The sequence below is a fragment of the Ursus americanus genome, chromosome 2 (genome assembly GCF_024610735.1).
Source record: "Ursus americanus isolate L20-20 chromosome 2, mUrsAme1.1.p, whole genome shotgun sequence".
Lineage (NCBI taxonomy): Eukaryota > Metazoa > Chordata > Mammalia > Carnivora > Ursidae > Ursus > Ursus americanus.
Genome location: NC_142128.1, coordinates 94897558 through 95041736, shown reverse-complemented (window position 1 = coordinate 95041736; position 144179 = coordinate 94897558). Strand labels below are relative to the sequence as shown.

The window sequence follows — 144179 nt, the reverse complement described above, 5'->3', positions numbered from 1 at the left end:
AATAAGTTGGAGAATGGAATAGTAAAACCAACATTAGAATTATCTATTTTTAAATGTTAGATAAAACTTAGGTATTAATTCAGCTGTTCCTGGTACTGTTTTAATGGAAAATCTTTAATCATTTGACAGTCTCTTCCATGGTAATTGATTCACTGCAGTTTTCCTGGATCATGTTCAGTAATTTTATTTTGCGAGGAATTATTCTTTTTTTTGGCTTCTCCAAATTTGTTATAAGATGTATGAAAAACTCATTTATAATTATTTTTATCTTTTATGAATATATGATCTCTTTTTAAATTCCTGATCATTATTTATTTATACTTTATCTCTTAAAGCTTTAGCAATTTGTGAAAAATTTTAATCATATTATTATTATTTTTCTTTTTAAAAAATATGTTGGGTTTATGCTTTTTCAGTCTTTTTAAATTTGTGGATTAGACCTTTATTTGAACTCGAGGGAAATAATCTATTATTTTCTTTTTATTGCATCTCCTCCTTTTATGCCTTCTTCTTCCAGAACTTCTATCATTCACACGTGGGGCTCTTCCCCTATCCTTCAAGTCTCCCGTGTGTGTGTGTGTGTGTGTGTGTGTGTGTGTGTGTGTGCTTTCCACATTTTTGAGATACTATTTTATGCTTTGAGATATCATCTTTACTTGATATTCCAGGCCTAATTTGACTCTCAGTCATAACCAACCATTCCATCAACTCATTTACTGAATTGCCTAGTTTGGAAATTATGATTTTACACACAGGAGGTGTTTGAGGGCTACCTGAATCTTTATGAGTTGTCATCTGTCCTTCAACACTTGTGTGGAGTATACTATGTATTATGACCTATCATGTTCTTGTGAATAGTCGGGTTCTCCTCAACTGATTATTTTTCATTATAAACTCATTGTGTAGTTATTGGAACATGTCAAATGATTATAGGCTTTTGAATTGTAGAAAGTGAAGCATCCTTTACAAACAGGAGGCTGGCTTCTGTTGAGAGACTATGTGAAACCCTCCTGCTCCTCACTCTCCTCCCTCTTGTCTGCTTTGCTCCTCCTTGACTCTTAAAGGCCAGAAGACCATACATCTTCAACAGAAGTAACGTCGAATTTCTTCCAAGGATTTATGTGGTCTTAGAACTAGTTACTTTCCAAGATCCATAGTTTCTCAATCTTTACCTCTAGGATCTCCAGGCTCTCCCAGACACAGGAAAAAAAAAAAAAAAGCCATATGTGAGATTTCTCCTCTCAGTGTCTCATGAAACTTGGGTTTCATTAGCACATGAGTGTATATCTATCAGCTTCAGGGGTCTGGAGACTGAAAGCAGAATAGGATGATGTTGAAAACAGAATACATTCAGGTTACCGTCTTCCTAGAAACTTCCTACTATTTTCTGCAGAAATTGTTGCAACTGGAAGAACCCAGTAACAGAGTGACGGGGACTGTGGAAAAGCGGGCACTCCATCCAATCATTGCCAAGTAAGAAGTAACAGAAGCATCTCATTTTTAAAAGAGAAATCACAAATCCAGAATTTTATGTATCATTTTCCCATTTCAAAATATTGATGATTTGCTAATTTTTTTTTTTTGTAAATATTTTGTGAGACAAACCAACTATGTCTTTAGGTTGAATTTAGCCTGCAGGCTCCCAGGTTAGGATTTCTGGAGCAGATGGTGGATGTCTGGATGATAGATGGCCATCTCTAACTTTGAAGTTCTACTCATGAAGGATAACTATTATGCCTTCTTTTTAGGCAAGCTCCTTGCAGGCGGAGCCATGTCCTCTGTTTAGTTTTGTATTGTATACCCCAAGGTTCCAAGTATAGTGTAAGGCATACCTTGGACCCTTAATATATATTTATGGAATGAAGAAAGACAATCTTGGTGTCACTGTCAGGAACTAAAAGATCATTGGTCTGGCTTTTGTGAATACAAACAATACTACAGTAAACGAAACTACTAATGGTGGCATTTGAAAATGAAAGAGGGATGAGGCATGTGTCATGAAAAAAAAATCCCCTGAAATTGCTTTTAGTGGAAGTAAGTAGAATGTACACTTATGAATTGTCTAGAAGACCAAATGTTTTCGAAATCTCAACTGTTCAACTTTTCTGTCACAAAGAGATAGCTAGACAGTGAATACTGCTTAGTAAGAAACACAGAAAGTTTTGTCCCAACCATGTGCATTTGAAGATTTCATAGTCTAACAACCACCTAAATGCAAAGTCTTGTCTAGTAAGGTAAGAGTCTGAGGATGAACTCAGAACAGTAGATTTTTATTTTTGTCTATCTGTCACACTTCTCTAAGAGACTTGTCTAGGGAAAGAAAAACAATGAAATCATTGTGAGGAATCCATTATAATGCTGAAAAAAGTGATTGAGATAAGGACTCAAACATGATTTCAAAATTTGAGGGAGAAAGGCCAAAAATCAGATTTTGAATTGCAATCCTACTTAACCCCTGATTGGGCTCTAATGGTCTATTCACCACAGTGCTGCCTGTAATAACCTGAGTCCTATTCCTAATTACAACCTGCCTTCGGTTTTCCTAGACAACATCAAGATGTATGGGATTAATAGAGACTACCACACATGCTGAGTAACATTTGTAAAAAAACACCATTTTCCTCTAAGAACATGGATAGAAGTCAAAATATTAATATCTAGACTTTCAAGGCTGCTGTTATTTTTCTGAAAAAAAAAGTATCATTCTATTGAGTTAGATTTGTCCTGGGCTTATCATTGAGCCCATCTCATTTTACTCTCTGATTTTAAATTTCTTTGTTTGTTAATTTTCTCTCTCAGAGTTTGACACGTGAGTTCCAAAACAGACTATTATTAACCTCAGAGAGTATTGGGTCCATTTATACATGATAAGGAATGTAGAGTGTATAATAATACTACATATTTGTTTTAAATGTCTACTTTCAAAGAAAAGATTTGAGGTGTGCTATTCAGAGTGAATGAAAGAAATTCAATCAGCCCTTTCTGTCTGGGAATTTGAGAATCTGGGCGTACCCAAAGAATGCCAAACATGGCAGTTTTCTCCAGGACTGTCACATTGCCCCACTTCCAAAGACTATGACACCCAAAGAGTTCACAGCTGTGCTGTCATCACAAGTTTAAATTTGACACGAGTGATATCATATGCACAGAAAATAATTTTTAAAAAATATCACAGCTGAGTTTTTAGGTTATGTAAATTGTCATTAAGAAATGAGCTCTGTGTAGAGACTACTGACATTAAAGGACATACAATGAAGGGAATTTACTTTATTAAAGAATCTGCTGTGTCGAATTCTGTATTAGCCCTTTCATATCCATGATCTCATTTAGCTTCATAATAACCCCATTAACTAAGTACATTATTATCCTTTTTCTATACATGAGCAACTGGAGGTTTGAAGAGGTTAAATACCTTTCCCAAGAATACACAGCTGGTAAGTGACAGAACGAGGAAGCTTACCCTTGTCTACGTGATTCTGAAACATGTGCTCTTTCCATTACAATTGGAATGTTTGGAATTCAGATTAAATTATTTTTGAGTCTGAATTAAAGACCTGCTCTGTGGCATCTCTCAGGAATCAAATAAAATAGAAGCTAATGAAAATAGCTGATTCACCTCCTAACAAAGCATAACACACCACAGTAGTGAGGGACAGGGTCTCACCTTTGACATAAGATTATGGCAGGCATGAAAACTCTCTCCGTTATCCCTCTTATAGAGGCCATGATAGCTAAAAGTCCACTGTACTGGGTGTTACACGCAAACAATGAAGCATGGAACACTACATCAAAAACTAATGATGTACTGTATGGTGACTAACACAATATAATAAAAAAATTTTTTTAATAAAATAAATAAAATAAAATCCTCATACATGAAGCAAAAAATAAATAAATAAATAAATAAATGTGCACTGTGAATGTTCCTTCCTTATGCCCTCTTTTAAAAAAAACCACAAAAACAAAAACAAAACAAAAAAACCCCCAACTATTTCTCTGGAGAACAGGAAAGGCTTATACATGAAATAAATTCATGCTCAAGTGTTTGGTATGCTCTCAGGTGTCAAATATGCCTTCTATGAGAGGAGAAGAAAAGGCAGTTAGCACACTTGGTGTGTAGAAGGCAGTGGGGCAGAAAATAATGGAAATCCAGAAATGAGAGAGAACACCATTGTGTCTCCTGCTTAGGTCAAATCTTAGACACAGTATTTGGAAAAAAAAGGAGAAAATAAGATTATGGTGTATTTTTGGGGGGGAGGATGATCTAAAAACTTGCAGCCGGTCTGAAATGTGTAGCCATGTCCTTAATCTGAAGGAAGACTGCCTGAAGACAATCATCATTTTTTATTCTATTCTTGTATTCACTGATGATTTGCATCATTTTAAAGGTCAAGCACTGGCATCAAGTTTTTCTTTCTGAATTATTTGCCTTTATAATTTTTATAATCCTGTACATGAGTGGTACACTGTGAAAACCTAAGTGATGATTTCTTCCCCTCATCCTTGTGAATTTGACCTTTGAACTGTCATTAAGTTTGAAGCGCAGATTATAGATTCGACCCAGACAGGTACTACACAGCAAATTATGTAAAACCACAGTGACTTATTTTGTCTCACTGACTTTCCTACTCAACTGAACTTTGAATATAACGTAACTAAATATAGAATGTACCACAGGCCATAAGGGTTAAAAAATAAGAGTCAAATTCCAAGCACTGCCCATAGTTGGCTAAACACAAAGTTCCATTTTTAAACAACTTTTTTCAAGGGTTCTAAAAACTTACCCTGCTCTTCATGAAGCACTGCCAAGCCCTGTCACAATGAGACAAGCCTATGGGGTTGGCAGCCATCTTGTGCAGTGAAAGACAAAGTGTCTGGCTCTGAGCCAAGGAAAGCCAAAGTGATCAATATTGCATTCTGAAAGCACCAATGGACCCTTTGTCCCAGGACTAACGCTTCTGGGAGATGTGCCAGAAGATTCACGTGTGCACATATGTGCACACACAGTAACATGATGATTCAGGAAATCCAGTCATATGGGAAGATCAAAAGCACAGCAGGATATTCCTGTGACTCTGGCATTGGTCAGCAATACTTCAATGTCCACATCCAAATATGAAGGCAGCTTAAAGAATCTACAGATGGAAGATAAACAGAAACTTGAAAAAAATGTACTAAGGCAGCTTATTTTTCTCCTGTTGTCCTTCCACCTACTATGAGCAGCCCTGGTGTATTGTCAATCACTCCCTCGCACCACTTTGAAGTATGATTCTGTCCCTGAATCCTAGAGAGTGGATGCCAGCCTGGCCTGATCTCACCTCTTTAAGCCTTCTGCCCTCCAGCATGCTCACAAGTGTTTGGAACATATATTGGGAATGGAAGGGAATATGATCCCAGACCCAAGTACCAGACGGCTACTAGAACATGTCATGTGTCTGGCACTGAACAAGATCACATTGCCAATTTAAAACCAACTAAATGACCTCAGTTTTCTTGGGAAAGAAAAAAGACCATGTGGCTGATGAGAGAACAATGAAAAGATATCTTAACACACACAAAGATCATTTATCTGAAAAATCAAGGCCATATCTGGGGTTGAAAAATACATATTTAATGGATAACATTATCAGGAGAGCCTAATGAGACACACTTGCTACTGTTGTCCTTCCAAATAAATTTTAGGGACACATTGAGCCAGGGAGGAAATGGATATTCAGTTAAGAACTTTTTCATACATTTAATATCTGCGTCTCTCATCTTGTTCACAATTTTTACGGTCTTTGTTATGAGTAGCTTCTCATCACATTTCTATGAGGGAGATCATCATAATTACAACCTTATGTTATGGGAGAACAGAAAGAAGTGACTTGGCAAAGGTCATGTGGCAATGCAATGTCCTAGACAGGAAGGGAACTGATAGATCTGGAAACCATTGTGAATCGTACATTCCAGTGTGCCTGGCAGAAAGCAGTGCTCAGGTTGCCCCAGCCAAGGCTTTGAGCTTATTCAGAAACATGAGTGCTTGATATGGATGTGATGTCACCAAGAAGAAGAAATCAGATTTTAGTAGTAGTAACTTGAGCAGAATCTCATTGGAAACAATTTCTAAAATTACTGTTACCATTGGGAAGTGTTAGCAGTAAGACAGGGAAAGGATGAACTGCCCTTTAATACTGGGACATTTGATCTGGCATTTAAATTACTATAAAATCTACCCTTAGCTAACAACTACCCTCTGCAAAATCATTACATTAACTCTTGTAAGGGTGATCTCTCTTTCATGAGACTCTCCAACGGGCTACTTCCCTGTGTTCTTGCGTAGTCCACATGGCTATAGGATAAACCAACACTTCACTCCTAAAATGCTGCTTAGCAGTAGGAACTAGATGTTTAAATAATTTTAGAAATGAAATATGAAGTTCATAATTTCCAAATGGTGAATGGGCCTTTTTTTCAAATCTTACTCAAACTGATAGCCCTTCTTTTCCCAGTGAAAATTTAAATGGAAAAAAAAAATTTAACAAACAAAAAATCCCCAGAAAAACAAAAACAAACAAGCCCCCCCACCCCCGCCAATCTCCCACACAACATAGAATAGAGTAAGATTGAAAACCCAAATGAGAGAAACATGAAGACCCTTAATAGTCAGTATTGTTCAGGAAGTACCTAAAAGGGCCTGTGGTCAGGTAAGTAAATCTTATATAGTTGATTTTAAAAACTGCACTTTCTGTATGAACTAAATGTTTAAAGTAGAAAAACAAAAATTTTCTGTATATTAATATTAAAATTCTGATGTATGGGGGCACCTGGGGGGCTCAGTTGGTTAAGCGGCTGCCTTCAGCTCAGGTCATGATCCCAGGGTCCTGGGATTGAGCCCCACGTCAGGCTCCCTGCTCAGCGGGAGTCTGCTTCTCCCTCTCCCTCTGCCTCTCTCCCAGCTTGTACACTCTCTCGCTTGTTCTCTCTCAAATAAATAAAATCTTTTAAAAAGTAAAATAAAATTCTGATGTGTGGAGGTAAACATTTAAATTAGAAGGTACAGGACAAGAACTTCATTGGATACAAAAATCACCTACTACAGGAAAAATGACTCCGATTGGATGACAAACTCATTTTTCCTTGACCACATCTGAACAAGTGGCTTTTTCCAGTTGTCCTGTGAAGAGGAATCAAATGTTAATATTCCATATAGTTTGTGTTTCTAATATTTTTACAAATTGACTTAAATATTTCACACAGAATATAGAAAATGGTACACAGTCACGAGCTACATTTTACAAACCTTAACATCTTGCCACATTTGCTTTAGATGTGATTTTTTATAAGGAAGAGGATATAGCAGATACATTTGAACCTCACAATGGAATACTGCCCTCCTCACACCCTACAACCGAATTTCTTCTCTCTCCTCCTGAAATTGGTGTGTATTTTTTTTGTTGTTTTCATACTTTATTTGGATGCATCAAAAACTATTATATAGTATCATTTGCACATTTTTAACTTTACCCAAATAGTGTAATGTTTACATTCTTTTCTACTTTTTTTTTTAACCTTTCCACATTGTCTTTAACATTTATCCAAGGTGGGGTATGTATCCAGTTTAATCATTACAGCCATTATAACTGGTCTACTTATGTGTGTGTAGGGGTGGGGGCAGGAAGATACCATTTAATGACAGTTCACTGTGTTATTTTTCATTCGTATTGTACATTTTATTTTTCTCTTTTATTTCGTGTTTCCTTGGCCATAATGATGCTGCTTTCTGTGATTTTTCTGTTTGTATCCTTTGCCCATTTTTCCACTGGATTGTTTGACTTTTTGAAATCAAGTTCTAGGAGTTCTTAATATATTCTAGATATCAATCCTTTGACAGTTATGTGCCTTGCAAATAACTTCCCACTACTATGCCTCTTTCTGTACATAATATTTCCATATTGGCATGCCCCACCTCTATTCTTTAAGACAGCTCCATCCACCAAAAGAGAAATGCTGTAGCAATTTCACTTTGCTTTTCTGTCAACTCCATTCTTGTTCAATTCCATTTACAACTTGCTTTTGACTCTTGGCTCCATTTACTTTCTGTGGGCCTAAATCTGATCTTTTGTTTGATGTTTGAACTTATATGTTTTGATATTCTATGCCCCCTAAAAATGTTGTCCACAACTTAAACTTTGTCATCTTGGCTCTTTTCCTCATTATAGATTTTCTGGATCTTCTGTAACTTTTGTACCATGTTTTCATGATTGTGGTAAGCCAAATCCTTTGGCCTAGCATTGAACTTCTTAGCAAATGCTTAATGTTTGTCAGCCTGCTTTGTTTTCTTCAGAGATCTATCACTATCCTAAATCATCTTGTCCATGTATTCTTTTGCTCCTTTATTTTGTTCCATTACTCTCTGTCCTTCTATCACCATATAAACTTCATGAGATCAAGGACTTTGTCTTTTCACAACCGTGTTCTCAATATTTGTGGAATGAATAAATGAATCCAGATGTTCTTTGCACTACCTCTGAATTTTGGGAAGCTAATCCTAGCACCAGTCTTTCTAATTAAATCTTTATATCATTCTTACACCATAATATGTAGCTAGGCAATGTTAATTAATCATTTTTCTTATTATTTTGTTCTTGCTACACCTTTAGTAAGTATGGCAGTTTTAAAAACATGACTGTGAAGTCTTTGGTACTTCTCCCATAAAGAGTGTACGTCCCCTCCCCTTAATTTGGGTGAACTCATCATGCACATGACTTCTCAGGCTAGATGATAAAAGAGCACGAAATCCCCACCTTGCTTGCTGGAACATTTGCTCATGGAATCCTGAATCATCAAGAAGTCCTGCTAGGGGTGCTTGGGTGGCTCAGTCAGTTAAGTGTCTGCCTTCACCTCGGATCATGATCCCAGGGTCCTGGGATCAAGCCCCACATCAGGCTCCCTGCTCAGCGGGGAGCCTGCTTCTCCCTCTCCTTCTGCCTGCTGCTCCCCCTGCTTGTGCTCTCTCTGTGTCTGTCAAATAAATAAATAAAATATTTAAAAAAGAAGAAGAAGTCCTGCTACCCATGCTGTGAGGAAACCCAGGCCAATATGATCACATGGAAGAGTTTCAGTTGATAGCCCCAACTGAGTCCAGCCTTTGAATTATCCCAGATGTGTTGCCAGACATGTAAAAAGCCTTTACATGATTCTGTCCCCTGTCATTCAAGTCATTCCCAGTCATTTTGAGTGTCTTCAGCTGAAACCACATATACCATAGGGCAGAGACAAGCCATATCCACTGTGCTCTGCCTCAATGTCAAAAGATACCTAGATAAGAGGGATGCCAAATTAATTATTAAGGTCAATATTCTGGTATTTAAAGTGGATGGGCCAGATAAACAGCATCTTAAATTAAGATTTGTAACCAAGATGATGATCATGTAGATTTACCACAAATAAAAACTCCACCACAATAAATCAACCATCCAAAGAAGAAATACTGTTTTCAATACTTTTTGTCCATTATCCTGCTTCAGGATAGAAATAGTTTTTAGATAGTTTTTTAGATAGTTTTTAGAAAACTTAAAAAAAAAAAAAACCAAAAAACCCAGAAGACTCCAGAAGATCTAGGTCTGCTTCTAAGATTTCTGATTTAAACAAATCATCCTGGAAGAACACCTCATCAAGTTGACCAATGTGACTATGACCTCCCGTCCAAAAGCACACTAAAGCTTGTATAATTTAGGCATAAGACCTCATTATAATGATAGAAACTCACTGTTTTATGGCCACAAAAAATTCCCAGAAAAGTTTCTTAATACATAAATGGATGAAGGGTCAGTGTAAGTGAACCAATATTCAGGTTTTTTTCTGCTACCTATCTGGCTTTTTCTTCTAAATCTTCTGTGGGGCACTGCTTCCTACTCCAAGCCTCCAATGCCTACTCCAAATACTATTTTCAGCCTTCTGTTTTTCTCATGTCATTCACATGAGTGGCTTAATCTACCTCCTATATGCTGATGGACTTCACTTTTCTACACATCCAACTCAGATTTCTCTTTAAGTCGTATACATAATTCAATTCTGGGCCTATTCTTCTAGAGATAGAATCTCCTTTCCCCAAGGGTGACTTGCTGTATGGTTACTGGTAAGAGACGAGAGCCTGGGGTCTAGCCAACATCTGGCTCTGTCTGTGGACTTGCCTAGACCATAGGGAAGGTGAATGGAGTCTGAGACTTATTCTCAGGGCTTAATTCCAGACTTGACTGGGGATCTAGAAAGAGGGTAACTCTCCAATAAATTGTAGAGAATCATCAGGAACAACAACAACAACAACAAAACTATGTACAAAGCTTCTTCCTGAACATGTTTATATTGATAATCTATAGGTACCTCACCATTTCCAAAAACTGAATTTGCTTTTACACTGTATGAGAACTTTATCTAATTTGCTCAGCATTATATATGAGCACTTAACAGAATGCCTGATCCAGGGTAGATGGTCAATATTGACTGAACAACTGAATAAATGAAGTATTCTCAAAACAGTTTCCCTCCCAATTTTCCCTGTTTTCAGAATGGAGTCATCATCTTCTTTAATTTTCCCAAGCCAAGAACCTCAGAATATTCTAAATCACCCTCTTCTCCCTGTCCTACCATACCCAATTTATGATCGATTCTGTCAATTCCATTTTCTGAATATCTGCCTTTCCTTCCCATCTCCATGACCATTGCCACCCCCTTCATCTTCTGTGTGACTATCAGAGGGATAATTCTAAACATAAGTGCTACAATGTCACACTCCTACCCAGCTCTGCCACTGAGCTACATGACCATGGCATGTAATTTAACCATGTTGTGCCTTATGGTGGGATGCTGTGGGACTTAAATGCATTAATAAGTATCAACCATTTAGAACTGAGCCTGAAACATGGTAACAGTCAATAAATGTTACATAGTATTTTTGTTATTATAACTCGGTATTCTTTAATGAACTTGCATTGCCTGTAGAAAAACGAAAACAAAAAACATAAAACAACCCCTTTGCCAGGCATGCAAGACCTTTCCTACCTAACACTGCCCACTGCTCTAGCTTCATTTCCCATTCTTCTCCTTATTCTGAATTCTAGTAATACCAAATCATTTTATTTTCTCTATATATTTAATGCAATCTTTATAACTGCACATGTTTTTGTCATCCCTTTGCAAACTCCTCTTACCATTAAAGTCTCAGCTTTAATGCTATGTCCTCTCATGAACCTTGCTGGACAACTCTAGATAAAGTCAAGAGCTTCCCAGAAAGTACCACTTAACTTTGTGCATATGCCACTTATAGTTATTATCTTACTGTATTATTAAATTTTAAGTAGTATTTCTCTATCTTCATTAAATTGTATACTTCTTTCAGGCAGAAATAGTTCTTTTGATCTTTTTTACCTTTTCTGTAGTACTAGGGTCTGGCATTTAGTATATGTTCAATAATTATTTGTTGAAAACATAAATAAATTGCCAGGAATGACCTATAGTATTGGTTGGGAATAATATTTTGAACAAAGGAAAAAACCACTATCATTATTCATGACTCTCTGCTGAAACAAACTCCAGTTCTGCACATTTCGTGACTTAAGTAAGTATATATGTGCATCCTTTGAAGAATCCCATAGTTTATGATGTATTTTACCTCCACATATTCCTTCTCTAACACTCTTCCTTTCTTTATGTAGACCCAAGTTTCTGACCTACATCATTTTCCTTTTTTCTGAAGAATTTCTTTTAATACTTCTTGAAAGTCAGGTCTCCTGGCAACGAATTCCCTCAATTTTTGTTTATCTCAAAATCTCAGAAATCTTTATTTCTTTCACTTTTGAAGGATAATTCCACGGGGTAAATAATTCTAAATTCATAGATCTTTCCTTTCAACACATTAAATATCCACTTTCACTCCACTTTCTTCTTGCTTACATGACTTCTGAAGAGAAGTTTGATATAATTACTACCCTTGCTCCTCTGTAGGTAAGATGGGGTTTTTTCCCCTCTGGTTTCTTTCAAGATTTTCTCTTTGTCTATGATTTTCTACAGTTTCTATTATGTGCCATTGTATAAATTTTTGGCTTTTATATTGTTTGGTGTTCTCTGAGCTTTCTGTATCTAAGTTTGATGTCTATCTTTAATTTCAGGAAATTCTCAGTCAGCATTTTGAATGTTTCTCTGTTCCTTTTTGTCTTTCTTTTCCTCTGGTATTCCCATGATCATATATTGTACCTTTTGCAGTAACCCCATGGTTCTTGGGTATTCTGTTGTATTTTCCATTCTTCTTTCTGTTTGCATTTCAGTTTTAGAAGTTTCTATTGATATTTCTTCAATCTCACTGATTCTTTCCTTGGTTGTATCCAGTCTACTAAAAAGCCCATCAAAGACATTCTTCATTCCTGATACAGTGTTTTTGCTAGTATTTTCTTTTTATTCTTTCTTAGAATTCCCATTTACCTACCTACATCACCCATCTGTTCTTGCACATTGTCCGCCTTCTCCATTAGAGCTCTTTACGTGGTAACTATAGTTGTTTTGAATTTTTAGTCTAATAATTCCAACATCCTTGCCATATCTGACTCTGATTGTGATGCTTGCTTGCTCTCTTCAAACTGTGTTTTTTTTTTTTTAATCTTTCAGTATGTCTCAATTTTTTTTTTATTGAAAGCTAGACATGATGTACTGGGTAAAAGAAACAGAGGTGGATAGGCCTTTGTGTGAGGTTTTACATTTACATTAGGAGTTAGGTTGTGTTTAGTGTTTGTTATATCTGTAGTTGTCAGAAGCTAAAATTTTCTCTGGTGTCCTTGTGTTTGTCTCCCATGCTGGTTTTGGGTTTTCCTTAGAGATTTCTTCTTTAATAAGATCTGAGGAATGCTTTCTTTCAGTTGTATTCCCCAGGTATTATACATGAACCTACTGGTGTGGTAGTTAGTTGTGGGAAGGGGAGAAGGGTCTTGAAGTCCTGTGATTAGGTCTCAGTCTTTTAGAGAGCCTATGCCATTGGGCTGTGACCTTCATAAGTGTTTCTCAGTCAAACCCTCCTTCCACTTAGGTGAGTCAGGAAATAAGGGTGGAGTGGGATTAGGTATTTCCCGTCAGTTAGGTTCTGGTAAAATGGTTTATTTTGAGAGCAAGCCTTATTGAGAGGTACCGAATACTCTGAGTGAATTTCAGAGTGGTCAATTTTCCTCTCCCCCTCCTGAAAACACAAGGAGATTTTTACTGGATCTTCACTGTGAGAACCTGATGGGGCTCCTGGAGGTAAAACTCACAGAAGTATCGGGGATTCCCTAAGATCAGGCTCTGTGGAGTTTTTAATGCTCAAACTTGTCTTCAAACACGGAGCCTTCAGCAATTTGCCAGTTACAACTTAAGTTTCCTTACCCTGCTACCTGTTCTCACAGAGGTTTTATGCTCCTGGGCTTCTGCTCTGGTAAGCCGTGATTCTCTGCATATACCGTTTCTCCATTTCTCCAGTTTTGGGGACAGTGGTTTGCCCTGTGATGTCAGTTTTCTGATGGATCTAAAGATAGTTGTTGTTTTTTAGTTTGTTTATCTTTCTTCTTGTTGTGAGGATGGGAGTCATGATTTCTAAGTTCCTTACATGTTGGACCAGAAACTAGAAGTCTAATTTGTGATACATGAAATTATAAATACATGCTTGTTGCAGTTGGCTAATTGTCCCCTGAGATAAAAGTGAGCACTTATTTGTCCATCTGTGGCAAGATGACATTGTTTCTGAGAGGTGAATAATAATAGTCCAATGTTATCTATAATTTCGTGCTTCATTTCAGTTCATCATGTCAGATGAGCGTTGTCTTTTATTTTTATTTTTACTTTTTTAAAAGAATTTATTTATTTATTTGAAAGAGGGAGAACACAAGCAGGGGGAGCAAGAGAGGGAGAAGCAGACTCCCGCTAAGCAGGAAGCCCGATCTGGGGCTTGATCCCAGGACTCTGGGATCGTGACCTGAGCCAAAGGCAGACACTTAACCAACTGAACCATTCAGGTGCCCCAAGCATTGTGTTTTAGAATCAGTGCTTATATTAATTGCAATGTCATAGCAGAGATTATAAGGTCAGTAGCTTCTTAACAATCTAAAAATGGTTTTCATTCTGGTGAGTCAAATGCCCTGGGATGACTTTTACTGGTAGGTAATGAGGCAGCTAAAGAATGTGTGGCTTTTATGGGAAAAAGTGTGGAAATGAGTAGTCCTTATAAGGCTGGTGTTCTTTGTTTAAAAACAATTTTTTTCAATAGGTGCACCTTTCACAGGCTGACTACAATTTAGACTGAGACATACAGGGCTTTGGAAAGCAACTGTAATTTCCACTTTACTTCTCTTTTTACTGGGAAACCTGATGCTTTGATAGAATGGAGAGTATTCCATGGTCCATCCTTTGCTGATGTTTTGACCAGGATGTCAGTGATATACAAGCTACACATGGATTCTAGAAACAGGGTCTGAGTGAAGCATTGGGGAATTCTGGAAGCACCAGATTCTAAACTGAAGGGGCTTAGCTCATGCTATTCTCAGAAGATGAAAATACCTATTTGTAGGTTTTAATTAGGTCAGATTTCACTGGTTCTTACCCCAGCAAGCCAATAAAGAACATGTTGGCTAACTCTGGATGTGGTCTCCTTGCATGATGTTAGCTTTGGTTGTCATTGTTAGTCTTGTCATTGTTAGTTTTGGTTGTCATTCAATGTGTATGACAATGTAACTGGATCGAGAAACCTATGCCTTAATTGTGTGCCTGGAATAATGTTTTGTGGTATTAACTAATTTATTTCTCTTCCATTTTCCACCATTCCTTCTCCACATTCAAGGTTGTAGTCCTGTTCTCATTACTTCAGGGGAGATGACACAGGGCAGAGAAGAAACCAAAAATAGACCAAAAGGCATTTTGTCTGTTGTTTTCTAAAAGCCTACACTTTAGGGGAATTGATTGGTTGTGGAGTTTGCTGAGGAGGTAGAAAGAAGGAAATTCAATGTCATGGAACATCATGGAATAAGAGAATATGACTTCCATCAAGTTGAAAGTCATTCTCTCCCACCTACTACACCCCCTGCAATCTAGGGGATGGAAAAAGAAGGTAGAGATTTGTGAGCCCACAGGCAAGAAGGGACCTACATCCTGCTTCTCAGTAGCAGCACAGGGAATGTACTGATATTTCCAAGAGGAAATGGCTGAGTGGAAGAACAGGCCATGGAAGATGAAAGCATAGCCAGTCTCGCCTAGAAAAGGTATGCCCCAAATATGTATAGAAGCAGCAGGAATCTATTGGTACTTTCTGAAAAGATCATGCAGATATTTTCAGGGGCTAACAGTGAGGCAGAAAGACTGAAGACCAGGGGCGCCTGGGTGGCACAGCGGTTAAGCGTCTGCCTTCAGCTTAGGGCGTGATCCCGGCGTTGTGGGATCGAGCCCCACGTCAGGCTCCTCCGCTGTGAGCCTGCTTCTTCCTCTCCCACTCCCCCTGCTTGTGTTCCCTCTCTCGCTGGCTGTCTCTATCTCTGTCAAATAAATAAAATCTTAAAAAAAAAAAAAGAAAGAAAGACTGAAGACCAGATGCCCCTCTACCCAAAATCTTTACTCTATATAAAATTTAAGAACTGATATAACCCAGGATGGAGAAGTCCAGGAAGGACTGATGCTTATGTTTTCTGCCTCATGGGTTAGAAGTTTAAAACATGAATTAAACTGATTTTTGGTTGGGGAGAAGGAAGTTGCAACATTTCTTTCTGACCTGAATTTGTAGACATATTTATATTTGTATTATGTCCTTATGCTCTTCTTTAAAATAAAAGGTACAGGGATGCCTGGGTGGCTCAGTCAATTAAACATCTGCCTTCAGCTCAGGTCATGATCTCAGGATCCTGGGATCGAGTCCCACATCGGGCTCCTTGCTCAGTGGGGACCTGCTTCTCCCTCTGCCTGCCACTCCCCCTGCTTGTGCTCTCTCTCTTGACAAATAAATAAAATCCTCAAAAAAAAAAAGGGGGACACCTCTAGCATGTAGCAAATGATTTCAGAAAATTGTTTCTCTAACTTTCTTTTAATAGGACTCACCATTTTCAGAAAAGTAATAAATATGGAACACAGAAGCCTTCAGCCAAATAGACTTTATTGCTGCAAAATCCCCTTTGGATTAAATCCAACCTAAATGAACTCGGTGTAAAACTATAGGAACTAGAGAGGAACAAGAGAACAAAACAACCAAATTATAACAAATAAGGAACTCAGAAGGATCAAACATGCTGATACTGAACAGCAGTATTATGCTATTATGAATAGCACCACAACTTGGCCTTGTTTATATCATTACTATTGCATTTCTTCCTTCTGTCCAGTCTCTCTCTCTGCCCCTTCAAATGCTCTTGACCTAGACATTACAGCTGCTATGTGCATCACATAAAAAGTTGCTATAATCTTTGACTTTTCAGCTTAGGAATTATTCCAAATTTTTGATCATTCTGAACTCCTTGAACCCCCTCACAAATCGTTATCTTAAATCTCAAATCTCCCCCTTGCCTTTGGATCTTGGATTTCTCATCTGTTGGTGACCCAACCTCAAACCATCCTGACTATTATAGGTTGAATTGTGTCTCTGTGTTGCCCCCTCCCAAAGATATGCTGGAGTCCTATTTCCCAGTACCTCAGACAATGACTTTATTTGGAGAGAGAGTTTTTAGAGAGGTAATCAAGTTAAAATGACTGGTGTTGAATATGACTAGTTTCCCTATAAAAAGCAGAAATTGGGGCACAGAGACAGAAGCATACAGCAGGAAGATGCTAAGAGACACAGGGAGAAGATGGCCAGCTACAAGCCAAAGAGAAGCCTGGAACAGATCCCTCCTTCACAGCCCTCAGAAGGAATCAATTCTGCTGACACCTTCATTTCAGACTTTAGCCTCCAGAACTGTGAGATGACAAATGTCTGCTATTGAAACCACCCAGTTTGTAGGATTTTATTGTGGCAGCACCAGCAAGGTAATACACTGGTCCTTATTGGATATCACCTTAGGATGCTGCTTCTGACAACATTTTTTCATTGTTGTTGGCTCTAGGCATGGAAAACAAATGCAGGATGTCTCCCCACCCCATGAGACACAGCAGCAAAGCAACATTCCTTACACTCCCACTTATTAGGAGGGTAGACTGAATAGCCACACCTTGGGCTTCAAAACATTTCGCTTTATGCCTACTTACTAGTAATAGTCTCTTTCAAAACAAATAATGCAATGTTGTGTCTATTAGCAACTGTTGTTAAAGATATTGTTCACTCATCACCCATATTGTCTACATAAAATCCCATGTGAGAAACTTCTTCTGAAATTCAGTGTTTCACAATTGGGCAATATCCATAAAAATTAAAAATGTAATGAATCTATAAGCAAGGAATTCCATGTGATCTTTAAGGTAAATACAAGTTTGGAGTGTTTGAAGATCAGGGAAAAAAGCCAGTCTTCCTCTTTAGGTGTGTCATAATGTGGATCTTTCTGAAACAGTTTCTTCTTCCCTTAGTGAATAATCGAGAGCAAAATGGAGTGGAGTGGGAAATATCCTTAACACATCAAATATTTTCTGTTTGACCCTTTTGGCTACTTGGAATTCAGAACATTTAGGATGAAGCTTTCAGTTCAACATAGACCTCACCCATACCATGTAGCTGTGACCCTTCACTTCGTGGATCCTCAAATATGAGAGGAAGGGTGATGTTGCTGATAGGAATCAAATGTACAGGGCCCAGACACCCATCAGGTGTGTGTTTTAAATTTTATAGTGCACTCACCCTATACATATGACAGTAATGATAGGCTTCTTATGAATTATTAATATGAAAACTCAGAAGCCTTATTAAACACCCAGAAAAAACAAATAGTGTGCACCTGCTTCTGTAATCCTTACATAAGTGAAGGAAGAGCTGTGATTTAGTCTGTTTTGTGGTTTCTTTGGCCTCTGTCTGCCCCAAAGAAAACAAATACACACACAGCTGTTATAGCACTTGCTTTCTGCTCCAGAAAAGGGTAAGTATGGAATAGAAATCTTGAGTGCCTGCAGACATTGCCTAATAACTAAAAAGTGACAAACACAGCAGGTCTCCCCTGGTTCCCAGTAAGGAGGCAGTAATTCATTATAAAAGCATCTCTGCACCTGCAGTGATGGCCTTTTCATGTTCATTTGTGCAGCAGAAGCTGTCTTTACATAACAGTGTGAGTCTTAAGCTGAGGAAGTAACATCACTACTGTGGCCCTGGAGATAGAAAGCACAATGATGATCCAAAACCAAAAGAGGAAGGTGTCCCAAGAGTGTCTACAGTTCAGAGGTAGGGAGCAAAGATTAAATCAGTGCAGCTTTTAAAAAATTAAATATAAGCCAAAGATTTGGGAATTCCAAACTATGCCCAATTTAAATCCTTTAAGAGGGCCATACAACTGCAATATAGGATGGTACTTGGCTGAGGTTGGTGATGTCAATGAATAACCTTTACTTTGACGGTTATTTCTTGTTGTTTTTGGTGCTATTGGTCAAAGACCATGGATGTTATTTTAACAAATTGCATTGATTATGGAGGGATGAAATATCCTTCAAAGATTCCTTTGGAAAGCTCTTGCTTTTTTTCCCCCTACTATAAATAATCTTACAGTAGATTTTAATAAGAATCATTTGACATAAAATGAAAGGGTGAATCATAAGTTCTATGAAGCATTTCAGAGAAACTCATTTATGCATTCATCTAATCAGCTCCAATCAATCTCTAAGGGCCAACTATATGTTGAGCTACACACTGGGAAAACAGACATGAATAAGAGCCAATCCCTGCCCAACGGGAATGTACATTCTAGTAGCAGTAATTGACATGTGAGCTACTAAAAGCAATTGAATGACAAATTCTGATAAGAGGGTGAACTACGACTCAGCAGGGCACAAAGATATATGTAGTCAACTCTACCAGACTTCCTAGTAAAGCTTGAACTGAGTCACAAAATATGACCATATATTCACCAGAGTTTCTGGAGAAGGATATGAATGCTGCAAAGAGAGGAAACCAAACATGTGAAAGTAGAGGCTGAAATATCTTGATACATTCAGAAAGCTGAAGCTAACATCATTGGAATAAGGGTTCATTCATATATTCATTTATTAAATAAACTCCTTAGAATAGTGAACGAGATATGTTCAGCCCATGCCTGCCCAAAGACTAGTGTATAGTGATGGAGACAGGTTTTCAAAGTACTATGTAAATAAATGCATAAAATAATTACTAATTGTAAGTGCTTATAAAGAAAAAAACGTGAGGACTAAGACGGAGAATAGAGAAAAGGAGATGAGGAACAGAAATATTCTTAAAGTCTAGGAAGAGCTCCTGTGAGAGGTGACTTTAAAACTAACACCTGAAGAATGAGTAAAAGATAATCTTAAGCAAAGTAGGTGGTATGACCATTAGAGACAAGTAAATGGCATAGGTCCTGATATGTGAAGCAGAAGGTAATAAAGGCATAAAGGTAATGTAGGCAATAAAGAACCACTGGATAATGTTAAAAGAGGCAAATACGATTATATTTGCAACTTAGGAAATCCACTTTCTTGGCAGAGTAGAGAGGTTTTGGCCACAAAATAAACAGTTAGGAAATTGCTGAGTGCCCCAGGGAGTGGGCAAAGGATGGAGGCAAGTGATATTAAGGAAAGAAAGGAAAACTGACATTACAACATTACTTAGTTTCCTATAGCTATAGAATGGTTTCTTTTTATTTGCTTTATTTGACTTTTATTTATAGTTTATTATACAAGAAATATATGTTATTTTGAAGAAATAAACAACAACCAAACAGAAAATAAGACAATTAAAATCACTAAAAGATCCCAACACTTAAATATGATTACTCAATATTTTGTGTGCTTTCTTCTGGTCTCATTTTTATGCAAACAAATATATCGTTTATAAATATTTTTGCCAAATTTTTCATAAAACTCCTACATTGTGGAGAGAGGCTTGGGAAAATGGCAGAGTAGGAGGACCCTAAGCTCACTTTCTCCCATGGTGCCAATTAGATACCAGTCACATCTGAGTAAATAAACCAGAGAACGATCTGAAGACTGGCAGAACAATTGCCACAACTAAATGTAGAGAAGAAGCTGCATCAGAGAGTTTAGAAAGGGCAGAAAGAGTGGTTGGGAGCTGCCTGCAGGAGGGAAGGACCTGCAGGGGTGGAGATGGGAAAGCACCCACATGCAGAAAATGAATCCCCGTAACATCTGGCCTTGAAAAACCAAAGGGGCTAAATTTTGTGAGTTTGTCTATCCAGTAGGATTTGGAGCCTGGAGCTTCATAAGTCAGCTGACATAGTCCTGGGTGAGCTGGGAGGGTGATAACCAGGTCCTGCCCATAAAGAGACAACACCCTGAGGAGAAGCAACATGGAAACTACAGTTTGTACAACATGAGAGATGTTGATACTGATTTTGGAGCAAGTTGGGGAGCTTCTCTAGGAACAAAGGAGCTGGCAGACACCATTTTCCTCCCCTACCTCCCAGCATAAACACAGAGCCATCTGTGGGAGGTAGCACTGCACAGACACTAGCTAGGAACCTGCAAGCAGTGTGCCTCACCCATGAGTTCTTCTGAGGACTTGCCCACTCCAAGTCTGCTGGCCTTGGCCCTGGGTTTGACACAAATTTGTTAACACTGTATATGCCCCACCAAGCTAATGCCTCCACATCACACCCCTGGTGGCCACCTTGCTTCAGGGGATCCTGCATAGGACCAGAAGTTCAGCACAGTTTTTTCTAGTGTGCTGCATGCACCTGGCTCAGCCACTTGGTGTACAGACAATGCACACATACCTGCCACAGTGGCCCTGACTGCCAACACTGCTGCTACACACTGCACCCCTGGCAGCCACCAGGCTGTGGGGGACCTGACCTAGGACTAGCAGCTCAGTGCAGATTTTTGTTGCACTGCCACTCTGCCCCTGGGCTCTTCTGCTGTCACACTCCCTCAGAGCTGGCCTGCCTGGGTCTCACTAACAACACAGAAAGCAAGCACAGGGCACAGCAGGCAGATGTCTGGACTGAAAGGAAAAGTGACTCAGACACAATAGTGGACACAAGTAACACACATTCAGACTCCCCTGAAGTTCCAGGTTCTGGTGAACAGGGAACACTACACTGAAGCGCACTACAGGAACTCTTCTTTATAAAGCCTCTACTTTCAAGAGCAGAATATGTAGCTGACTTTCCTAATGCAGAGAAACAGATACAAAGAGGTAGACAAAATCAGGAGACAGACAACTGTGTCCCAAATGGAAGAATAGGATAAAATCATACCAGGAGATCTAAGCAAAACAGAAATAAGTAATATGCCTTATACAGGATTTAAAGTAATGATCATAAAGATACTCACTGGACTTCAGAAAAGGGAGGAGAACATCAGTGAGATCCTTGACAAAGTGATAAAAAATATCATCTAAGAGATGAAGAACTCAATAAATGAGATTAAAGATACAATAGATGGAATAAATTGTGGGCTACAAGAAGAAGGGGAACATATCAGTGACCTGGAGGATAGAGAAATGGAAAGCAAACAAGCTGGAAAGGTGAGAGACAAACAAATATTGCATAATGAGAATAGCCATAGAGAACTCAGTGACTCCATGAAGGGTAATAACATTTGCATTGAATGGTTCCCAAAAGGAGAAGAGAGAGAAGGCAGGGAAGAAAATGTATTTGAAGGAATAATAGCTGAAAACTTTCCAAATCTGGGGAGAGAAATAGAGATTCAGATTCAGAAGGAACAGAGATCCCCAAATAAATACAACCCAAGGAGGTCCACACCAAGACACAGAGTAATTAAAATGTCAAAAATTAGTGGTAAAGAATTTTAAAGGTTGCAAGAGAAAAGAAGACAGTTACATAAAAGGGAAACCCCATAGGGCTATCAGCCGATTTTTCAGCAGAAACTTTGCAGGCCAGAAGAGAGTGGCATGATGTATTCAAAGTGCAGAAAGGAAAATATCGGCAACCAAGAATACTTTATCCAGCAAGGCTATCATTCAAAATAGAAGGAAAGATAAAGAGTTTCCCAGACAAACAAAACTTAAAACAATTCATGACCGCTAAACCAACTCTACAAGAAATGTTAAGGGGGACTCTGCGAGTGGAAAACAAAAAACATAAGTAAAAGTAAGAAAAATAGGGAGCACAAAGGTAACAATGGGGGTTGTCTGGGTGGCTCAGTTGGTTAAATGTCTGCCTTTGGCTCAGGTCATGATCCCAGGGTCCTTGGGATCAAGCCCCAAGTCAGTCTTCCTGTTCATTGGGGAGTCTGCTTGTCCCTCTTCCTCTGGCCCTCCACCCACTTGTGCTTTCTCTCTCACCCTCTCAAATAAATGAAAAATAAAATATTTTTAAAAAGTAACAACAACAACAAAATAAATATGTCTGTAAAAATATGTCAAGAGAAGCACAAAATGAAAGGATTAAAATATGATGCCAAATATGTGAAATGTGGAGGGTAGAGGAGAAAAGAATGAGCTCAAAATTAAGCAACCATCAGCTTACTATAGACTGCTATATGCACTTATATGCATCATATGCACTATGATGTTATATATAAACTGAAGGGTAACCACAAACCAAAAAATGGTAATAGATATGCACAAAATAAAGAGTAAAGAATCCAAGTATATCACTAAAGAATACCAGCAAACCATGAAAGAGAAAGAGATGAAAGGATCAGAGAAAAACTGATCCCAAACAACCACAAAACAAGTAGCAAAATGGCAATAATACATATCTATCAATAATTACTTTGATTGTAAAGGGACCAAATGCTCCAATCAGAAGACATAGGGTGACAATGGATTAAAAAACAAGACTCATCTATTTGATGCCTACAAGAGACTCATTTCAGACCTAAAGACACCTGCAGATTGAAAGTGAGGGGATGAAGAAATATTTATCATACAAATGGATGTCAAAAGAAAGCTGGAGTAGCAATACTTAACATTGACCAAAACAGACTTTAAAACAAAGGCTGTAAAAAAAGGCAAAGAAGGACACACATAACAATAAAGGGGACAATCCAACAAGAAAATATAATAACTGTAAATATATATGCATCCAACATGGGAGCATCCAAATACATAAAACCGTTACTAACAAACATAAAGGAACTAATCAATAATAATACGATAATAGTAGAGGACATAAACACCCCACTTACATCAATGGGCAGATCATCCACACAGAAAATCAACGAGGAAACAGTGTCTTTGAATGACATGCTGGACCATATGGCTTTAACCGATATATTCAGAGCATTCCATCCTAAAACAGCAGAATACACACTCTTTTCAGGTGCACATGGAACATATTCCAGAATAGATCACATATTAGGCTGCAAAACAAACTAACAAATTCAAAAAGATCAAAGTCATACCATACATCCTTTCTGACCACAACACTATGAAATCACCCACAAGAAAAAATCTGGAAAGGCCATAAATATATGGAGGTTAAATAACATGCTACTAAACAATGAATGGGTGAACCAGGAAATCAAAGAGGAAATCAAAAAGTACATGGAAACAAATGAAAATGAAAACACAATGGTCCAAAACCTTTGTGACACAGCAAAAGCCATTCTAAGAGGTAAGTTTATAGCAATACAGGTTTAACTCAGGAAGCAAGAAAAATCTCAAACAACCTAACCTTACACATACAAGAGCTAGAAAAAGAACAACAACAAAAAAAAAAAACCCAAACCATCAGACGGAAGGAAATAAAGATTAGAGCAGAAATAAATGATATAGAAACTAAAACAACAACAACAACAACAACAAAAACAATAGAACAGATTAATGAAATCAGGAGCTGGTTCTTTGAAAAGATCACAAAATTGATAAACCTCTAGCCAGACTCATAAAGAGAGAGAGGGAACTCAAACAAAATCACCAATGAAAGAGGAGAAATAACAGCCAACACTACAGAAATACAAAATATTGTAATAGAATATTATGAAAAATTATATACCAAAAAATTGGACAACATAGAAGAAATGGATATAAATTCCTAGAAACCTATAATCTACCTAAACTGAAGCAGGAAGAAATAGAAAATTTGAACAGACTGATTACCAGTAATGATATTGAATCAGTAATCAAAAAACTCCCAAAAAACAAAAATCCAAGACCAGATGGTTTCACAGGTGAATTCTACCAAACATGTAAAGAAGAGTTGATACCTATTCTACTCGAACTAACTACAAAAAGTAGAAGAAGAAGGAAAACTTCCAAATTTATTTTATGAGGCAAGTATCACCCTGACACCAAAACCAGATAAAGGTGCCACAAAAAAAAAAAAAAAAGAGAACTACAGGTCAATATCTCTGATGAACATAGATGTGAAAATCCTCAACAAAATACTAGCAAACAGAATCCAACAATATGTTTAAAAAAATCATTCACCAGGATACAAGTGTGGTTCAATATTTGCAAATTAACCAAGGTGCTACATCACATCAATTAAAGAAGAGATAAAAACTACATGATCATCTTAACATCTGCAGAAAAAAACATTTGACAAAATACAACATCATTCATGATAAAAGCCCTCAACAAAGTAGTTTTAGAGGGGGTATAGCTCAAAATAAGGCCTCATATGAAAAAACAACAGTGAACATCATATTCAATGGGGAAAAACTGAAGAGATTTCCCCTAAGGTCAGAAATAAGACAAGGATGTCCACTTTTGTTGAACATAGTACCAGAAGTGCTAGCCCAGCAATCAGACAACAAAAAGAAATAAAGTGCATCCAAATTGGTAAGGAAGAAGCAAAACTTTCACTTTGCAAAAGACATGATGCTATATACAGAAAACCCTAAGGACTCCACCAAAAAACTCCTAGAATTGGTAAATGAATTCAGTAAATTCACAAGATACAAAATCAATATGCAGAAATCTGTTGCATCTCTATACACTAATAATGAAGCACCAGAAATTAAGAAAACAATACCATTTGCAATTGCACCAAAAATAGCCAGATACCTGGGAATAAACCTAGCCAAAGAAGTGAAAGACTTGCGCTCTGAAAATAATAAAACATTGATGAAAGAAAATGAAAATGACAAAAAGAAATGGAAAGATATTCCATAGTCCAGGATTAGAACAAATATTATTTAAATGTCTATACTACCCAAAGCAATCTACACATTTACTGCAATCCCTATCAATATACCAACAGCATTTTTCACAGAACTAGAACAAAAAATCCTAAAATCTATGTGGAACCACAAAAGACCCTAAGGAAGCAAAGCAACTTAGAAAAAGAAAAGCAAAGCTGGAGGCACCACAATTCCAGACTTCAAGTTATATTACAAGGGTATAGTCATCAAAACAGTATGGTACTGGCATAATTGACACATAGGTCAATAAAAGAGAATAGAAAACCCAGAAATAAACCCACAGTTATATGGTTAATTAATCTTCAACAAAGGAGGAAAGAATATGCAATGGGAAAAAGACGGTCTCTTCAACAAATGGTGTTGGGAAAACTGGACAGCTACATGCAAAAGAAGGATAAAGGACCACTTTCTCACAGCATACACAAAAATAAATTCAAAATAGATTAAAGACCTAAATATGAGACCTGAAACTACAAAAATCCTAGAAGAGAACAGACAGTAATTTCTGACATTGGCCATAGCAACTTTTTTCTAGAAAGGTCTCCTGAGGCAAGGGAAATAAAAACAAAAATAAACTATTGGGACTACATCAAAATAAAAAGCTTCTGCACAGCAAAGGAAAAAGTCAACAAAACTAAAAGGTAACCTACAGAATGGGAAAAGATATTTGAAAATGACATATCCAATAAAGGATTAGTGTCCAGGGGCACCTGGGTGGCTCAGTTGTTAAGCGTCTGCCTTTGGCTCAGTGTGCGATCCCAACGTTCTGGGATCGAGCCCCACATCAGGCTCCCTGCTCAGCGGGAAGCCTGCTTCTCCCTCTCCCACTAGCCCTGCTTGTGTTCCCTCTCTCACCGCCTCTCCCTCTCTCTCTCTGTCAAATAAATAAATAAATAACATCTTTAAAAAAAAAAAAAGGATTAGTGTCCAAAATATATAAAGAACTTATACATCTCGACACCCAAAAAACAATCTAATTTAAAAATAGGCAGAAGACATGAACAGACATTTCTCCAAAGAAGATACCCAAATGGCCAACAGACACATGAAGATGCTCAATATCATTCATCATCAGGAAAATGTGAATCAAAACTACAATGAGGTATCATCTCACATGTGTCAGAATGGACTCAAGAGACAGGTGTTGGCGAGCATGTGAAGAAAAAGGAACCCACTTGCACTGTTGGTGGGAATGTGAAGTGGTGTAGCCACTATGGAAAACAAATATGGAAGTTCTTTAAAAAGTTAAAAATGAACTGCCCTATAGTCTAGTAATTGCACTACTGGGTATTTACTCAAAAAGTACAAAAACACTAATTTGAAGGTATACATGCATCTCTATGTTTATAGCAGCATTATTTACAATAGCCAAAGTATGGAAGCATTCCAAGTGTCCATTGATAAATGAATGGATAGAGAAGATGTGTGTGCATGTGTGTGTGTGTGTGTGTATTTGCGAGGACATGGATGGAGCTAGAGTATTATGCTAAGTGAAATAAGTCAGTTAGAGCAAGACAAATACCATATAAATTCACTTATATGTGGAATTTAAGTAACAAAATAAATGAACAAAGGGGAAAAAAAAGAGAAGCAAACCAAGAAACAGACTCTTAATTGTAGAGAACAAACTGATGGTTACCAGAGGAAATGTGGGTGGGGGAATGAGTAAAATAGGTGATAGGGATCAAGGAGTGCACTTATGATGAGCACTGAGTGATATATGGAATTATTGACTCACTATATTGTGAGTGAGTCACTCACTATATTGTCACCTGAAATTAATATTACACTGGGGCGCCTGGGTGGCTCAGTCGCTAAGCGTCTGCCTTCGGCTCAGGGCATGATCCCGGCGTTCTGGGATCGAGCCCCACATCAGGCTCCTCCACTATGAGCCTGCCTCTTCTTCTCCCACTCCCCCTGCTTGTGTTCCCTCTCTCACTGGCTATCTCTGTCAAATAAATAAATAAAATCTTAAAAAAAAAAACTATACTGGAATTAAAATTTAAAAATAACAACAACAAAAACAGCAAAAAAACCTCCTACATTGTGAACATCACTCTAATGACTTCATTATTTTAATAGCTGCATAATATTTAATTAAATTTATAATGTATTTAGTCATTATCTGATTATTTGATTCTTTCCACATTTTTGCATTATAAAAATATTATTATGGATATTCTTGTGTATAGATTGTTGTGTTCCTGCTTGATTATGTTTCAGGGATTTATTTCTAAAAGCTGAATTATTATGTTAAAGCATACAATTTTTTTAATGCAATTTGCCAGAATACCCTTTAGAAAATTGGACTTTTCTTGTACCTTTTTTGGCTTAACTCTAAAGCAATTTTGGCAAATCAAAAAAAAAAGTAATTTTTGTTGGGACTACATTAAATTTATTGGTTAATTTAGGACTAATCGACATTTTTACCATATTGAGGTGGTTTCATCTGGGGATGTGTTATGTTTCACTTCAAAACAAGTCTCCTTTGATGTCCTTCACGAGCAGTTTATAGTTTGCCTTTTGTAAGCCCTATACATTTCTTTTTCATTTTATCCTTAGGTATTTGACATTTTATTACCATTATGATTAGGGTATTTTATTTAACATTGTATGTTATATCTGACTATATTTGTTGGTTTTAATATTTATTTACTTATTTTAGAAAGAGAGAGAGCACAAGTGGGAGGGGCAGAGGAAGAGGGAAAGAAAAATCTCAAGCAGACTTCCCACTGATCATGAATCCATACATGGGGCTCCATCCCGCGACCCTTGAGATCATGACGTGAGCTGAAATCGAGTTCGATGGCTAACTGACTGCAGCACGCAGGCACCCCTGACTATATCTGAGATGAAGGAAAACTATGGAACTTTTAATACTTAATTTCTAACTGGCTACATTATTGAACTCATTGATTCTAAGTGTTTTTTTTTTTTCCTGTTGATTTTCTCAGGCTATTCAAGTGAACAATCGTATCATTTTGTAACATTTGATAAATTTGCTTCCTCTTTCCAATATTGTTAAACCATTACATAGTTTTCTTATTTAATTGTGTTAGCCGGCATTTCCTGGACAGTCTTACACAATCTTTGTGATCATAGACTCTTTTCGTTATTCCTGACTTTGGTGGGAATATCTGTAGGGTTACAACATGAGGCATGATATTGTTCAGTTATTTTAAGCGGTGCATCTTATCATGTTAAAAAGTTACTCTCTATTCCTATTTTTTAAAGCTTTATTGAGAATAGATGCTAAATTTTATTAAATGCCTCTTCAGTATCTCTTCTGATGCTTTTCTTTTGAAGAAGAATGGTAATACATATCCTAATATCAAACCATTCCATTCTTTGAACAAATCCTGCTTAGTCATTATAGTTTAGTCTTTTGAGAAATATTTTAGGTGGTTTCGTTAATATTTTATTTAGGAAATTGATGTGTCCTTTGGTTTTTGTGCTCTCTGTAAAATTTTGGTATCAGAGTTTTGTTAGCTATCAATATAAAAAAAAATTGGAAGCATTCCCTCTTTCTCTATGTTCTGGAATAATTTAAATAGCCCAGAATTATTTGTTCCCTGCATGTTTGGATGTGTGTACCCACAAAATTACTTGGCTCCAGTGTCTTTTGAAGGGACAATTATTTAATAAATTTCTTTATTTATTCCATGAATTTTTTTAAAAGATTTTATTTATTTATTCGACAGAGATAGAGACAGCCAGTGAGGGAGGGAACACAAGCAGGGGGAGTGGGAGAGGAAGAAGCAGGCTCCCAGTGGAGGAGCCTGACTTGGGGCTCGATCCCAGTTCGCCGGGATCACGCCCTGAGCCGAAGGCAGACGTTTAACCGCTGTGCCACCCAGGCGCCCCTATTCCATGAATTTTGACCTAGTAAATATTTCTACCTCTTCTAGGGTTGATATATTTTGTGTTTATTTTCCTAAAACATTGCTTATTTACTTTCTAGTTATTTACATAGAATTATAGGATGAATTCTCTTATAATTTTTTTACATTTTTTTAATCAATTATTATAAATTCCTTCTGTTCTCTTTTTTCTTAAATAAATTATATAATTGGTATTATATACACCTGGTGCATAGGATGTGTTCTTTAGTAATAATATACCTATTATTATTACTACTTTATTAAATAGTATATTTATTATTTTTTTACTTTTTCTTATTTTTTGGCAAAAAAATAAAACATGAAGTTGAAGTTCTCTCTATTTCTTGTTCCATGATACTTTTTCTCCTTCCTTTCATAGAGGCAACCATCATAGAGGCAAAGTTCATCATGAACTTGATGTGACTCTACACTTTTAAATCTTACAAATCTACAAACTCATGAACAATATAAAGTATTATTTTATGTTTTTAAAGCACTTATTGAATTAGTCATAATACTACCATACTGATAGATACTTCTGCATATTTTATATTCAATTTTCAAAAAGCTTGCTAATGGACCTATAGATAGAGTGATATATTTGTACAACTTGATATGGAGAGATCATTTGTTTTTAGCTGCTGTATGATATTTTGTCATGTGACTAAACCAGATTTTATTTAATCCCTTCCCTTATTAATATTTCCATCCTCTTATTTTTTAGTCATCAGTTATAATTTGCTCTTTGTTAAACTGAGATATAATTGACACAAAACACTGTATTAGTTTTAGAAATAAAACATAATAATTTGATATAGGTATATTCTGTGAAATGATTAAACTAAATTTAATTAACATCCATCACTACACTTAGTTACAATTTTTTTCTCTTGATGAGAACTTTTAAAATTTATTCTTCAGCAACTTTCAAATATAAAATATAATATTGTTAGCTATAGACACCATGCTACATTACATCCTCAGGACTTATTTATCTTGTTGGTATAATTTACTTTAAGTGTATCTTTTGTTGGTATCATATTTCTGGAGTTTTCCTTTAAATATTGCCTGACCAATTCTGACTTTCAATAATTAATTGAAATCTGTTTGTAATATTTTGAGTACTACATACTTGGTTTTCTATTTTCTATTTGCCATGCTTCTCTATACTTTCTTGTTAGTTTTTTTCATTGGTTTTTTTGTTTGTTTGTTAGTTTTGTTTTTTTGTTTTTTTTGTTTTTTGCTTTCTTTTGATTTTATTGAATTTTCTTAATTCTTTATTTTCCTCTTGTGGTTTTAGAATTATACATCTATTTATATTCTTTTAGTGGTTAACCTTAGCTTTGTAACATATAAACTCAATTTAGCTAAATTTAGCAGTTTAAAATTAATGATTGTCTATATCTTCCTACCAAACAGTGCAAAAGCCTTAGAATGATTTAACTCCATGCTCTGACTTTCCAGGTAATTTTTGTCTAGATTTTTGGCCAAGCTTGATTTTTAATTACAACAATTTAGTGATTAATTTTGTATTTACTCATAATAACATCACAAACATTAAAAATGAGCAAACCTACTATGCAGTAGGCACTGAGTACATAAATGGGAAAATTTTTTTTACCATAAAGATAATAAAGCAATCTAAGGGAAATTAATGTTCAGAGTATTTAAAAAAATAAAAGAGGTGGTAGCAATCATTAGGCAAGAACAGGAGAGAGTGAGAAAGAATCAATTAACATAGTCATTGAAATAAAGTAACTCAGCAGATAGGTTGAATGACAGACCAGATCCTGCTGAAGAAAGAACTCATAAAGTGGAAAATAGATCTGAGGAAGTCAAGTCACTCAAAACACAATACAGAGAGATAGATACAATATAGGATAGAGAAGTTAGGAACATGATGGATGTAATCACCAATTTCAATAAATGTTTTTAAAAAATTCCAGACAGAGAGCACATAGAGAATGGGAGAAAGACTATGGTAGAGATAATAACTAAAAATTTTCCAGAACTGAAAAAAGACATGAAAAGGAACATATCAAATCCTTAGCAGGTGCATAAAACAACCCCACATTTATTCAAACAGTAGTGAAATTAAGAAAATTTACAACAAAGAGAGGATCAAAGCTCCAGAGGAAAACAGTGCAACTTATTTTTCATGGGACCTCCTTTTAGGCTCAAGCCTTCCTTTTCCTTGGTTTGGGGTTTGCCTGCTTAGCCTGCCACATTTACCAGAAGTCAATATAACTTTGTAAACATTTTGTAATTTTAGTTTTAATTATGCTTAGGTTCATGTATTTTTATAGATTTAAAATGTTAATTTTCCATTAGTTGTAGTTTATTTTCATACTTTTTAAAAAGGTAATTTTTAATCTTGTCTTATTGTCAGAAAAGATCTGGGTGTTTTTTTTTTTTTTCTGCTTTTCTGCGGCTCTCTCTTTGGCATAAACTATAGTAATAAGTGAGGCCTGATTGTGATAACCACAACTAGTCTACCTCTTGTTTGTTCAACCAATGACAGAAGTCAATGGAATATTCTTCGGCCTTCTAAGACTTGTCTGTCTTCTGTTAATAGAATCCTCCAGGCTTATTAACTAGTTTATTCTTGCCTGAAATACAGAGGCAACTAAACTAAAAAAAAATATATAACATCAGGCAACATCGTGTCTGCCTACAGAGTGTCTGTACGTTTCAGAAATGTTGTCTATCTTTTGGATACTCAAGGTTTTATCACTAGCATCAAAGAGAATTGGGACTTGTAATCTGACTCTACTCATGCAACAATGTTTAACCATCTAACTTTATAGTCAAACTTCTAGAGGGCAGTGTGGTTGAATCGCTCTTCACACCTGAAAAGGGAGAACAGTGTCAGCTGGGCATAGGATGAGATGTATAGGCTATCAATGACCGAATGGATCACCAGGCCCTACCTGAAATACCAGCCTGTAATCCTTCTTCCCCAGGCCTTTTACCAGTGTGTGTGCATGCACACACAGACATGCTTCCAAATATATCCCAAAATATCCAATGTTAATAATACTATGTGATTTTTGTTGACTTTACAGATGAGAAAGCAACTTTGCCCCATAGCCACTAAAGGCTCTTCATTAATTAAATTAAATTGCATTTACATCCCTATCTGGTTTTCCTTCAGTTTGAATGGCTTATTAGAATAGACTCTACACTTTAGACATTGTCCGTGGAAACCCTGTGTTCTATCAATGAAAATACTGAGAGATAATAATAGCAAGAAACTTAATTGTATCTCTTGTTCTAGTTTCCTAAAAGAAAACCAATTCTATCAATTTAATTAATTCTCTTTCTGTTTCTTTTACCTTAATCATCTATATAGTTTGTGTTCCTTCTTGGTATTTCCATTGTAGCTTATGCATTTAAAATGGAGATAATATATTTTAAAATGTTATATAATAGCATAGATTGTAAAACTACAAATATGTAATCTATTTCAAATGCCAGAATATATAATATACATAATGTATAATAAATATATAATAAATATTAAAATGTAAATCTTTCTTTTATATTCCCATGAATGTAACTTTCTAGTTATTTAGAAATATCCATCTGTCAGAGATGGCAAATAGGAAAAGAAAAGAAAGTAGATGATATTCAACCATTGGCTACCAAAAATGGAATTTTATGACAGTATTCTTAGAAGCCAAGCATTGTGGAGAGAGCAAAATAAGTCTCTAATTTTTCTACTCTTAAAAATATCAAGAGCCAGGACAGGCTGGCCTGAGCATCAAATTGCCATGGGTAGAGAGAATTCAGAAGACATATGTCCTTTGCATTTAGGAAAGTGAAACATCCCACCTTCTGGAGTAAGAGATTGTGGGAAGAAAAGGAAAAAAAGAGATTAGAAGAGTTAAATGGTCAGAATTGGTTTCCCAGGCATTCTCCCATAGAGCACCCCCCACCACCATATCCCCCAACTCCAAGTACTTTTCCCTCTATTTCTGATTTAGAACTCCAGAAAGAGATGACCTCATAGAGTTTTAACCTATATCAAGAAAAAACAGGGGTGCCTGGGTGGCTCAGTTGGTTGGGTGTTTGACTCTTGATTTAGGTTCAGGTCATGATCTCAGGGTTGTAGGATCCAGCCCCGAGATGGGCTCCATGCTCAGTGGGGAGTCTACTTGAGATTCTCTCTCTCCCTCACTCTCTCCCTCTCAAATAAATAAATAAATAAACAAATCTTAAAAAATAAAATAAAAGATGGAAAAGCTTGGTTTGCTTATGAGGCCTGAGTTAGCCCTCTGAAGACTCCGTCCTCTCCCTCAGTGTATAGAAGAGATCTAGAAATTCATATCCCCCATGGTGTGAGAGGTAGTAGGTAAGGAAAGTAATCGAGTTGAACCATTGGACCTGTATGGTATTGCTGTGGCAAGGGGTAAGGAGACTTATAAAAAGGATCCCAGTGCTGGGGAGCTGAACCCAGGCGGCTGAAACCGAGAGGAGTATACTGCATAGATTTCGTAGGGAACCAGGGTGAACATTAACCCAACCATCTAAGAGAAAGAAAACATACCTTCATTAATAATACCTGCAAAAGGGAGGGCAGAAATTGGTCACAACCAGAAGCCTTATCACAGAGGACCCAGAAATCAAAACAGGACTAATTTATGGATTATGGATCCTATTTGTGGATCTTAGACTCTCTCTCCCTAGTCTCTCTGAGACTTGAAACCCCTCCCTGATGTGCTTAGATGCTATCCTAGAGGAAAGCCAGGGGGATGAAAAGCAAGTGGAAAGAGGAGCCCCAGAATCCCCAAAGAGACTGAGTTATCTTGGAGAGACTATTTGGTCCCCAGGAGTCTGAGATACCATTAAATATTGAATCTGAGTTTTTCTTGGCCCTGCTAGATGAAAGGCTGGGGAATAGATCAATTTTAGAAATTAAAGAAATTACTTTTTTTTATTTGAAAAATATAATGTTCAATCATCAACTCTGCCAAATCATTTTCTAAATTTCAGTTTATCTTCCCTCTTAGACAGTGAGCACACCGTGAGCAGACCTGGTTTTTTTGTTTGTTTGATTGCTTGCTTGCTTGCTCACTTGTTTTAATTCTCAGGGTCAATAGGCACTCACCCCATGTTGAGTGAGTAAGTGAATGAATGAGTATCCAACGCAGAAAGGCCTGAGAGATAAAAAGTACATATTTTGTTGGTTAAGACTGCGATAGACAGGCATGAAAAATACAATGAAGAGAGACATCTTGTTGAGAAGTGAAGTTCTGGGTGAAGAGGTGAATAGTTGGAATCTACAAATACAGAAGATTAAGCCTTACAAGGTCACTGTGTTGAATTCTATTGAACCTTTAATCTCAAATACCATTAAAAGCAATACGAGCAAAAAAGAATGCTGGAATCTTCACTGCTGCCTGACTCACTATTTATACTTTTTATTTGATCTTCAATAAAGCTCTCTTTGTTCTTATACATGAGTAATGGGTTCAAGGTTTTTATTAGTCTTCTCGCTACAGCAGGGTGCAGTAGCTGAAATTCTTCTTCAACCTGTGGAAGTATAGATTCATTTTGCAATGAGACTGTTATCTTCAGAAAGAACATATTTCACCAACACAGTCCAAGGTCATGATAATAAGTCTTTGCTATGGTCTAAGAACAAGAGTCTGACTCCTAGTGACTGAGGAACTTGCTTATGATAATACTTACGCCAATGTGATACGGCAAAGGAATCTTTCATTACAAACAAAAAAGTTGGAACCTTTCAAACAAGAGCTGACTAAAAAGATAGAAAGAAAAAAAATAATCTAAGTACAAGTCTGCTTTGATTTATAGGATATTTAACCCTACCTTTTCTAATTCTTTTCCATTGTTCCACCAAGAAAAATAGTAAGTCTGGATGCTACTGTACAACTTTTCTCTTTACTCTATTCCTAGGGGAAGAAAGCAAAGACAGGGTCCAAAATACTCAATGGTAACCCTATTTTAGGATATGGACCCTTTGGTGAGATAAGCAAAGGGATTGGTGTTCTCTTCCTCCTCATGATATTTCTAGTTTTTTAATTGCTGCTACACTATACTCAACAGGATCAAGTGAGAGTAAAGTAGAGGCCAAGGGAAGGTAAACAGGAACTCTTGGGGCTAAATTTGTACTAAAACTTACAATTACAGTTTCAGAGTGTTGCCTTGGCATTTCTGTAAATCACTGATGCACACCAGCATGATAGACCATTTGTCAAGGTCGTTGACAGCACATCGCCTAATCGTGTCAGAGAGAACCAGATTCTAATCATGACTGAGTGCCCTCTCCTACCCTGGGAAAATTACTTAACCTTGGTTTCCTTATTGGCAAAAGGGGATAGTAAAACCTACTTTCTGGGATTATTGTAAAGATTAAATGAGGTAATGGATATTAAACACTTAACACACAGTATTTGGCACATAGTAAATACTCATCAAATGTTAGCAATTATTGCTATTACGGCAATTCCAAAGTTATGACATTGAGGTTAACGTGAACAGCTGTATAGCTAGGAGAAAATTTCATGGCCTGTGTATTTTAGACATCTGTTTTCAGTGCTATATATTTAGTATATCACTTCATCAAACACACAAAAGTATAGTTAAGATCCTGCTACATATCAGAAGGCAATTTGTAAGAGTATTTGGTACTTGTTAGACCAAATAATATTCTGTTTTAAGTTTTGTTGTTGTGTTTTTTTTTACATGTTCCTACTCATCCTTACAGAAATTCTCTGTGGAAGACAAGTGGTAGATAAATGGCAAGAACTGGGCCTCCAATTTCTTGCGTGAATTATAGTTTCTGTAAAAAATATAATCTGGGATATCTTCAGCTTGGGAAGTAGAATATGAAGGGAACTGACTTTTTTAAAAATAAAAGAAACAAGCAAAATGTGTTCTTTGTGCCTGACATTTTTCTATCAACATTATCTCTGTGAGTCTCAATCATATTATTGCCCGTTAGCAGCAGGTAATGTTCAATTATATCAACATAATGCTATTTATTCATAATATTGTTGAATATTTGGGTTATTTGCAGTTTAAGTCTGTTACAAACCGAATTGCTTATTGAAAAGTCTGTTGTTTAATTTGTGAATTTTCGAGTTTTACTTCTGTTGTTGATTGGTAATTTCATCCTGTTGTGGTTGGAGAAAATGATTTGTATGATATCTGTCTTTTCAATCTACTGAGACTTAATGCATGGCTAACATACAGTCTAACCCGGAAAATGCCCAGTGTGCACTTGAGAAGAATGTGAGCTGTTGTCATCAGGGAGAGTGTTCTGTGATGTCTGTTAGATCTAGGTGCTCTATGATGTTAAGACCTCTGTTTCCTTATCTTCTGTCTACTCTTGAGAGTGAAGTATTGAAGTCTCCTGCTGTCGAAGAGCTGTTTACGCCTCCCCTTAATAATGTCAGTTGTTGCTTCCTGTAGTTTGCTGTGGGTATATAAATATTTATAATTGTTATTTGTTCTTGCTGTGTTGAAACTTTTATTAATATACAGTGTTCTTCATCTCTTTTAACCTATGTTGATCTAAAGCCTATTTTGTCTAGGATTCCTATAGCCACTTTAGCTCTTTTTTGGTTACTCTTTGATGAAATATTTTTTCCATCTTTTCACTTTCAGTCTGTGTCTTTGGATTTAAAGTGAGTCTTTTGTAGGCGGCATATGATCTGATCATGCTTCATATCTCTTCCACCAACCTCTGTCTTTTGATTGGAGAGTTTAATCCATTTACTGATAAGGAGGGACTTACCTGTGTCATTTTGCTGGTTTTTTCTATAGGCCTACAGCTTTTTCATCCCTCATTTCTTGCATTACTATCTTCTTTTGTGTTTAATTTTTTTTTTGTAGTGAAACCTTTAAGTTTACTTCTCATTTCCTTTTGTATATATTCTGTAGCTATTTTCTTTGTGGTGACCATGGGAATCACAATTGACATTCTAGTTATAACACTCTAATTTGAATTTATAGCAGCTTAACTTCAGTAAAATACACAAACTCTGCTCCTTTATAGTTCTGTCACTACCTCTCCTGGTGGTGGATGTCACAAAATTACATCCTTTACATTGTGTGTCCCAAAAGCTAAACTAATAATTCTTTTGAATGCATTAGTCTTATAAATTATATATAAAACAACATGTAGAGTTTACAAACCAAAGTTAGAGTGATACTAGCTTTTAGATAATAACTTAAAAAAATACATTAGTCTCTTAAATAATGTGGAACAGGAATAGTAAAATTACAAACCACCATTACAATAATACTAGCTTTTAGAACTGCCTTTGTATTTCACTTTATATTTATATTTATTTCTGCAAATGGCTTCAATTTACTGTCTAGTTTCCTCTCATTTCACCTTACAGGATTCCTGTGAGCACTTTTTATAAGGCAGTTCTAGTTGTAATGAACTCCCTCAGCTTTAACTTACTTGGAAATGTCTTAATTTCTCCCTCACTTTCAAAGGACAGTTTTGCTGGATATAAGATCCGTGGTTGATGGTGTTTTCTTTTGATCTGTGCTCTAATTACTGGTTTTTAATTACTTTTGAGCACTTCAAATATACTGAACCCCTGGCTTCTGACCTCCAAAATTTCTGATGGAAAAATCTGCTGATCCTTGTATTGGGGACCCCTTGTACGTGATTAACTGCTTCTCTTATGCTGCTTCAAGATTATCGTTTTATCTTTGGCTTTTGGAAGTTTGATTATAATGTGTCCCGGTGTGAGTCTCTTTGAGTTCATCTTATTTGGAGATTGTTGAGCTTCTTAGATATTTATCTTCATTGTCTTTCCTCAAATTTGGGAAGTTTTTGGCCATTATTTCTTCAGATATTCTCTCTGCCCCTTTCTCTTTCTCTTCTCCTAGAACTCTCACAACGTGTAAATGGCCTGCTTGATAGTGACCCACGGGTCACTTAGGCTGTTTTTCTTTGATCTTTTTTCTTTCTGTTCTTCAGATTTGATAATTTCCACCATCCTACCTTCAAGTTTGTGGATTCTTTCCTCTGCCTGCTCAAATATGCCTCCGAATTCCTCTAGTGAATTAATCACTTTAGTTACTATACTTTTCAGCTCCAGAATTTCTTTTTGGCTCCTTTTTATGTTTTCTATCTCTTTGTTCATAATGTCCATTGTGTTCATACATCATTTTTTGACTTTCTCCACATCTTCCTGTAGTTCTTTGAACATCTTTATGACAATGATGATTTTAATGCCTTTTCTAGTAGATCTTCTATCAGATCTTTTCCAGGAACATTTTATGTTTATTTATTTTTTACTTTGAATAGGCCTTACTTTCTTGTTTCTTTGTATGGCTTGTGATTTTTTGTTGAAAGCCAAACATTGGAATCTGATAATGTGGTAACCTGGAAATCAGACTTTTCCCCTTTCCCAAGGTTTCAGTTATTGGGGCAGGGGGAGAAGGAGAGACAGAATCTTAAGCAGGCCCCACACCCAGCACAGAGCCTGATGTGGGGCTCAATCCCAGGATCCTGAGATCATGACCTAAGCTGAAATCAAGAGTCAGACACTTAATTGACTGAGCTACCCAGGTTCCCCTGAATGTCATAATCTTTAATGTCTATCTCCCAAATGGGGAAAAGAGAAAAATGAAGGGGGAGGATGGGCACTGGCCACCTAAAACCCCTAAAAATCACTTTAGCTTGAGGGGAGGGTCTTGCAACAATGGGGGGGTATAACAATAATTGTCACCCTCCTGTTTGTCTGCACCTCTGTGATCAGAAGCAGCAACCAGTAATTAGAGCACAGATCCCTGATGTTGAAGGATAGGGTCCTTTTTGCCCACTCCATGTCCAGTAAGTTCCTAGCTGCTCTAAGAACATGTGCTCAGCTGCCTGCCATGGAGCTGAGTAACTGACTGAAATTAACCTCAATTTACCATCCAAGCCTTCCTGCTGGAAGTTGCAAGTCTCCAATGGACTACAGAGTTTTAAGTTAATTATATTAGACAGATTCTGCCAGTGTAATTGTTGCCCAGTGGGGAGACAATTTCTGGTGCTTCCTACTCCTTCAGCTTCCCAGAATCCTTTCTACTTCCCAGTATTTATTTACCTCCATGCTTCAGTCTGGATATTTTCTTCTGGTCTCTTTTTCAGCTCACCAATTCTCTTTTGAACTGTGTCAAATATCCATTTAAACTTATCTACTGGGCTCTCAAGTTCAATTGTATTTTTCAGTTCTAGAAATTCCATTTGATTTTTAAAATTCCCAGTGATGAAATTCTCATCTTATGATACATTACTTTGGTTATATTAATTATTTTTTTTAAGATTTTATTTATTTATTCGACAGGATAGAGACAGCCAGCTAGAGAGGGAATACAAGCAGGGAGAGTGGGAGAGGAAGAGGCAGGCTCATAGCGGAGGAGCCTGATGTGGGGCTCGATCCCATAACGCCGGGATCACGCCCTGAGCCAAAGGCAGACGCTTAACCGCTGTGCCACCCAGGTGCCCCAGGTTATATTAATTATTAATTTTTCAAGCCCATGTCTGCTTTCTCTGATCTGGGCTACCTACTTCTGTTGTATATTGTTTCTCTTGGTCTTATTTCTTAATACATTTTTTTTTTTTTAAGAATCAAGCGCTAGACATTTTGTATGAAAATTATAGTGACTCTGGATGTTATGTTCCTTCATAGAGAATTCAGCCTATCTTTGAAGGCAACAGAGACACAAATTAGCTCAATTCAATCTGACACCGAACTCAATTTTGGTAAGACTCGGTCTACATCTTATTTGTTTTCATTCTTAGAATACAGTTTTCCAGATCTCCTAACAGAGAGCCTGAAGTGTTTCTTGTGGATTCTCCTCCTCCATATGCCATGAACTTTACTTTTGATCTTCTTGCCCTTTGTCATGTTGCCAAAATCTCCGATCTGCTTTTTATTCACATTATGCTATGCCTCTTAGCCTTTTGCCTTGTTCAGCTCATTTGGTAAATACCCGGAGGGGAAAAACTTGTGAATATTGGTTTCATTTATCTCAGCCTCCCTCCTTTATGAAATCTCAGCAATCCCAAACTCAAATTTATCTTCCTTTAATGCCATACAATTGATAAAGCTCTGCTGGATTCTCTGCTTCTTAGCAGGTACTTTGTTCTTGTTGTTTAATGCCAAAATGTGGCAGATAACCCAAGGATAAAGGGGAGATGGACAAAGTTTGGTTTGCCTCAAAAAGCATTCTTCTCTGGAACATGATTATTTGAGTTCTGGTTGCCTTAGAAGACCTCTGATATTTGGGGTGAGGAGGATATAAATATTTCAGATTTTTCCAGTTGCTCTCAGTGGGAACATTGTTGTTCTGCTACAAGCTACTGCATCGTAGCCCAAAGTGGAAATTCTGAACTATCATTGAGTATTTACTCTTTGCCAGGTACTCTGATGGATCCTTACCTATGTTATCTTACATTTTTTCAGCAGTTCTTTGAAATGCTGAAATTCAGAGGGATTAAGTAACTCACTTAAAATTTTTAAGAGGTAGAACCAGGAAATCTACCTCCACAGCTCTAAACCTCTACTCTCTCTGTCATGCTAGGCTTAAAGGGAGACATAATAGCCTGTCTGGTAATGGTTAAAGATTAATGGTCATTTGGTCCAAAATAACATAAAATTGGATATCTGAGATCCTGTATAATAATTTTTAATGGAGAAACTGAGACACCTGACAAATTAGAGAGATCAATAAATCACACCCTTCAAATTTTGAAGGAAATAATTCAGACTTCTGGCTTAAAGGACCAGAAGATACTCAAAAGAAAAATTCCAGAAAGAGGGAAGGATTAAAATAGGTGAGAGGCAAAAGGAATTTTTTAAAAAATGCATGTTGGGAGGGATGGTTCAAGTGTTTTAAATGTGAAGCTGGACACCAAGTTCATGGAAAGCAAAGGTATATATTGTATAAAATAGGTGAATGGTGACTTAAAGTGTTGAAGTTAATAGTTCATGAGCTGCAAAGTGTGGAAATAATACATTATTTCAGACTTCAAAAATTCAAAAATGCATAAATCCCGTTATATCAACTCTTCCTTCTTCTTCTGTAGTGATAAAAAAGTGAGAAAAGAACTGGTCTTATTTGGAGTCATGATTTTTATACTAAGTTCCTCATATACATGGTATCTCACAGCATCCTTTTGAGGTGAGCAAGAAAATAACGGCCCTGAAATTTCTTACCACTGTTTGCTGCAGAGAAAAACTTAAAATAAGACAAATCTGGGTGGGTTTAAGATGATAAAAATAGAAAAAAGGGTGAATAATATACACATATAGCTAACAAGTATAACTGGCCCATAGAAGATGCAGCCAGCCTGTTTGTTTACCTACAAGCTGGTCTTAGAGGCAAAGGGGGAGAACTGGGAGAAGAGAAGAGCAAGCCCTGTTTGGAATTAGAGATTTGCGCAAGGACTCCGGAGAAGAAAGCAGGTGGAAACTGGGCTGCGCTTGGCTCCAGATTTATGAAAGCAGCAAGCCAAAGAAGGCTATCCAAAGTGGCACACCCATTGGGTAAGCTATAAATAAGCACTAGAGTCAGCTGAAGGACCTTAGGGGTTTCAAATCAGCCAGAATTACCCAGACCCAAAGCATTTTGTACCTATCCTATAAGAGTCCACCCACTTTCGCTTGGCTTAGGAACGGAGCTCCAGGGCCCAAAAGTTGGGGAGCCTGCAGAGGCAGAAAGCCAGCCTGGGACCTCAGCTCAGATGTCTTGTGCAGGGCCAAGAATCTAGTGAGCCTGCAGGTTCTCTAATTCTCAGAGTGTGATACAAAAAACCACCAGGCTTTGGCCGTTCTGGCACAGGAGTGAAGGGTCAGCAATGGTTTCCCTGGCAGCTCTGTGTGCCGCTGCTGCTTACCTAGAACCAGTCCCAGTTTTAAGCTTCTTCATCACACTCATATGCCTATCTTTAAAGGGCTTTTCTAAAATAGGAAGATGGCAAGAATTTAGACTCCTGTTTCTCTGTAGTGCCCGGAGGAACCTGAGCCAGGACCACCTGATCCTAAGGGAAAGAACAGAGGAAGGAAATTAACATTTGTTGAGTAACGACTATGGTAAGACACCTTTCTTTTGTCTTCTTAATCCTCCCAACAGCCATTTGTGGTACATCTGAATTTTCCTGGTGGAGAAAGGCTTGAGCTCCTCAGGAGAAAGAAGGTGTCGTACCTGCACATTCATATGTTCTCTGAGGGCATCTGGCAAGGCATCTTGACTAACTGTTATGTTTTCTATAATGTGAACATACCACAGTATCATAGCTATGCAGTCATATGTCATATCACCTGTTCACTTGCTCCAGTATTACTTAATCTTCAGTACCAACTCAACCATCACTTAATGTCTATTTAGGGACAGCTTTGATTCCAGCTAGGTAATGTAGGCAGACCTTAGTAATAACCTGGATAAGCTGGAGTTGGTGTCAGAGAGGGAGTCATTTGGGGTAACTCCTAGGTTTCCTACTGGGGAAAGAGGAGGAGCATGAAGAGATTAGGTGAGTTTAGTTTTGGACATATTGAGTTTAAGGTTCCTTGATGAATGAATGAATGTCAGCAAGAAGAGAGCTATTTTTTTTTCTTTCAGGGCTTACTATATGCTAAGCCCTGTGTTAAAGGGTTTTCATACATTCTCATTTAATTCTCATAAATATATGTTGGTAGGGGCCATGATTTGCCCTATTGGGAAGATAAGTAAGCTGAGGCTTTGCCCAACGTGTCAGTAGGTGACAAAGCTTAAGCTTTAGACGCTAGACTCATTGTTAAACAAGTGGTAGTTAACCCATGAAAATCTATGAGATCTTATAGTAACAACCTGTTAAATGGAAAGGATGGGGAGGATGAAAGACAGAACCATGGAGAAATAGCAATATATAAGAAGTAGGCCAGAGAAAAGGAATATTCTATGAAGACCAAGAGGAAGTGCTCAGAGCAATAGAGGACCAGGAGAAGAAATTTCAAAAAAAGAATGTTCAGTACTGTCAATAACAGCTGAGGCATTTAGCGAAATAAGGTCTAAGAGTATTCATTGCTTTTGCCAATGTGCTGATTACAGATGTCTTTAGCTGAAGCTGGTCTGGTAGTGTATGCAAAGTTAGTGTCTAGTGGTTTGAGGAGCAAATAGCCCCTATGAAACTGCAGTCGGTCCCAAATGAATATGTTGGGCCTCCCAGTCTATAATGGGATGGACACATTACCAGCATACTACTTGGAAATGTGTTTTTAGTTCTACTTTATTTCATTCTTGAAAAACTTCAATATAATTCAATAGGGCTATTGGATGGAGGTGGGGGTCAGTGGAGAGCAGTCACCAATGCATGGGAGGAATGTTCCTAAAACCCCGCTTATGATTACAAGAACCAGAATTGAAAGGGCAAAAGAGAGTTTCTTTCAAGTCTGGCATACAGTCTCCTTCTCAGAAATACTACAATATGGCAACCCTGCAGTCTATCTTGCATTTCTCTCTTTTCCCCTGTTTCATCATTAATGAATGTATGTTAGATTGTCAACCATGAGCAGGAAAGCATTTCTACCCCCAAAGCATATTATTTGCATGAGGGTGGTATTGTCTTGTTTATGTGTCATGGAACCTGTGACCTGTCACATGTGATTATCATGTCAGCTTATTAACATGTCAGGGAGTGCAACTCCTGGTTTCCACCTCAGAGGGGAAGCTGCTTAGGGTGGGGGACATTCTGCTAGCCAGATGAGGCAGAGTTCTGCCAGCTTCCAGTGCCAGGGAAACCCTGGACAGTAATCAATACCAAACCTAACTATGAATAGGACCACCCAAGGGCACATGGCTGGAAACCAAACCTCCTTCCTACCTTGGTCTGATCTCTTGGCAAGTTTCCTTGCTAGTCCCAGCTTTGCTCCCACTTACTTGTGGAGGAATCCAAAAACAGGAGTTATTTTTAAAAAGGGTAGGGCAGAAAGAAGGATTGGAAAGGCACTCTCAGATGCTGGAAGGATCATGAGGAAGAGGGTTCTGGTTAGTTACATCACCCAGAGCTTCAGATTTTTAATAAATATTGATTGATGGATGGAAGTCAAAGTGAAAGCCAAGGAAAGATCTACACATGTTCAGAGATTTTGAGTTAGAAATGCTCTCTTTCCAGCTCTTCCCAAAAGGAAATCACATGGGGAATGCAAAGTAGTGATTAAGGAACTAAACAGGCCACAGCGTTCTCTGGGGCCTTCTAAGTTCCCAGGCCAGACCTGCTGCCTGCTTGCTGAGATGAGCACATGCTCCCAGCCACAGCTTCCCTTCTCCTGACATCTTTCTGCCAGATGGTCCTTCTTGAATTCTAGAGGTGCTTGGCCCTCCTGGTTCCTGCAACCTGAGCCGAGAGAACTTTGATCCACCAATTTCCCCCTCCCTCCACCCCTCTAGGGAGCAAGGCCTGGCGCCTGGACAGCAAGGAGAAGCTAGGCGATGACCTTGGGCACTCTAAGAAGGCCTCCCCTGCCCGCCTCTGTGTGCTTGAAGTAGAGCATGAGTGCTAGTGCTGAGGGTCCCGGAGAGCCTTCTCTCGCCTGGCCAGCTAGCAGGCACAAACCCATGTTTTTCACCATTTACTGGGTGAACAGAGCTCCCCAGTGGATCTTGAATCTCCCTGTAGGGTTATCCCCAGTAGCTTTTAATTCTAATCCAGCAAATCCAGAATCTCAGCAAATTACAAACGTTGTGTAAACATAATCAGGGTGTGGATCCAATCCACTAGTAATTGTTAATAGAAAGAAAAAAGGAAAAGAAAAAAAACTAAAAAGGTCTAAAAAAGAAAAAAAATCAATTCTGCAGGGCCTATGCCTCCGGGATTTGCTTTCTTGGGGACCCTCCCAGCGCGTTCCTCCAGCCCACCCTGCCGCCCCGCTCCCGGCGGTGATTTTGTCTGAGGCCTGGGGACTCTGGGACTTGGCCGCTGCAGCTGAGGCCTACGGGGTGCCTGCCTGCCAGAGTGCCGAAGGGCCTTGCGAGCCTTCCTTCCGCTCTTCCGCGGCCTCCGCAGGATTCCAGAAAAAGCGCTCCGGGTCGGCGAAAGGGGGCCCTGCCGCCTGCCTCCAAACTCTGTCCCAACACTGGCGTCTCCCTTTCCCTGGACGCCCTGTTAGTCTGACCCTGAGTTCCAGTTTGGGGCTTGGAAGACATTCTGCCCGCCCCTCTCGCCATGGTCCTCAAAGGACACCCCAATTCCAGGAGCAGGACTCCCAGCCTAGGGCCTCTGGAGCGGCGGCGGGAGCTGCGCGGCCAGGGCTGAACCGTCCCGCAGAGTCGAGGTATTTGAACTCAGTCCCGGCGGCGTTTTGGGGAAGTGTGCATAGAAAATTTTATATAATATAATCTATATACACACATATACATATTTGGTCGACAAATGTTAAGCAAATGTGTCTGATGTTTTTGTTGAAACCGTTAGCATCCTAGTTAGTATTGGTAGGACTGGTTGACATCATTACACGAATGACAAGTGGATAATGTTAAGGGAGTGCCTGATCCCACCCGAGAACACGGCACAATGTAAGCGGAGACGTCCGATTGCGTCTCCGAGGAGAGCCCATCTCTGATCTCTCTTCCCTGTCGCTACCTACTGGTCACTAACCAGACGGACTGACGGCACCCCAGGGACAAGATCCCAAAGGCGATCTTCCTCGACTGACTGGAATCGTTGGTTCTCCAGGGGAAGCAGCATGTCCTGGGGGTGTCAGAAGCCCCTGGCCTCTTACCCAGACCTTTGTCGCGAAGGGCAGTTCGGTCAGTGTCCGGACGAAAAGAAACGTTAGATTCAACTGTAAATGAGGGTAGAGAATGAGGGAGAGGCTAGGGTCTGGTCCAGGTCTGAGCAGGCTCGGGGAGATTGGAGGAGGCTGACCCGGCTGCGGGGACAAACCCAGCGGTGCCTCGCTCGGCGTGCAGGAAAGGGAGGGCCCCTCGGCCCTTTTACCCCAGCTCATCCAGCAGGACGTCTGGGGAAGACCTCTCTGTGCGGTGAAGTCGCGTCCATTCGAGCGAGCGGGTGGCACTGCCACGTGTGGCGCTCAGCTGGGGCTCGCGGAGGCTGCGGTGTTGGAAATCCCCGCGGAAGGCATCCGTTTCAGAGCTCGCACTCGGTGCGGGCTCACCCGGGTGCGCCTCCGCCTCTCACCAGCATCCCGCTAGCCCTGCCGCGCGGCTCGCACCGGCCCAGACGCGGACAGATGTTTACTGCTTAGAGCCCCGACCGCGGGGGAGACGGAGCGACCCGCGCGGCACACAGCGCGGCGCTGGCGGGGCTTTGGGCTCCCGGTCGGGGGTGCTAGCGGGCGGGGGGGGGGGCGAGGGGATGGAAATGGGGGGGAGTGGGTGGACTAATGATGAAAAAGTCTCCTCCATCCCGGCTCCTTAATTAAATGCATGGAAAGAACCGAGGCGAGCACATCTGGTTTCAATCTGCAGCCCTTTGATGGCATCAAATGTTCTTTTCCCAGATCAGGGCTGGGAGTTCTGGGCTAACTATGGCCGTTTGGAGCCCAGAAACCATTTACACACACTCGGACCCTTCTTTCTCTCCAGTCGAGCCTCTCGGCTATAGAAGGGGAAAAAAGGAAAAAAGTCTAATAATCAAGCCAGTGGGAAAGTATGTATATGTGTGTATATATGTTTGAAGAACATAAAATGCCACAAATAAGCACTTAATATTTTACTTACTCGTCATATAGTAACTCATTTCTAATGAGACTATTAAAGCTGTTATCAAATTCCAGCAGGTCATGAAAAAAATCCCTCAGCACCTCTCTGTTCCTTGTCAAGTTAGGGCTCAGCAGACGGACGGCAGAGCATTGTCCGTAGACTGGGGGGTTCCTCTATCCTTCCCTGTCCTTCCTCCTACGCCCCCTCCCCCGCCCGCCCAGGTACCCGGGTAAGACCCTGAACTGCGCAGGACCCTAGCCCGGCCACTCGCTCCAGGAATGCCCCTGCCTCCTGCGCATCTGGGCAACGCGACCCTCCAGGCTTAGCGTTGTCGCCTGGGGAAGCGACCTTGGCCGCACCGAAGAGGTTACGAAATTGGCCAGGGTGGGGGGAGGAGGGAGCAATTATGCTACACTCCTCGAGTCCTTTCCTCCAGCTAAATAAATATGTAAATTTCCTACTGCCCTGGCCCCGGGATTCCTAGCGGCTCGAGACTCGAATCGATTCGGCGCCTTCTAGATCTCCCCTACCCTGCCTTTGGTTCGCAGAAGAAGCGTGGGAGAGCCTCCCATTATTATCGCTCCTGTTATTTTATTACATTATTTAATAGGCTGTCTCTACGGAGCAAAACGTAGCCTTAATTTGCTTGCTCTCTCCTTCGTTCTCTCTCAGACACTCCCCCACCCCCACCCCCCAAAACTGTTAGAACTGAAGGAAACGCTTAAAAAAAAAAAAAAAGGCGGAGAGAGAAGAAAATTTGATTGAGATAGTTGTGGATTTTTTCCAACAAGTTTCCCCGCAGCTGTTATCAAAACATGCAAATGAGATTTTCCAACAGGATCTTAAACAAATCTGGAGGAGTTAATGCCCAAGCAAAATAATCAGCCCGTTTGAAGTGACTGTGGGTTTCAGTTTGTCTTTTCTCCCCGTGATACTATTGCAGGGGAATGATAATTAGACCTTTACTTTAAAAATCCAAAGGGGCTCTCTTTCGCTCTCTCTTCCCTCCCTTTTTGCTCCCTCCTCCCTCTCTCGCTCCCTCCCTCTCTCTTTCTCTCTGGCTCAGATGTTGGCAAAGGGGGTTTTCTTAATCAGACTGTTTTTTGGTCCGAGGGAAAGGAGGAAGAAGGAGATTGTGATGGAGAAAGGGGGTCTGTAAAACGTCAGGCACCGCACAAAGGCTTTGCCACGTAATTACAGGCTCCTATTAAGTCGAGATCTGCCCTCCCAGGGGTCTCCAATTTTCTTGTATTCCCTACAAAGCCTCCTCTGCATGCCAGTTTGTGCCTTTTGAAGTGCCAGAGAGCTTCTTGATCCAACTGAGAAGGAAAAAGGAGCTCAGCAAGAAGAGGGGGAGAGAGAGAAGGGAAAGGGGGGAAACCCACCACCACCCTCCTTCGGACTCTTGAAGCCCTTTTTTTTTCCTTCTTACGAAAAGTAAAGTGAGAATCCTGCTCTCCAATACATCTGCAAGACATCACCCTCTCCTCCTGAAACTTTAGTCACTCCTGAGAATCCACAGGAGTGCGGAGAGGGGGAACACGTTTTCTTGAAGATGTTTTAAAGCTGGAACAAGCCTTCTTCTGTTGGTGCTTGAACTCTTGCCTGGGAATAACTTTTTTAACCTTGAAAAAAAAGAAACCACTTTGATTCTTCTCTCCCACCCCTTCTTCTCTCTTCTTCTGTTTGCCTAACTCCCCCGCCCTGCTGGCCTCCCCTTTCCTTTCTCCCCCTTATTATTATTTTTAGTGTGTGCGTGTGGACGCTTTTGGAGAGCTAGAAGGAATTTTTTTTCTCCTGACTTGAACATAGGGTGACTTTTTAATTTTATTTTTTGGTGTGGATTATCTCCTTGGACCGCGCCGGACTTGGCCTCAGGAAAGCAACCGAGGCTGTCGAAGGCTGTTGGTGCAGAACGCTCTGCTCTGCAGAAGGGGGTCCCCCGCCCTCTTTCCAATTTTTTTTTGTCCTTCCCCTCCTTCTCTCTCTCTCCCTCTCTCTCTTTCCACTCCCCCCTCTCTCTTCCCCACTCGGCTCCTCTCCCCCCTCGCGCCCACAGCGTTTGGTGTTGATTCGAGCGGGAAGAGGGGGGTGGGTGGGATCGGAGGGGGAGACCATGACCTCCAGCTACGGGCACGTTCTGGAGCGGCAACCGGCGCTGGGCGGCCGCTTGGACAGCCCGGGCAACCTCGACACCCTGCAGGCGAAAAAGAACTTCTCCGTCAGTCACCTGCTAGACCTGGAGGAAGCGGGGGACATGGTGGCGGCGCAGGCGGACGAGAGCGTGGGCGAGGCCGGCCGAAGCCTACTGGAGTCGCCGGGACTCACCAGCGGCAGCGACACCCCACAGCAGGACAGTGAGTGAGGGACGCATGCCTGCGGGAGTGTGTGTCCGGGACCGGGGGCCAGGGTCCCGGCTGGGCGCCTGGAGCCCGCCCGGACCAGGGGTAGAAAGTCGGGGGCGAGGAGAGGTGGTGGCAGTGGCCGGAGGAAGGGCCAGTCACAGACAGGGAAGGAAGGATGATGAAAGGAGGGATCTGCCGAGGGCGCAGCCCGGGCGGGAGCCGCAGGGAGGCCCCGAGGCCCTGAGGTCGGGGTTGGGGACTCTGCCCGCCGCGGGCTCTCGCCGAAGCAGACTGGGCTGCCCCTCAGTCCCGGGAGAGCACGGCTGCCAGGGCTTCCTGCATGCGGGGCAATCGGGCTGGCTGGGAAAGGGTCCCGGGGGGTGTAAAGTCGGGGAGCCTGCCTTGTTTGGGAAGGCAGCGGATTAACGATGCCGAGTTGGGTCGGGAGGGCTTCTCCCGGGTCGCGAGTGTGGGTTCGGGGGCAGGCGGGGCGGAGAGGCGGAGGGCACAGCACAGCAGCTAGACCGCGCGGCTCCCGCCGCACACCGTGCGCGGGCTCGGAAGGCCGGGGCGTGCGGGAGGCGCCGCGCTGGAGCTCCCAGCCCCAGCAGCCGAGCTGCTTTCTGTCCTCTGCTGTTGCCGCCCTCCACCTGCGGATGGGTTTGAGACCCCCGGCAGAATCAAAGGCCTGTGCCCCGGGAAGACTCGCGCGAAGCAAAGGGAGTGTCCTTTGGGGTGAAACCCGAGCTCCCGCCCCGCTCCGTCCCGCAAGAGAGAGATGCTCAGGGAAGCGCGGGCTCCAATGCCGAGCCTGGTGTCACGTTGGACTAGCTCTCCCTATTGGCCCTAGGACCTACAGAAAAGTCCACGCAGTCTCCCTTTCCCATCCTCTCCGACTGATATCGCGCCCCCATGGAAATCTCTTTCAGGCGTCGTTAACCGTGCCTAAAAGGAGACTCAAGTGTATCCACACGTTCTGGAGTCTGTAACAGACCTGTCACCTGAATCGTCCCAGGTGACACGGGGCTTGATACTTCCTCCTTGAGATTTCAAGAGTCCTCACTTGGCTGGAAGTTTTTTAAATGAGCCAAATTCTTTTCCATTTCATTATTTGTAGACTGTTATTTTGTCTTCAAATGTGGAACCTGTGGAAAGAGGAGACCCCACCGCCATGCCATCACTAAAAAAAAAAAAAAAAAAATGCTGATATCAGACTCTCGGGAAATAGATAGACAAAGCAAACAGGACCCAGAAACAGCTGGAAGCACTGCCCTGGCAAAGCTGTGGGAACCCAGCATACCTCAATGAAACAGGCGGCAAAGAGAGCCCCTCTCTGGGGCAGGCCGCCTGCCCCTTGCCCAGCTTCCGTGGTCCAGGCCTAGAATCCCCTCAGGGATTTTTTAGCCAAAATGAAACTGGTGTCAATCCACTTTAGGTATTCCCAGAGGCAGAGGGCCATGGGGAATTTAGACTGAGGGTAATCTGGCCTGGCCTGTCACTAGAGAAAGGCAGCCAGCTCTGAGGAATGAAGACCTGGTGTCCCCAAGTCCCGGGTAATGTCTGGGTACCTACGCAGAGGCCTCCTCGTTGAAGATATTGGTGCTTGGAGGGGGTGGGGGAGAGGGGGAATGTTCGTGCTGCACCCGCCACCGTTCCCAGCATAAGTTAATTGTGTAGACACTTTGAACTCCAGGAAAATGCACGGCAAAATAATGTGATTGTTTTAAACGTTTCACTAGGGAAAATTTAAATATGCAAAGCATAGGGAGAATAGCGTTCCGAATCTCTAAGTGCCTATCACCCAGCCTCACTGATGGCTGCACCTTCTGCCCGTCGTTTTGCCGCGGTTAATTATTAATCGCAACATTTATCACTGTTCAGAGAACTGGAGGCTGGACCCACAACAGAAAACAGGGTCGTAAAGAAACTGCTTCGTAAAAGACCAGGGTGGGGCGGGAGAGACCAGCCAGTGTTGCTTTAAGCCTAGAACAAGCAGAGGGATGTGAAAAGCAGGCCCAAGGCCGGTGGCCACAGCAAGCCCGGCCCGCGCCGGCCCCCATGGGCGCGGGATACTACAGGGCTGGAGGGATGCCGACCATTCCTGCCCTTTGGCTCCGAGGAGACGCCTCGAGAAGGGAGCTCCGGTTCGTGGTGGCCTTCTAGTGTGAATGGAAGGAGACTGGGCTGTGGAGGCCGACTAGGCTTCACCCTCGAAGCTGAGGTGGAGGTGGCCCGCAGTGGCGGAGAGGCGGTCTGGGGTTGTCTACTGTGAGACCCAGGCCTGGCCTGGCTAAGGTTGCACCGTGCACATGGAGTCCACTGTGGTGCTCGAGGACACAAAAAGAGCAGGGGTCGAAATTGAGGACCGTGTGTCCCGAGGGAAGGGATGACGAAACCTCCAGGTACCTGCCCGATGCATTCTTGAGCACACATATCTCCAAGTTTCAAGGAGTAAGGAGGTCTGGTGGGGAGTGGGCCCGGAAAGGAAAGTGAGGTTAGGATACCCGCCAGGAAGAGGATGCTTAAGGAAGGATGGTCGACAGACAGTTCAGAAAGAGGTAGCAGAAATGCAGACCGAGGTGATGGGGACAAAGTGACGGACGCTTGGGTTTCTGAAAGTAGCAGAGAAACACAATAGGCCTTGCTTTCTTGAGATGGCTGGGGCCTATTCTTCTAACAAATAGTTGTTGCTTTTAGAAACAATGTTTCCTCAACCTCCTCACTCATCTCTGAGATGAGAATAGGGAGGTCTGGTAAGTGGGGCAATAGTGTCCAGGAAGACCCTTGTCCTTAGTCCTTGGGTCCCCCAACAACGGTTGCCAAGGAAGCTGTTGTGAGCTACTTGAGTGAGGACCAGTGGGCCCTACTGGGCTTCCAGTCTGCAGGGGACAGTGAGACTCAGACTGAATCAGAGACAGGAGGAGTTTTCAGTCTTCAGAGCTAACCTGGGGCTCCAAGCCCAAAAGGGACAGAGAACCACACCAAGAATCAGGTGCCCCTTGCAGCCTGCTGGGGGTCTACCCCAGAAGGAGAAACTGTAACCTCATTTGGAAGAGATGGGAAACACGTAAAAAACATGGTTTACTCTTCCAGCTATATAGAAACACATCCTCCCTAACTTTTCTTTCCAGTTGAAATTGGTAAAACAGGTTCCATCTACACTAATACTGCGAATTTTCCAGTTACCTCCTGGGTGGACCTTAGCATGGTCCGAAGCAAGAGCTTCTCACTGATCTCCCTCACTCCTCACCACAATTCTGTTTCCCCCTTGGTTAATGTTCATTCCACTTTCCTCTCTGTAGAATGATCCCTTTTCCCTTTTACTGATTTTCCCAGCCCAGTAAGTGTCTCAAAATTCTGGATTCAGATGCCTTAAGTGTTTAAAAGAAACGGTTCTCTAACAGTTAGGAATCCGGTGGCTAATGGGGAAGTGTGGAGTGTGAAGGGGGTAGAACAGGGGAAGCCAGGGAAAGAAAAGAGGAACAGGTCATGAAAATAGGCAGACCTGCTCCTAGGACGAAGGTGCATCCCGCTGTCATTTCTTAATCTGAACTTCTGCAAACTCTTAAAAAAAAAAAAAAAAGCGCCTCCCTTCCACGTTCCCAACCTCTAAATTAGTGAAACCAGATTGTCCTAATAAGACCTTTTGTTGGAAACACATGTAGTCATAAAAAGGTAGACGGAAAGTCAATTAGACACGCGTGCACACACGCACACACTCCCAAGCCGGGGCTAAGTGTGCACCGGGGCGCAGCTGGGCCCCGGGCCTCGGCGGGATGCAAATGCAGAACAGCGGCGCGGGAAATCGATTTGTCACAAAGGGAGAGGTGTAAACGCGGCGCGATGGACTTGCCCGCCCCATGCTCCCGCCACCCTCTGCCGGCGGCTGAGCTCCGCTAACTGGCCCCCGCCAGAGGTAAGCCCAGGAGATCAGGAACATTCTCTAGGTGCTCCCAAGTTGGAATACACATCAGAATATCAATTTCCCTGGAGTTTCGGCATGTGTAACACCTAGCGCGCTAGGAATTTCTGCAGCACCAGCCTGGGGCCCTGGAGCCAGTGCTGGCAGTCTGAATTTGGGCCTCAATTATCTGGATTCGAGGGGGAGCCAACAAAATATATCATTTTAAGGGTAGCCTAGAAGTTTTTTCTCTTTATAGGAGGCAGTGAAATCCAGGATCAAGGTAGGTTACTGAGTCCCCACGGTCGCATGTCAAGTTCAGAGAAGAGGTGGTAAATCGTGTTTATCTTACAGGCAGGAGCAGGGCTCTGGATGACCTCCTCTTAATATTTTGGACAAATGGACAGTCTGGTCCCTCCCACACGCCTGGGTAGAAGGGCAGCTTGGAGTGTAAAGGTCAGGGAGCTGGGCCTGTATAGTCTGAGGTCCCAGGCCGCCAGTACTACTGGGGCTCCAGATCGCCCCACTCTAGAAGACAGTAGCCCCTGCCTCCCCCGTTCATTTCTCTGGTGGAGCCCTTTCCAAGACTCCGGAGTGCCTCTTCTGCACCTTAGGTGTCAGGGGCTTTAAGGGTCCCCCACATGCTTAGGTCAGAACACAGCAGCTTCAGGCGGGCAGCCGTGGATCACACGGGGCCCTGCAGTTCCTTCCTCTTCCCAGGGGCATCATTTTAGATTTTACAGCAGGAGAGAATAAATCATCTCCAAGCCAACAAGATGTCACACAGACCCCTCCCCTGCAAAAACAAAAACGAAAACAAAAACAAAAAAAAACCAGCAACTTCAGAACCAACGATACCTTCCAACCCCACTGGCTCCGATTTGCTCTGATCCAAGTTTTGAACGGTGCTCCCAGCCAGCAGCCACCTCCGAGACCCCTTTTCACTTTTTATGGTATCTGTAGATTTTCAACTAGAGGTCCATTTGATTTTTATTTTAAAAGATGTGTTTCTTTTACAATTCCTCTCCTATAATACCCTGTTTACCTGCTCCCTCCTTCAGCAGGGCCCGCCACCAGCTCCTGGAGAACTCAGCTCCTTCACCAGGGGCGCGGGGACTCGGGGACAGGGATGTTGCAAATCTTTGCGGCCCCTGCGGGCACGGCGATTCCCGCGTGCCTCCTGTTCCTGGGGGTGCCAGCTTTCAACGGTTCCGAGAAAATCTATTTATTTTTTATTCTTTGAGAGATGGAGTTAGAAGAAGCCATAGGAAGTACTTTTTTTTTTTTAGTCGGGAGAGTAGTGTTTATAGTGAAGGAGATAAGGCTCGCGTTTTGCTTATTCTATTTTTATTTTTATTTTATTTTTTTCAGGGGGTGGAAGAGTTTCTTGGGGAAGAACTCCACCCCAAAGAAAAAGTAAAACTTGGGTGTTCAGCATCCTCTATTCAAGCCAATTCGTAAGGTCAGTCAAGAGGATTCTTGGGGTATTCCTCTGAGCTAGAGATTATACATTTACAGGAAATACTTGGATAAGGGGCTAACTTCCTGTGCCCACTTGGTGTCCAAACATTTACAGAACGACCTGTGAGTCCACGCCATTGTAATTAGGTGTTCTGCTTCGAATTCTATTTTAATTTGATACAGGGCCCCGTACCACCCCACAGGTTTGGTGTCCTTCAACTCCCTTTTCAACAATTCAAAGGGATGTCTCTGTCAACAACATTAATATTCATCCTAAAGAATTTAGATTCTTGTAAATTCAAGTAGCTTGATAAGCAGGCTAACAACACTCAATTAAAAATGATCTCAAATAGCTAAACAGTATCGACAAACAGCCACAACCTTCTTCTCTCTAAATGCTGTTTCTTATTAAATCGATAAATGCGGAGATACGTTGCCAAGGCATCTGAGGAAAGACAGTTGTTGGTGTTTGGGGGTTAGCGGGTTTGTTTTCCACCTGCAGAAGTTTTTGAGTAAGATGTCTCCACCGTGGTCCGAATATTAGTAGATTCTTGACACGGTCATTTGTCTAATTTCTTGAGGTAGCCTTACAGAAATAGTTGTACAGAAAATTGTGAACTATCGATTTTAGGTTTAGACTAAAAAAAAATTCCTACATTTCACTTGTCCTGGAACCACTTTTCTCAAAAAAAAAAAAAAAGCTGGGAAGCGGAGTACAGGGGCGGTAGTCACTTTAAAGGCAAGGTGGCAGTGGTTGGTGGAGGAAATTTTATGAAAGAAAATAAAGAAAACTTGTCAGAACAAATTAATCGCACTCCCAAGTGACTTCTCAGAAGAGTCCAAGGACAATCAGAATCATAAGGATTCTGCTGCTCTTGCAAGGTCTCAGATATAGGAATAAAGTCATGACCAGAATTCAGTCCTCCGGTATTAGATGTCCCAGCCCCTTTGCTGCAGCACAGAACAAGAGAGCTCTAATTCCCAAGAAATTTGAGGCTTATTTTTGCCGCTATTGATTTCCCCAGATTGAGCTTCAGTTGAGGAATGAATGTGAAAAATGTGTACTAATTTGAATCCCGAAGATTCCAGTTATTAGAAAGCACAAGGACAGGTCCTCCGGTTCCTATTTTGTCTGCTTGGAGCTATTTGCAAGCGATTGGAAATGTTCTTCACGGGCGGGCGAGGAGAGACTATACCGAAACTTCTTTGCAGAAGTGGCGACCGCACTGGGCCTGAATAGCAGGCTCTCCTGCAATCGCACCATTTTTGGGGGGTGGAGGAGTGAGGGCGGAGATGGAGCAAGGAAGAGTTAAAACAGAAATTCAGTGAAGAGTAAAATTTTAACTTTCAAGACAGAACTCGATAGTATCTTAGATTTTAATGTCCTCCGTCCCGGCTGGAACAAAGATGCAAACACCCTCACGCCACCTCGGCCCTCGTCCTCCGAGTTCCAAAGGCGTTGAGGAGCAACTCGGCGGGGTGCAGTGTACCCGCGAGCCTTGCCCGACGGGCCTCGGCTTGCCTTCTCCTGCCGAAAGGGGGCGCATTCCTCCTCGGCCGGGGCGGGACCTACCCTAACTTCAGAAAACCTTGGACTCTGGCAGGAGAGCGACACGCTGGAGGACCTTTCGACACGAGTAGCAAAAGATAGGAAATATCGATGTCGTGAAGACACTCCGTGGACTGCATAAATATATGCTAGACACGCATTTTAACAGAAGCAGGGAGCTAGCGGGTAGGAGTTCTGCCTTTCTCGCCTTTGAAATGAGGGTGCTCAGGATTCCAGGGTGAACGGGAACCGCGAGGGGCGCTCTCGCAGTACTCCCTAACGGGACTAGATGACCCTAAGTCAGTGGGTGCTAGGGGTGGTGCCTGGGAAGGAGCCGGTTTGTGTCTGTGGAGGTGAGTGAGACGTCTCTGTATAGAAACTCCAGGTGCTTTGGAGAGCTAGAGCGCCGTCGAATTAGGAGCTGCTGCAGACCTGCTACAGACCCCCACTCTCATAGGACCCCAGTCTCCACACAGGGCAGACCTGGCCATCCTACAGTTAGGCCCCCGGGGTTAGGGGAACCCTCTTTCTCCCAAAGGAAGGACAATAGCTACCCCAAGTCTTGGTGTGTGCCCCCACATCTAACTCCCGGCTTCCACTCATCCTCCCTTTTTGGACAAGAGTTTCGAGTAATTTACAGGACGTATGAGGAAAATTCTTAACCTCCTTCTGTAAATCTTGGGATTTTCTACTTCTCTCCTTACCACACCCTGAATCTGGAGGTCAGCAAGGCAAGGCCACAGTGGGAGCAACACACTGGCAGAATGAATACTTTGTCTTCTTAGCAGAGATGGTGGTTAATACATGCTTTCCAAGATAATCTGAGCTTGGGTGTTCACTAGAAACAGAAGTGCCAGGCCAGAGCTGCAAGGGAAATTGCATTCCCACAAACGTTTGTCTGAGAGTAAGAACATTCACCCCATTCACTTAATTTCTCATCATCAGTCATGTCATTATATTTTAAAGGACCTCACGGTGCTGGAAGGTGGTGTAGTTATAAATAAGCATAAAAACAGATGGGCTCTCTCCCTGTACTCTAAATATATATGGGGAGGCCAAATCTTTTCAAAGAGGATTCAGATATACAACTTAAAGGCCAAGGGGCCCAACTCAATCAAAATTTGAGCCAGGATATGCTAAGTTTAATCAGCTTGACTATGGGGCAAAGTGAAAGGCCTAGCCAGCACTTCAGATATATATAGACAACCCCATTTGCTCAAGTTTCCATTGTATTTATCCACACAAATTCATGCTAGTGTGCAAAGGGCTTGGAGGATTTGGCCTGGGCCTGGTGGGAGGTGGGGGAATCAATGTCCAGACTCCTGCCTTTGTCAACCATCCTTGTCTTCTTTGCATGCCCTGCGCCCCGACTGGCTGTCCAGAGATGTGTGCTGCCTAGAAAACTGGTGCCTAGAGGCCATGGAAACCTCCTAAATTCTGTTTTCTAGAATCCTCTGAAAAGAAGAGAGCTGTTGAGCTCAATGATAGATAACATAACCAAGCATTTTCATGTATTTTTCCTGTCTGATAATTCATTTTATAATAGCCCACTTAGAGACTTCTTGGGAGTAGAGTTTTGGGGAGCTGGTTACTGTTCTGTTTCTTTTTTAGGTAACTCATGAATGCATATAAGTTGAAAGTTCCAATGGAAATAGGTATTGAATCTAAACGTTTAGACCTGGGCATTGACATATTGTCATTAATTCAGGTTGGGAGATGACACTCGGGAATTATGTACATCCATTTTCCACCAGGCCTACTTCCCTAAATACCCGTCTGGATCGCAGTAGTCCTATACCACCGGGATAGCCGCTAAACTGTTGCCTCGGCTCAGTGAATGCTTAAGTGATAGAATGACCTCCCCATCTTCAGTGGATCCCCTTTGGAATCCAGCTGAAGCACTGGGCCCCCTCCATTCCCCTTCCCACTTTATACCTTTTGCCTAGGAGATCTCCTCCAGGCTCACCATTTCAGCAACCATCCGCATACTGAAGACTCCCCAGGTTACAGCTTCACGGCCCCCCTTGGAACTGCAGGTCCCCAAATGCAGCTACCTACTCAACATTTCCACCTGAACATCACAGAAGTGCTTCAAACTCAAAAACAACAAAACATGGCACCAATGAGCTCCCTTTCCCCAATCTGATCCTCTTGCAGCCTTTCCTGGTTTTCCGTATCACAACATGGGGATGCAAAACTCAGAAATTTCAGACTCATCCTGACTCCTTCCTTTCCGCCTCTGTGCAGTCCATGTCCAAATCTCAACAAGTTTACCTTCCAAAATCACCTGAATCCATCTCCTCTTAAAAATCTATGATCTCTTACCTGCACTGCTGTACCAGCCTCCTAACTGGGTCTCCTTGAATCCATGCTTGTCCTCCTGTCTGTAGGTGGTGTACAGGGTGGATAGAATAGATCCCCAAGGAAAATTTGCTGAATGAATAAAAGGCATGCTAGTGCATTCTTTTACAAACACGTTTTTAAAAAATCATGGTTCTCTCCCTTTAGAATTCACAATTGCTTTCTAGTCTTTAAAAAAAATTTTATTAAAATTTAATTTAATTAACATGTACTATATTATTAGTTTTGGTGATAGAATTTAATGATTTATCAGTTGCATACAACACCCAATGCTCATTTCATCAAGTGCCCTCCTTAATGCCCATCAGGCAGGTACCCCCCCCCCCAGCAGCCCTCAGTTTGTTCCCTATAGTTAAGAGTCTGTTTTGACTTGCCTTCCTCTCTGTTTTCGTCTCATTTTATTATACATCAGAACCAAATTATTTGTCCTGTTTGCCTTTTTTTTTAATCACCTTTTATAGTCTACATTTCCATTCATGTCCCAGCAACCTGCCCATTCACACAGAAACCAGAACTGTTCTCCTACTTTTCCCTAGTATGCAACTTAGGCTAGGACATTTCCCCATGTCCTCTAGTCCCTTTTCTGCTTCTGACTTCTCATAGGAAATGTCCTTGCTCTGTACCTCTTTTTTGCAAACCCACCCATGCTACCTTTCAGGGGTCTGCTTTTTGTGACACCTTTCTTGATGGCTTCATTTTAGACAAAGCAAACCCCTTCCCTTGATGCTTTACTATAGAAATAATCAGAGCTTTTACAAGCATTGCTTAATTATTTTCTAAATATTTTGTGGTTGTTAATATAGCTTGAGGATTTTCTTAAGATTAGAGATTTGGGGGAGTGTGGTGGGGAAGAGGCATATTCCACAGCGTATATAGTAAAGCTGCAGTAAGCAAATTAAATAAATTTTCTTTTTTTCTTTTTCCTTTTCTTTCTTTCTTTCTTTCTTTCTTTCTTTCTTTCTTTCTTTCGTATAGTGTGGTTCTGCTATTTTTGCAATTTCTAGCTTGTGAGTAATTTTTTAAAAAAATACAAGCGTAATGCCAAAGTGTAATACATGCTAATTTTAGAAAATGTATTATTTTACATTAAAAAGTTTAATTGGGAAAGTAAAGTCACCCATATTTCACCACCCTGATATAGAGGCAGTTCATAGTTTGGTGTTAAAATATTTCCTTCTTAATTTTTACACAATTTTTATATCAACATTCTCCATTACTGATTTTTCTTAAATCAATTGAGGAATTTTTCACCCCATTTTCAAAGATTGAGTTGTCACCCCAAATTAAGAAAATACACAAACATGTAACCCACTTGCTCTCATCAGAAAAATTAAACAGACAAACAACAAACAACAGCTCCCAAGGATTGTGGGAGATGTGATGTCACGGCTGTTTCCCAGAGTTCTCAGGTTCCGGTGGGTCCATTCCCAGCAGTAAAGACCTTCAGGGTAAACAGTTTCTTTTTCTTTGCTGCTTGTTCTAGCTGGGAACCTTCCCTAGACATGAGCACATGTCTCCTTTTGAAATTGGAAAAGCCTGCATAATACTTAAAGGACATTCCGGGACCACAGTTGGAGAGCTACTGCTCAAAAAATTAGTTTTTACATGGTTTAGTAAGGAAGAGCTCCATAAAACTGTTGAGGAGAAAATGTCCTAAGGGACTGTACATTTTCTGTTATTGTAGATCTCTGGATCTTGACTTGTCGTTTTAAAAGTGTTTTTTTTCTTTTTCTTTTTTTTTAATGTTTTTAAAACTCATACAATGCTTTTGTAAAAAAAGGAGGAGGAAAACGACATTTATTTCTCTATACCTTGTAGAATGATGATCACATAGGCTAGTGAGAGCACACAGTAGTGTATTTTGACAGGAGAAGCACTTATAAAAATAAAAAAAATGCATTTATCCATATATGAAAATCTATGGTGCCACAGCCCTTATTTAAAGTGATAATTGCAAAGAAAATATAAATTGTTATAATGAAGTGTATTTAAAAATCGTTCCCAGGCAAGTTGATGTTAAAATTTTTGCCCGATGAATGCCAATATTTTCTTTAGGGAAAATATTATCAAGTGATGTAAAATCGTGTAGAACAAAACTTTTAAATTATGAATTAGATATATCTTAGAAATTAATCTCCCTCTCATGGGAAAGGGGGAACAGAGAGAGTAATCACGATTTTCGAGGATTAAAAAACCACACTTGCCCAATAAAAGTTTCTGCAGTTCCCCACATTGCCTATTTCTGAGGGAAGAAAGAAGGAGAACCACCCAGAGAGCTCTTTGCCTATAACCAGATGTGCTGTTCAGCAGCTCTACTCAAGTTTGAGGGAAGACCACAGGATGAATCCTCAACACATTTAAGAAATAAAACGTAATTTAGTTCATTAATCATGAAACTGAAATCTGCAGTTTTGCTACACATATTTCAAAGGCTGAATCCCTTCTGACAAGAGAAACAGAACATAATATCTCTGCACACTTGACTGTTATGAGTCTGTTCTTAGTTTCCCTCAGGGAAGAAGAGATTTTTCTGGGTGTGATCATTTTTACTCAGAATATATGGAGCACTATTTAAATTTATGCATTTTTTTTTAAATATTTCATTTATTTAATTGACAGAGAGACAGCCAGAGAGAGGGAACACAAGCAGGGGGAGTGGGAGAGGAAGAAGCAGGCTCATAGCAGAGGAGCCTGATGTGGGGCTCGATCCCAGAACGCCAGGATCACGCCCTGAGCCGAAGGCAGATGCTTAACGACTGAGCCACCCAGGAGTCCCTAAATTTATGCCTTTCTTATCCCCCTTTACCCCAACATTCTCCTTCCTCAGGGTGGTAAGGTTGTTTTTTTTCTTTTCTTTTTTTTTTTTCTTTTTCTTTTTTTTTTTTTTTGCTCTGTTTTGGAGAATCAGGGCTACCTTGAACAGCCAGGAAATTCCAGCTGTATCTGGGTAGGCCTTAAAGTCAATCATTTTAACTGACTTACTGTATGTACTCAGACTGCTGGAGGATTTAATTCTTTTCCCTGATTGCTTGTATAAATTAATGTCTTACTTTGTCTTAAAGAATTAATAACATTAATAATATGAATAATAAAGTGCCATAAAATATGAAACTGCTTCACAAACTCCAAGAACATATACCAATGTTATTATGTTTTATAAAACCAGTTCTAAGAAGTAGGTGGGGGTAGCATAATTATTTTCATTTTACAGAGAAGAAAATTGGCTTGGAGAGTTTTAGGGAGCTCTTGACTTGAATATTTCCTTCCTGATCCCATTGTACTTATTTATTTTTTTCATTCTATCCCATTATCTTTGATGTCAACCAAATTCTTGTGGACGTGTTATAGTCTAGTGAAACAATTTTGAGTGAGGACTAGAGAGACCAGCACGCCACTTCACAACACATTACCGTGCTCCACAAATCTCTTTTGTCTCCTTTGGTTCATAATCATTGTTATAAAGTGGACATGTAACTGCTGTTACCTGTCTTCCTCGTGGGAACGCAGCAGGCCTAAAAGGTACAGCAGTTGCAAAAATACTTGAGGAATAAAGGGCCAAATTTATTATTATACCATAGAAATCAAGTGGAGACTTTTCTAAATTATGTTATCGAGCAAAAATTTAAAGCTAAGAATGTGTTTCAATAAATTGATCCCCAGCCTTCAAAAAGCAAGAATCTTTCATTTAGATTTAAGGGCATCAGGGGTTTCAAAGCATTTTACTCTGTATTTAGAGAATTCTGTGCTAAGTTATGATTCTACTATTTCCTTACTGGTTGACTTTAGATAAATCTCTGGGTCTCAATTTCCTCACCTAAAAACCTGGCACGTTAATAGCTATTACACGGGTTTAATGAGATAATGTGAACAAAGACTGCAACCCCCTATTTCCCGTCCCACTGAAGGCATGCAAGAAAATGTTTGCTCTTTTCCTGCTCCCACTTCCGTAACATCTCTGACAAATGTCAGTTACTCCAGGCTCGGATATAAATTCAATGTGGTTTCCCAGTCGATGTTGGAAGCCATTTTAATGTCACTAAAACTAGGGATATTCCCATACTCCAAAAGTCACGCTCTTACAGAATGTCACTTACCAAGTGACTAAGGAGACAGCTGTTTTTGATCTCCAGTCAGGAACTGATGCCTTATGATTTCTAGTGATGCACGAAGTCACACCATGAGTGCCTGGCAGAGCTGGGAGTCTGGCTCAGAAGTTTTCGACTGTGGTCCCCTCCTTCAGGCCACCCTTCTCCTCATTAGCATGAACCAGTAATCTGAATCTTCTTCGACTCTGAAATGGCACCGACCTTTCATATTTCCACTTGTCCATCCATCACCACGGACTGTGCAGTGACTAAAGAAGACAAATGCCCTTCTCCAGTTTGGACACTGAATTTAATGGAGAATATATGACATGGGCTTAGGACATCAGGTGTCAAGACTTCTTACCCCAGACCTCACACAGCCACTAAGTTTCCTGGAGACCAACCATGTTGAATTTTCTCTGTAGTGTAATGTCTCTGACATGGCACCGTCTTACCGTTCCTCTGAGACTTCTTTGGGGTTCATTTAATTTTTTAGACATGAATAATACTCGCCATGCTAACTGTGATCATACGTAAAGTTGCCACTCTTATGTCAACTTGGGTTTCCTAACCAGTTGAAGAAGATAAACGTTCTGTTCCCCAGTTTGATATGTGACCTGCTTTCATATGTATTGCTTTGAAATCTGATAAACCTAGAAGACACACAGACTGCATTTCTATATCATAAAGCATCCGGGACTCTTTATTTTGTTGCCAAGCAATTGACGATTAGATTTCCTCGGCATTCTTTGGTAACAGATGAACATCACCTGTGGTACATGTGGAGAAAATGGGTCACTGTGCGTGAGGCGATTGGACGAGTTTGTTGCATGACTTCTGTGCTGGTCTAGAGAAGCAGTTTACCATGTGCTTTATGCAAAAGAGAGGCAAAACATCTCCTAAGTATGCCTAGTGGGTATTACTGAGATTAGGAACACAGATCTGTCCGCAGTACCAGTTCTGACATATGGAGAAGTATGTGTGTAAGTTTGCTGAAATGACTGTGTGTGCTTTACGGGATCATGTAGTCTTGAACTGCGGTGCGGAGAGCTGGATTACTGTTCTCCTTTAGAGAGCGTGGAATCCTTCCTCATGTGGGAAAACTTTCCCTTGGTCCTTGATTACTTCATTTCCTCCTTCTATGTGTCTCCTATGTGCAGGTCATCTCTGATGATTCAGAGGCAAGAGATAAAGAGAAATAACAGATCATCTGATTCTTTCTCTCCTATGCTTACAGTCGAATCCTGTATATCTTACAGTGTGATGCCTGGTTTGTCTTCATCAGGATGAACTGAAATGTCTTGAAATGCAGATCCCAGGACCCCATTCATACCCAGTGAATCAGAATCTCTCAAACACGTGCATTTTTATCCCAGATGATTTTCATATACCGTCAAGTTTGCAAACGTGTATGTAGACCATGTTCTTTCATAGTGATTCGCATTGAAGGATGTATTTTTGCGTGCCATCCACGGGGTCCTGTGTGGTCCATTATTATTAAACTCTCCCCTTATAAGCGTTAGTTTTGGCTTTTCAACCAGGTGTATAAAGTTTTGAAGACAAGGGCAGACAGGCAGACATTTTATATTCGGAGCACTCATGGTGCTTTTCATATTGTAAATGACCTAATAAGCAGTTATTGAGTAAAGAATCCATGAAGCATTCGCTAGGCGCCTGGCACTGTTTTAAGTGCTTCATGTGGAAAAAAAAAAAAAAAAAGGAAAAAACATTTAAGGTGATTACTGAAGGTTGTAAAAATCCTCACTATGACTAATTTTAGGTGATTGTTATCTTGGCTCTTATTCTGGAAGAAAAAAACACGTGCCAAAGAGAGAGCAATCTATCACACAGATACTATGATTTGCAATTTAACTTCAGTTTTAAGTACATTTTCAGATGAAAAATATGCCACGTTTAGGAAGTTAGAGTTCAGTATTTTGTGTGTGTCTCTCTCTTTTTCTTACAAAGTCCTTCCTTCCTATCTGATGGTTGATAAAGCAGTTTTTCTATTTATGCGATTTTGCTTACTTATTTTATACACAGTTTGAAAAGGCCAATTTTTTTTTTGCCAGCGTATAGAATTTTATTAAAAAACCATTCAATGAGTGGGATGGATCTCAATGTTTTCTAAACAAAACCCTGAAGCATGAGTTTATAAGGTTCTGCATAACTTCATCGACTCATACTACAGAGGAAAAACATTGTTGGATGTCACATGGTAACTGAATAGACTATTCATCATCACGAGGGACGCACCCCCTGAGGGCCTGCAGAAACTCTTGGGGTGGAATTTTCAGATGGATAAGGTCCTGAATTACCAAGGGGAAGCCAAGTCCAGACTCCACCTTGGGTTGCGTTAGTTCTAGACAAGCAGTTCTCAAACATTAGCACACATCAGAATCACCTGGAGGGATGTAAAAACACAGATTGCTGGACTCCACTCCCAGAATTTTAATTCAGGAGCTTTTGGGTGGGGCCACCAAGTTTTCGTTTACCGTCTTTTTCAGATCCTGGCTGTGAAAAGGTTTCATTTGAAATCTCAGCGTAACTTTTCCAACTTTGCCATGTTTAAACAGAATTTTATCCCATTAGTGGGGTACTAGGCTTGGCACATACTCAAGTTACATCTGAAATTGCTCCGTTTAAGGTAGGCTCCAAAGCTTTTGTCCTAAATGGATTTTCTATTAAATATTAAGCTTTCTTCCCCCTAATGAAGTGTATTCAATTCATAGATTGTTGTCTAAAGAGTGTTGGGGGGAAGGATGGAAATAGCTTCTTTTTTTTTTTTTAAGATTTTATTTATTTATTCGACAGAGATAGAGACAGCCAGTGAGAGAGGGAACACGAGCAGGGGGAGTGGGAGAGGAAGAAGCAGGCTCATAGCAGAGGAGCCTGATGTGGGGCTCGATCCCAGAACGCCGGGATCACGCCCTGAGCCTTAACCGCTGTGCCACCCAGGCGCCCTGGAAATAGCTTCTTAAATGACAGACCATTTAACTCATTAAACATCATTTGGAAAAGCAGGGTTAGTGGACTTTAGAAAGCTCAGAGGAAGAGAACTAGAATGGAGGGCCCTTGCAGAGATGAGAAGGGCCAAAAACCAAGGGGAAAGGCTTTTCTGGAGCCGTATCTGCAGCAGAGACCACTGCTGAGTAACAGGCCTCGAAGCCCATCTGGGATCCTTTGGTGACAACTTTGCTCTAGTGGTTTATGACATCACTGGAACCCCCTTGGTGGAATTACAACTTCATAATTCACAGTTAGCTGTTGTTTATTTTATATTTAATCATTTGCGGAGCACACTGGCAGCATACCCAGGGGAACGATGTGGTTATGCTCCTGCAAATCTTGTTGTTGCATAATTAAGTACGTCAGAAGTAATTCACCAAGTGTCATAACATCCCATATTTCAGACTTGCAGAGGCTGGCCTTGGTTGTGATTGTCCTGAAAGTTATCCCATCTGACTCACCTTCTCAATGAGTTTTCCTTTTGGAGGAACAGTTACCAAAGACAGCTGGGCTTCCGAGTTTAAATGCAGTTTTCTGAGTAGCAAGCACAATGCTTCCATAGAAAGACAATCCCGAATGTGAAACTGACTTCTATAATGTAACTGTAAAAATGCCGTTTTATTTCTATTATCCCATAAGGATATAAAATGAATCAATCAAACAACAAAGAAGGTTTCTGGGTTAGCCTAGGGAATGGGGATTAGTTCCTGTGTTTCTTTGTGTTTGGCCCTTGGCTGCTCAGAAGTGAGCCCACTTATCTAGTGCCTTTGGGTCTTTCAGGGGGAGAAGGGAGAAAGGGAAGAAATTAAAATTTCCTTAATCTTTCCTAAAGGAGAGAAATTAAGATTTATTGAGCACCCAACATGACCAGGTCATGTGCTGGGTGATTTATACTACTTATGTTGTTCAAATTCTCACAGTAACATTGAGTGGTAGATATTGTCACCCTCCAATTTACAAATAAGGCTTTGAGACTCCGAGGAGGCTTAACAACTTGCCTGAAGCCTCAAAATTGGTCTTGATGAAACCAGCACTTGTCTCAATGCCTCTGGAACTCCGTATCCCATTATCCTCTCATTTACCTTCCAGTGGCTAGAAAATTGGAAGGAGATGGTTGAGCCGAATGGTTTTTCTGCCACATTTATTCAGTGGAACACAGAACTCCAGTAACTGTAGTCCTGGACTATGTATTGGGATTGCAAATGAAAAAATGCAAATAATCCATCAGGAAATGATATCTTTGTAAAGAAAACGCCCTGATGGCCCTGGATACTTAAGTGACAGTCAAGCGGCAAAATGGAGGTTAATTATGGGGCTCAGTGAACTCGAATGAAAGAGTGAGTCGGAAGATAGTGTTAGAGAAGAAACTAGGTGAGCCAGAGAGCTTTACTGAAGGTGAAGATTGATTTTGGTCATGGTTCTGACCTTGAACATGCCAACAAGGCCCTCTACTCTATAATCTTATGAGACTGGAAGAACAGCAATGTATTTCTGAAAAGTCTGTTGAAGATTAAATCAGGTATATGCGGCTCTTCCTTACCTTTCCTCACAGGTGTACAAAGCTTCTCAACTTCGTCAGTTCTAATACCAGATGAGAATATTGAGGGAAAAAAGGTCCAAAATTTTTGCTGAAATTCCCTCCCTCTATGGGAATGAGTTGTGTTTGCTTGTTTGTTTGTTTTTTAAGTAAAGAAAAGGATTTTATTTGAAAGATTCAGACAGCCTGATTTGGTTGTTTGGGGCTGGAAATTCATTTTCCAGATGCAATGTCATAAGGGGTGATTGGGTTTTCTGGAAACGTCCAAAAGGCTGGTAAATGTATGAGACAGATGAACTATAGTGATGGTGGAGGCAGCTAGAGTGTTGCTTCTGGAAGGAAGTGGCTTAGTCTCTCAATGGTAAGGAGGAAGGGGATGTCTTGGCCCCTTTATTAGTGTAGGACCAGTGCTGGGCCAAATCGAGAACTAGATGAATTTGATCTCTGGGCAGCCTCTGCACCACCCATGCCTGGCCACCAGGGTCTGAATTTGGTGTTCCTCCTGTGTGCTCTCATGTCACACTGCACCGCTTCTTTCAGAATGCCACTGAGGTCTGGGTGCCTCTGTCTTCCTACCCACCCCTCTTCTCTAGAGTTCCCAGTGAGGACGATAAACACATAGAGAAATAAGGTGCTGAATTGTCATCATCTGGGCCTACAGGCAATAAGCCCTGGGCAGTCCAAGGCCCCATCTTCTGGGATTTGCTGGTAAAACAAAGTGGGAGAGTTAGGTTTAAATCTGTAACCATTGCAGAACAAACTCCCACTCTTTCTTTCTCTCACTCACTTTCTCGTACATTCAGCGAATCTGTATTGAGTACTTGCTGTGCACCAGTCACTATTCTAGGTGCTGGGGATTCAGCAGTGAAAACCACCACTTGCTTCTCCTCACCGATCTTACTTTCTCCTGGGAAGAAAAGGCAATAAACAAGTAAATAAACAAACAACTAGGTAAATAATGAAAAGTCCTATAAAGGAAATGAACCAGCCTCATTCGGGCAGAGGTAGGAATGAAACAAAGGTGTTAACTAGGTGGAGATCAGAGTAAAGACTATCAGAGCATTTTACCTACCAGGTAAAATCAGGCAGCAGAAGAGAACATGTGCGACGGCCAGTAGGCATGAAGAAACTGGGGAAGTCCGAGGAACAGAATGAAGGACAGTGTGGGGAGAGGATAGCAAGTGATGGGGGCTGGTAGGTGAGGGGTCAGGTGATAGGGACCCTGTAGATCATAGTGAGGAGTTGGGCTTTCAGCCTAAGAATGATGGCAGTGGGAAGCCATGGGACAGATTTACACCGGGGAGTCTTGTGATCTGACTCACCTAATGGAAAGAACAGTCTGCTCTATTGAGAATGTACGTAGATTGGAAGAGAAAGAAGATGTGGTTAAGAGGTTCTTGCAATGGGCCAAGTGAGGGATTATGATGTTTTGAACGGCCTTATGGTTGAGGCGCTGAGCAGCGGTGGTGGGCACCCAGCTGGGCTCGCTAGAGGGCCCAGGTGGCCATGAGCCAGCTCGCTCTGTACATGCAACGGGCCTTGCCTGGCGGACTCACCCAGGGCATGCACTTCTCTTAGCCTCGTCTTTTCTGCGTTTCTGTACCCAGGTTTTCTCTCAAACTTGCAAGCCTTTCCACGGCAGGCTCCCTGGAAGCAGCTGACAAAGGACAGGGAGTGGTGGGGTGCAGTGGGGTGTGAAATGGGAGCAAGTTTTCCTTGAGTGTGTTATTTGAAAAGCTAGAGCCTGTAATTCACGTACGGCCTATAATTTTCCCAGAAAGGAAGGGTTCTGTTTTAAGTTCTGCAAAAGCAGCCCCTTTGTCATTTAGCAAAACATCAGAAGGCAGCAGCATTGCTAACAACTGCAATCCAGAGATGTGAAGGCTTGTGTAGCTGAAATGCCTCAAGAAGTGATTTGTGTTTCCTGGGTCAGAGTTCCTCCCCTTCAGTGCGTCTGCATTAATGCCACCAAAGGTCAGAAATCAGTCAGGTCTTTTCTCCAAACAATGGACTAGTAATCGCAGTTCCAATGAGCGCCATCAGAGCGCGTTACCTACCACCAGCCATTCAGCTAACAAATATTTATTGTGTTCAGCACTGTGCCAAGCACTCCGGAGGACGCCGAAGAAGCCTGGGGCGTGGGCTTTTGCCAAAAGAGCCAATCATCTAATTGGTGAGGTGAGTCTAACTAACCCTGACTCGCACATGGCTCACCTCAGAGTAATTTCAACATGTCCAATCCTGAAATCATCAATACTGCAAACTGTTCCTCCTCTTTTTCCTATTATTCAACAGTACCTCAAGCCTTGGGGGGCAGAACCAGCTCAAAGTCTCAACAGCAACGCCAACCCCTTCCTGTCTCTCATTCTACGTGCCTGTTTCTCAGGGCAGACATTTTGTGCTACGGGGGCTGGATGAGATCTTTCCTCATCGTTCCTTACAAATGGAACTTTCTCTGACCCAGAGGAGGAATTTCAAACCTGTAAGAAACCACTCGTTGGAAAACTGTCAGGAGAAATTTTGAACAGATCCATCTTGCTTTTAAAGAAGATTTTGAACCCCCAATAGTTTAAGCGCTCTGCAGCTTGTCGCACCCTGAGAGTTGAGAAATGCCTTCTGGCTCATCTTCCAGAGCGTTCTGTCTGCCAACACTTCTCATGCGATTTCAAGTAATTTGGCAAATGACAAGTTATAGTCAGCATAAACTTATAATTATGCAATTGATTAAGCAGACCAGGAAGAAAAGTTCAGAATTTGAATGGAAAAACCGGTCTTCATATAAACCGAACCTTGGAACAAGACGACAGGCCCCCGACTTCCACACTAGAACACAGAGGCAACCAGTTTAATTTCTTCACACAGGGAATTGAATCAGTATTTTTCCCGAGGCTGAAATATTGGCTTTAACGGGGTTTATTTGAGGTTTTATTCGGCTTATCTCTTCTGAGCTTCCTCTAATGTCTTCATCAATGTTCTGAGAAAAAAAAAAAAAGAGCAGAGAAACTTGACTCAGGATGGGCTAGTGTATACCGGATATGGTTGAAACCACCAGGCTTGCTCACCTCCTGACACCAGGGGACACACAGGACAGTGCGAGGTGGGGAAGGCCGGTTGGAGTCGGCTCAGGCGTGGGAAGTGCTGTCAAAGGGTGATTCAAGTCTGGACGAGCAGCTGACTGGGGAACAACTCAGCAGCCCTCAAAAGCCTGACTCCCAGCCAGGGGGTTTATGAAGGCAATCTGCAAGACACATTTAGAGGGAAGATGATTTGGGAATTACAGTACTTTCACTCAGACTAGGAAATTTAAAAGATATTTGTTCCAATAGATGAAGAATAAAGAGTTTGGAATCAGAAAATCTAGATTTCAGGTCTGCCTTTATTTCTGCCTATGTGAGCCTCTCTTGGCCTCCGTGATGTGTCTATACAATGAAACGGTAATGCCTGCTTATTTGTGATCGTCGTGGAGTCTTGGGGGTACAGCATGGAAGAAAGGATGCATGGTTCCAGATCTGATCAATACTACTGTAAAGCTTTGCGTAACAAGTGAGTCATACATTGCCAGGGATTCAGAGGGTGGATTTTTCACATCTAGCAGGGACACGTGCGGAAAGAGTTCACGGAAGAGGAGGCATTCGAACAGGACTTCAGTGTACTAGAAACTTTTTTTTTAAGATTTTATTTATTTATTTGACAGAGAGAGACAGCCAGCGAGAGAGGGAACACAAGCAGGGGGAGTGGGAGAGGAAGAAGCAGGCTCCCAGCGGAGGAGCCCGATGTGGGGCTCGATCCCAGAACGCTGGGATCACGCCCTGAGCCAAAGGCAGACGCTTAATGACTGAGCCACCCAGGCGCCCCAGAAATTTTTTTTACAAGTCAGAGCATCGTGAGTTAAGAAGAATATAAACGCTAAGCAAGCGCGTTTGAAGCGGACATGTACCTCTTCAATCCCACAAGAACCGCTCCGAGCAGAAGGGCGAGGCCTCTGAGTTTCCTTGCCAGTAGCTGACATTGCTTCACTCTGTTAGAGTTAAAAATACCAACTCTCCGCCTCCAGGCTGTCAATCTGGCACCTTTCACTAGCATTAAACTAATTTAAAAAAGATTTGAAACAACATTACAATTAAAAAAAAAAAAAGCCTGGTAGATTTTTAGTCAAAGGTACAAACAACAAGTTACTGTTTGTGTCCCAGAGATTTTTTAAAAACATCATCTTCCAAGTAGAGAATGGCAGCTTAGAAAACATGCTGGCTTAGAGGACCAAAAGCCTAGGAGGGTGGAAGGGGGCAGCTGGCGTTTCATATCCCAGCTTTTCTTTAAAAGAACCTATGGTGGCTTTGGAGAGGAGAGAAGCAGAAGGGGAAGGAAGAGAAGTGGAGAAGAGAATTTCTCATTCAAATAATCCCATGGTTTTCAGCAAGGTCAAAAGTCTGAGAGTTCGGTGGTGCCTTGGGGAGTAGGACTAAGGAAAATGTGATTTGCCAAGGTCAGCAATTTCTGACACTCATTCAAATTCTAGCCTTAGGGGGGTAGCCGTTTGATGAGAGCAGAGGAAGAGGTGGCATGAATAGATGACATTTAACATCGGTAGGAGACAGGCGGCTGTGGCAGCTTGCTCACTCGATTCCATGGGAGGCATTTCTAGAACAAACAGAGTCACCTCTTAATTGCCTGCATATGGATTTCCCAGTTGGTGGGTTCTTTTTAGAACCTGCCGTTGACATTTTAAGGCACACGCTCTGGAGTTACTTCATTCTCAGAGAGACGACACTTTGAGAATCCAAGGTCATCTGGAAACTCAACCTAGGTGAAACTTGTTGGAAGTGTATACCACCTAGGTAAATGAAAGCAAGGAGACCATATAATTTTCCAAGCATAAATATAAGCTTTCGCACCACCTCTTGTTTTGGGGACCGGAACTAGCATCCATCAATACGTTGTAGATGGTTCTGCCTTGTTTCTTTCCGTTAGTTAGAATCATCAAGACTTGATTGGCCACTTCCCCATCTCCACCCCAAATCCAAGTCCTTTAAGTTCCCCTGCTAATGACAGCCTGTTTTAAGAGTAGCACAAAATTAAACAAAAAGCATGATTTCTATGACATTAAGGGCTTTTTTTTTTAAAAAAAAGGTCACCTTGACCATTGGGGATTGTGTTTCTGTTTTTGTTTTTACAACTCAGAATATCGAGCGAAGAACAATATCAACACTGAGCAGGCGACTTTCAAACCCCGTATGTGAAAGCTGGCTCTTAAATAAGGAGAAAGTTTTGGCTTCGTACATTCACAGCGCACTGAAGTCAGATTCGGTGAACAACTCCGCTGGAGGTACCGGCACCACACAAATTCCCTCTGCGGCGTTTTACAGGAAATTTCTTGGGATGCCTACCAATACCCCATGACTTTCATGAATTCTTTCTGTCCTTTTCTGGTCTAAACTAAACGTTTGGGTTTTGCTCTGAGGGAGTGGTGTCACCGCCGGGGCCAAGAACATGGGCTCGTGGAGCAGCTCAGTTCCCTCCCTTGTTTGCTCTGCAGCCTCACCTTTCTTTTCTCCGAAGCGAGGATCACACTACGGGGTTGTCGTGAGCATAATGTATTGAATGTGGTTAGCCCGGTGCCTGGCATGTAGCAAATACTCACCGAATGGAAGTTATTTTATAATAAGTACTTGGTTCTTATTTTACAATCGAGCAGACACTGCGGAGTCCTTTATCACTCAGCCATAAAAACTGTGTGGATATTTCCTTGAAATATTCGTAAACATCTGGAAACAATTTAGTCTGAGGACACTTTAGGTAACTAAAGGGACTCATTCTTAAAATGAATATATAGTCTCAGGAGACTCTGGGGTCAAAGAGCAAGTGACCAAATACTTTTACTCAACCCAGAAAGCTTTGTGGTGAGAGAAAGGGGGAAAGAAAGAGGGAGAAAGAGAAGAGGTGGGAGAGAAATGCATTTTGCTTAAAGCTAAGCATCAAAATATTCTGAGTGAGAAGCAATGTGGTGTTTACTATGTCATATCACAGTCAAAGCATCTAGGCTATATTTCCATGTACTTGCTGAGTGACTTCTAAGTCTGTTGTCACGCCTCTCTAAAAATTAGTATTGTTATTATTATTTTACCTATTAACCAAGAGATCTTGGGAGGTAAGACCTAGAACCCCCTACTAACTGTGAACCCAGAAAGCAGTATCAAATAACTTGAGAGAGAACTAGCACTCAAGGTACAACGTGGGTCAGGAAAATGTAATGTTATGTAGTATTAATAGACATCTCTAGAAATGGCCTATACTTTGTGGCAAAATTAAGGTGTCTTATTTTTTTTCTATTTTTCTGAAAAAAATGCTTTTATTTAACCAATCCATTTGAAAAAGCAATTTGATTTTTTAAATTTGATCTCAACAATATGTTGAGGTATGTTACCGGTATGTTTCAGGGTTCCAACTTCCAGGCCTTCAAAATGAATTTCAGATTTATGCTCAGGGTTATCTAGTCTTCAAAAATTTATTCACCCAGTAAAGTTTTATTTTAAAAAATCAGGGTACCCATATTTATTTAGTCAAGTAAGGATATTAAATAAACTTCCTACCATTTTCTGGGTATATTGTTTTAGAAAAGAAAGGACATTATAGCGCCAACATGACAAAATGACTGTAATCTCCAAATAAAACAAATGGATGCATTTAACCTAAGAAGAAACTCACCATGTTGTTCTTATCCCTCCTGCCCATTTTATTTTGGAGTCTTGAAAACTTTGTCTTTGTTCTGAGAATTGTTGGCGGGGAATCTCTGATGGTGGCATTTTTTGCTTCCGATAGTTCACTATATAATTGCTGATTTCACTAATGAAACTCATTTGATGATTTTGTGGTGACCCAAGTTCAAATAAAATTTATATTATTCTTCAGCTATCCATCTTCTGGTTCCTAGCTCCACGACAATCGAATTATCATCCTGTACATTAACAATCAACTGCATGGTTAAAACCAGATAAAAGATAATGTGAGCTAAAAGTAGACATTTGAGACATGAATTATTGATTTAAAGTTGTACTGAATCCATCAGGATATATTTTTTCCTAATCCACTGGTACCCAATCTCATATTCCCCAATTTCTTAAGGGCAGTGAAAGAAACCTTTACTAATTTTCAATATTTCAAGGCACCTAATAATAAAATACGTTTGTACTCTCTACAAACAATGACAACAGCAAAAAAAACTTTAAGATTTTTTTGATTGCATCAATTTGAATTTAGATGATTCTGTGGATCCCCGTAAAGTTCTTAGAACATAGGAGGGAGTCATCCAAGAGCTAAATGAATGCAGGAAAGAATGAAGATATTCTTGGCTGCCACAGGCTAAATTGTACCTCGGACAGACAATTTTAAATTTACTTGATGCAAATGATAAAATATAGTTTACTTGGTAGAAGAAACTGTAAAACATGGAATCTATGGGGAGAAGACCGTCCATGGAGCTGAAAAGATCGAGAGCGTTTGTATTTTTTTGTGAAGATATGAGTGGAAATAAGACTGCACTCTGAGGGAGGTTTGTGCACCTAATCTTTACGTTTATGACCAGAAGTCTATGCCGAGAGGGACGTGGGTTTTGTTGTTGTTGTTGTTGTTGTTTTGTTAGCTCTCAGTATATAGTTCCAGGGTCCTGATATTTATCAGCTTAAAGAAGCCATTTTCCTTTCTTAGGTATTTTTCTTGCTTTAGGACACCAGGTGGCGATATGGGGTGAAGTGTGGGGAGCTTGGGGCACTGAGATTGGATCCTGTCCTATGAAAGGGGAAGCATGTGGATGGAGATCTGGAGAGCAGACTGATCTGCATGTGTTTGAGAGACGGACAAATAGATCAAAAAAGGGAAAACCTTTTAAAGATTTGGTTACCTTTTGGCTGAAAAAGATGTTGACATTCATCATCTGAATGAAACACTTTTCTCATGAGATTCCAGACAATATTCCACTTGGAAAATTCAGGAGCTACCAGAAAGTCTCTAGCTCCTGCTAGCCATGTTTTTGTTTTGTTTTGCTTTGTTTTTTTAGTTTTTTGTTATATGTAAGATGTTTCCTCCTCTCTTCCCTCCCATTTGTTCAATTGCAGAGCACCTACAATGTTCCATGCACAACACTAGAAATATTGGGTCATATAAGGTCTGGTCCCTGACCCTTATGAGCTCATAGTTTAAAAGAAGCAGACATGTGAATCCTAAATCAGCAGTATGTTTTGGGTTCTAGAATGGAGTCAGGATCAGGACAGGATAAAGAAGGGTTGCAAAGGACAGAGTTGTCATCCAGTAGCCAAGGAAGAACTTTGTGGAAGATATGAGCTTTGAACTGGATAGTGAAAGATGAATAGATGTCCACTATTTAGAATAGATCAGGAGAGGGAGATTATTATAATAGTCAATTTTGCCACCATGAACAGTTCAAGTATCCATGGCGTGCATGAGAAAAGTTGGTTGGGTCTTAGCATTTATCATAATCGTACTCAAGGGGTGCCTCGGTGGCTCAGTCGGTTAAGTGTCTGCCTTTGGCTCAGGTCATGAACCCAGAACCTTGGGATGGAGACCCACATCGGGCTCCCTGCTCAGCCAGGAGCCTGCTTCTCCCTGTCCCTCTGCCCCTCTCTCTGCCCCTCCCCCTGCTCGTGCTCGTGCTCTTTCTCTTTAGCATGCTATCTTTCTCTCTCTCTCTCTCTCAAATAAATAAAGAAAATCTTTAAAAAATAATCATACTCAAAAGCACAATCAGTAGTTACTACTAGTAGACCAGCTTTTTAATTTGAAAATGGGAGAGAATACATGTTTGGCAACACTTGTCTTCCCCCCAAGCCCTCATACGTGAGAATTTGTGTGATGAGAGTAGTTATAATATAAACTGAGCTTCAAATATTCAAGTGTTTTTATGGATCAGGATGGATATACATGGGCTGCCTAGGTGAGGTGCAAGGGAGGTCTTAGAAGTATGATTCCAAGAAGAGTACAGATAAAATAAAATTTAGAAAACAGATGGAAATTTCAGAAAACGTAAGCGTCTAGGGAGAGAATAGCAAGTTGGTTTGATGCATCCGAACAAAGGATGGCGTGAACTGATCTGAGGCACTGCATTAGAAAAGGCTTGAGTGCAGGGAGAAGGTTTTGTCTAGGCAGACGAAATGAGTCTAGAGATGATAATGTGATAGAAAGGTGTTTGCTTGACCCAATTTGGGGATGGATAATAGCACAAATCTGGGTTTTGCATGCCTGTGGAGAAAGTAGGGTAAGCTTTCAAGTGAGAGACGAGTTTTAGTCGCCACTCTTTCTTCAGTGCCTATCCACACCTGGAAAACTGTTGTTCAAAAAGTGTTTGTTGAATGAATAGTGAAATAAAGCACATGGGTTGGGTGCCAGCGAGCAAGCAAGGACTGGGTCAAGTGTTTGTCAGCCAGCTTTGGCGTGAAATATAAAGTACTGTCCTTTAGTAACTGCTGATGGATTTAATCAGGTCAGACATGTAAATAGTGAGAACCAACTTGTTTTTATTGAGGTGTCCCTCAAATGGATTCTGACATCACTGAGAAGAAATCTCTTCCTTCCTTCCTTCCTTCCTTCCTTCCTTCCTTCCTTCCTTCCTTCATTCCTTCTTCTCATCTTCCTTCTCTCCTTTCTTTTTTTCTTTTTCATGTTTTTGTTTTTATTTCAGGTACATTGAATTATATTTTCCTCAGCCTCCTTCTTCCTCGTTCTCTCCCTTTCTTTTTCCCTCTCCTTTCTTCTATTCGTCCCCTCACCCCTCCTTTTCTCCTTTCCCCTTCCTCCTCCTCCCTCCCTTCCCTCTCCCTTCCTCCCCCTCTTGTCCCTCCCCTGTTCTTGTGTGAGTGACAAGTATAGTATTGAAAATAAATAAAGTAAAGGAGCATAGTCCCAAGGGTTTAATGTAAAGTGGGAAAACTTTGACCCTTGTGCCCTGGGTGGTTCACAGAATTCCAGCAGCAGGTTTCAGGGGACTATGGGACCTTCTGTTGGGGTGGGGGGCACAGTGCCTTATTATAACACTTAAGCCTGCCTTATTGCAACATTTATTCAAGGAATATTTAATGTACAATTATGTGTACATGGTACTATATTAAGCACTCTGAACGGTATAATGTTCTTTGTTCTTCAAGAAACTTAAGAGTTGGTTGATGGGTCTAGAATCTGGATTCTAGATTAGATATATAAACAAATATATACAATATCAAGTGGAAAGGGATACTATGAGAGAGGAACAGATTATAAGATACAGTAGTTATCTTTACCTTGGCAGTTCAGAACTGGAGTGGGATCTCTTCAGGAAACACATCTCCAGGAAATACATTTCTATACATTTCCAGGAAAGAATACGTGTTTATATTAACAATTGTCCATGATCAGTCCAAAAACTGACATGAATCCTTATGGGGTAAAAACTAATTTAACACTTTTGATTAAATGATTATTTTGCAGGCTTTAACTCAAGAGAAGCTTTAACAACCTCAGTAAGTGAGGGTTAGTAAATGCGTTGGAATATCCTTCCTTGATTCACTCTTGAGCTGCATATTGGAATGTGGCTAACTCTTTAGAATGTAGTTAAAGGATAACCTTGAGTGACTATTGACTAGAACCTTGTATTATAATAAGCATTGTAACCTTGCATTATTATTAAGTTGTTGTATTACATGTATTTGATGAAAAATGAAAACTTTTTAATTTCAGACCACTAGTATTCTCTTATTATTTAATAATCAGATTTGTCCTAGATGCAGAATCATTTTTTTTAAGATAAGAAATGATAGTCCACAATGAGTAATGAGAATTGAAATGGGTCCAGTAGAGAATCTTTGTGGAAATAAGTGAAAGAAACCCTTAACTCCCATTCCCTCCTTCTCTCTCTCTCTCTCTCTTTCTCTCTCTCTCTCTCTCTCACACACACACACACACACCTCTACCTCTTACATTTTTCCACATCTGGGGCTTTTGAAATTTTTATATCATCAAGAAGGCTTACCGTCTGCAGAAAGCCCTTGACCCTGAGGTACCTTGGGAAATTTTAGGAGCTGGCCTAATCCTATATACATTCCAGGCAAATTCTGACAGCCTTATTGCTTTTCATCATTAAGCGATCCTGGAACTTGTCCTAAATAGTCGGGCATATTAACACCGGCATCTTGATTCAGTTCCAACCCAGCCTTCAATTTATTCCGCTTTGGCTCATCACAGCATTCTTCCCCGCTCCTCCTGTGACTGGAGCCATTCCGGGAGACCGATGTGTGTGTTGTTAATATATGTAGAGTTCTCAGGAGACAGAAGCTACAGAAAAGCCAAATACCATGGTTTTGTTATTATTACTAATCACAGGGCTCTGCCTCAGAGGAATGAAGGTGAGAAGAGATGAATTAGCATTGATAAATGACTTGCAAAATAGGATATGCTGTAGAAAGGTTCTAAATATTACTATAAAGAGTGGAGACAGCATGCAAATGTGATTAAGGAGGTGGGGTCAGAGGGCAAATGCTGGACTATGGGTGCACTTAGGGTCAGTGTGACCGAATTCTGCAGTGATGTAATTTCCTGCACATACCAATCTCCGAGGCAGGCTTTCAGGAAACAGGATATTTGATATGGCAGTACTGCCTTACTTATGAAGGGACCGGGAAAGAATAACAGTTGACTTTCTTGCTGGGCTGCGATCTCCGACATCCCCCACCCCCCCACCCCCACTAAACTCAACAATGACGATCGTAAATAATTTGAAAATGTGTGTTGCTGAGTAAAACTTGCTCAGCCAGACTCTTAAAAGGAAAACTTTTAGGAATAAGAAGTTCGATAGGATGGGTAGTGTCATGGAGGATGGGTAATAGGGCCGATGGGTCAATTTATTACTTGCAATCTCTTAGAAACAGAATTAAGAAGTTGAGAAACTCAGATCTTGAATTGGACTAAGTTTCAAGATGAGACAAGGGATCAAGGAAAATGTGTTCTCTCGGAAATCTGATCTTACCGAAGGAGAAATGGTGGTGGCGAAGCAATGTTTCCACATAGTAGTAAACTCGGGTGCGTTTTTGCCCACAAAGCAAAATGGTTGGGAACAATAATTCCATTTATTTACAAATATTTGATTCCTAATTTTCGTGTCTTCTGCTTGTGAGAAGTGGGAATAGTATCGTTTATCGCACAGAGATTCCATGAGGCAAATACAGGGTTTTTTAAAAGATTTTATTTATTTATTCATCAGAGAAAGAGAGCACAGGCAGGGGAAGAAGCAGAGGCAGAGGGAGAAGCAGGCTCCCCTCTGAGCAGGGAGCCCAATGCACATCTCCCTGCAGGGCTTGATCCCAGGACCCCGGGATCGTGACCTGAGCCGAAGGCAGACGCTTAACAGACTGAGACACCCAGGGGCCCCACAAATACAGTTTTAGTTTTCTAAAGCACTTTGCAGTTTTCTTGGAGGAGGAGGACTACCACAAAGGACTTTATTCCACGAACTTTGGTTTCTGTATGCAGGTGGGTCCAAAATCCAAATTTCAGTACCACAAAGTTTCGATTTCTTACTTGAGTTTGTTATCGTACAGGTCAATGTATGAAATGCAGAAGAAAGATTGGATCAGTTTTTTTAAATGAATTTAGGGAAAAGTAGTGACTTAAGAGAATCTTTGAATTCAAAACTGAAAGAGTTTATAAGTTGTCGAATCAAATCTGCTCTGGGATCTGGAATTCCTTCTCTGGCATTCCTGGCAGACAAAATCCAGGCTTGCTTGAAGATCTTCACAGATTGGGAGTACATCATCTCGCAGAACAGCTGTTCTCTTTGTAGGGTGCAAATTATTTTTATAAAGTTTATACGAAAATTTTGTGTCTGTATATGCTTCTGTGCATGTATAATGTACATGCCCTGTAAAAGGTATATTTTTTATGTAACTGCATTTTCTCTTTCAAAAGCTAGTCACGTGGGCTGAGAAGTGTAAGCATACTTGTGGGGAAAATAAGGGAATTGGAATAGTACTTAAAATCTGGGAAGTATGCCCATAGTATTTACCAGTGTTTTAAGAAAGCATATTTATACTTTTAGAAACAAGCACATCTTTTTATTGATTCAGGGACTTCTACTCTTTCACAATGAAAGCAGATTATAAATAAAACTTAACGGATTTTCTTTTTTCCTTTTCCTGTAGTAACCAAATGCTTCAGCCACTGGGGTCTAATGAATAACAGCTGTGCTTCAAGTGTTTCTATAGATAAAAATTAAAGTAGGGTAACATCTAAAGATTTTTTGTTGTTGGAGTCACAACAGGTATGAGAATTAAAAGATAGCTAAAGGCATCAGCTCTTCTAATTTGTCCTTCAGGCTCTTCGTGCAATAAATTAGGACACTGGCCGAGCCTGAGAATCCATTGTATTGGGAGAGAGGCTGAGGCGCTCTGACCTGGCATTCAGTTGCAAAAACCTGCCATGGAAGGGTCTAGTTCACCCAACGGGATGTCTCTGGAGGCCTGGGTTTTACAAGATATCTGATATGAGAATGGCTAAATGCATTAACTGCACCCGATGGCCAGGCAGAGCTGAGAAGGGGCCAGAGAGGGTATCCTTTCAAACCTCTTCTTTGCAGAACAAAGAAACTGAGGTGATTTGCAGGAGATTAGCTGGCTCATTGCAGAACTGGGACAGGAACGTGAGCTCCTGTTCAACGCCCACTCTGTTCCACCGATGGCTTCCCATAGCTGCGTTATGGCTGTAATCACTCGGATGGTGTATCAATGTTACACACCTATACATCCGATCATCTGCCCCCATCCTCTCCCTTCTTTTAGCAAAACCTTTAAGGAATGTATTTGATGCTAGTGTCCTCTGTCTGTCCACATATGATTGGTGGAGGGAGTGAGTGTCCTCAGGTGGAAAGGTCACTCTTTCATGCTGGGAATGTGGACACGCGTGAGAGTCTCAGCCACACTTGGGTAGAGGAGAGTGTTTTCTTTTTCCGAGTCAGGACCAGAAGCTGCGAGTTGTGCCTGAGTTCTTTTCACTTGGACATATCAGCTCCCAACCAATCATAGCTTCTGTTAGTTCACATCACCTCAAACTCATTTCTCCAGTCAACAAGAAATCCATAAAACAAACAAAACAAGAAATCCATCAGAGGTATGAACTTGCATCTTTCCCCCCGAGTATCCTGACCCCATCTTCTCTTTTCACTTCTTTTTCTGGGTACATTCTTTTTCGGTCTATTATCTGGGACCATCGCTGAAACCTCAGTTGCGCCCATCACAGGCTTAGACTAACTTAGGATGATTTTTCTGGGATCGTCTAGAAGTGCAGTGTGGAGAAATGAAACGTAGACATGCTGTCCTCTAGACTTCAGCAGAAAAGGCTTTGGCACCTTAGTGGCTCCGTTAGCAGTGGTGTGCATGTCCAAAATCCAGTGCAAAAGAAAGACAGAGAACATCAACACCTCACACCTGGACCGGTCACTCATTCACAGTACAAGGTAGGCAGGAACAGAGGAGAGAGTGACACATGAAAAGTCCCAGGGCCATATGGCAGTAAGACAAGCCTGGCATGCTTGTCTGTGGCTATTTAGAAACTCAGTGGGTGTTAGTCCCACAATGCGGGCGTGGTGGTAAAGGCATTAGCCATGACCACGAGTGACATGTCCGTATTAGAGAAAAAGAGGCCACCTTGAATCTCAATATCATATTTTAAGCCCTTGGTTGCTCGTCCCCTAGTGTGCTGTTCTCAGAGAGGAATGAACTGCGGTATTCGTCTTTATGAAAAGATAACACGAGGTGCAGCTGGCAGTCCAGAAGGGATGTGGTTAAGATTTGTCAAGCCATTTGAAATTCTTTATAAGTAGAAACACTTTCCCAATGACTCTTAAGAATCCAATTTTCCAGCTTAAAAAAGGGCAAAGAACACATTTTGCCATTTGTGCTAGAGATTACTATCTTTATTTACATGCAAATTACTTGAAAAGCTAGGAAAACCTATAAAATTTTAAATGTCCCACCCCAGAGGGCTTAAACTAAGAGTCTTTGTCAAATAAAATGAATTCTCCAAGATCTGCTTTGAGCTACTTTCTTTGCATCTAAGCACAGCCTCTCTTAGAGGAAGGAAACAGTAAAGTTCTCACAGAGAGAGAAAACGTTTACCACTCAGTAAAAATCCCTGGCTTCCCCCGTATGAAAGCTTTAATTTAGCTCAGCCCACTCCTCCACGAGTTTATTTAGAGCACCAATAAAAGGAGATTATTTTTGGACTGAGAATCTGCCTGGCACATTCTTTGAACCTAATAGAGCTAAATAGAGCTATCCAAACTCCTGTGATTTTTAAAGGAGGTCGCCCACAAGTGATAGCCCTGTGATAGTTTCTACGCACACAGCAGACCAAATGTGGAGGAGCACGCTCTGATCTGGAGAGATTAGGAGCTTCAGAGATGAGTAGACCCAGTCCTTAAACACACATTAACTGGAAAAGATACGGCATGTGAACATGCAAGCGTGCATGAGTGCTCAGGTACACACGCATGTACACACACACACACACACACACACACTCATCAGTCCAGGAGGCAGCAAGTGGCAAGGAGAAAGGAGAAGTGCACGGGCCCAGAAGTAAAAGAAGCTCGGTCTCCATTTTGGCTGCTGCCCTGGGCAAATCACTTAAGGTCTTAGACCCTCGGTCACTTTATTTTAAAATGGTGACAGTTGTCTCCCCTGAAGAGTTATCATCTTGGATATAAACAAGTGTATACATTCACATTCACCTTACTGGTATAATGTTTAATCTTTATTTTTTCCTTGCCTGTAACTTTTCTATTTTTGTATCTGTTTTTTCCTATTTATTTGTCTCTCGTAGTAAATGTAAGACAAGCTCATCACAGATAGTGAGAGTAGATTATAGAAAAGACAATAAGGGGGAAATAGCCATTATTGCATCACTGAGAGGTGAACACTCGTAACATTTTGATTTATTTCCTTCCAGTCTTTTTTTTTTTTTTTTGGCTGAATATAGTTTTATGTAGTTAAGAATATAACATATGTATAACTTGTATTCATGTATATGGACACATGTATACATGCATATTCACAGGCGTTCTTCATGTCATTAAAAAGCCTTTATAAACATAACTTCTCATACTGCATATTCCCCCCTCCTCATCTCCATAAACCACCAAAATCATCTACTGAACACTCTGTACCAAACTGTATATAAGTAGTTTACATATTTTACTTTATTTCATTCCCATGAAGTATTGATGATTGTATACAGAGGCAAATATAGCCAAAAAAATGAAATATCAAAGAGAATAATAATATTGATCTGTAAGCCTTTGAGAGAAACTCCAAGGACCACTTAAACTAATTTAACTGACAGCAAGGTGACAGTAACACTGGTAATACCCTTATACTTTGGAAAGTTAAACACATGTATACATGTGTTTCTTAAGAAAGATCTCTTGCCACTTAGGGTCTCCCGGGCGGCTCAGTCGGTTAAACAGCCGACCCTAAAACCCCACATTGGGCTCCACGCTCAGCACAGAGTCTGCTTGAGATTCTCTCTCTCTCTCTCTCTCTCTCTCTCTCCCTCTGCCCCTCACCCCCCTCCCACTCTCTCTCTAAAACAAATAAATAAAATCTTAAAAAAACAAAAAAGAAAGATCTCTTGCCACTTATATAAGCACTTAAGCATAATTTTTTTTTTTTTTAAATTTTAAAGTCTGGAGAACAAAGTATCTCTTTGTTTTTCTGTTCCTAGGGGATGAAATCATTTAAGGATGGGTTGATGCCTCCGTGAAGCCAAAAGCCTTCTTCTCAGAATACATAGGCACCATTCAGTATTTGGGAGGGTGTTTTAGCGTCACAGTAGAGGCCTTTGGCTTATTAAAATCCACTATTTTTCTGACCATTGAGCCTCTAAACGAAGCAGCTGAGAGGAATAACACCATATTATTTCTTTAGCTTTCAAAACTCAATCTTGTAATTTCCATTTTTATCAACAGAACACATTCAGAGCAGAATTGGAGCAAAGTCGCTGCTGACTTGACTTGGCCAATGATTCTTAAACACTGACTTCCACAACTACCACAGCTTTCTGGGGAAAGCTTGCTGGTCTACCAACCTCTGCTGGCCGAGGTGAAGGGAGAGAGAGTGCTAGAGGTTGGAGAGTTAGCCTGCACAGGGGAGCAGGGTAGGCGAGGAATGGTGGGGGGCGGGGGTCCCTGGAGAAGGGGATCCTGGGCCGTTAACTTTCTAATCCTCCCTTTCGAGAGGCCCTCTGGCCCCCAAGACTGTTGTTCTCCTGTGTGCGGTGTTGATGGTCTGTAATCTTTTGTCAGAGTAATTGACGGTGAAGTCTGCACTTTTGCAGCTAATGATAAATAGGGCTTTTAAAGGTTGTAATTTCTTGTTTAACCAATGCCAGTTGCAAATACTTTGTGCCGAGGAATAATTCCTCTCTGCCAAATAAAATACAGTGGAAGTCTGTGGCGTGTTTTCCAGAGTATTGTTAGTCACAGCTTGCCTGACAGAGCACTTTCTGTGCAGGAGATAAATGTTCAGGCCGTCTGGCTGCCAATTTCAGTACAGAAAGGACTTTTCTTGTGGAAAAAGCTTTTCTGTTTCCCCGGCAAACATTAATAAGGTTTTGTATTTTTTTTTTCACTTTTAATTTTTATTCTTTCACAAAACTCTTTCAGAGCGGTAAATGTTTGGTTCCTTGAAATGAGAAGGATGCTTTGAGTTTTTCAGTGTGTCCTGCTTCTTTCTCTGTTCCATTCCGGAGCTCTGGTTTGCACAAGGTCCTCCAGATAAATGGCAAGGAGGAGACTCTCATCAGTTTGCAGACAACTGTATTAGAAACAGTGCTACTGGGGAAGAGAATCCCAGGGAGTCTGTCCGTCGCAAGACCTGAGGGAAAACGATAGTAAAAGGGGCTGGAGAGTGGCAAAAAAGAGAGAAATAAGGGTTCCTGTGGGCTCAAAAGGAGACAGGCTTGCTTAGATTTGAATTGGGATTACTGCCTTTGAAACTGAAGCAAAGTGACCTAAAAACACAATGAAAAATACCAGTTTGCCTCAAAGTACAAATGGATGAGTTTCTGGGGCTTTCATCCATATGTAATTATATTTCAAATGTACCAGTGGAGTTAGCAATTTAAAAACATCCCAAGGCCAATTTTTTGTCATATCTGATACTGTGGTTTTTGAAATATTCCTTTTTATGAATCAAGTGGCTTCAAGTAAGGCTCCTCAGGATCCTGGGAAGTTCAGCAGGTCTCGGGTGGAAGGTTGAAGAGGCACTTCCAACAGGGATAGAGTCTTTGGTGGGTTGTGTTCTGCAGGTTTCTAACACAGGGAATGCATGGACGTTTCAGATACATATTTGGATTATTTGGAAAGTCCTTCAGAGCTCTCCCATGCGGTAAAAAGTTATACTTCTTCATGTCTTGAATCTGTACTTTGCTTCTTTAGTAATTAGATACGTAGATACTTCATAGGTTGAAAGAAAGATGGGCAGGAGAGTTAAAAACAGGCCCAGGTTGGGGAGATAGTGGGAGAGAAGGACAGAGATATTATGGTGGAAGTTTAAGAATCAGAGAAGCCTCAGGCGTCCTGACCACGAAAAGTAGCAGGTTGAGCCACATTATTTGTGCTGACCTTCCGAATCTTTAAAGCACTGATGCTTGTCTCACGCCCAGCCAAAACCAACCTCCATACAGTTACCGGGATGCTGTCTGAAAGGCAAAAAGATTCCTGTCACCCACTCCCTGCTGAAAAATCCATTATGGACTCCCTTGTACTAAAAACTGAAGTCCAAAGGCGTGTTGTAAGAGGCCCGCCATCGCCTGGCCCTGCTTCCCCTACAGCTTCATCTTTCTTCTCTCCTCAGAGCTCTCAAATGCTCAGCTGTGGCAATACGGGAGGGTCAAGATCATATCACTTACCAGCCCTACATTCTCGAGACGTCTACTACTGTGAACCTCTAACATTAGGACAATGACATCCTCCTACATGTCGCTGTAGCGAGGAATGAATGAGGTGAAATTCACTATTAGGAATGAGTAATATGGCTTTTATCACTCTGCTCCATCCATTCCAGACTCTCCCCCTGGTCAAAATGTGTATTTTTCCTTCAAAACTCAGTGCAATTACTTCCTCTTTCTTCGGCGATTCTTTTCTGACATATGAAGATACAGTGGAGCCCTCCTTTGTGCCATAACTTTACAGTCTATGCTTCCATTATTTTAGTTCATTTTAAAAACTTACTTGTTTATATATCTGTTTTTCTCACTAAACTGTGAGCTCCTTGTAGGAGTGGAGGCCACTGACCTTTCATCCCCACCAGCCAGTAGGGGTGCAGTGAACATACGTTACATTGAATAGAAAGAAAACACCAGATAGGAAATCTGAATTGATTCTTCATTGCAACTTCATTTCAGTTCCAGGGTTTAAAAGGCTCAAATAAGCCTTGGGCATGAACTCATTTTAATTTGTGACCATCTGATCATTCCATCTCTACTCAGGCCAAATGCTTTGCTTGCTTTGCTCAAGAATTACACATTTGTCAGACTCCCCCCTGTGGAGTTGGCATGTGTGTGAGGTGTGTGTGAGGGAAAAGCAGGCCCACATTTCTGCTAACAAATGTAATGTTCATCACAAACAGACTAAAAAGAGAATTACCCAACTTAATTTCCTAATTTCTTACCTAGTTCCTTAGACTGAGGTGCTTGCCCAGGTTCCCATCAGAAGATACCAAATTTTGATTTGTTTTCTCACGTTCCCAGTGGCTCTATCACAGGAGCACCCTCGGAAGGGGAAACACTCAAATTTTAAATTTTATTTCGATAGCACTTAAGGCAAAGACAGTATAATGTGGTTCTTCCATAAATGGCAATCGTAGAGCATTTCAAACGACTTGGGGATTCCAGAAAGCTGAGGTTGTGGCAGCTCAGTGATTTATGACGCCGCGTGTAATGGATGGGTCCTAGATCTATGCAATTATCTTGTTCCCATTGGCCTCGTGCATAATCGGATTTATGCTCCCACGATTCGGGGCAGGATCTGTAACTAGATGATCAGGAGAAGACTAGAAATAGCTTGCAGGCTGTAACTTCAATTCTCCATTTCTTGCCAAATCAAATGCCTAGAAGTGTTTCTCTGAACTAAGCACCTCTTATAAAAATCATATGATTGCAACCCAATCATATCAAGAAGTTGGTCTCTTTATCTAATTCAATTTCTGGGTTAAAATGATACCCAACACATTCTCTCAAATTCCTATCCACTTCTTTAAAGTTCTCCCACTTTTTAACAGTTTAGGAAGCAGATTTCATAACCTCTGCATCCTTTCAGGACCTCCGATTTTATGAGAAGCAAGCGGAGTGAAGCGTTTCAGAATTGGGCTCCACAGCCAAACCGCCAGGAGTCAAGGAGCCTCTGTCTACGCCCTTGGTCAGGCTTCTCATCCTCTCTTGGCCTCAGGCTCTTCATCAGCAGCATGGGGATAATAATAACATGACCTCTTAGGAGAATGAAATATGAAATATTCCACATGATGCACTTAACAATGGTTCCTGGCAAACAGCAAGTACTCAGTAGTTGCTGGGAATGTTTACTAAGCACTTACATGGGAAATCATATTCATCCAACATTAGATCCTAGAAAGTATACAGAAGAGGTACAAAATATTGTCTCTGTCTTCACAGAGTTTGCAATGGCAATGCCTTACTTATATGCGTAGTATTTTTAGAAAAATCATCTTGCTTAACCCTCACTTACAATCCTTTCGGACATTTCAGACTTTTATTTTCTTTCACCTTTAAGTAAAAAAAAAAAATAGCAAAAACTGGAGCGTAGGAAGAAGGAGGGAATTTGCTGAAAGATAAAAAGTGACAGAGATAGGGCTGGACCTTGGAGCTTTGCCTTCTCGGTGACATTTCCAGGGCACACCAGGGTCTCCGTTGAGTAGCTCTTGAGACTCAAACACATAGAAAGCAAAGAAGACAATATGACAGTGCGTAACAATGTGCTAAATTGTGTGAATCAAGCACTTCGTGCAATTAGGGTTAAGAAAAGAGAGTATTAATGTGATCTGGAGAAGCTGAGAAAAGTAAAATAAAATTTAAAAATTTCTTTAAAGATTTGTTTATTTATTTATTTGAAAGAGAGAGGGTGAGAGGGAGAGAGAGCATGAGTGTGAGGGGCAGAGGGAGAGAGACTCCCAAGCAGAATCCGTGCAGAATGTGGAGCCCAATGTGACCCCACCTAGGCCAAAACCAAGAGTCGGATGCTTGACCGACTGCACCACCCAGGAAGCCCAAAATGTTGATTAAAGCTTAAAAATAATTTACACACCTACGGACCATTTTTTATTCTGAATGTTACTAGATGTTGGTTTCCCCTATATATGAAATTAAATAAAGGTTCCTTTGCTTAGTTTTGCGAACCACTATTAAATTATTAATATGTTTTTTTGTTTAAAGTGTATTGTGCTGTTTTCTTATACCATAAAGAGATTTGAAATACAGGTGAAATAGCATATGTGAGGTGTTTTATGGTCTTTGGAAGAAAGGCACCATATACATGCAACCTTTCAGCTCCAAAGTTATGAACACAATTACATTGTCTCTCTCTAGTGGAATTCTGTTCTCTCCAACTGCACTGAAAATAGAGTGGGAGCACAGATTTCTAGTTATTTTCCTGAGGTTCAACAATCTCTAGGCTGTGGTTAACTTTTGGCGTGAGACCACAAAAACACACTCCAAATATTCACCATTTCCAAAGGTTATGTAGGGGGCACGAGATGCAGTCGATTCATTGGTCAGTGGTCTCTGCGGTCATTGTACAGACTGTATGTAGGCAAACACGCCTTCTCAGCCCTACTGTATTCTTAAAGGAACCTTGAGAGGCAGGACAGACTTCAGAAAGCCAGTGACATACATCTTCCTGTCTTTTGTTTTAAGCTCCCACAAGGGATGATCTTGGAGAAACTCACCTTTATGATAGTCTTTGTTGAAGCAAGTAAAATGGTAAACAGATTTGCATCAACAGATCTTCACCCTGAGTGCAATAGACTCTATACCAAAATTTCTTAATCCTAAACGTTGGACTTTCTCACTTAGTCTGGGGAATATATTGTTTTTCTGGATGCTCTCCTTTTGGAAGAGGCATCAACTTGGAATCTAACTAACAGGCCTAGATTCTGTTGTTACTGGATCCTTTGTAACATTATTTTTCCAGCCCTGTCAAAAAACTGCTTTCTACAGGGACCAATAAAACTTACCTAGTAGCTTTGGTCTGGACTTTGAAACATATATCGCAAACGGTTCCAAAGGCGCACATGTTACTTGGGTCCGAGTGGGATGGTGTAAGCTCTCAGACTTTCATGGCAGAGTATCCTCAGGGATCCACCTTTAATGCACTCTCGCTCTTTTTTTTTTTTTTTTTTTGGCCACTTTTCCTCCTCCGTGTCTGCATTATGCAGCAATTCACGACTCCATTGCTACAGTACTTGGTTGTACCAACCAGCACAACTTGGCAATTGACCTCACTTGGAACGGTACACACTCTGCCTTGCTTTATTTAAATTTTAAACATCTGAAATATCTATTTAAAACACTGTGGAGTTTTTTTTTTTTTTTTTTTGCTTGCAGCTGACTCCAGCTGGCACTGACATCACATGAGCCATTGTCTGGGAGCTTCTACCTAGAAACTGATATGTCAAAATGAGTTACCAGATAGAGTTGGCATGAGACTAGGGAATGATGATAGGTCTCAGCAGTTTCAGTGGGCTCTACAGAAAGCCCAAGTAAGTAAGATGTTTCACAATGCCACAGGTTTGTCCTTTTCCCTGGGGCAATGGGATCTGCTTCTAGTTCTCATGTTGATAGCACTGTTATAGTTCAACCCAGGATTCTCTGAGCTGAGTCACACATACACCCGTACAGACAGCCGCACATACCACGTACACACACACGCACACTGACATGTTATGAGAAATATGTCCTCCATCTTTTAGTGTAAAATTATTTTAAAATTCCACAACTTTGCAAAACTGTTTTTCATCTTTGCCGCCTTCTCGATTGTTTGCATAACTGCCAAATCTGGTCATTTTCTTTAAAAATTACTTAAAATAAGCATCCATACAATGTTGAAATAACTCTGATATCCACAAAAATCACCAGTAATGTTATTTAAAACATCAAGAACATTACCTATTTGCCTAGAAATCTGTGGCCAAGGAATTATATAAACTCTAGTTAATCCATTGTTAAATTAATAGATTATAAACATGGAGATAATTAATAAATAAATATATTGTTATGTATTCTGCAAGAGTACAAATTGATCCATTGGTTAAGTATTTGTAGAGGAATTTGTAAGTTAAAACCAGGAAGAGATATTTGAAACAGTCTACTGCAGTGCCCCATTTGACAGCAATAGAAATGGAAACCCATTTGGCAAAGTTACCTTTTTTTAAAAAAAAGATTTATTTATTTCTTTTAGAGAAAGAGAAAGAGCATGAGCGGGAGGGGTAGAGGGAGAGGGAGTGAGAATCTCAAGCCAACTTCATGCTGAGAGCACAGCCTGACTCAGGGCTCAACACGGGGCTTGATCTCAAGATCCTGAAATCATGACCTGAGCTGAAACCAAGAGTCACACACTTAACCAAATGCGCCACCCAGGCGCCCCCAGCAAAGTTACATTCTTAAGATTACATGACCTGACCAGGGCGGATCACGTGACTTTTTTAGAATCAGACAGGACGAAAACCCACATTGTCTGACTTCTAATCCACTGAACATCATTATATAAAGTTGTCTTAATGATAAAATTCTATGAAAAAACTTTTCAAAATATTGAATTGTAGAAAATGTGGGAAAGGGTATAAAATCACTGTATAAATCTGGTCTGGGCAATGACTAATTAGAGAAAATCTGTGATATTATAAAAATGGGCTCTCTCCAGTCAAGAAGTTAACTTTCTAATATTACTTGGTGACCACGCATCCACAGTGGCCAGCAAACCTAGAGCCCTTTTGGCCTTGGGAAGAGAGGGGACTGGTTCTAAAACTGAAGTCTCCAGGAAGGAAAATCGTAATCATAATAAATCACCCCCAGACTAACAGATCTGTAATAAAGGAAGAAGTTTACTGATGCTGTCAAAGGAAATATGACCACTATCCCTAGAAAACCTTAGTATAGAAATAACCAAATGGATAAAGTGAAGGAGCCCAGCAAGGGTCTGCAAAACATGTCTGAATAGCAAAAAAGGAATAACTTGTAAATAACTCTCTCTTTGGCTAGATAAAACATCGTAAATCTCTAGTTTAGGATGCCCCCACTTCTGCCTAAATCCACTATCCTACATATACTTTCCTTTAACCAATTTATGGCAAACATTTTGAGTGTAAAATCTGATTTTCCAAAATCTCTTCTCCCACCCACCCTCCTAATTAGTATATGCTTTTTATAGGGGTCCCCTGAATTCATAAAATCTTCCAGTTTATCCCTAAGATACTTTATTTTAAAGGTGTTGGCTTCGCAGTAGTTAATCAGGTCATTAAACTCTGTGCCATTTGAATTGGGATTGCAGAGGAATGAAGAATACGAAGAAATCTGGCAAACAAAAGTTCTATCAGTGGTTGGGGAATGGTTCTGTCGTGGAATGACACAGCCTGCCCCTGTCTGTCCTTCCTCTTGCTTCAACGTATTGCTAGCAAAGTCCTTTAATGAAAGTAATTTACAAATTTGAAAAAATCTAAAACTAGGGGAAATCTGAAAAAAATAAATAAATAAAAAGACTAACGGAGCTGGAAGGAAGAATGCGTTGGCCCTGAAGGCACATTGGAAACAGATGCTAAGGAAGAGAACCATTTAGGTGGAACTAAGAAGCCATTGTTCTCACCCTTGGTTATCCTCCTTTTCTGGTTATGTTTCTTTTTCTTTCTTTTCTTTTCCTCTCATTTATTTTCTTTTCTTTTCTTTTTTTTTTTTTTAAAGATTTTATTTATTTATTCGACAGAGATAGAGACAGCCAGCGAGAGAGGGAACACAAGCAGGGGGAGTGGGAGAGGAAGAAGCAGGCTCATAGGGGAAGAGCCTGATGTGGGGCTCGATCCCATAACGCCGGGATCACGCCCTGAGCCGAAGGCAGACGCTTAACCGCTGTGCCACCCAGGCGCCCCTTCTTTTCTTTTTCTTAAGTGGGCTCCAAGTCTAGTGTGGAACCCAACACGGGGCTTGAACTCACAACCCTGAGATCAGACCTGAGCTGAGATCAAGAGTCAGAAGCTCAACCTACTGAACCACCCAGGCGCCCCTGGTTATCTTTTCTTTTAATCAATAAAATTTGTTATTCGGTCTTTCCTCTATCCTGGCTTCTGCCTGTTATGAGTTGAGCAGTATGAATTCTTCCTGCCAACTTTCAGATGATGGGGAGTTGGAAATGGTGGCCATGACATGAGTCACGGTGACACATAGATTACTCATAGGTTTCCACTCCAGGCGGACAGAATCACCTATTGACAAGGAGTTCTTTAGGGCTGTTCAACAACAGAGGACATGATTCAGTGGAATAAGATTATTCCACATGGATTTTTGAGTGTTTTGCCCAAAACCTCTTTTTTTTCCCTCATGTGACCTTAGTGCATCAGCTTCCTTACTAGTTAAAACCGTCACACACCCTTGGAGAGGAAATCACTATATAATTAAAGTTTAGGTGTGGCTGGCAGGCCATGATGTCGCTGTATGGTGGAGAATGAAGTCGCCCGGCTTCTGCCCAAGCTCCTTTGCTAGTGAAAGGGAACAGAAAACACAGTGACTAGAAATGACTAATTAGAAGAAAATACAACCTGAAGCTAAACATAATTTTTGGCACATAGGAATGACTGCGCCAGGACATGTCTAAAATGGTCAGTAATTCCCAATGTGTCATCATTATCAAAGCCAAAGGTTTATTGGGTGCCGCCAAGATGTACAAGGCTCCCTTCTACAGGCTTTGCTCACCTGCCTTCTAGGCTTGCCTTCTAATTTGGGGAGATAATTACTGATGCAAAGTCTTGCACAGAGAAAGTACATGAAAAGCCTGGATAACACATGCTCCTGGAATTTACATGTCTTATAAACAATGCAGTAAACCTTTATTTCAGGAAAATTTGTGTGCCAAGACTTTCCAGAAACTCAGCCCAGAAGGGGCTGTCAGGTTTGGTGGCTGAATGTGAGTTGACCAGCGTGTGCCAAATAGGCATTTTATCTTTTCATTTTTTAAAAATTTTATTTATTTATTAGAGAGAGAGAGAGAGCAAGCAAGCATGAGCAGGGGGAGGGGAAGAGGCAGAGGGAGAAGCAGACTTCCCCCCGGGCAAGGAGCCTGATGTGGGGCTCAATCCCAGGACCCCGAGATCATGACCTGAGCTGAAGGCTTGACCGACTGAGCCCCCAGGAGCCCCCCAAATAGGCATTATCACCAAGCACCATTAACATATTCATTCCGTCGTCCCAAGAAAAATGCTTCAAATGTGCCAGGCACTAATGCCGGATGCTGGGACATACAGTTAACAAGTCAAAAAAGTTTCCTCATGGAGCTTGTATTCTAGTGTGACAGTCATCAGCAATAATCACATTTGGTCAGAAGTGTTGTTAGAAGGCAGATGCTTCAGATGCTGGACAGAGGATCATGAGGGGAAGGCTGCTTCTCTGGTTGGTGATCAGAGAAGGTCCCCGGGAATTGCGGACAGGTAAACTGAGGCTTGGAAGAGGACAAGGAGCCATCAGTATAAAGAGTCAGTGGCTACAGGTAAGGCCTAGGATGTGTTGTTAGGCAGAACCAAGGCCAAAGAATAGAAATGAAAGACAAGGAAAATGTCACTACCATCCGCATCACAACTAGAATAGGGTGAATGGAGGGACATGTCACAGTGTGGCTGAGAGAGGGATGCTGGACTTCAATAGGACAGAGAAAGCCTTCTGACCTACCTCCCATGCTGCTGTCTCCGCCTTCCTCCCTGGCCCATTATTGGCTCTGATGGCTGCCGTCCCTACTGGAGTATCTTTTTGTTACTGTCACTTTACTTTTCAAGTACTTGTGGCTCCTTTCCCCACACCAGTTATAAAGTTCCTGAAGGCAGACTACACGTAATATTTCTCTGTATTTCTCAGAGTGCCTACTTGCTGGCATGCAGCACATGCTAAGTAAGTATTTGTTCAAATGCACGAACAAGGTGATAGGTCAGGATTGAATGTGGCCATTGTTAGTGACGCCATTTTGGGGATTAGCCTGAACTGGTTGATACAGACACTGTTTTCAGCAAGGCAACTGTCAGCTAATCCGTGGTTAGGAGGTCAAGGCTGGTAAAAGAAAGAAAAGAAATAGCAGTTATTCTCATTTCTGTTTGCTACTTTCAAGTCTCTTAGAAACCTTCAGTTTTCCTCTTTCTCTCGACTGTGCTTATAGGTGAATTTAGTTCTTTTAAAATAGAGTCATATTGATTCCAGCTTGGAGACTGATCTCGGTAGAGTGCTCTGGTCAATCACCTGGGCTTTCTCCGGGTGTGGGTAATGATAGTATAGCCCTCATCCAATATATCACCTAGCCAAAAGTGTTCTAAAACAAAGACAAAACAAAACAAAGCAAAACCAAAAATACGACAACAACGACAACAAAAGGACAAGATTCAGACATTGCCTTAAACAAGCAATTATTGAACGTTTTCTATTGGGCTAGATATAGGAAATATAAAACAATCCTAAAAACACACAATGCTGGATTTGGAAGAGATCTTAGTCACCTAGTCCAACCTTTGATTTTGCCAGTAAGGACACTGAGTCCTAACATCACAGATTTGACCAGTAATCTTCCTGGGTTAGAATCTGAGCCTCCTGATTGCCCATCCAGAGCCCTTTCTACAATTGTTATATAATAGAATTTAAAACAAAATAGAAGGAAATTTCTATGCCTAATTGTTTACAATTTTAAAAACATGTATTATTTATATCTTACACTTTGCAACCCATTTTACAGACAAGATGGAAATGCAAACATGTTACAGTATGGCGTATTCCTCCAAAAAATATTAAGCTTTAAATCACTGTTTAATTTTGGCTTTTCTATTCCTAAAAGAGAATTTTAAGGGTTTGTGGGTGGCTCAGTCAGTTAAGCGTCCGACTCTTGGTTTTGGCTCAGGTCTTGATCTCAGGGTCATGGGCTTGAACCCAGCATTGGGCTCCATGCTCAGCAGGGAAATCTGCTTGAGATTCTCTCTCTCGCTCTCCCTCTGCCCCTCTCCACGCTTGCATGCGTGCTCTCTCTGAAATAAACAATTAAAAAAAAAGAGAGAGAAAATTTGAATTTCCTTTAACTTAAACATCATTTAAAAATGCCAAGGTTCTTATGTTGACCACGTTAGCATATTTCAGTCTTTGTAGAGAGGTCTGATGTCAAAGACTGGATCAACAGCTGTGAGGGGCTTTACTTTTCTCTTCAGGCCCCTCTTTTACTCTATATGGCGTCATTACAGAATTACCTTGGCTCCGTCTCTTATTGCCTTGAAAGATGAATTCTCTGTTCCCTGTGGCTTTCTGTGCTGTAGGCTTCTTGTCCTACAGTTAAAACTTGAGATGAAAAATAAAATGGAAAAAAAATGAGAAAAAACAACTCGAGATGAAAAGTTAAGGAAATGAAGTCATGCCTCTCTTCTCAGGTATTTAAATGCCTCATAATAGTTCTTAACTGTCTTTTATCCAACGAAGAGTCTTGTTCTGTCCCTGCTGTCCTTCCAAGAGCTGAACTTCCTTATTAACCATGTGCATCTGCTTCATTGCTCTCTGCTTTCAGTTGTGCTTTTTTAAACTTGTTTTTTTCCAGATTTGTCTTTAGAACGTTAAAGTTTATTACCAAAAAAAAAAAAAGAGAGAATCATTAAAAAATACAACTTAGGGTGGTTACCTCCCATGAAGACACCAATTTCTGTGGCTAATGTCAAGATTGATGTTGTGTCTCTTACAAAATGACAACAGTCTCACTACAAAGGAGAAATGCCACCAGCAGAAGGCAGGAGCTTACGGCTCATCTTGAGCTGTTTGTAATCCTACTCGAATACCAGTACTTTCGCGGGGACCACACACCTGGAATATGGCAAGTTTAGAAAGCTTTTAAAATCTCAGTCAGAACTCACCCTTCCCAGAACTTTGCCTTTCTTGGTTTTCTTTTTATCCCTTTGGCATTTACCAAAGTGCTCAGACATTTAGAAAAAAAAAAAAAGTCACTGAATAAATATTGAGTAATATGACCTAAGTTTTGTGTTTTTAGACATGTGGCAACCAAATTAGTCAACCCAAGGCACACAGGCTGGGAAATCATTGAATTTTCATAGCCTGGCTTTAGCCCTTGGGCTTCTTCCTTTTTCCTGTCTTTCTCTTTCTTTCTTTCTTTCTTTCTTTCTTTCTTTCTTTCTTTCTTTCTTTCTTTCTTTCTTTCTCTTTCTTTCTTTCTTTCTTTCTTTCTTTCTTTCTTTCTTTCTCTCTCTCTCTCTCTCTCTCTCTCTTCTTTCTTTCTTTCTTTCTTTCTTTCTTTTCAAACTCATTTCTAGTGAGATTACTTGTTAAAGGTGCCAATAGCTTACCTGTCTTTGAGTGTAGAATTTGCCTGCTTTCTGAAAGTTTCCTCAAAATCTGAATTGAGAAAGGACAATTGCCTTGTTAGAAAGCCAGGAGTTGACTAGCAGCAAAAAATGTCCCAAATGGGGCTTTTCAGACAAACGTCTGTGCGTGACTTCTGTGGAACAATGTTGGATCCACCACCACGTCTCAGATCTTGACTTTTAAAGCTTTTGTTCATTTGTCAAACTCCTTAGATCTCAATCCTGAGCTCCATCAAACCAGCGAAACCGTATCACATATGTGAGTGGTTTTCTCACTTTCTCTGCAGTTATGCTGTGATAGAAATCTTGCTGATTAAATACCAACAAACAGTGAACAGAAGGAAAAAAAGAAACAACAGCAGTGGTTTTGAGCAGTCAGTCTGTCTCTGAGGAGAAACGGTAACAGCAGTAGAGGCTGTGAAAACTGCCACTTGCCAAATGCCTACTGTGTGCCAGACTGTATGCCTGCTGTGTGTTCATTACATTGTCAAATGACCGTAGGAGGTAGGTCGTCTTACTTCCGTTTTACAACAGTTACCTGAGGCTCAGAGAAGGAAGGTGCCTTACCTGAGGCCACACAGCCAGTAAGTAGCAGGGCCTGTGGGAGAGCACAGGTCGTCCCGGTTCCCAAGCCAGTTCACCTTCCGCTCCCCCCTCCGCTGTGCCCACTTCCCAATAGCAGTTTAGATGGGTCTGATGGGAACATTCTCATTTTCCAGGTTTTGTTTTTTGTATTTTTGGTTTTTTGCTATCTAGAAATGATTTGAAAGTAGATAAATAAGTGATTCATCCATAGAGAAATTGGGAGTGGGTTACGTATCTGAAGTCAGAATTTTATTTTATTTTATTTTATCCAAGAGAAGGTATTTGTTCAGCAATTGATCTATAATAAATACTAGTAATACTAGTAATAATAATAATACTAGTAATACTAGTAATAATAATACTAGTAATACTAGTAATAATAATAATTCCAATATATGAATAATAATAATAATTCCAATATATGAATATCTTATATCTGATCCCCAATTTGTATTTATTGAACATGAATGCAAACATACACTTTGCACTCTGAGGTTATAGTGGAAAATAGACTCAGAGTCACATGGAAGATGCCAACACGGGGGAAATAGTGCACGTAGAGAGCAAGGGTTCCAGCATGGGACTGCATGGGGAGGCTCACTCTATATTGGTCTCCTCAGGCTGCCGATCAAGAATCCTTTCAGAAAAATGTCTTAAGAGAGTTAAAGGAGATAAGGCTCCCCGGAAAACTATCTCCCCTGGAGAGGTGCAAGGAAATATGTGAGATGAAGGGTCAAAAGCAGTACAGGTCCCATGAGGATCCCTCGAACTCTTTGGGGTTCTGGCTTTCAAAGGAGAGTCAGCTATCCTGAGAGAGCTAAACATTGAGCTCTCTCCACCTCAAGCCACTGGAGCTTTATGCAGAGCTACTGACTCAGCTGTGGGGTCAAAACTATTGCAAATAATATTTTACACTTTTAAGAGCACTTGATTCTCCAAAGGATGTATGTCCCCATAATTACAGTTGAGGTGTTTTCATGCTATTTTCTAAGGCTTAGGACTGATACTTGACTGAAAATAAAAATGTTATCTGCAAAGTTGACAGTAAAGAAAAAAACATGCACGTCAAGGACCATCATGCGAAGTTTAAGGTCCGTTGGCAGAGACCTGGTCAGAAAGACCGTTGCTGGGATGCAGGGGTGAAGGATCCCGGGTATGCTGTTGAGAAGGTGTGGGTGTGCTGCTAAACTTGGCTTTGGTCATTGTGATGCAGTAGGCTCTGTCTACACTGCAACAGTCACCCCAGTTCAATGACCCATGTGCCATTTATCGGGGCACATATTAAAAGGATGCTGTCCTAATTGCAATTGGAGCTTAGTGTAACCAAAGGAACTCAAATGAATGCCACAGCTGTATCTTGCTGCTTTTCATAGGTCTTGCAATAAAAGCTAAACAGTTTTTAGTGGCTTTTGCAATTACACTTCCCTTCAATTTTCCAAAGGTTGCAGGGCCCGAAACACACAAATCCCATTAAAGTAAGTAGTTGTTGTGCAATGTAAGTTCCTTTGAAAACATTCTTCAATGCCCATAAAATGATCAGCGGGCTGCTCTTTAGATCCGCTCGCCTGCCATGTTTTCAACCAAAAGGAAGAAGGCAAGCTTTGATGTGGTTGGTCTCGGCTACTGAAGCTGGCGTTTTATCTTCTTGCATCAGATTTCGTTCCAAATTGATGTGATTCAGGCATACGAAACACATTTTTCTTTAGATTATATTTCTAAAATATGTTTTTGCTGTACCTTTAAATTACATTTGGCTGACCTATTTGGAATCCCCAAGGCTTCTCCCACCAGAAGCAGAGCAGAAGAGGGCTGGGGTCTCTGGGAGTTAACTGAAGCCTGCCTGGCGACTGTGAGGCCGTAGTGAGCTGGGGTCGCTGTGTGCTACCTGGTCCTGTTTTTTGAGGATGGCCCTCCTCACATTGTCATCTCCACCCACCCTTCAGTGCAGCTCTGCAGCCAGATGTGGCGTCCACGGTGATTCCAGCCCAGAGCCAAGGACAGAGCTATTGTTCCCTTTAACTGGTATTTGAATGCACAAGGGGCGTCCCACCTAGGACCTGAGCTTTCTTTCCTGAAGCAATGCTCCTATGTGTTCTCCTCCCGATCCATTACAAATACCATTCTCTTTAGCATCTCTTTCTCTCCTGTGTTTCTGCTTCTTTAAACCCTTCCTGTATCTTGGAGCTGCTTTTCTACTAAGGAATAAAAAGGAAGGACTAACTTCTGCATTTACAAAGGACTCAGAACCACACAGCTTCTCCCATCTCTACATCCGATGACTAACCTATTTAAAAAAGAAATGGTGAAAGTTCTTCTCTCCACAGGTAAAGTAATCCAGAAACAAAAGATACTGTTAACTTAATTATTTGCTATGGTCTGTTAAAAAGAATAATTGGAATTCAGAAATTATTCAGCCCTTTAAAACTTCAGATGAATCACCGAAGTTCTAATTTTCTGGGACTGCTTCTATGCCACAATACTACCATGACTGTTCCAAGATTTTATTGCCATGTATTTTATCAAGAGACCCTAAATCATTTCTACAGGAATATAGGAGTGCATCGAGGTGACAAAACACTGATGCAGATAGAACTGAACCATAATTTTTTTAAAGTATTTGATTACATACTAAAATATATGTAGGGATTAAGAGAATGGAGACATCAGTATGGATGGAAGTCATCCGCAAAGTCTTAGACACATTGGGATGTGTCATAGAAAACAGAGATTTTGAACTGTGTCCTAAAATGAAAGAAAGTGAAGGGCTCAATATGGATGTGGAGAGAAGATGGAAGATGGGTTTTGCTACTGTGCAAAAATCATCCTGCATATATTTAATTGATGAAGCAGAGACTTAGGGAGGCCATTGAGAAACTTCAAGAACATCGGGATCAAAGTAGCTCTTCTAGATGAGAATGTTTACATTTTTAATAACCCTTCTGGTAGGAATGACAAGATGGGATACACATGGACCCTCTATCTTAGACCCTCTTTATGTAATTCATATGGAAAACACTGCATTTCCCAGAAGATTTCCCCAGGGTCATGGTTTTTTATTTGTATCTCCAACGCTTCATACGCATGACTGTTGTCATTTGCGCTTGAGACTGGAGTGGAATTAGGAGCTCTGGCTTCCCGCTCTGGCTCAGGCACAGCTGGTATTGTGATCTGGGGGAAGTCACTTCGTTCTTCAAGGCTTCGTTTGCCTCATCTATAAAACAAGAGGGTGGAATTAGACGATTTCTTTGGCTTCATTTGGTGCCAGTGTTTTATGACTCATGATTCCAAGTGAAAATACACCTGCCCACAAGGCCATTTTGCTGGTTTGTATCAGAAATTGTGACCATAACTGTACACTTGCAATTTATCCGCAATCATACATAAAATCAATCATCCGCAACATACAGAAAAATACAGTCATTCACACGAATCCATAAACACCTTGGATTAGAAATAGTACGATTTTGATAAAAAATGCATCCGTGTCCTCTGTAGTTATTTTGCAGCTTGGTGACTCCTACCCACTTCAGAATTCCAGAACATGAGATGCTTCCCGATGTCCAGTTGGACATCAGTATCGTTGGGCAGCATGTGTCAAAACCAACCTTCTCCATAACCGGTTTTCCAAAAAAGGTGACCCCCCTGCAATGATTAAAACACACTGCCTTCTCTCGCCTCTCTTCAACCAGTGGCCAGAATCTGCTAAAAAGTGCTTATCACAGGCCCTTCAGATGGCCCACATTTGTAAACCTCCGCGACGTTTACGTCTCTTCTCATGCTGCCCTGGAGACTGTGTTAGGTCCCGTGTTCTGTGTTCTTGGAGGAAAACAGGGAGCGCGCTGTTTGTGGTTAGTGAGCAAAGACAGCTGAGCCCAAGGGCTGCCGCTCAAGCTCTCTCTGTTGCCCACTCATTGTCTCGTTCCATTATACTTGCACTTGGGAGGACATTTGCCAGATCCAGGCTCCTTGGACCCCTCTTATTTGTGTGTCTTTTCTCACCTTCAACATGATCTGGACTGGTGTTTTCATTTGTTAAAAACAACAAGAACATTCACTGGGAAACTTTTGCTGGCCTCGTTTCAGGTCATCATAGCTATTTATTCTGTGTCATAAACTATAATTCTCCATTTCCCTTACTCCCACGGCAGGGGAGCTGGCGGTTTATGGTGGACAGTCGGTGGAATTTGAGTGAATGGTGGAAGATTTCAAAGAACTACCAAGAGATCATGTAGCAGGTTGTAGGACTAAGAACAAAACACAAAATACTCTTGTTTTTGATCACAGTTTGGCAGTACAAAAAGAAAAGGCTCATAAAACAGCATAAAGGATTTAGAATTTGTGGCTATACCTGAGAAAGACTTTTCCTTGAGGGAAGAAAACAAATCACAGGGTTGGCTTAGTAAGGGATTTCCTTTATGTGAATAAACATAATAGCCTAGGGTCTGTCTAATTGGTCTCAGTCCTGGGCAGGTATGGAAGCTACAGATTTTTTCCAGAGCTCTGTTTAATAGGAGCATGAAATGAGGATTGTGGTGCTGTCAAAAAGGCCTGGATGACCTGGAGAGACCTGAAGTACAAGACAGATAAAACTGTAGACAAAAAGATTGGGGAAAGAGGATGAAAACAACAGGAAACCCTCCAAATATTTAAATAGGAAGGAGAACACAGATGTGAGGCCACTGCTGAGCGCTGTTTGACCCCAGGTGTTTGGATTCCAGCGTGGATATAAGTGTAAATGAATTTTGCTGATAAGTGACTAGTGGTATAATCAGGATGTTGGCTGGAATATTCCAGGCTTTGATCGATCCCAGAAATCACAATAGTTAAATTGGCTCCATTCTCAGGATGGCACAGACCTGACATTCTTATTGGAAGTATCACAGCAGCTTTTTCAATCCAAGGCTCCTGCTGGCGATACCACAAATGGAAAAAAACCCAGGGAGGTGGTCACCTGTGAACATGACCCTAAAACTGAAAGAATAAGTATGAGCACCTTCTTAGCAGGAGGAATGGGATTGGGATTATATAGGCTATTTCAACAAAAACAGTTTTTTAAAGAGAAGAAAATTTCACATTCAACGAACACTTTCTACAGCTCGGTGCTTTAACTATCCAGAGGGAATGTGCAGTTTCTTTTCTAGGCTTCTGCTCTGGGAAGGCAGCATTCATGCAGAAGGGATCTCTGATCAAAATCACTTGGAGGCCTCAGCTGTCAGGCACTGGGAGATCCGGGCCAGGAGCTCCTGGATATAAGCTCCACTTTGAATCCACACCCAAATTTAGAACATGCCTCAATTTGTGATTAGCTCAGGTAGGTAGCGTTAGGACATCATGAGTCATGCTCGTTGCTTTTTTTTTTTTTTTTTTTTAAGTAGGCTCCAGGCCCCGCATGGAGCCCAATGCAGGGTTTAAACTCAGGACCCCAAGATTAAAGCCTGAGCTGAAATCAAGAGTCAGACACTTAACCGATGGAGCCACCCAGGCACCCCTGGTTGCTTTCTTGAGTGTGTTGTGTGTTTATAGTCAGAGAGGATCAGGAGACCTCACATGTTGCAAAAGACGGCCGAGAGCTCCTCTCTTTGCACGTGGAACAAGTGGCCAAGCCCCGATTTCCCTCTGTCCTCCTGTTTTTCTTTGGGCTGAGGGCAGGGCCATTGGAAGTGTAAGTCCAGGTCATCAGGCCGAGCATGTGTCTCGGGCCTCTGCACCTCTGCTCTATAAAGCTCTGGGTGCTGCGTGGCCTCTGCAGTGGCCGGGACCTCACGGGGATGGCCTGATGGTGGTAGTGGCCCCGCTGGTGTTCCGGGTCCGCGTCACACGTCCGTCATTCCTGCCTGCGCAGGACTGGAGCTCTCTACCCTCTTACTTCCATGGGCAGGCTGGATGAGCAGCTTGCCACGGTGTCTTTGAGGAAACTGAGAGGAAAACAAGGAGGGGGATCTTGACAGGTGAAAACGTGGGCTCACAATTCCCCAAAGGTTCTGGGTGAAACTGTTTCAGAGATCTCTCAGTACTGCTCCCTGTCCTTGTGTTCTCATCGGTCGAGTCCCAGGCCAAAGCTGGCTTGGGTGGCTGGTGTGGGAGCACCATCCCTGATCTAGGCTGAGGCCTCAGAAGCTGGCCCTAGCAAGAGCATGGAGCCTTGAGCAAACGCAGTTAGGAATGATTCGGTGTTTCCGGGAGAACACGCTGGTAAAACAGGAATCCCTCTCATCGGTTTGACTAACTCTGCACTTGTGTTTATGTGGGTATGTTGAGGAGAAGGGACCAGGGAAGAGTTGGTTTCCTTGGTAATGAAACTGTACAAAGGAACATAATAGAAGACAAATAAGGTCCAAGGCAATGTACTCTTCTTCCCCCATCTCTCCAGAAGTCCAGAGAACATGGGTAGGCGTCAGATTTTCCTTTAGCCATCTTTAACAAAACAGGCTTCAAGGAGCATGCAAGAAATGTCTCCCTGTCAGCTCAGGTCTGGTCCCAGCAGCCACACATCAGAACTGCCGGGGGTCCTCGGCCCGTGACCTCATGGGCACCGACGCCCGCACCTGCATCACGAAAGTGACATTTGGCTCTAGCACTTTAGTAAGAATGTGAGCCAAGGAAACAGTCCCTTACTGTAGATATTCGGCCGGAGAGGGTAAACGGGAACCCGACAGGACCTTATCTCCTTAGTATCGATTTCTTCTGCTTCAGATGATCAGCTGAATTCCGAGGAAAAGAAGAAGAGAAAGCAGCGGAGGAACAGGACGACGTTCAACAGCAGCCAGCTGCAGGCTCTGGAGCGCGTCTTTGAGCGGACACACTACCCAGACGCCTTCGTGCGAGAGGACCTGGCCCGCCGGGTGAACCTCACCGAGGCCCGAGTGCAGGTAACCAAAGTACTGGCTCAGGGGCACCTGTCGCGGACTGCTCCACAGCGCCGCCCCTTGGTGTCAGACAGGTGCCGCTACTAAGAAACAGCACCAAGGGGCAGCATGAGGACAGAATCGGATCCTAACTGTTTCTTTGGGCAGCATAGTATTTTTATTTTTATTTTTTTTTAAAGATTTTATTTATTGGTTGATTGATTGATTGATGTATGTGAGAGAGAGAGTGAACACAAACGGGGAGCGGCAGGCAGAGGGGGAAGCAGGCGGCGGAGTGGCAGGCAGAGGGGAAAGCGGGCTCTCTGCGGAGCAAGGAGCCTGATGAGGGACTCCATCCCAGGACCCTGGGATCATGACCTGAGCCCAAGGCAGATGCTTCACTGACTGAGCCACCCAGGTGCCCCAGCACAGTATTTTTACAAATCAACTTTAAGCCCTTAGGTGGGCAGAATACACCCCACTGTGGGGCTCACTCCTCATTGCTGCTTGCCCTTGCAGATTTCTGATACAGATACTGATGTCTGAGCGTTTGACTCTGCAGCCCCCACCCCGGCTTTTGTTTGAGCTTTAGGGTGGCCACAGAGATGAATTCTCTGCTCCCCACCTCAGATTTCCTTCCCCGTTTTGGGGAGCATCCAAACCTGCTAGAGACTTATTATAAAGACACATGATTGCGGACCCTGGTGGGAGTGGAAATGAGCACATCAAAGACCTTGCATTTAGGAACTGGGTTAAGAGCATGTGCAAGTGGATGATTTTGTGTTTCTGTGAAGTGATGGAGGGCAAGGGCAGGGCATGCAGGACAGTGTAGTGAGAGAACAGCACTTCTTTCTAGCATTAATGCCATGACACGTCAACTGCAATCCAGACGTCTCGAAATAATACAACCTGGGACTAGCAGCAATGATGATAATCACTTAAGAACTAGCACTTCTTGAACCCTTCTATGCCAGTGCTGTTCTAAGTCCTTTATACGAACGAATCTGTTTCATCGTCATGCCAGTTCGGTGAGCAGGGTGGTATTCTTCACCTTGCAGATGTGGAAACTGAGGCACAGAGAGTTTCCAGTATTTCACCCAGTGTCACACAGCCGGCAAGCAGCTCCACTGGGATTTGAACGCAGATATGCAAAGGTCTTGCTTTTAAGCCCTAGAGAGTCTCCTGGCTCAGTGCTTCCTCACGGGTGCCTTGCTCTCTCTGCTGAGAGTAAAGACCTCATTGTCTTCCGTAGAGCTGGTGGTGGGCTGCCATTTTGATAAGGGTGGGGGCGGATTAGGCCAAACTGTCTTGTCTTCTTGAGCAAATTATTGTTTGTATATTTGTGCTCAGTCTGGGCTTGAGGGATCTCTTTCTGCAAGCGACAGATCTCTTGCCCGACAGGGACTTGAGCTAGACCCGAAGGGCATTGAGGTGGGAACTGTCTGTGCCACAAGGTGCGGTACACTATGAGGGACACTTGTTGAGTTGATGGGGAGGGTCCTGGGGGTCCCTTCAGCCTGATGAGAAAGCTTGCCAGAGTTCTCCCCATAGGGAAGCAGTGAACCCCCCCGCCCCGCCCAAAGGGCTCTCCCCAGGAGAAAAACGAGGTCAACAACAAAAGGCAAGATTGCCTAGACTCCTACCCCACGTGGGTTAGGAGAAAGCGTGAGGCTCTCGGCACTGCTTGGCAACCCCTCACGCCTCAGGTGACAGTGGCCGCGGATCTGCAGGGACATGGCTCAGTTGTGCTGTCTCGATTCCACCATCAAAGCACAACCCTGAGGTTTGCCTTCCCACATCCTCTTCCCCCATGCTGCTAACCACAGCTTTCCAAACATGCTCTGTATTTCCACTCTTAAATCCTTTCCTCTCCCTTCAAAACCCCCATATCTTCTATGCCCCAGGCTTGGCCTGCTGCAGTGTAATGACTAACTTTAGACCAATAACCCACAGCACCGTGAAGCACCACTTTTGGTGATCTGAATTGTAAATAAGGACACCTGGATGGGGCAATGCTGGACATTTTTTTTTTTTTAATGTGAAAGAGCAGTTTGTGAGCTAGTCTTACCCCCCTACAACAATAAACAAATGCTTTCTTGTACATTGAAACTACTTTCTCCTCCTCCTTTCTCACCCTACTGTGTTCTGGTCCCTCTTGGAGCTGTGGACATTTTGTATGTGAGCGGACAGAACTCTCCCTCTCCACGTTATTCCTCCTCCCTGAAGTTCACCCTTCCCGAGTCTGCACCGCTCCCTTCTGACCCTGGCCTTCTTTATGGCATTTATCACAACATGACACCTATTATTACTGAGTTGTATGTGAGCCAACTTCCCCAACTAGTCTGTGAGTCCTCTTGGATGGAGGCCACATCTTATCAGTTTGCAAAATTCATTTTTCCCCCTCTTTCTTTTTCTTTTTCTTCCCCCACCCCAACATCTGTCAAGCACCTATTACACTCTTGGAACTGTTTCGGTTTGCTGGGGATGAGTAAGACACTGGCCCTCTCCTTAAGGGTGTTGTCGACTGGAGGCAGAGAAGATAGATGTACATGCCATACTGTTATGACATAGTGAGATGATTCCTACACTCAAGGAATATACGAGAATTCGTGATAGACCAGAGGAAGGAATGATCAAATCTGCCCTGTGAAAGGAGGTGAAAATACACATATATTAAGCACCCATTCTGTGCCAACTCTCATGACAGCCCTGTGAGTATTATTGTCTCTGTGTGATTCAGAGACAAAGGATCAGAGGCATTAAATAACTATTCAATGATAAATTTTTAAAGTAGTGGAGCCAGTATTTTGATCCAACTTCATTAGACTTTAAAGTCATGGTCTTTCCACAACAACGCTTTACAAAGAAAGTGATATTAAAGTTAAATCCTGAAAAGAAGTCTTTGGATGCCTGGATGAAGAGGGGGAGACTGTCACAGGCAGAGGGAGCCTTTGGTGTGAATATACAGAAGTGGGAAATAACAATGCATCTGGTAGTCTCGAGCCCAGGGTAGGCGCTGGAACGGTGGAGGGCCAGTGCGTGAGGTCCAAGTGATGCAGGATGTGGCCAGGTTGGTGGACCAGGAGCTAATTCCCGAACAGCCTTTGTTCTATGGTAAGAAGTTTTGATTTTATACTGTGAGCAATGGAGAGCCAGTGGATGATAGAAAGCAGGGCACCGTTATGATTCCATTTGCATTTAAAATGACCAAGGTAATAGGAATGCCAAGGACAAGTGAGAAGCAGAAAGGCCGGACGTGTGCGAGGCCAGAAAGCGAGGGCAGGGCCGATTCTCCTTTCCTGATTTCTGCCTGGCCCTTCCACTGGCACAACCCCACGGGGCACCGGCCACGTGGTATTTTATACCGACCTTGCTCCCAGGAGCTGTGCAACTGTCCCACTCCACACCACACAAAGTCTTTCTCCCATGCCTTGTCCTGTGTTTCTGTCATTGTACCTAAAACCCTTGTTTTGCAGTTTTTCAAATTTACTTGCCTCTCTTCTTTTAACAGACTGTGAGCTGCTTCTGAGCAGAGAATAAGTCTCATCTCTTTAATCCCAGTAATTAGCACAGAGTCTGGAACACAGCAGGGACCCCATAAAGATTTCCTGAATGAGTAAACGGTTGAATACAATTCCGTGGGGCTCTGGAGACTTGTGTGGTCATGAGCCACATGTCCCCGAGCCCAGAAACCCAGCCATTTATTATCCGAGTGAATTTCAACAAATCACTTACTCTCATCGAACCTGTTTCCTCAACTCTGAGACAGAAAAACGAAAACCTAATATACGGAATGGGCACGACAAGTAGAAGTAATGCAGCGTGCTTGCAGAAGTTTCTAGCCCTAGCAGCTCTTGACAAATGTGTTACGAGCTGTAGCGGATGCTGTCCCTGGCTGCCTCTCGCTGTAACTTCCTCCCTCTTCCCCTGGTGCTCCTCGCACCTTCCAAATAAACCACTTGCTCCGTAAATTCTTGCCTCAGGCACCATTGGTGACATGGAGAATTTTCTTTAAATGTCCAATAAGTATTTTGAAAGCAGATGATAGTTGCATATTTTGGGAAATTCTGAAAACAACTTTTAAAAATGTCATTGGCAGAAGTCTCATGAGGTTTTTTTCTTTTCCTTGATTACAAAACAACAGGGATTATAACCCACATTTTGCTGCCTCGTCATCTGGTCGTGGGTCTCAACTCCCTCCGGGTCCCGTGGTGATAGCCCTCTCTGGTGATAGGTTAGGTCTGTAACCTGGCCCACCAGGGAAGGACTGTGGCATCTTTGTGGTGTTCTGGGAAGAAATCGGTACCTGTGCTGTTTCTTCCTCGGGGAGGCGTTATATGGAACCTCGGCCAGGACATTATTCGTGTAACCTCTTCTTTGTTTCCCTCTCCCTCCTTGCACCCCGCTCTCCTCCCAACACTCTTCCAGGTGTGGTTTCAGAACCGAAGAGCCAAATTCCGCAGGAATGAGAGAGCCATGCTGGCCAATAAAAACGCTTCCCTCCTCAAATCCTACTCAGGGGACGTGACTGCTGTGGAGCAGCCCATCGTACCTCGTCCTGCTCCACGACCCACCGATTATCTCTCCTGGGGGACGGCCTCTCCGTACAGGTGAATGACTGGCCCACCCCCCCTTGCTCCACCTCCACATGTTGATTCTCAGCGGTCGGTCACGTTCAGAGCTGCTGGTGCGGCTGGCTGACATTTCTTACTGAGTTAACCTCTTCAGAGACATTCAACTTGCTGACACCCCCAGATTTTCACGGGAGATTTCTAGTTGCCCCAGGAGCAGGGTTTGGGGCAGAAGAGAGAGGGGCAGGCCATCAGCAATCTTCTCTTGGACTCAGGAACTCTTGAAAAGGTTTCAAAGATGGGGAAGAATCTAAAAGAAAAGATCATTAAGCTATGCCCAGAGTCCCTCTTGCAACCATTCAGGAACAAAACTTGACTCCATTTCCAAATTTAAGATAGATGTGTTTCATTAAAGTCAAGTAGAAATTTAACTCGTAAGGCTCCAACTGTAGGCTCAAAGGCAAACTTTATGGTAAAACTGATTTTGAATTAAAAGAAGAGAAGGAAGGAATGGAAAAGGAAGGGAGGAAGGAAGGAGAGAGACAGAGAGAGGCAGAGACAGAGAGGGAAGGAAGGGAAATCCACTCCCATTCTGATCACGCTCATGGCCACAGTCCCTTGTTAGCAGGTGGGGATGTCTTATGATCCAATATACCTTCCTGTCCTACTGCGAATTCTTATCTCCATATCTGAAGTTCTTTGGGGGTCAGTTGGTCTGTGTGGGGCTTTTAAAATATAAAAACAATGTATAATTTACACTAAACTTTTATATTAAAAAGGTGAAAATTTTTCAAGAAGCAAATAACAGAGTACTATTTCAATTTCTTGGAAAGGCTTTTAACCTCCATTTATTATGCTGTTCAGATAATACAGGTTAATGCCTAAGGAAAGCTGAGACCCAAGTGCCTAAAGCATCGTCATTGTTCCAAAGTGCCTTTCATTGAGCATAAACCTGACTACTCTTAGAAACCGGGTCAAGGCTGTATGCTCTCTCTGGCCAATTGCAGTGGAGGAAGTATTCGCAAATTCATTTATGATGCTTTTATTTCCTTTTTATTGTTAAGGTTAATTAGTGCTTTAAGGAGAGGTCTTAAACTAATGATAGGAGATTATTTCCCAGCTAAAGCTGAACTCCTGATGTGAAATGCCAAGTTTGTGAAATGCAAATACTTTTTAAAAGTTGATGGTTTTAATCAAAGCATAAGGCCTCATCTACATGGTCTTTCTGTTCCAAATCAGTTCCTTGAAAGAAGTGCCATAAACGTATTTGGAATTTTTTTTTTAAATCCCCATTGTGAAATGAGCCTGAAATACATTGGTCTTAGAACTTAGAGACCCCATACATGGGAAATTGGAAATTTCTTCAGCTCTCAGATGTAGTAAGCCTTACTGATTTCAAAAGATTCCTCCTTTCTGTATGTCTGATTTAAAATTTAGACTCTTTTCCCGTAGGAAAAATACATTTTGAAGACCATTGGAAATCACATATTCTTTAATATTTTAAATAAGTAGAAGACTGCTTTGTTTCTCTGATAAGTATTGGTAGCTCACAGATTCATTAAATGGCTTGGGAAATGGATATGGTTCAAAGCTTGATGTTTCAAGGTCTCTGGTTTGAATTTGGTCACGACCAGAAAGTATTGCTCCTTTTCCTGCCTGGGTCCCAGTTAGGAATGTTTCACACCAGCTCTAACCCACCCCGATGGCTGCCATGTAGTCCTTACCAGTGAGAGTCTGAGGGCAGTGCACTGCGTGGGGAGGGCTGAAATCCTTCCTGAATTAATATTGGATCAGATTGCCTACACCTCAGCCAAGGGTCAGACCCCAGGGCCTGCATCATACATATTTTGTTTATGGGCATCTAACTGAAATTAACATGCAATTGATCTGTGCCTTTTTGGGAAATGTTCTATTTTATTTTGAAAGATTATGTAGAAATGCTAGATACATTTTTAAAAAACATTCATAATTCCACCATCTTGACATACCTAGTTTGTTTATTTTTGCAATTAGAGTTCAGTATTTTATATAGTGTAGTCTCAGTGTACATATTCTGTATTCTGCTGTTTTCATTTAAAAATCATATAAGCGAGTGCTTTTTACTCATTTCGTGGTATACTTTTATATAATTTTTTCTCTTAGATACAGAGTTTGTAAAAAAAATAGTTAAAAATCGCATAGAATCTGATTGTTCATATTCTGTATGAAGAATAAATTAATCTCCAGGTAGAAGTAGAAGAATGCTGGTTTAAAACAGTAATTTAATCAATATCAATGTTTTTGACCCAATGTTGACTGAAGTGTTTATATTTTGGTTAATTTCGAAAAGTGGCAAAGCTATTCTGTTACTAGGAGATTTTTCTGCTATGTTTAGAACCAAAATTATGGTTTCACATTTTGAAGCTTGGTAGGAAACATGTCTTGTTTAGGAAACATGAAAGAGAAACAAGTGACGCAAAGCAAAGGAAATGACAGACCTTTTGTGTTATAAAAAATTAACTGGCTATTTCTGTTGGTACATTTATGTCAAGTTAGTTATCTCACATGTGACATTCATTAAAAGGCATTTCTTTTGGTTAATCCTTGGAACGCTCCTGTGTGCTAGCTCTGTCCTTGCTCTGGTTCCAAAGAAGAAACTGAACACTTGCCCAAGTTTAAGCCTTCAGCAAGCAGAATAAGACCCAGTGCTCGTGATCCCTGTGTCTGTCCAGCATATTAGGCCACATCACCGTATTTTCAATCAAATTAAACCTTATATTATATCGAAAGTAGTAAAAAGGGTAGGACCGGGAAACTGTGTAAACACACCCCTTTGATTCAGTGTCTATCTCAGATCAGTGAAGCGTGCCTGCCGCCAAAAGCCACCTTCTGGGCTGTGTGAGCATCCCCTTGGGATGACTGATGTGGCTTGGTCATGCAGCCCAGGGACGGTGAGCAGACAGTTTTGCCAGAGAGGACGGCTTGCTGACTTCCACAGCTCTCCCCTGGAAGAGGAGAGGAGGAAACCAAGACTCAAAGCAATTGTTTGCATATGGTCAGAATTATGGGATGGGATAGAGCCAACACATTTTTTTCTGGGTGTCTTTTATATCCAGAGTGGCGGCTGTATAATTTATCATCCAAGCTGGGACACTTTTGAGAGTGAAAGGGGAGTGCTATTAATAATGACACCAGAACAACATGCGTAACGAGGACATACAGTTCACCCTATTTATAGCATGACATGGCCCCGTCCGTTCCCTTGAGCATGTTACAGGTGATGACGTCAGGCAGGCAACTGAGTCATCAGGAGGAGCAAAGCATTCTGTCACACAGACACTACCGTCCTGGCAGGTGTCTTCGTTATCTACCCATCGCCAGTTGAGGGAAGCTTGTTTTTGGCACATACGCCCACTGCTTAGTTTTCCGTAGGCAAAGGAGAGTGCACACGGCACCAGAGGTATAAAAGATTATTTAAAAGACTAACGAATCTTGTGGGGCTTTGCCTCTTGGGGAGCAGCGATCAACCAAATCTCAGACTTTTAACTGTTATTCTAGATGAAGTAGTCAAGAAGCCTCTCCCCAGAGACATCCTTTCCTATGGGAGCTAGAGAATGGCCTGGATCTGCAGTGTTGATCTGCAGTGCCAATTCCAAAGGGAGGACTGGGCTTCAAAGAGAACTAGTGACAGGCGAGAGAGTGGCCAGCTGTCCCTGTCCACAGCTCCCTCCCCCTTCCTTCTCCTCCTCCCCCATTTGATCGTGGTCACGGTGCTGCCTGACATCCGCTGAACGCATTTGGCTCATTTCTCCCTTTCACGCTTTCAAAAATAGATCCTCGTCCCTCCCAAGATGTTGTTTACACGAGGGGCTTCATAACGGATTCTAACGGAAGACACTGAAAAGGTAACTTGTCAGAGGGGGAAGAGGGTGGCTGCTGGGGGCAGGGTTTAAGCGGGAATGAAGTATGTTCAAGAAAGCGGGTCTTGCAGGTTGAGCAATGCCACGAGCGCAGTCCTCAAGTGGGGAGCACTATGGGAAACCAGAGCCGCAGGCGTGTGTGTCCATAAAGTTACGGGTAGCCCGTCTGATAGCCTAGAGCAGGGTTCCTCCAAGATTACTGAGCATGTGACTCACCCAGGATCAGGCTGCAATGCAGACTCATTCTGTAAGTCTGCAGCAGGACTGGGGTCTGCGTCTCTAACTTGTGTCCCTGTGATGCTGAGGCTACTGACACTCAGTATGAGGTGACCGTAGGATACGGGGTGGGGGTCGGAAGAACTGTGTTCTTGTCTTGGCTCCTGCTGCTCCCCAGACCGGTTGGATTATGAAGCTCTTACGTAGTCTTGCATCTAAGGTCGAGCTAGCAACGTTTCCCTACTGCACATCTCACAGGGGCGTTTGATTCCAGGTAGTCGATGTGCATTGCAAAAAAGAGATACAAAAGTCCTTAGACAAGAGAAAGATGCAAGGCTCCATGTATAAAAACCTTTCTAGAAAGAAAAGTCGAATATGGCAGAAGGATCCCTGAAACTGCAGTGCAAACTGAAGGCTTAACGTGGGAAACGTGGTCCAAGTTGGGTCTACTTTGAGAGCTAAATATGCATTTAAAAAATCAACTTCTGAATTTCAGAAACAGAAGTTAGAAAAGCTTATTTAAATCACAAAAGATCACTTCCAAAAGGATTTATGGGGTCTCTCTTTAAAAGTAAATTTCCGTAGGAAAGCTGGTGTGGAGTTGTCTTAGATGAAGCAGGTATACCTCTGTTCTCGCACTGACAAAAGCACAAGCCAGAAAGATGGTCTCCAACCTCCATACATCACAGACAGAGTCACAAAAGCCTCATGCTCTACAGCCTTTGGAAAAATCCCAAGCTGGTGAAACCTTAGGATCTCAGGATGACACACAGACTTCTCGGGCTGACAGATTTGTCTTTGGGGGGAAATTTTCAACAGCTTGTCATCATTTGTCCAACAGGGCCAAAGAGAAAACAAAGTTAGAGTTGAAAACTGAGGCAGGCATTATTTTTCCCCCAGAGCTCCTCAATTGTTTGGTGATTTGTGGGGCATACACCACGGGGGATTCAAAAGCAGAGGGGCAGGTGCCCGTAAGTTTCCTGGCTTTAGAATCATTCCGTATATAGAATTTTCCATGCTTCCTTGGTGTTTGGCAGTCATCTGAACATGTTCCTCCTCCTGACAACCTTTCGGGGTAGGTTGAAATGATCAAAAATGATTTGTCCCCCGTGCAAATGGAACTCGAACCCTGCCGTGGTTAGCATTCTGCTGTCTGTGGCTGAGCTCCATCTGTTAGGAATCTCCAAATAAGGAGATGGAAAAATTTCAAGCTTACTTAAATGTGTCGGCTCTGTACAAGTCCCGGCGCAGAGCTGCTGAGTCAACAGATGGGACACAAGCATTTCTTTTTCATCTCCGATTCCTCAATGCACTTTATTTGGCAATGTAGTTTCTCGGTCACAGACACAAAGAACTGACATTCTTAAAAACTCGAGAGAGATGACGCTTTTGCCAAATCCTATAAACCCAGTCCCTGTACTCAGCTCGTGTCTGCATCCTGTTAGAGGAGCAGGTGGTCCCTAGAAGGTAGGACCAGTGGGCGGGATCTCTTAGTGTTGATAAGCAGGCCCTTGGTGTTATCATGTGCTTAATCGATTCAAATCACTTCGTTTCTCTCGTACTTTCTGATCCTGGGAAGCTTGATCCTGTGTAGGAATGAGTGGTCATTTTACATTTTTGAATGGCCCTATAAAATTGGTTGAAAACAGCTAATTAACCCTCCTTGGTTTCGTCTTGTGAGAAAACGTTTCACGGTTCACTCTCTTCTCCTAACATTGACCTTCCTAAGTTTTGGCGGCATTGAAAACAGGTGGTCACGAACAATCTTTCACACTGGCAGCCAGTCAGGGCTCTCTTGCATCTGTTGTCACTCTGGGAAGTGGGTCCTCTCCAACTTACTTTTCATGCTGTTTTTAAAGCATGACTAAGCCGCTCTGGAGTACCCACTCATTAGTTCTGTCTTCTCTGACCTGTCACAAGTCTTGCTTGTCACTGGTATGTCAATGGACTGCCCACTGCATGCCTCCATGGCTCTTTTAGTGCAAGTGGAGAAACTAGACCCATGTCAAACTACCGGAGGGAACACAGACTTGTAATTCTTTAGTACGTACACAAAATATCAGTGTGGTCTCTACTTGCAGGGTTATATATTCTAAACACTGGTTAAGAGGCTATGGAGTAAGACTGGCTCTGTTCTTTTATCCTATTTCTTAGAGTTACACAATGTGCTGGGGTAAGTTGGATTCATTTTCGAAGGTTTATAACTTTCCTAAACGTTTATCAAGGGCAAATGTTATCATTTATTAAGCTCCTAGGGAATTGCAAAGCTCATTCATTAATATCAGTTGCTTTTTTAATCTTCATGTCCCACTAACTTGAGGGCTGCCTACAAGGCATTGTCACAGTGTCGCTAATGCAGTGGTGTCCTTGTAACGGCACCACGGTACCATTGGACAAGGGTACTTTCTCGACTCTAGAAACTCAGGCTTCCATTGAAGGGAAAATGTCCTAGTGAAAATCCTATTTCCTGTGCAATGTATAACTCTAATTTGCATTGATTTGGTTTTGAGTTGGAAAATGGATTATTTTCTGGCCTGCATTAGAGAGAGAATCTCAGTATTTCCAAGAGTTGTGTTACCATATAAAGTCTTCAGACTAGATATCAGATGAAGTTAGTAAATTATGAAGCAACCATAGCAAAAGTGGCTGTAAAATAGGTAATGCTGAAGTCACAGCTATAGTAGACATTTCTAGAAAACAGTAATAACGTCTTCAGTAAACAAAAATAATCCCCCAAGTTTCCGGTCCCTTTTGTCTACTATAGAAAATGGACTACAAATCTCTATTAAATAGGATTTTGCTTGCCTAGTGCTTCAAAGGCTGGAAAACAGACCCCTTAGAAAATTAGGTCAACTACTTGAAAGAGCAATACTCCATGACAATCCACAATTTACCGTCAGAGAATTTTTTTCTTTATGCTTTCTCATAAAGTTTTAGCCTTCTGTTTCCAGAAGCCATTCAATTTTATTCTCACTGTTTAACAAATAACACAGATAACTCACCACTTCAGCTCCTCTTTTGTGTACTTTAAATGGTACTATGTACCATCTTCAGGATTTAATTCTCTTACAGAAACCTGGTCGAGAAAGGCTGATTTGGTTCATTTCATGATCCATAACTTAGGACTATTTCCCAAACCCGATTGTCTCTTTTCTCAACTGCTTACATCTTTGATTTCATTGAAACCTTAGGCTTCATTATATCCTAGCAATTTCTTGAGTGTAGGATTTACGGGTTTGCATATATTTCTGGTAGTGTCTTGAATGGAAGCAAGTAATTCATATAGAAATTAAATGAGGATATGTACATGGGTTTGGTAAATAAATGAAAATTGTTGGTATATTACTAAAAACAAAACAAAACAAACAAACAAAACTTGTCTCATTTTAACAAGTTGTTTCTGATCATTTATCTCACTCCTAATTGAAACCTATATCAACCGGGGACTCTTTTTCTGCCCTTTTGGTAGACAGAGGTAAAAGTGATAGTCTGTTGTATAATTCTAACCTGTACTTATATTTGCTCATTTTTTACTATTAAAAGGTATTTTTGCTGGATCAAGAATATGTAGTCATCAGCTCCTGCTTCTGTCCCGTCCCTTCGATTTTGCTCATTCTATTAAGAGAGCAAAATTAATAGGAAGGACTACTTCTTAATGATAAAAGCATATTGGTAAAACATTTTTTAAAGATTTTATTTATTTATTTGAGAGAAAGAGTGATTGAGAAAGAGGGAGAGCTCAAATGGGGGGGAGGAACAGAGGGAGACAGAGAAGCAGACTCCCCGCTGAGCAGGGACCCAGACATGGGGCTCAATCCCAGGACCCTGAGATCATGACCTGAGCCAAAGGCAGAGGCTTAACTGACTGAGCCACCCAAGTGCTCCTGGTAAAACATTTTGAAAAAAATCATTCACAGCAGGATGACAGAGATCATTGACATTGAGCAGGAATCCGTTTAATCATACTAGATATTTCTCAGTTATCTATTCGTTAAATACTTTCTTGAGTGTCAGATACGTGCCAGACACGATGTTTGCTCTACCTGGGGATATAGTGGCGAACGAGGTCAGATGTGGTGTCTCATCTATGGGCTTAGAGTTGAGGAATTGAAATAAGTGCTAAAAGGGAAATTACAGGATGCTCTAGGAGAACTAGCTTTGTGTAGACAGTTAAGAACATCTGCCCAGAAATGCGTAAGACTGAAGCAGGTAAAAACGAAGTGGAAGAATGTAGGATTCTTTTGGAACCCTACTGAGTCTTCCTCCTTCTGCCTTAAGACACACACACACACACACACACCCCAGTGCTATAAGTATTTCAAATTAAGGATGTGTGTTTCTGGAGAGACCTAGTGATCTGGGACTAATTATATTTCATTAACCTAATTTTCCTGGGTTAATTGCTAGTAAGTGACCTGAAATAGGCTATTGTGAGTCTTGACTATAAGTCTCGACTATATGGCCTCCAAAATAAGGATTCATGACACAGTGTCTCTATTTGTAGAGTAGCTTTAGTTTTCTCTCATTCTGGTCTGTCACTGGATCCCCAGAACCACAAATTCCTGTGTGGCTGGTAAAATTGCACTGGAATGCAGGCGACAGCGGAGCGCATGTCATTCCGTTTATACGTCTGTCTCATTTCAGGCTTCAGTTGAAAGGGATTTTGCTAATCTTAGAAACAACTAGAAACATTTTCATTTAATTAAAATGAGTTCCCTTTTAACTGTTTAGTAGACAGTAATGAATAATTTGCCTCCAAGTCTAAGAGACCCTTACTTTTTCCTTTAAAAGAAATTCATGGATTCGATTAACAGAAAACCACCAAATGCACATTTCTGTCCAGCTGCATTTCTAGGTCTTAATTACCATCTCTGACAATGAAAAACAACTTCAGGATTTTCTCAGGAATAAGGACAAAAAAACCCAGTTATCTCTGAGGACAGCAATCCTGAAACTGGCTGGAGTCCTTGCTTGTTTATCTAGGGGATTTAAACATTTCCCAAATAACTGACCCAAGAGGCATCCTGAGCTCCTCAAGTCCGTTTGAGAAGAAGCTACAATAAAATCAAGGCCAGTTGGGATAGGAAGCTCTGGATTTAGCAATACTTAGTGCTACCAGCCATTGAATCAGGAACGGGTTGCTCAACGGGTCTCAAGTACACTCTTTAGCATGGTCTCCATTGATGACCCAAAATATGTCAGACTTCAAGTCAGCTGCTTAGAGTGCAGAGGGCAAAATGCCCTTTCCTTTTCAAATGCCTGCTTTTCTTGCTCGCTGCTCCCACAGGCTGGTGATGGAGGCAGGAAGAGAGATTGAATACTGTTTCAGTTGGTCGGCCGATGAAACATCATGCTACTCAACATAAGCAGCTTTCTCCTCTCACCCCAGAAATAAATCATTACTCACCGTGGCCAACACGGCGAATACCTCTCCCCGCCCTCTTCCACTCTCCTCTGCTTTCCCTTGCCCTTCCGAACACTGCCATCCTTTCCCAAGTGCCTTAGACCCATGGAAATCTGGGGCTGAAAGGGACCTCAGAGGTCATCCATCCAGCCCACCCGGCCCCACCTGCCCCGTGCTGAGACTTGCATCCATCTGGGGCACAGATTTGCAGCTTCGTGAAACTAATGCCTGTTATTCTCCCCGCTCTCTCCTTTGTCCCTACAGCGCCATGGCTACTTACTCTGCCACATGTGCCAACAATAGCCCTGCACAGGGCATCAACATGGCCAACAGCATTGCCAACCTGAGACTGAAGGCCAAGGAATATAGTTTACAGAGGAACCAGGTGCCAACAGTCAACTGAGGAAAAAAAATAATTAAACAGGCCTAAGAAGAAATCAAAAACCATAAGACACCTATCCTGCTCTGTCATTCTTCATCCGCTGGAAAAAATAAATAAATAAAAACAAACATACAAAAAAACCTGAACTAAAATATTGGGACCATGGCAGAGAAAAGCAGGAGAGGAGCAAAATGAAAATTAGTTAACCAATGTTTCTCCTCCCTCTGGGATACCACCACCACTGGTTTCTGCGTGTGTTAATTTTGTTTTTCCTTCTACTCATGCGCTTTGCTTTAATATACTCCAAGCTTCTTCAGTTAGGTTCAGCCCACCCACCCCCATGATCTATGGGTTAAAACAAAACAAAACAAAACAAAACAAAACAAAAACCTACAGCAGCCAAAGAAACCGTATCTATATTCAGAATCATTGTCTAGCGTCTCCTCAGTGACCTGTTTGAACCTCAGTGCCTTGCCCTATCCTTCGTCCCAGTTCTCTGTATAGAAGCTCTAGGAACTTCTGAAAAGCCAAAGTCTTTCTGAAGAATCTGTGCCAGACACGATTTCCTGTCTCATTGTCTCCAGGTCTGTTGGTCATGGTAAGGCTTTTCCATCAGCTACTGTTAAAAAAGCAAGTATAGACATCTGGTCACTGGCTTGTCTGATCCAATGTGATTGGTTGTGTCTGGCTGATTCAGAGCTCTAAGCTGTAGATCTAAGCTCTTCATATAAGCTATAGATTTAAGCTCTAAGCTGTAGATGATAATATCACCATCACCACCACCCCTCACCCCCATCCAGGCAATCAGCTCTCTTAAATTAAAGATATTTGTTGTTTCTCAATAATTTGCTGTCACAGGCTTGACACTCGAGAGAGGGAGAGAAATTTCTTTAGGAAAACAAAGACTGAGTTGTGACAGGCATGGCCTACATCTCTTTAGTGCCTTAAGGATAGTCAGATGCACACTTATATATATACTGTATATATTTATATATTTTATATATATATATAAAATATTCTTGCAAGCTTGAGTTTGCAGTTTCTCAAACACTGCCAAAAGCAAATTTCACACCCTCACCACTGTCCTTAATCTCTACAGTGATGAGGGGTTTTTAGGGACCTTGTTTCCTTTCTTTCTTGACACAAAATTCTCATTAAGGCCACAGAGCAATTAATAGGGCATCTGTTTGAGAACAGGTCTCATTTTCACATTAAGGCTTTAAATAAATTAGACCCTATTTGAGGCTATAAAAATGTTCTTGGGTTTGGAGCCTGAGCTCTGGTGGAATGGTAATGTATCCTGATACACCTTGGGAATTACACTTAGAGGAGGGAAAGCCATGTCATCATCTGCCCCTTCTCCGCTCAACAGGAATCTGAAAGACACGTGTTTAAATGGAATCCTTAGAGTCTTGTCTAAATTCCAAAAATTTAAAAGGCAACTGTGGGCTATTCTTTTACTAATACTCTGAAATAAAGTTTAGTGCCTAGGGCTGTGAGCCAGGACTGACCTGTCTTTGTTTCTTTCTTTTTGTCTCCAGCTGTGCTTTTGTAACTTGTCAGGTGGCCTAGACCAAACCACACCACCATGCTGTGCCTCAGTTTACCTTTTTGTAAAATGGGTTTAACAATACTTACCTACCTCACAGGGGTGTTGTGAGGCTCTATTCATTTGCTCCTTCATTCTTTCCTGTATTCTCTGTTTGTGCAGCACTTTGTAGCCATGGGAGGAAAGGGACTATAAAAGTATACAATGTTAATGGAAGGATACGGTACCTGGAAGCCTTGTTTTCTAGCAAGGAAATGCTACCTTGCTGTAAATACTTATAGCCTTGTATTTGGAAATGAGAAATAGGTTTATATTTACAGACCTCTCAAAAATCACATCACTTGACCAAAGAATAATTTAAGATACACAGAACAGACATATTTTTGACATATTTTTATCCTGACCAGGTTGGTTCTAATAACTTCGGTTATCAGTAATTAAAAAGCTTTAGATTGGTTTTGGCCAAATATGCCAACTCTGAGTGACAGGCATGGACTGTTGAGTTTAAGATGCACTTTCAGCACACATTTGTTCCCCCCTCGGCCTATCAAGTTGAGCTAATGGTGGTATTTTTTCAGCCAAACAGCCACCAATCTGAAAATGTATTTTAAATGTTGAATCTGTACTACTTTTAATAACAAGAAGAAAGCCCATCTTCTTGCATTTTGCTTTCATCCACTGATTCCCTCTTCTTTTAGCATACTATTAGAATATTTCTTACTGATGTTTCATGTAGGCTGGCTGAACACCACATATTACTTGCTTCCTAAGGAGTCCCTCGACTAATTCTTTTGTCCCACTAGTCGCTACGGATTATCAAGATCCAAAGGAACAGTGTAGTCTAACAGATGAAAATGTTCTTTGTGAAATGAGTGCGATCCAAGAAATTGGTGAATTTTTGGAGTTTGGACTTTGGGGAGAATAGCTAAAAGTGAGTTTGGGTTATAGTGCAGAGAACAGAAGTGATACATGACTAGATGTTGCTAGGAAAGGGGAATTTCCAAAGAGGGAGGAAAGGAGTAGAAGATCATGTGAAACAAAGTCATTCGAAGCTTTCATCCTGACATCCGTTTTCAGTGGTGAACAGAAAAGCCTGAACCCAAAACCCAAACACTATGTGAAACTGGGCAGTTTTACCACCAATGCCTGGGAAGCGATGTCTGGGAAAATCAGAGGGTAGCCAGAGCTGGTCAGCCATAGGAATTTTCATCGCTAGCGAATCAACACCACCGACATTTATTATCTAAACACCTGATCAAGAAGTATACACACGAGACAAGCACTCAGTATTGTCCATTTATTATTGATTTTTTTAAAGTAGAAGTTTGATATATGATTTAGAGGAGTAAACTTTTGGCTTCCAAGCCAGGTCTCAACAGAGGGCCTCAGGCCAACAAAGTTCCAAGGCACACCCCCTGTTCCTCGCCATCATTATACCCAGATGCAAACTATCTGTCTGTGTCCCCAATCCCTCCCCAAACAAGATGCTGATTTGTAGGATACTTGGCAGGTTAAGTCAAACCAAAAGAGGTGATTGAATAAAAAAGGGAATGACACTTAGGGCATAAAGATCTCATAAGAAATGTAATATGTAAATTATATCTTGCTTTATGATGTAAAATATACATTGTTTGCGCTAGAATAGAAATGATTCCTTTTCAATAAAAAGAAGAAGGACACTACTCTGCGGTCTTTTATTATATATATTTGAGTCTACTGATTCTTTTCTCTTTGAACTTCAAAAATAGATCTGCTAGGACCTAAGGGTACGTGCAGGAAAGGGTGAAGATGAGAGGGATTTATGAATAGAACTTTTATTGAAGTGTGATGGTATTTCCTAAAAATGAAAATGATCAATTCCTCAAAAGCAAAGACAATGGTGGGAGGGAGAGGGGGCACTTATTGGTATAATGGATAAAGTGAAACTTTTATGAAAATTTAGTTATTTTTTACCCACTTCTTTAGAATCCACAATACCAGCTATGTATGACAAAACAGACAAAATATAAAGCACAGACTTTTATTTTAGAATAAAGAAGTAACAGAGTAAAATGTAAGCACCTATTGTGTTTAGTGCTGAGTGTGTGGTAATGGGGGAGGAAATAGTAAACCAAATTGGGAGAGTTGGGTTCTGTTTTCATACAGATTAAGATCTGATTTAAAAGGGAACTCTATGAGGAACCAATGTATGCAACAGTTCAAGACAATGAATGAATGTGTCAAACAAATAGAGTAGACAGGAGTCCAGAAGAGGAAGAAAGAAACACTGAGCTGAAGTGGGAGAGGATTTCACGGAAGAACTGGGACTGTTTAATCAGCTGCGACTGGGAGGAGAGGAGGTGCTGCTTTCAAGTCGGAGGGCATAAGAGGGATAAAGGTGGGAACACAGGAAGGAGGAATTTGTGTTCAGGGACCATGGCAATATGGGCCCAGACGGGATGGAGGGTTTATTTTGAAGCCGTGTGGAAGAAAACACTGGAGATTGAAATTGAGTCTTCATCTTGCAGAGTATGGTGTGTCAGGACAAAGGAGTTTGGAATTTTGCTCAGGCTATAGAAATCCATTGAAAGTTATTAAACAGGAAAAAAAAAAAGAGGTCATGCAAAAATACTACTTTATAGCATTATTGTAGTAAAGAATGAAGATAAACCAGAGCAGAACAAGAACTAGAAGCAGAAGAACAATTACAAAGGGGACAAAAAGCAAAGGTTGAATAGGAAATATCTTGCAAGGAAAGAATCAACAAGACAGGAGTAAGAGAATAGTGTCTAAGATAATACTGGTTTGAAACCTGGAAACTAGGAGAACGAATCACAGACAAAACTGACAAAAATCAACAGAAACCGTGCAGACCCAGGGACAAAAGGCAGTAATTGTAGTTTTAGGTGTGTTAACTGAATTTGAAAACCGAAATGTAAGATAAGATATGAAAGTTTGGCTTGAGACCAACGTCAAGGATGGATATAGAATTTTGGGATTCATCTCTAAGGAGGTGATACCTTGAGGTGCAAGAACGAATGAGTTCTTCAAGAGGAGAGAGCATCATTGTGCTTCCATTGGAAATCTAGTGGACCCCTGAACAACACACTTTTGAAATGTGCAGATTCACTTATATGTGGATTTTTTACAGCACAGTACTGTAAATATATTTTCTTTTCCTTACTATTTTCTTTTTTTTTTTTTTAAGACTTTATTTGAGAGACAGAGAGAGAGGGAGGACAAGCGGGGCAGAAGGAGATGCAGACTCCCCGCTGAGCAGGGAGCCTGATGAGGGGCTCGATCCCAGGACCCTGAAATCATGACCTGAGCCAAAGGCAGACGCTTCACCAACTGAGCCCCTTTATGATATTCTTAATAACATTTTCCTTTGTCTAGCTTACTAATTTATTGTAAAGATACAGAATATAATACATATACAAAATTTGTGTCAGTAGACTTTTTCTGTCCTTGGTAAGGCTTCTGGTCAAGGGTAGGCTATTCGTAGTTAAGTTTTAGGGGAGTTGAATGTTTTACATGGATTTTTTACTGCACCGGGGGCAGTGCTCCTCCTAATCCCATGTTGCTCCGAGGGTCAACTGTAGTTTCAGCCCAGGGAGGAAGATTAGACTTTGCAGAACATCTACACTGGAAGAGAGAGCTACAGAAGGCAATTTACAAGGAGCTGTTTGAGAAATAGGAGGAGGATCAGCTTGTTTGTTATCCCAGAGTTAAGAAAAGAGAGTCTCAAAGAGAAGGGGATGTTTAGCATACTCAACTGCTGTAGAGCAGACCAGCCTAACTGGGGATGTAAGAAGGGCCATTGGAGGCCATTTTCTTGAGTACAGTTTACTACGTACAGTGCTGGAGGAAGAAGGTACATTTTGACAAATCATGGTGAGAATGAATGCTTTAAAAAATGGAAATGGAAGCAGTGGTTTATAGACCACTTCCTTGAGACACTTCAACAGTGAAAGTTTATTAATAAGGATTCTTTTAGCTGCAGGTGGCAGAGACCTACCAACTGGTTCAAATCACAAAGGATTTTATGTAAAACCCACTAGGGTTGCCCACTGAACCCAAACAAGTATTGCTGGAGCCAGAGCAGCTCCTGGGATCCCAGACGCTGGAATGAGGCCTTTACCCTTAGACCAGGCAAGGTCCATACACCCTGCCCGGAGCCCAGCAGCACTCTTCCGACTGTGTGCCCCCTCTGGGCAACAAATTTGCAGGGCCAGCTGGATGTGCTCACCTGGAACCTGCAGTCGTAATTATAGACCATCTTTCAGGCACTTGGGATTTAGAATTTCCTGTCCCAATAATCTGGAGCCCACTTTCAGGACCCCCACAGGCCTCTCTTCCCGGGACCACTGTTTGTGGGCATCAGGGTGTATAAATGGATCTCGGATATACACAATGCTGTTGCCTCAAACCTTTGTATGTGGAGGTCTGTTTTTTGGTGCAGGATGGGCTGATGTGAAAAGAGAAGTGGGCAGGCCACAGGCTGGGGTTCTAGGGTCTGACCATCTCCACACTGCCGTATTCTGGAAAGGAACTCCAAAGAACTTGAGAATTCTACAGATCAACCTGAATTTTCCAGGTTATTATGAAAGTATATTCATTATGATAAGAGGTAGGGCATAATTTGTTGAATAGTTTGTTAGTTTGATTGATAATAGAAATGTATGGATGTAAACACGTGGACTTTGATTTGTACGCTTACCCAGACACTGCTGAGTGGGTGAGTGCCATACACCTCTTTTAAGATCTGGCTTGGCTACCTTTTGGTTCACTTTCTGGAGATTCCATTAAACAGAAACCAATACCAGCAATCTTGTCAAGACATAATTCTTGAATGTGGATCCATCCTGGCCCCACTTTTTTTTTCTCTCAGAAATAGGACTCAGAGCTCTGACCACCCCTAAGACTTCAGTTTAAAGCCTTCGTTTAGTCTTCTTCCTTGGGACAAGCTGACAGAAGAGTCTTGAAGAGTTTACCTGCCCCCTCTCCTCAGCAGCATCTCGTATATGGTGCTTTACAACGGATGGAGGCTTGACACTTTGCATCAGGCTTGTGGGGAGAAGGGACAGCAGAGAGTTTTGGGAAGGGGCTGAGAAAGAAGACTTCCAGTCATTTCTCTAGCTCTTTTTAAGCCCCTGTACTTTCCACTGTGTCTCAAACCTTCTGACTCTGCTTGAAAAGGGGGAAATCTTACATTTTGCAGAGTTTGCTACTGTCTGACCCTTAGGAGTCTTGGAGGTCTGGCATTAAGTAGAGATCTTCCCTGTTCTACCAAGCACCTCATGTTATGTGGTTCTAAATTTCAAGGCCTGTAATAAACAATGCTCCAGTTTTACCTGTCAGTTTCTCTATTGTCAGGTACATTTCAGTTGCAAGTGGCAGAAACCCAACTCAAATTAGGCGGAGATGATTTAATTAGATTTGTTTGGTGGATGGGGGGTAAGTGAAAGAATGAAAGGAGGAGCTATAGGAACTAGGTTAGCTCCGAAAACCTCAGGCACTAGACCTGAGACTTGACATCATCAGAATTCTCTGTCTGCCTCTCATCTCTGCAGGCAAGTTTTCTCCATGTAGCAGGGAAAGTGGTTACTGACAGATGCAGACCTCCATCCATTTCACTCTGGAAAAAAGATCAGAGAAACAAGCTCTTGTTACAAAAATCCTAGGGGAGGACTCTATTGTCCTGATTTGTTTTGTGGTCACCCATGACCTAGACACTGTGTCCTGTGGGTGGAGGGGTACTGAGCATCCAGAGCAAGGTGCCTGTCTGTATCAGGCACCACTTGGGCACCAACAAAATTCCTCTTGTCCCTATCTCTAGTTCTACGCACTACTGCAGCACTCAGTCCCCAGGATATTTCAACTTTGGAGGCCATATTTTAAAAATGGTAAAGCAACAGTCAATCATGGACCCTGAAAAGTGACTGCAGGAAGCAAAACTACAACTCTTGTTGACCAGGAAAATTCTTGGAGCGTTACATGACAGAGAAATAAAGTTCTCTTATGTTTAACCATTACACAACAAGGTCCATTTGTTACTGCAACCTAGGTCAACCTAACTAATACACCTCCTTCCTCTTTCTTCTCTCTTTCTTCTTTTTCTTCCTTCCCCTCCCTCCCTCCCTCCTTCCTTCCTTCCTTCCATACTACCTGCATTTCAAGATGCTTGTTACATCTCATAGACTTACAGCTGTCAACGACCACATATTCTAATTCTCCCACACTGGACATTATATGGTTATCAATATAATGGATCTTCTGCCTTTTGGATTACTCCTAATAAAGTAATTGAATGTAATAGTAAATTAATACAATGAATAACACTTTCAGTAAAGTAATGCCTAACACTCTGGACTTCCTGGAAAACATCTCTCAAAATGTTATTCTAGTTATAAAAAAAGCAGCATTCCTGAAAGAAAGATAACCAGGTCATCTAGAAATTGAAGGCATCTGAAAACTATTTCTTGGAGTCATGTATTTACTTGCTTAGTGTCACTCGGTTAAGAAGAGGTAAATTAAGGCTAGCAAAACTGGACAGCTAGAGAAACTCACACATGTGCACGGGAAGACATGAACCAAAATGTTCATTGCAGAATGATTTGTAATAACAAAATACTGGAAACAAACGAAATGTCCATCAATGGGAGAATAAATAAACTGTGGTATATTCATATAATGGAATACTATTCGGAAGTAAAAAATGAATGAATGAACCATGGCTACACATATCCACTTGGATACCTCTCAGAAACATAACTTTAAGGGGAAAAAAATAAGTTACAGAAGCCTGTATGACACTATTTATATAAAGCTTAACAATGCACTCTAAAATATATATTGTTTGTGAACATGAGTGTATGTGGTAAAAATATAAAAAGATGCATAGGAATGAAAAACAATTTCAGAATAATAATTTCAGAAAAAGCAACTTCTGAGTAAGGAGGTCGGGGATTGGAAAGGGTACCCTGGGAGCTTCAAACACATCTGAAATATCTTATTTCTTAAAAAAAATATGAGAAGCAAGTATGACAAGTATTAACATTTGACAAAAGCTGTTGTGGTAAATACAGCATGTTCATGACATTGATTTCTCTACTTTTCTGTGCATATTATATTTCAAAATTAGTTAAATGTGGGGAGAAAAGAATGTGTATGTATATCTTACCACCTCAGCAGGGGGAGACAGGAGATTGGGTGGGTGTGCTTGTGTAATCCTAGATTTTGCTGTACCCAAGTGGAGAGGAAAGAGGTTATAATACATTTTTTAGAAGACTAAAAAAAAAAAAAAAAGAATCCTGCATATAACTTAACTCACCTAATCAAGCTTCTAGACATAGAAGCGTCAGTATCTCTGAAAGATTTCTACCAAAAATATCTCCCTTGGCTTACTATTGTATCTAAATTTGTACCTTCAGAGGAGAAGTTTCCAGGAGTTTCCCATGATCTGGGCTGGATGAGGTGACCCATGCCTTGAAGTTACTATTAGCCATTGTCATTCCTGCACGGTCTTGAAAGAATAGGACATAGTTTTGAGACATGGAATGGAGGGAAAGAGAAGTATGTGTGTGAGGTGTGAGAGTCCTGCTGTGGAACAGCAAACTGACAAGAACTCTACAGAGGGGGATTTAAGGGGATAACATGATGTAATGAGACAAGCATGGACCTTGTTTCCAGTCCCTGCTTAGTTACTTATTTGCAATGTAATCTCAGGAAGTTGCTTATGCCATATGTGTATTTTTTCTTCTTTTGTAAAATGATAACCTACCCCATAGATTGGTGGGGGGATTAAATAAGACAACATACATAAGGCATTAACATCCCACTTGAGTCACGTCGTGGATTTCCTTTTCCTTCTATACTATCAAGGAACAACTCAGATACGGTGAAAATAGTGCTGGGATGTAGGTCAGGAGGCCCAGGCTCTCTGGTGGCATCACAGCAGAAGGAATTCAAAGATGAGGGAAGTGTGGCAGCAAGAGAAGGAGGAGGGAAAATGCATAAAGGAAAAGAGGAAACATGCAGTATAGAATGTGTGTGATTGCCCAGCTCTTCCCAGAAGTATACACAAGACGTTTTTCTCTTTGCTTACGTACTCTTAAAATTGAGGTGTCTTTATCGGCAGTAACTTCTTTCTAGATATGTCTCCTGAGGCAAGAGAAACAAAACCAAAAATAAGCTATTGGGACTATATCAAAATAAAAAGCTTCTGCACAACAAGGGAAAACAATCAATAAAACTAAAAGGCAACCTACGGAAGGGGAGAAGATATTTGCAAATGACATAGCTGATAAAGGGCTAGTATCCAAAATATAAAAAGAACTTACACAACTCAAAACCCAAGAAATAAATAACCCAATTTAAAAATGGGCAGAAGACATGAATAGACGTGTCTCCAAAGACATACAGATGGCCAACAGACACATGAAAAGATGCTCAACATCACTGATCATCTCACACCTGTCAGAATAGCTAAAATCAACACAAGAAACAACAGGTGTTAGCAGGGATGTGGAGAAAGGGAAACCCTCTTGCATTGTTGATGGGAATGCAAACTTGTGCAGCCACTCTGGAAAACAGTATGGAGCTTCCACAGAAAGTTAAATATAGAACTACCCTACAATCCAGCAATTGTACTACTAGGTATTTACTCAAAGAATACAAAAATACTAATACAAAGGGATACATGTACCCTGATATTTATATGTTTATAGCAACACTATCTACAACAGCCAACTTATGGAAACAGCCCAGGTGTCCATCAACTGAAGAGTGGATGAAGAAGATGTGGGGGGTGTGTGTGTGTATTTTTATATATAAAATATATATATATATATAATTACAATTATATATATAATATTCCATTGTGTGTATATATATGTATACAATGGAATATACATGTAAATATGTATATATATATAATGGAATATTACTCAGCCATAAAAAGAATGAAATTTTGCCATTTGCAATGACATGAATAGAGCTAGAGAGTATTATGCTAAGTGAAATATCAGTCGGAGAAAGACAAATACTATATGATTTCACTAATAATGGAATTTAAGAAATAAAATGCACAAAGGGGGAAAAAAGGAGAAAGAGAGGCAAACCAAGAGACGGACTCTTAATTATAGAGAGCAAACTGATGGTTACCAGAAGGGAGGTGAGTGGGGGGGATGGGTTAGATAGGTGGTAGGGATTAAGCTATGCACTTATAGTAATGAGCACCTGGTGATATAAGGAAGTGTTGAATCACTATATTGTGCACCTGAAATTCATATTACATTGCATGTTAACTAACTGAAATTTAAATAAAAACTTCTTAAAAATTGAGGGTTTTTTGTATCTGGTTTCTTGGTTTTGTTTTTTGGGTTGTGGTTTTGTTTTTTATTTTTGTTTTTGTTTTGTTTTGTTTTGTTTGTTTTGTTTTGTTTTGTCTTGAATACAAAAATGGCACCCAAAGGTTTAGAAACCCTTTCCCCCATCCCAATGAAAATTCTACAGAACATGACTGAGGAGTTTCAATGAATTCCTCTTTTCTCTTTGGTTACACAAAAGACCTCAGACACAAAGCAGTAGGGCACAGAGCTAAATTTTGAGTGAAGACAAAGCCCTCTGTTTTCCTTCAGTTCCTTCTCCCTACTGTTTCTTGACTGTGCAATGCCCCTTCTCATCAGGGATGAGGTGTTTGATGCCAGTCTGCCAGAGAACTTCCTTCAGCCTAGACGGCACTCTGTATTTCTCCTGATTCCCAACTTCTCCCTTCCTGGCTCCAAGTGAGTTTCAAAGAGTCTTTTTGGAATTTACTGCTTTTGGGTCAGTGAGGGGAAAAGCAGTCGCCATGGAGGCCTCGGAATGATTGCAGAATGTCCAAGCCTCAAAAAACTAAGGTCTGGGATGGTTCCCATATGACCTGCTGTCTCTATCACTGGGTACCTAACTCAGGCCCTACCCTCCCATGGAGAGAATGTGCCTCTTTCCCCAGCTCACCTCAACACCAAATAAATTGCTAATGGTCAGATGGGATTGAATATCCTACAAATATATATTATTGGCAGGAGATGCATAAAACACAAGGATATTTTGAAGAGGATATCAATCAGATGAATATTGCACCAAAGAGACTTGGCTTTTCCATATTAATAAGAGAACACAGTCATAAGGCAAAGAGCACCATTAGGGATAAGGAGGATCATTACAAAATGATAGAACAATTCAACATGAAACCATAACAATTTTAAATAACACTTAACAACATTTAATGACATAGCCTTAAAATTTATAGAATATAAAATGACAGAACTACAAAAAGAAATTTAAAAATCCACAATCACAATGGGAAATTTTAACATACTTCTCTCAGTAAATGATCAGATTAAAAACTAGAAAGCTCATAGAAGAGTTGAACAAGATAGCTAACAAGCTTGCTCTTTATGAATATTGATAATATAATTTCTAAATATCAAAGAACTCATTATATAGTCTACCTTTTTATCAGAAACTGATTAAATTGATTAAACAACATCATTAACCAGAGAAATATGATGGGGAAACATCATGGACCATGTATTAAAGTCATGTATAAAAGTTTTAAGGAAGGGAGATCACAGATATTATAACTATATGTGTATAGGGGATAAAACCCTATAGACACTCTAGGATCCTGTTGGTCTGGCTCTTGGAGACGTCAGAGCAAATGACCCTTATCTTTATTCCACTGTATTGAGCTCTGGAACATACCTGGACTGAACTCATGTTGACCTGTGGAGGCTCAAGGAGATGTTTGAATGTACTATGTGGAACTGTACCTAGTAATAATATAGCATATTGTATAATAAGTTTGATGATCTCAGGCATATATTCAGACTAACCTATGCTCAGGCCTGCTCTGGCATATATAGACCAAGAGAGCAGAGCAGCTGGGCTTCATGAAGGCTGATGTGACTCTCATTTACTAAGACGTTCTCATCCATAATTGCACAGGATCTTAAGGTGTGGAAATTTGTCTTCCCATCTGTCCTGGAAAACGTGCTATGTATCCTGACAATACTAACTTCCTTGAGGAATCTTTCAAAGAGGATCCTTTTCAAAAAGTGAATCCAGCTTGATTTACTGAACCAATGTCTGTGTTGGTCTTTCAGTCGATCCAAACCTCCTGCTAGAGTTTATTGTTTTACTTTGCTTCCCAGAAAACTACTGAATGGGATGCTTTTTAAGAAAAAGAATAAAGTGACTATGGCCACAAGAGGATAGGAGGTGTTGATTATGTTCCTTTAAATTTGTAGGATTAGTAAACTGATAGATTAGAATATTCTAAGTACTTGTTCACTTTCCTTTTTGAAGACCTTTTCAAATTCAAGAAACTTATTAGGGCAGGGCTTCTGTGCTCTTCTAATGGATTGCTTTATCCTCAGACTGACACCCAGAAGGTTGAAGATGTCCAAAAGGATTTTTGAGAAATAAGTTTCTCATTTCTCAACAACAACAAAACAGAGAAATCTGAGATAGATAATGATATAGTACAGTTGGATATGATTTTTGAGGGGCCGAATAACCATATCTAAAGATTATCTTTCTTTATTAGCTTACCTCAGAACTTGGTAGTAGGCCCACTTTTACTTAATATATTTTTTTAAGATTTTATTTATTTATTTATTTGACACAGAGAGAGAGAGCACAAGCAGGCAGAGCAGCAGACAAAGGGAGAGGGAGAAGCAGGATCCTCACTGAGCAGAGAGCCTGACATGGGGCTCGATCCCAGGACCCTGGGATCATGACCTGAGCCAAAGGCAAACACTTAACTGATTGAGCCACCCAGACATCCCAGCTTAATATTTTAGTCAGTTACTTGTACAAAGGTAAAAAATGCTATGCTTGTCATAAACTCAAATGACCCCAATCTTGAAAGAATAGCTAATGCACTTGAATCACAGAATTAACTTCCAAGTGGTCTCCATTTTATATATATTTTAAATAATAGGTCAGTGGGCTCCTAATTCCAATGGAATAAAATCTATGTAAAGGAACATCTTTAACCAGTCTAGTTTTCACTGCACACCCCTCAGAATGGCTAAAATGAAAGAGATTGTCAATACCAATTGTTGGTGAGGATGTGGAGCAACTGGAAATCTTATACATTGCTGGTGGACATGAAAAATGATATAATCATTTGTAGGACAGTGTGTTAGTTCCTTAACAAGCTGAAAATACAGTATTATGTGACCAAGAAATTCCACTCCTAGATATTTATCCAAGAGAAAAGAAAACTTTTGTGTACGTAAAAACCTATACCCAAATGTTCATGGCCATTTGATTCATAATAGCCCCAAATGGAAACAACTTAAATGCCCACACCAAGTGAATGAATAAACATACGTGTGGTATATTCATACAATTGAATACTACTCAGCAGGGAGAAGGACAGACTATTGATTCATGCAACAGCATGGATGAGTCTTAAAAACATGTTGAGGGTAAGAAGAAATACAATAGTATGCACATTTGCTTGCATCACACGAAATTCTAGAAAAGACAAATCCAATCTGTAGGAGTGTAAGTTCAGTAGGTTGCCTGGGGATGGTGTTGGGAGGATTGGCTGCAAAGGTTATGAGGGATCTTTCCTGAGGTGATGGAACTGTTGTCACTATTTTGACTGGGATGGTAGCTACATGACAGCACATATTTCTTAAAGCTTATCAAATCACAAGCATAAAATATGTATATTTTCTTGTATCTGAACTATGCTTCAATAAAGTTGATTTAAAAATAGTATGGTTGTAGAACTCTAAGAAAAAGTTGGAGACACCAGTAAAGTATGTAGTAGTAGAAACAGAAGTTCCTTGAATAACCGTGACGAAGGGTTTGAGTTGTAAGAAGTGGGATCTAGGAACAGTTGTCAATCAATGATAGCCTGAGCTGCAAAGTAATGAACAAATTTTGGTGTGTGTTGATTAATTGATTGAACATCCATACCCAAAACAAACTTTCCACTATTACTTCAGAGAATATTATATGATAAGATTTGCCCTCAATGGGGAGCCAGGGTGGCTTAGTCGTTAAGCGTCTGCCTTCGGCTCAGGGCATGATCCCGGTGTTCTGGGATCGAGCCCCACATCAGGCTCTTCCGCTATGAGCCTGCTTCTTCCTCTCCCACTCCCCCTGCTTGTGTTCCCTCTCTCGTTGGCTGTCTCTATCTCTGTCAAATAAATAAATAAAATCTTAAAAAAAAAAAAAAAAGAATGCCCTCAAGACCTAAAGAATTAGGATCTGCAAATAAACGATGATAACCATTATTACAATCTTTATTATTTATTATTATATTTACACTTCTCTTGATGAATAATATATCTTTTGTTCACATTGAAATTTCCTGAAATTTCATTGGTATTAGTTGTGATCTCTCCCCTTTCATTCATAATTTTATTAATTTGGGACTTTGCTCTTTTCTTTTGGATAAGTCTGGCCAGTGGTTTATCAATCTTATTAATTCTTTCAAAGAACCAGCTTCTAGTTTCATTGATCTGCTCTTACTGTATTTCTGGTTTCTAATTCATTGATCTCTGTCCTAATCTTAACTATTTCTCTGCTTGTGTGAGGCTTGGGTCTCCTTTGTTGTCCCTTCTCCAGTTGTTTAAGGTGTAAATATGGAGTGTGTATTCTGGGTTTTTCTATTCTTGAGTAAGGCTTGGATGGCTATGAAATTTCCTGAAATTTAAGCACAATATTATTGGAAGACAGTAATGCTGGTACCAAATACAAACCGAATATGATTTTCAGTATGAGATAATATGCTTGTATTTCGCATGAATATGAACCATCTTATCAAATAAGGTCTCATTTTATATCACAGAATGACAATTACAAGGAAAATCTACTGTCTCTCTTTAAAAAATTAGAATTCAAAAGGTAGATGTCATACAATGGAATATGAAAGCCAGGAGACACTTTAGGTAAAACCACTGACTGATACCTACTGATTCTGCTAAAATTTTCTCTGCTAAGAGACAGATTGGTTCTAGGAGCAAGCCTAAAACAAGAAGCGTTCTCTTATACTATCTCCAGATGGAACGTCACCAATCTGAGTGATGTTTATTGTTGTAAGTGATTTCTACATTTCATTCTGAGTTTGAGTTAGATAGCTACATGAGGATAATTTTTAAATATAGCTTTTACACCACTCTGTTGTATTTTCACTGCTTGAGTGGCATGGCACCAAAATAAACAAGGTGCCAGCTTCTGGTAGCTAGCTGTTCCTTGGGTACACCAGGGGGGGCAGACCAGCTCTCAAGTTTCTTTGAGTTTCCAAACCTTTTATGGCAAAATGAAACTCAGAAAAGAAAAAGAAACCAGTATATTTTGCTGGCTGGGCAGTCCTATCACACAGATTTCAGGATAAAGCCATTAGTGTTGATGAATTTCCCTAATTATGCTTCAGATCCTGACACACCATTTTGAGAGTGGCTCCATGTTGTGCTGGCCGGTTTGAACTCTAAAAATTGTCCAATTGCTAAACCAAACATGCTCCAGGCTTTCCAAGGAAAATAATCTATTTTCCGATTTCCTGTGCTCCATCAGGGTACAAAACATAAAATACGCCAAAATTCCTCCACAGTGGGCTTGCAGTCTTAAGAAGACCATTATTTTCTACACAGAAAGTCAAATATTTTTTCCAGAACCAATTTTCTTGCTGACCGCATTGAGTATTGAGAAATCAGGGAGAGCCTTCTTGGGAAAGACTGAACCGAAGGAGGAATTTGGCTTTAGAAAACAGGAAGTGGGTTTCTATTGCTATGCATGGCCAAGAGAGAATAGGACTTCTAGACCACATTGTCAAAGGTGTGTGAATAATCTCTAAAGACAGTGACTACTCCTTCTGATTCTTATCTAAACCAAGGCAAGTTGTATCCATTACTCCTCCTTTAAGGACAAAGCTCTAGGATAATACTGACGGACTTCCTTGCATTTTCTCTCTTTTCAAGGAAAAGGAGATCAAGTTGGGAAAGATCAGTTCAACACTTCTAAGAAGTCTTTAGTACAAACATATTTCATCCATTAGGGTAATGTTTTCCTCAGGCTTGTCCAGGAATAAATCCCAACCTTCTCCCCTTCAGATCCCAAAGACACAGCTGATTTGTTTTCAGTTGGGGCAATGAAATGTTGAAATGGGAAACACATGTCCATTTGGTCTGGAGAGGACAGGCTAGGAAGCTTCTTGTTTATGAGGCCCCCACTCAGCAATAATCTGACGGCCACAGAAAGACTGAACAAGTAACTAGCAATTAACTTCTAAATAATAGCTCTTCCCGGGAAGACAGTGGATTTTAAGGCCATGTAGAACCCTCATTATCTAATATAAGGCTTAAAGGGTTCATTATTTAAAAACAGGAAGTGCTTTTAAAAACCTTACTTAATTGTTGCCCTTCTCCTTCTTGGAACATAAACAATTTGACTAAGTGCTCCACCCAGATGCTTGTGATCCTGGATCCCCGCCTATCACAGGTAGTGTTCCACACGGAAATTTCTTCCAGTGTATCATTTACCTTTAGAGTCTTTCCTAAATGCATCCTAAGGAAAATCAGCTTTGAGAAGTTGGGAAAATGGAAAGAAAAGTATTATCTCCCAAGAGAATTAAACTTAATAAGCAACACAGAGAAGTTGCTGAGTCCAAGGAATCACAGGAAATGGGGACCTGTGGAGGGGAAGTGTAAGGGCAGCAACCTCAGTACCAGGACAGGAGCACGTGGGAAAGATCACAGTCTGATCAGCCTTCCTTGTGGCTAGTACACCGGATCAGTGTGCTTGTGGCCCCATGTGCCGCTAACAGAGACGCATCCTGTAAGTAAAACAAGGATCAGTAAGTATAATCACGTGGAATATTTTATACAAATTCTATGAATAGTGTTCCTAGAAATAACAAGCTGGAGGTGAAATGGTGAAATAAGTCTTTTTACTGATAATACTGACATATGATTCTACATACCGCTGTTGTCCTTGTTAGAAGAGCTAAATGTTACATTATTTAAATACTACCCAATAATGTTTTCTGGTGTTTCCTACTGTTTGACTATTTGCTATAGACTATAGTTCTTTCTAGTACTACCAAACTTAATATCTCTTATTTGTTAACAATAAACATTGGTAAATTAATAATCAATAATAAATATATTTATGAAACAAACACTTTTTAGATATCCACAATGAGTAAACAGTGTAAAGAATGTTGAAAGTATTTTAAGAATAACGATGACTATCAGAATTCCCAGGAATTCTGATTTCTTGTTCCCAAATCCCTAAGATTAATAATACCTGTTGGGAACTTAGACCACTAGCCTTGGATAAATTTAGGGAGAAATCTCATTCTAGAATGGAATACTGGGACTCTGGTGTTCAATGCCTTAGCAAAGAATGATGAAAATGTTATGAATTTGGGAACTGGAAAAGCTGGATATAAGCCTTTCTGCAGAGACTTGCCTTCCAGGAAATCCAGGGTAAGCCACTTGGCAATACAGATATACTAATACTTTACTGGAATGTCGCGATAAGATCAAATAAAATTAAGAATTTCACTTTGGACTTTAAAAAGAACTTTAGATAAATAAAGGGTGTAAATTTGGGCAATTGTCTCCAATGATCTTGGCTAAAATTTTGCATGCACACACGTGTATAAAGCTGGGAAGAGCAAAAATGGGTGGAAAGCTGACTGGAAATTGGTAGAAAAAGCTTTGTGGCTAGTTCCAAGTTTTCTGCCCCTAGTACAGAGTCTTCTCCATCTGTAAAATACAGTCAGGAAAGGATGTGGTGAAGGGCTGACAGACTCAGAGATCCTGGGGATTTCTGGGGACTGCCTCCAACCAGGCTCCAGATCCAGCAGAGTTTCTTTTTCGGTACTGGAAAATCTTGTACCAGATGAATGGGAAAACACAAAAAGGGGATCAGCCAGAACAGAAAATCAAAGGTCAGATGTGGCCCCAAGAATGCTATCCAAATAGTTAAGGGCATTAGGACACCTTAACCATCCAGTTTTCCACTGCTTCTAAACTTCCATCACATAAACACCATTTTATGCTTTCTACAACATCTGCATACCATCCGTACTCTTATTTACTTAATATTTTTCTTTAATTCGATCCATTTTTTAACTTAGCCTTGTCCCAAACAATAATAACATGAAGTTATTGATTGATGTGCAAATTGTATTTCCCTAAAGCATATTTGCATAACTATTACATATATCCTAACACATTGGTACATAACCATTACACTAAACAAATGTCCATCTGTGCACCATCTAAAATCAGCTTGTCTACCACTCAACCACACTTTGAGAAAGAGTTATAAAGACTCTTTTCCCTGAGTTTACTAACAAAGCCTGGAGAAAAGCATCTTATCTTAAATGAGTAAAGAGAACTTACCTGTGCTGTCATGCAGGACCCCAAGCTCAGAAGGGCCCCACGCTTGGCTTAATGCTCTGCTATCACCTTCTTGGAATTCTTAATTTTTAAACAAGAAGCCCCACATTTTCATTTTGCACTGTGTGTTGCAAATCATATAGCCAGTCCCAAAGGGATAGGGGCATATGAAAGGGTTGGCATAAGAATATGGCTCAGTTGTGACCCTGAAATTTGCTTTTCATCAACATTTTTTTGCAATGAATCATTAAGTAGTTACTAGAAAAATCACCACCCTAAAACTATGCAAGACATCCATGGAAGATAAAAAAAGAAACGTTAGATATTTATTATCTTGCATTAGAGATTATAGTCAGATAGGGAATTTAAGATGATATTCATTAATCAATTTGATAATCTATGATTAAGAGCTAAACTCTATGTTGTGGATAATAATCACAATAGTATTTTGGAAAAGAAAGGCATCTCTGAGGGCAGGAGCAGTTGGAGAAGATGTGAAAGGGAAAGGTTTGACATCTCACAAATCTATTTTTAGAAATGTCTATGCTAAGCCTGTCATATAAAACCCTTCACAGTCCAGACTTGGCCTTTCTCTCCAGTTTCTTCTCTGACCAGTTTCCCAAGATACAGACTTGTCTCTAAAATTTATAAAACCCAGGTCAAGAGTGTCAATGGAGGCTCACATCGCATGCACTTAGATATTTAAAAGTTATAACGTAAGGTAACAGGCTGTTCAATAATACATGTTGTACTATGCTACTTTGAGTATCCTACCTTTATAACAATCTGGCAGGCTAGCTTCTAAATTACAGTTCCTGGACTCTTGTGAGTCCCACTCTTAAGCGTGGTGGGGTAAAGAGACCTGGCCCCCAGCCCCAGGTTGCAGCCTGCTCCCCTTCTGTTACTACATCCAGCTCCAGCCACAGTGTGAAGGACCTCACATGCACCGTGTGGACTCCAGCGCGTGCATCCACGCTTGTCCACATGCTCACCAAGAGCGTGGTCTTGTTCTCATCTCAGTGTAGGGGCGCTTGCATTAATAGCATGTCTTGCCTTTGGAAGGAAAGGATTTGGGGAAAGGAGCTTACAAGCTCTCCAATAGGTTTGGGGGCCATTTAGACAGGGGATTTTGAACCCTGGGAAAGCAGACTGTGGTCTGCAAAGGATAATGGTAGAGTGTTGGGGAGGGGGTAAGCGTGGGCTCTGGGTGAGCATGTCCTCTTGCCCACGGACTTCTTGGTTCATGGAAGGTCTGGAGGTGCAAGGTGCACAGGACCTCAGGAAGGTACAGCCAATATACCTTATGTTCTACGCCCTCCTAACGTGTCATTTGCCCTAAAAAGGATTTTCAAGTATCTCTTTGTCTTGATATATGTCACACTCTCTGCCTTTCTTTTTCACCTGGAGCATCTATTCGCTCAAATGCCATCTCATTTTTGAAGCTTTGCAAACTCTTTTAGGCAGAGATAGGTCATTTCCACTTTGCATTCCCTTGGCATTTTGTTTATGTCTCTATGATAGATTTTATTACCTTGCATTATAATTACTGTCTTCCCCTGTTAGACTGTAAGTACATTGTATTTGTTTGGTCCTTTGTACCAAAACAGTGCTTGGTGACACAAAGTTCTCCCTCTTGTACTTATTTACTGAGGGAATGAATGAATGGAAGATACTCTTGTGGCCCCAAATGTGCCGTGCTACCTCAAAGTTTATTTATCTGGGAGCATTCCCGGGTTCGACGAGTCAGTGTAAGCTCTACATGGCACCAACCTGGTGAAAACTGGAAACACTCAGTCATCCAAATGTTTGGTGCCACGTGGATAAATCCTCAGATGATTGACTGAATTTTTCAGTTTTCATCGGAATGATTGGCATTGTGCGTATATGGCCTTGTGTTCTCAGTCCTTGTACCCCCACCGCGGTGTGTTCTGAAAGTTGCCATTACCGACTCAGATGGTCAGCAAGCTGGTAATGGGATGCAGCATTCCTCATCACATGCTGCTCTCGTGAAAGCTGACAAGTTCAGTGCCAAAGGTGATTCCAGTCCATCAGTCCTCATTGTCATTAGTAAGTAGCATTTATTAGGCACTCACATGTGCAAAGCACATTTGCAAATGAAAGACATCATGACAAACATTAGCTGATGAGATTTTTTTTAAGCCATGGAATCAACTTTCCAGCCGCCTACTAAGCTATTTTATGAGAATTCTGCCGAAAGGGAGTTCAAAGCATATACTATATTTTGGTTATTGAAATCTCATTCACTTCATGGAAGTCCTTTGTTTCCCCAGTTTCCTGCCCCTTGTTATGCCTTTTCCTTGCCGTTTATCCCAAACTCCGCTTACCGAGCATGCATGTGTTTGTTATATTTTGCCGCTTAGCGTGGGTAGCTGAGATACAATGGAAACACAACATACTGAGAATCCGCAGCCCGAGGTCCACCTTGCCTCTATCATTGGGTGGTTTGAAGAAAATCACTGAACTTCAATACCTGCCTTACAGAGTTGCTGTGAGAATGAATGAGATAATGCATGAGAAAAACACTGAAAACTCTTCAGGAATACAATAGTAGTAGGGTTGTATTGTTATTTGCCTTAAGTGCATCTTTCCATTTGATTTGAGGTGTTGTTTCTCTTCCCAAACAATCTTACATGGTGTCTGAGCAATTGTGCTTCAGGGTGTCCAGATGTGACAACAGAATAATGTCAAGTCAATAAGAGCCTAATAAACATCATTGATGGTGATCGTAAGGGTAGAAAACAGGATAATCTTTCAAACACAGATGGGAAGTTTGAGACCCAACATTTGCCATAGCTTTTCAAGGAGATTCCAGGACTTCCGATGCAAATTCCAAAGCTCAGTGTAGTGTGCTCCTTCCACAGATTCTAGCAGCATGCACTGCCTTCCCCCAGTGATAGCTTTCCCTTAGGGGGTTTATAACATGAGACCCAATTTTTCATGTGCTTTTATGTGGCTTTCATGATGGAAGAGCTGCAGACCATCAAAGAACCAGCTCAAGCCAGTGCCTCTGAGTGGTGCTATCCCACACACTGGCCATGGGGTCTCTCCGATGGGGTGTAGGCCAAGCACTGCTATCCTGTGTGGTGCTGTGATAAAATGTGGCCAGCCAGCAAATATAGAATTGTTCTTCTTTGGGGGCGCCTGGGTAGCGCAGTCATTAAGCATCTGCCTTCGGCTCAGGGCGTGAACCCGGCGTTCTGGGATCGAGTCCCACATCGGGCTCCTCCGCTATGAGCCTGCTTCTTCCTCTCCCACTCCCCCTGCTTGTGTTCCCTCTCTCGTTGGCTGTCTCTCTCTCTGTGTCAAATAAATAAATAAAATCTTAAAAAAAAAAAAAAGAATTGTTCTTCTTTGAAGCAGTGACATGGGTACATGTGTTAGTAACTTTTTCTGAACAAGCATATTTGGCCAGCTGTTTTCCTCAGCTTCCAGAGAAATTTGAGAGCACAGACATTTATAAAGCCCTATGTGAGGGGAAGGATATAAGCACCTATAACAGAATTGACAGGTAAGATTCCGAAAAGATAGTCTTAGATTTGAACTGGTCAATGGAAGGCCAGGTTGCTGAAAGACACCGCTGTTTTAATTGCACAACAATACCACACGGTGGCTCCAGAAAGAACTGCACAAGTGGACGAAGTGTCTAAAACCAGTTTCCTTCCTGCAGCGCCTTTCTCCAAGGCGTTGTGAGAACTTCACAAGAGCAAGTGCAGTTAGAGACAGAAAATGTGCTGAATTTTTGAAACAGCTTCTTAAATATTTCAAAGAAATATTTTAAACTGTTCTATTTTATGAAGTCTCCTCTGATAGTCCCCAGGTGGATAGGAGCCTCACAGCCCCCCAGTGAGTCTGGTAATTGCCCACTTTACCTGTCCTGCTGGCCCAGTAGGACTTATTAGACTCGGTTTCCCAATCAGAAAAGTGGGGATCAAAATAACTACTTCAGAGAGTCATTGCCAGGAAGTTAAGTTCAAGGGGTAAACATTGCCTAGTAGAAAGCAGATACTTAATCACCATTTGTTGAAAGAGTAGAAGATATGTCTGCAGAGCATCTGCATTTTTTTTCATCTTGAAACCTGTGACTGCAGGATTTTTTCAAAAATGCAATTTAAAGAGGGGCATTAGGATAACATTCTTTCATTTTATACCCTTTTTGTCCTTTCTTTTGCTCTTCTAACACCTCTTCAGGAAGAATCTCCTTATACGGCACTTACGTAATTTTTCTAACCTTTGCTCTTTCTTCTTACTACATATATCATATTATCATAGATTTATGACTTAAAAACATTCTCGTGACCTGCAACTCCATCTACCTGATCTTTTACCTTTCTCCATTTTACTATCAAAATTCTCAAATTAACTTTCTTCTTCCATCGTTTTACTGTGAAGACATACTACAAGCTTCAAAACTGCTTTATTACTCACTATATACAGAAAATATGCAGATTTCATGGACTTTCAAAATCTTATTATTATTGGTAGGAATAAAAGTTCTATGCTCTAGATCCAGAGTCACAGCTTATTAGTTTTATGATATCAAGTGAGTCCACTAAAGGTCTTTAGACCTAAATTCCTAACACATATATATTTTACCAACTTGTGAAAATAAGGTGAGATCAGGGTATAGGAACATTCTTTGAAAATTGTGAAGTATTGTGCCCATATTAAGAATTATTCACAAGAAAAAATCTGGAAAGTACAAAAATACAAGGAGGTTAAATAACATGCTACAAGACAATTAATGAATCAACCAAGAAATCAAAGAGGAAATCAAAACATACATACATGAAGACAAATGAAAATGAAGACACAATGGTCCAAAATCTTTGGGATGCAGTAAGATCTGTTCTAAGAGGGGAGTTTATTTTATTTTTATTTAAAACTTTTTTTTTCTTATTTATTTGTCAGAAAGAGAGAGAGAGAGAGCACAAGCAGGGAGAGCGCCAGGCAGAGAGAGAAGCAGGCTCCCCACTGAACAGGGTGCCTGATGCAGGACTCAATCCCAGGACCCTGGGATCATGACCTGACCCAAAGGCAGGTGCTTAACTGACTGAGCCTCCCAGGCACCCCAAGAGGGGAGTTTAGAGCAATGCATGCCTACATCAGGAAGCAAGAAAAATCTCAAACAACCTAGCCTTACACCTAAAAGAGCCAGAGACAAAGAGAAAGGACTCAAATAAACAAAATCAGAAACGAACGAGGAGAAATAACAACTGACACCACAGAAATACAAAGGATTGTAAGAGAATATTATGAAAAAGTATATGTCAACAAATTAAACAACCCACAAGAAATGGATAAATTCCTAGACACATATAACCTTCAAAACCGAATCAGGAAGAAATAAAAAATTTGAACACACTGATTACCAGCAATAAAAATGAATCAGTAATCAAAAAACTCCCAACAAACAAAAGTCCTGGACCAGACAGCTTCACAGGTGAATTCTATCAAACATTTAAAGAAGAGTTACTACCTATTCTACTCAAACTATTCCAAAAAATAAGAGAGGAAGGAAAGCTTCCAAATTCATTCTATGAAGCCAGCATTACTCTGATGCAAAACCAGATAAAGACATTACCAAAAAAGAGAACTATCGGCCAATATCTCTGATGAACAGAGATGCAAAAATCCTCAACGAAATATTAGCAAACCAAATCTAACAATACATTAAGAAATCAGGGGCGCCTGGGTGGCACAGCGGTTAAGCGCCTGCCTTCGGCTCAGGGCGTGATCCCGGCGTTACGGGATCGAGCCCCACATCAGGCTCCTCTGCTATGAGCCTGCTTCTTCCTCTCCCACTCCCCCTGCTTGTGTTCCCTCTCTTGCTGGCTGTCTCTATCTCTGTCAAATAAATAAAATCTTTAAAAAAAAAAAAAAAAGAAAGAAATCATTCACCATGATCAACTGGGATTCATTCCAGTGGATACAAGGGTGGTTCAATATTTTCAAATCAATCAACATGATACATCACATCAATAAGAGAAACAATAAAAACCATATGATCATCTCAACAGATGCAGAAAAGCATTTCGCAAAATGCAACATCCATTCATGATAAAAGTCCTCAACAAAGTAGGTTTAAAGGGAACATACCTCAACATAATAAAGGCCATATATGAAAAACCCACAATGAACATCATAGTCCATAGGGAAAAACTGAGAGCTTTTCCCCTAAGGTCAGAACAAAACCAGGATGACCACTCTGACCACTTTTATTCAACATAGCACTGAAAGTCCTGGCCACAGCAATCAAACAACAAAAAGAAATAAAGTGCATCCAAATTGGTAAGGAAGAAGTAAAACTTTCACTATTTGCAGATGACATGATACTATATATAGAAAACCCTAAAGATTCCACCTTCAGACTACTAGGACTAATAAATGAATTCATTAAGGTTGCAGAATACAAAATCAAAACACAACAATCCATTGCATTTCTATACAATAATAATGAAGCAGCAGAAAGAGAAATTAAGAAAATAATCCAACTTACAATTGCACCAAAAATAATAAAATACCTAGGAATACACTTAACCAAGGAGGTGAAAGACCTGTACTCTGAAAAGTATAAAACATTAATGAAAGAAATTGAAGACAACACAAACAAATGGAAAGATATACTGTGCTCATGGATTGGAAGACTCAATATTGTTAAAATGTCCATAATACC

The 144179-nt window shown here is 41.0% G+C and overlaps 1 protein-coding gene across 2 annotated transcripts; it reads left to right on the top strand.

Annotated features, from left to right (window-relative positions):
• The first annotated feature begins 47816 nt into the window (after nucleotides 1-47816).
• On the top strand, nucleotides 47817-118925 carry PRRX1 (paired related homeobox 1). Of its 2 annotated transcripts, XM_087858988.1 has the most exons (5): nucleotides 47817-49111; nucleotides 103914-104089; nucleotides 108494-108675; nucleotides 112449-112520; nucleotides 118420-118925. In XM_087858988.1, exons 1-4 carry the CDS (start codon nucleotides 48871-48873, stop codon nucleotides 112501-112503), a joined length of 654 nt encoding a protein of 217 aa, XP_087715114.1. In that variant the 5' UTR covers nucleotides 47817-48870; the 3' UTR covers nucleotides 112504-112520; nucleotides 118420-118925. The 2 variants fall into 2 exon arrangements, with proteins under 2 accessions (XP_087715114.1, XP_087715113.1); XM_087858987.1 differs by lacking the exon at nucleotides 112449-112520 and having other exon boundaries at nucleotides 47825-49111.
• The last annotated feature ends 25254 nt before the right edge of the window (nucleotides 118926-144179 follow it).

Coding starts and splice junctions, on each gene's coding strand:
- PRRX1 (XM_087858987.1), top strand. CDS start 48,871: ATGACCTCCAGCTACGGGCACGTTCTGGAGCGGCAACCGGCGCTGGGC. Junction 49,112..103,913: donor CGACACCCCACAGCAGGACA/GTGAGTGAGGGA, acceptor CTTCTGCTTCAG/ATGATCAGCTGAATTCCGAG. Junction 108,676..118,419: donor GGGACGGCCTCTCCGTACAG/GTGAATGACTGG, acceptor TTGTCCCTACAG/CGCCATGGCTACTTACTCTG.